The sequence below is a fragment of the Coffea arabica genome, chromosome 7e (genome assembly GCF_036785885.1).
Source record: "Coffea arabica cultivar ET-39 chromosome 7e, Coffea Arabica ET-39 HiFi, whole genome shotgun sequence".
Lineage (NCBI taxonomy): Eukaryota > Viridiplantae > Streptophyta > Magnoliopsida > Gentianales > Rubiaceae > Coffea > Coffea arabica.
In genome coordinates, this window is record NC_092323.1 from 17524899 (window position 1) to 17631388 (window position 106490).

Here is a 106490-nt window from a genome sequence, read left to right on the forward strand (position 1 = left end):
TTTTTTATAATGCTTTCAATAAATCAAACTCCTCAAATCTAGACATGGCCAACATCTTCATCAACATCATAAATGTCTTAGTCTTCAATGCCTCTTAAAACATCAGCTACTTTATCTTCAGTTTTGCAATAATCAATCACAATTTCTTTCTACCGAACTAACTCACGTATGAAATAATATTTGATGTCTATGCCCATACGGAATTGAATTCTTAGAGAACTCAATCGCAGATTTACTATCACAATAAATCTACGTAGGACCAACCTGCTACAACATACTCAACCTCTACCATAGACAATACGATCACCTGTTGCATTTTAAAACTCCGACAAAACACTCATGAACTAATGAAAAATGCATATTCTGAAGTACTCTTTTTGTCAATTGTATAATCTACCAATAATTGTCTGTATAGTTAAATAACTTAATTAGATCATTTTTTGAATAAAATATACCATCATTATGAGTATCTCCAATATACTTTTGACAGGTGCCGAGCCTGTGCAATAATAAATACCTACTCGAGAAAAATGAATTTTCTGTGTATAGTAGTGAGTAGGGTCGAATCCACAGGGACTGGGAAAAATTCGATTCTTTTCAAGTTCGGGACACGGGGGATTTTTATCAGAAATAAACTAAAAATAATTAAACAATTTAACTAAAAATAATTAATTAATTAATACAAATTTAAATAGCAATCAAATAAATAATAAGTAAATTCTAGCCAAGGATACAACTACGCAGACACAGTCCATTCATCCGATCATTGATGCAAAGAAGGTTCACTTAATTTTATTAATAGGCTAGTTATAGTCGCCGAAAAACTCTAACGACCAGCTTTTCCTTAATTTATTGATAACCAAGGTACGACCGTTGATTACCTCTAACCAGGAAATACTCCTAGGTACGACCGTAGGAATTAATTTCCTAATTGCATTAAAAACTAGAAAAGCCTAACCCAAATTAATAACACGTTACGAGGGTTATTTAAATCAGATTGCATGTTCTCCTAGTATGTGAAAATACTAGTTGTCACTAATATTAACCAACTAAACAATTACGGATTTAATTGATTAATTTGACAGGAGATTAATAAGTCAAATTGCACATCGGGCCCTTGATATCCAATTAACAAAATAATCCCATGGAAATTAAAATAGAAAACATGCAAATATTAACAATTTAAGGAACACGTAAAATTAATTAGATCTCACAGATATTTGGGACTGCGTCTTCGCGTTGATCCTTGACTAGAGGAGAAAATTAGCCACGCCTCATAAGAAAATTCCCACGCAATTTAATTGAACTCAAAGACATTTATCTCTTACTAATAATTAAAAATAAGAATTATATTCTCTGTAGTCTAATACAATAAAAATAGTCTCACGGAAGAGAAGAAGAAAAAAACTCTCCTCGGAAATGTGTGGCTCTCCCACATATAAACACAAGCCAATCCGAAACTTCACTCCACGCTTACAAAAGAAAACATTCCTTCCCTACCTAATCAACTCCACCGAAAACAAAAGCAAAGCCAACTATGGTTTGTCGGTTTCTCTTTTGACCAAGTGCACACGTTCACAAACAAGAAAGCAATACCACAAATGTGCAAAGAAAGCAAACTTTAGACAATACAACTTATTTGCGGTCCCCACCAACTTTGATATGTTGTCTAACCAAATTGAATTCCCAAATGCAATTCCATTCTTTCTCGTTGGTTTGCACCAGAATTGTGTAAAGCTTCACAATAATCTTCTCAAGAGGTTTCTGCTCCAATTTCTGAAATTATATCCAAATACCAAATATAAATATATATTGACAATTAAAGCAATATTTGGCAAGGATAAAGAAGAGAATTAACAATAAAATTACTAACAATTAACACCCTATCAATTCCCCCCACACTTAAATCATGCTTGTCCTCAAGCATGGGAACAACTAAATTCAACAATGGCTAACTCTCATTTCATTTACTGCCAAGCTACGCTTATCCCAAAATCAAGTTTTAGTGGCTAAGTGTCAAGACATATTTCTCCCGGTTAGCTCCTGAAATCATAGACTCGTCCAATTCATAGCTAAGTCGTCTAAGAAATCAAAATATTAAACTAGCAAAAGTTAGCAATTGGGTCAACTGAAAATCAAAATCTCAACATTGAAGAACAAGGATCGGCAGGCCAACATGATCATAAACTTACTTATTATTTTCTTTTCTCTCTTTTTTTTTTTTTTTTTTTTTTTTTTTTTTTTTACAATAAATGCTCAGTCCCAAGCTATTCAAGTCTTTTGACGTGAACTCTGACATTTTTAGATGAAAGAGCCCAGTTACTCAACTCTTCACAGCTTCAGGACTAACTACTCATATATATCGTCACTTTTTGACGCGAAAGTCGACACTTGTGGTGAAAACTCCCGGTTACTGGGTGACGACACTAGCGGAGTAGGGTCATTTATTAATCACAATTAAAGCACCAGAAAACCAGATAATTAAAGATCATGGCCCACGTCATCTCCTAATATGGAGAACTAAGATCAACAATTGCCTAATCCACACAACAATTGCTAGTAAAATATTTATATTGCCTAAACAATTTAACCACAATTTGCACCAAGTCATTAAATTCATGATATTCACCAAGATAACATACGTTTACTTGCCATCTAAACAAAATTCATAGGATAAATCATAACCAGCAATAGAAGAGTGAGTTGCCACATTTATTCATCAAGACAACAATAAGAAAAGCAATAATTTAAAGAAACTCCAATCAAATCCAAATCTCCCCCACACTTAAAGTATACATTGCCCTCAATGTAACAAATATATAGTGAATAAGAAGATGAGCAACGAAACTCCCCTGAATCGTCAAGACATCGGTGGATTAGCCCCTGGGGTTGATCTGAGTCTCACCATTTTCTCCAAATATCACTCCAAACCACAATAGACAACAGTTTAAGTAAATTTAAGTGTTAAAGGCACCTCCCAATTGAACAAACAACTGTAACAAATTACCCACAGTTAGATACAAAGTACAGCAGTTTAAACACAATAAGTAAATCACACGACTAACCACAAGTCAATCTACTAAATAAATAAAAATCAAGCAAAGTAAAAAGAAACAAGCAAAGTAACACAGAAGTACCCAACTAAGGAGGAATAGAAATGTCAGGTAGTCCAAACACGCAAAATTTTCAAAAACGTACTGTACTAAAAATAATAAAAACATACTGCAATAATAAAATAAAAAAATAAAAAAAAATAATAGAAAAAGATTGAGACAGGCGCGTGCATACGAAGCCAGTGGTGCGATGAAGGTGGTGGCTGTGAGAGAGAAGAGTTTGCGGCAGCTGGATCTGGTGGTGCGCGGCTTTCGGGGCTTCAGGCGGATCTTGGAGGCGGTGGCTATGACAAGGGTGAAGGAGGTGAGATGAGCTGGTGGTCACCCTTGGCGAGGAGAGCCGAGGCAGCGGTGAGAAGAGCTGGGGCGTGGGCGGCGGCGCGCGAGCCAGTTGCCGCGACTGTCGTGGGTCAGCGGAGCTTCTGGCGGCGGCGAATGAAGAAGAAAAGAAAAGGGGGAAAAAGGGCAAGCAGCGGGTAAGAAAAGAAGTAAGAAAGAAGAAAAGAAGGAAAGAAAGAATACAATTTTTTTTTTTTTTTTTTTTTTTTTTTTTTTTTTTCGAGCATTCTGGACAGAATCCGGATTTATGGCTCAGAAAACGCGGCTCAAGAAAACGCGCCTCAAGGTGCGTTTTGTGAATGTCGCGTTTTTTCACAAAACTTGCAGCATCGAAAACGCGACTACGTGAGAAAACGCGACTTTAAGTCGCGTATTTGAAGGCGCGTTTTTGGTTTCTGAACAGGCTGGAAAACGCGACTTGGTAGAAAACGCGACTTCCTGTCGCGTTTTGAAGGCGCGTTTTCTTAATTATAGGCGCAGATTTGAAAACGCGATTCTATGAAAACGCGATTCAGTGGCGCGTTTTCTTGAAAAACGCGTTTTCTGCTGCAAAATTTAGCAGAAATTCAACTTTTGAATATTTACAAATGATACCCCAATTTCCCAAAATGCATCATAGATCATTTCTATGTCAAAATAAACCATTCACGCATATGTAAAATGATCTATACATGCATTCTAAACCTCTTTAATGCATCAAAAACCACAATTACTGAATTTGAGGTATTGAGATCTTTGATCAAATTTCGCCTTTTTTGCCTCATTTGGTCACTTTTCCAAAACCTACAAATGAAAAATAACAAAATTACTCAAACTTATACTTTAAACATAAAATCACTCCAAAGTAACAGCAACTTAAAAAAAAATTGGGTTGCCTCCCAAAAGCGCCTTTCTTTAACGTCTTTGGCTAGACGGAGTCCAGAATTTGCTTAAACTAAGCAAATCGGGTCTTCCAGTTGCATCATCTCCACCCGTTCAATTGAAAATCTTTCATAATACGGCTTGAGACGATGACCATTCACCACAAATTTCTTCTCCGTTTTCAAACTTTGGATCTCTACTGCACCATAATGAAAGACATTAGTCACAACAAAAGGGCCAATCCAACGAGAACGTAATTTACCTGGAAATAGTTTCAATTTGGAGTGGTATAGTAAAACTTTTTGCCCGCAGACGAATGTCTTCCTAGAGATCTGTTGGTCATGAAAGATCCGATTCTTCTCCTTATAGATCACTGCATTCTCGTATGCTTCATTTCGAATTTCTTCCAACTCTAGTAATTGTAACTTTCTTTGAATTCCGCCTTCCTCGATATCCATGTTGCATTGTTTGACCGCCCAAAATGCTCTATGCTCAAACTCGACCGGGAGATGACATGGCTTTCCAAATACCAATCGGTAAGGGGACATGCCAATGGGTGTCTTGTATGCCGTCCTATATGCCCATAGTGCATCATCTAGTCTCACACTCCAATCCTTCCTATCGGGTCGGACCATCTTTTCTAGAATTGATTTGATCTCTCGGTTTGATGCTTCCGCCTGACCATTTGTTTGAGGATGGTAGGATGTAGAGACTTTGTGCAAGACACCATATCTCCTAAAAATTGCAGCGATCGTTTTGTTGCAGAAATGAGTACCCCGATCACTTACAATTGCTCGCGGCATCCCAAAGCGAACAAAAATATTAGACTTAACGAATTCTGCAACCACTTTGGAATCATTAGTGCGGGTAGCCTTTGCTTCTACCCACTTCGAAACATAATCTACAGCAAGCAATATATACAAAAAACCAAAGGACGAAGGAAAAGGACCCATAAAATCAATACCCCAAACGTCAAAAATTTCAACAAAAATCATTGGGGTTTGAGTCATTTGATCCCTACGAGAGATATTACCCACTCTTTGACACTTATCACATGACTTACAAAATGAGTAGGCATCCTTGAATAGAGTTGGCCAATAGAATCCACTCTCTAGCACCTTACGAGCCGTTCTCTTTGGTCCAAAGTGACCTCCACATGCAAAAGAGTGACAATAGGCTAGAATAGATTGAAATTCAACTTCACTTACACATCTACGGATGATTTGATCAGCACCCCGCTTCCAGAGGTAAGGATCATCCCAAATGTAGAACTTTGCATCGCTCCTCAACTTGTCTCTCTTTGCCTTAGGCCATCCTGTAGGAAATTTGTCAGTGACTAGAAAATTAACAATATCTGCATACCAAGGCAAAGATGAGTTAATAGAAAATAAATGCTCCTCGGGGAATGCTTCTCTCAATGGGATGTCATCTTCGACGACTTGTACTCGACTCAAGTGATCTGCTACCAGATTCTCCGCCCCTTTCTTATCTCGGATCTCCAGGTTGAACTCCTGTAGCAATAATATCCACCGTATCAATCGCGGTTTTGCCTCTTTTTTTGTCAACAAATACCGCAAAGCTGCATGATCAGAAAAAATAATAACTTTAGCACCAAGTAAATAAGACCGAAATTTTTCTAAGGCAAAAACAACTGCTAAAAGCTCTTTTTCGGTGGTTGAATAGTTCAATTGAGCTCCGTTCAAGGCTCGAGATGCGTAGTAGATAGCATGAGCTGCCTTTCCTACTCTTTGACCCAATACCGCACCCACTGCATAGTCGCTGGCGTCACACATGATCTCGAATGGGAGGTTCCAGTCAGGGGGTTGGATAATAGGTGAGGTGATCAATAACTCCTTTAACTTATTGAATGCCCCCTTACATGCTTCATCAAATTCGAAGGATACATCTTTTTGCAAAAGTTGGAACAAGGGTGCTCCAATTTTCGAGAAATCCTTGATGAACCTTCTATAGAAACCTGCGTGACCCAAGAAAGAACGAACTTCCCGCACACTCGCGGGGTAAGGTAAAGTAGATATAACATCTATTTTTGCCTTATCAACCTCAATACCTGTAGATGATACAACATGACCCAAAACTATCCCGTGTTCAACCATAAAATGACATTTTTCCCAATTAAGCACGAGATTAGTTTCTATACACCTTACTAAGATCAATTTCAGGTTATCTAGACAGTTTTCAAAACTTTCACCATATACACTGAAATCGTCCATGAAAACCTCAATAATTTTCTCAACATATTCTGAAAAAATACTTACCATGCATCTTTGGAAGGTAGCAGGTGCATTACATAATCCAAATGGCATCCTTCGGTATGCAAATGTTCCAAATGGGCAGGTGAAAGTAGTCTTCTCTTGGTCCTCGGGTGCGATGGCAATTTGAAAATAACCTGAAAATCCATCCAAGAAACAATAGTAAGCTCGACATGCTAATCGCTCCACCATCTGGTCAATGAAAGGGAGGGGAAAATGGTCCTTTTTCGTGACGGCATTTAGCTTTCGGTAATCGATACACTGTCGCCATCCGGTGGGCTTTCGAATTGGTACGAGCTCACCCTCTTGGTTTGATTCCACTGTCACCCCTGCCTTCTTCGGGACCACCTGTACTGGACTTACCCACGGGCTATCTGATATTGCAAATATAATTCCAACGTCCAGCAGTTTTAAAATCTCTTTCTTTACGACTTCCATCATGAGAGGATTTAATCTCCGTTGAGCTTGCCGTACGGGTTTAGCATTCTCCTCGAGTCGAATTCGGTGCATACACACCGCAGGGCTAATTCCCTTGATGTCGGCGATGGTCCATCCTATCGCCTGCTTATGTTCCCTAAGAACTCGAAGTAGTTTCTCTTCTTGCACCTTTGATAAACCCGCGGAGATGATCACTGGAAGTGTCTCCCCTTCACCTAAGTATACATACTTTAGGTGTTTCGGCAGTGGTTTTAGTTCCAAGACAGGTGCCTGCACCACAGATGGAAGTAACCTTTGGTGAGGTTCGGGTATGAAAATCGGTGCAAGATCATACCTTGTCTTCGTGGTTGGTAACGTTTGCAACGATCCAATCACGCATTTAAGCTCTTCACTCAACTCTACCCTAGAAGTTGTTTCGGACTCAAAGTGCCTGGTCAGGACGACCTCTAGTTCATCCCTGCCTTCAATTTCAAAAACCTCCTGTATAGCAGGGTCAATAACATTTATCGAGAAAACAGAGCCAATATTTGAATCGGATGGATATTTCATGGTCTCAAAGATGTTAAAGTGAACAATCTCACCATCAAATTCCATAGACAAAGTACCCTTATTAACATCAATTTTGGTTCGGGCTGTACTCAAAAAGGGTCTACCTAACAACACAGGTGACGGATCACGGGAGTGTTCATCCTCCATGTCGAGCACATAAAAATCAGCTGGAAAAACCAATTCATTAATTTTTACCAAAACATCTTCAATCAACCCGTCAGGGTATGCATTGGTCCTATCAGCTAATTGAATTATTATCCCAGTCTCTTTCAAAGGGCCTAAGTTTAAGGAGGCATAAATGGACTTTGGCATGACATTAATTGAGGCTCCCAGGTCTAACATGGCCTTCCCAATCAAAGTATTACCTATCCTACAAGGAATAGTAAACATACCTGGATCTCCGCATTTCGGTGGAAGCTTTCTTTGTAGAATTGCTGAAACATTCTCCCCAACTATAACTCGTTCATCCCCTTTCAACCGCTTGCGGTTGGCACACAGGTCCCTCAAAAATTTTGCGTACCTGGGTACTTGTTTAATCGCATCCAGTAGGGGTATGTTGATCTCCACCTTGCGAAAAATCTCCAGGACCTCTTTTTCCTTGTCTTGCTTCTTTGGTTTTTCTAACCTGCTAGGAAAGGGAGGTGGATTAGTTTTAGCTGTAGGAATTGGGTTCGAGGATACCTTTGCATTTTTGTTGTCTCTGCCCTCCTCTTCCAATTCTTTCTCAATCCGTTCCTCGTCCTTGTCTTTAGGAATCACCGGTTCGGGTCCTTGAACTTCCTTGCCACTCCTTAAGGTCATTACGCTTACATTCTTTGGATTCGCCTCAGGTTGAGATGGCAACTTTCCTTGAACTTGGGACTCCAAACGGTTGATTGTTATAGCCATTTGATTCATTTGATTTTGCAATGATTGCACCTGTCCCAGTTGATTTCTCATGCTTTGCAGGTCTGAATCCGTCTTTTGTTGATTAGCAAGTAATTGCTTCATCATCTCTTCCATGGACGGACTTGAGTTTGAAAGTGGTGGTGGGCGATGATGGTACTGCTGTTGGTGTCCTTGCTGTCTATTTGGCACAAAGTTAGACTGCCTATTTCCTCCATAACTAAGGTTGGGGTGATCCCTCCAACCAGGATTGTAGGTACTTGAGTATGGGTCGTACGGCTTTCTTGGCGCGGGCGCGTGGCCAGCCATGTTCACCTGTTCAGCAGTTTCTTCTTGAACCATTGGACACATTTCCGTAGGATGACCCACGGCAGTGCATACCCCGCACACTTTGACATGTGAAGCACTCCCCACAGCTAATTGTCTTACGAAAGATGTTAATTCGGAGATCTGCTGTTGGATAGAGGACGTTTCCACCTCATTCACCCTACGCGTCGGGATGTCCTCTCTTGAACCAAACTGCTGTGAGTTCTCAGCCATCCCTTCAATCAACTCCCATGCTCCTCGAGGGGTTTTGTTCACTAACGCCCCTCCACTTGCAGCATCGATTATGCTTCTGTCCCTGAAAAGCAACCCCTCATAGAAATATTGAATGAGCAGTTGCTCACTTATCTGATGCTGAGGGCATTTGGTGCACAATTTCTTAAACCTCTCCCAGTACTCATAGAGTGACTCGCCTGGGTGTTGTTTGATACCACATATTTCCTTTCTTAGGCTTGCAGCTCTAGACGCCGGAAAGTACTTGTCCAGAAATTTTTTCTTCAATTGATCCCACGTGGTGATACTACCAGGCGGTAGGTAGTAGAGCCAGTCTTTCGCGGAGTCCTTCAAAGAAAAGGGGAAAGCCCTCATTTTTATTTGCTCTTCTGTAATTCCCGGAGGCTTCATACTGTTGCAAACGACGTCGAACTCTTGCAAGTGCTTGTAGGGCTCCTCACCTGGTAGACCATGGAAAGATGACAAGAGATGAATTAGACCAGATTTTAGTTCAAAGGGAGTGTCATCATTTAAATGTGGAAAAGTAATGCACAAGGGCTGCTGATTTAAATCAGGAGCAGCCAACTCCCTTAGTGTTCGTGCATTTGCCATAGTGACTTCCTCTTGGTCTGAATCACTTGAATTGTCACCAGACAAATTTGTCGGCTCAACCTCTGGATCAAGTTCCTGAGGTGCAATATCGTATTGCTCCTCCCTGAGCCGCCTGATTTCTTTTCTCGTTCTACGCGCGGTCTTCTCTACTTCAGGGTCGAAAATTAATTCGTCTGTACGAGAAGAGCGAGGCATAAACTAGAAAAATACCAGAAAAAAAATGAACTTAAAAAGAAACAAATGATTAACGCCAGTCCCCGGCAACGGCGCCAAAAATTGACAGGTGCCGAGCCTGTGCAATAATAAATACCTACTCGAGAAAAATGAATTTTCTGTGTATAGTAGTGAGTAGGGTCGAATCCACAGGGACTGGGAAAAATTCGATTCTTTTCAAGTTCGGGACACGGGGGATTTTTATCAGAAATAAACTAAAAATAATTAAACAATTTAACTAAAAATAATTAATTAATTAATACAAATTTAAATAGCAATCAAATAAATAATAAGTAAATTCTAGCCAAGGATACAACTACGCAGACACAGTCCATTCATCCGATCATTGATGCAAAGAAGGTTCACTTAATTTTATTAATAGGCTAGTTATAGTCGCCGAAAAACTCTAACGACCAGCTTTTCCTTAATTTATTGATAACCAAGGTACGACCGTTGATTACCTCTAACCAGGAAATACTCCTAGGTACGACCGTAGGAATTAATTTCCTAATTGCATTAAAAACTAGAAAAGCCTAACCCAAATTAATAACACGCTACGAGGGTTATTTAAATCAGATTGCATGTTCTCCTAGTATGTGAAAATACTAGTTGTCACTAATATTAACCAACTAAACAATTACGGATTTAATTGATTAATTTGACAGGAGATTAATAAGTCAAATTGCACATCGGGCCCTTGATATCCAATTAACAAAATAATCCCATGGAAATTAAAATAGAAAACATGCAAATATTAACAATTTAAGGAACACGTAAAATTAATTAGATCTCACAGATATTTGGGACTGCGTCTTCGCGTTGATCCTTGACTAGAGGAGAAAATTAGCCACGCCTCATAAGAAAATTCCCACGCAATTTAATTGAACTCAAAGACATTTATCTCTTACTAATAATTAAAAATAAGAATTATATTCTCTGTAGTCTAATACAATAAAAATAGTCTCACGGAAGAGAAGAAGAAAAAAACTCTCCTCGGAAATGTGTGGCTCTCCCACATATAAACACAAGCCAATCCGAAACTTCACTCCACGCTTACAAAAGAAAACATTCCTTCCCTACCTAATCAACTCCAGCGAAAACAAAAGCAAAGCCAACTATGGTTTGTCGGTTTCTCTTTTGACCAAGTGCACACGTTCACAAACAAGAAAGCAATACCACAAATGTGCAAAGAAAGCAAACTTTAGACAATACAACTTATTTGCGGTCCCCACCAACTTTGATATGTTGTCTAACCAAATTGAATTCCCAAATGCAATTCCATTCTTTCTCGTTGGTTTGCACCAGAATTGTGTAAAGCTTCACAATAATCTTCTCAAGAGGTTTCTGCTCCAATTTCTGAAATTATATCCAAATACCAAATATAAATATATATTGACAATTAAAGCAATATTTGGCAAGGATAAAGAAGAGAATTAACAATAAAATTACTAACAATTAACACCCTATCAACTTTAAAATCCTCTCAACTAGGACTGCTTTCGAGTCAAGTTGAACTCGAGTAATGCCATACTCGAGCTGGAGCTCGAGCTTGAAGTATAGGTAAGCTACTCAAGCTTGATCTCGAACTCAAACGAGTAATAAATTCCAACCTTGAGCTTTACTCAAAACCATATTGGGGGTGATCAAAGTCGACTCGATTAAGCTTGAGTTCCCGTGCAAACCTAATCGAGTTCGAGTACTTGAAGGTACTTGAGCTTCCAGTAACCTGTTCAACTATCCATAATTTGTAAGAACCGGTTTCAGGCTCCCATCCATAAACTTCCAATCGCAGAAAATTCACACAACAACAAAGGAAAAAAGAAACTCCATTAAACAAAAAGAGAACCATGCAAGGATGAGGGAAAAAAGTGGGAACAGAAAAGGCAACAAGAGGAAAAGGAAATCAGCAGCAATAGCCAAGGCTCTAAGCTGCCTGTAGTAGTGTATATACACATATCTTTCATCTATCATACACAATAACAAAGGCTTGATAGTAGTTAGTACAACACAAATTGGGGAAAAATGCTTGAAGAAGTCATTTGCTTACTTCAAATTCAAAGCAACTAGAAAACCATCCAAAATGCTCCATTTAACTCCATCCGTATTTGATCGGAGCCTAAACCAAATGCCATTGAAGTCTACTGTCTATCTCCGGATTCCATAAGCAGAATCAGTAGCTATGTACATCAGTGACCATGAGCAGTTCTAAATTTCAATTGGCAGGATCATAATGTATCAACAGTACATCAATAAACAAGACAACAAATACACTCTAATCCATATTGATTGAGTTGCATCTCATTTTTAATATCTCACAAAAAGAAAAATATGATTCAATGGATACAAATTTCTCCATCGTCACATGTTCAGTTCAACATTCTGCTTCAGCATCATCAAATTGTTTTGTTGAACTATATCAATTCCTTTTTATGTTTTCTCCAAAATATCCCTAACCTCGTTTGCTATGTCAATTGTAGAATTTTTTTTTTAAAATTGACATATCAATTGCTTGATAGATTTGCGACAACACCAAAATATCAATTGTATGATTCTTTCTATCCCCGTACCTTCTCGCCCTTTTATGGTGCCTAACGCTATGGTTGTTCCCTCTCCTTTCAGTCGAGTTTAATTACATCAATCCTCTCCGGACCAAGAAAAAGAAGTTTCAAAGACATCTTCCATTCACATCTAATTAAATAATCAAACATGCACCTACAGAAAAAAGCTCAAGAAATCAATTAAGAGAGACAAAGGGAAATTTTAACTATTAATAAATAGGGCTATGACTCTTTCTTCATACAAGCGAGTAGGCACCAGGTTGTTGAGTGTGTATAAAACTAGAGGCTACTGACTTCTTTAAAATGCTACCGTTCTATACTATGGGTCTGTTTAACAAGTGTCTATTGGACACTCGTTAAAATATATTTCAGGTGTTATTATTTAGAAAATATAAAATAAATTAGAAAAAGTAAATAAATACAAGATATGATAGATAAGATTAAACAGTTAAAGTATAGAAATATAAAAGAAGACAATAATTATAGTATGTGAATATACATGATAGGTTAAGTGAATTTTAAATGTGTTAATGAGTGTTCAAAAGCATCTGGTAGAAAAATCCATATACTTTACATAAACCGTGGAAGGCCGAGCAACAGTGGATTGCAATTGATTCTCCTAGTTATATTGTGATTCCACTGCTTATTGTGTCCTTCACGGTCTTTTTGGAGCTGCAGGGTTATATGGGGACCATTTTCCCTACTGTTCATTTTCCCTTGATAACTTTCTTTTGGATCATCTTGTCATTTTGTCCTAGTTATCTTGTTATTTGCAGTTGAATTTTGGACATCTTGGCCTTTTTGCCACTTTGGGAGCCATAAGATCCCATGTGTTTTTGAACATTTTGTTCCCCACAACTCACCCACTAGCCTTAAACAGAATGTTCTTTTGTGCTTATTTGCCTACTATCAATTTTACTCCATTTTTTAACAATCTACGTACTTGCTTATGTGGGTGTTTCACTGTCTCTTTTAGCAACAAAGCACATTTTTATATTAGTATGGTTAGCAATATAGGATGCATGCATGGTGCATCTATTTTGCATGCATGCCTAGCTATCTTGGCCTTTTTCCTTCACTCTTATTGCAATTGGTATTTCAGCATTAAATGTTGATGTGAAGTGCACCCATTATTTGTCTTCTTGCTCACCATTGATCATTTTTAATCTCTTTGTTGACTTTTCCTATCTATTGGTTTTGTGTATTTAGCAAGGCTTGCATTGTCTTAGACATGGTGACCAATGGGGCTCTATAATTTTTCTTCTGTGATTTACTTCTTCTTCCTTTTGTGAAAGCCATAGAAATTCCCTGCTCTTTTGTTCCACTTGCATCCTATTTTTTGTTTTCGTTGTGTTACTAGTGAGTTCTGCTTCCTGCTACTTACAATATTACTGTCCCACTTTATCCCTGCTTGGTCTTTTGTTCCCTAAATTTTTTGCATGTCTAGACCGCAGTGATTATATGTGAGGACTCGTAAAATTCCTTATACTTTTCTTAATATTTTCTTTAATTTGGAATTTATTATTTTACAATAACTTTAATACACATTCACTTCCTCAATAGTTACAAATAATCATAGAAACAAGGGTTTCCTTTTTACTTTCATTGTTACGATAAATTAGGGTTTTTACGTCTTTTCGTAGTGTGAGTAATCGATATGGAGGGGGTACTAAATTTGGCGATTAAAAGTGAGTTTTAGATGAGAAAATAATATGTGATTAGAAATAATAATAATAAGTTAGTGAATGGTAAGTAAAAACCCTAGTACGTGTGATTTATGAAAAAACGGTGTGAACCGACGTGTACCGTTCACTACCGATTGAACATACCATTTGATCAACATTTTTATCAAGTTAATCTCATTGTTATTAGAGCCTAAATATCAGCTCTAAATCTGATCAAGGTGGCCAAAAATTTTGACTTCAAAACCCAATAGAAAAGAAAAAAAAATTGAGATGTAAATTGGTGGTGACAAGTGGAAGAAATCCATGTATCTTTGACCCAACCTAAGACCAACCTTCTTAACCTTCTTTAGCCTTCATTCTTCTCCATTTTTCAGCTTGGTGGACGAGACATTGAGAGAGAAAAACCAAGGGAAGAAACGGCAGTCCTCAGTATCGTTCCTCAGTATCGTTACAATGAAAGGTGGTGGATATCTCTTACAAGCATCTTAGTGAGCTATATTGGCTGTCCATCATCTTTATTTTCCTTAATCTTGCTTAAGTTGCTACACAACTCATATTCTTGGTTAATTGATAGCTATGCAAGTAGTTTTGGTGATTATGGAGAATTTGTGAGTTAGAATTTTGAATTGTTCAGCTATATTTCTTCTTGTTTAGATAGAAGATGATGTGAATAAGTTTAGATAAGGAGGTGAAGTAGTGTTTCAAGTTAGAGTTGTAAGGATTAGCACTTGAATGTATGAATTCCAGTTTTTCGATTTTGTATTACCCTGTTCTGTCCAGTTTCAGTTGGCCATGATGGAGGCCGAATCAGCCTTAGATTAAAACATGAAAGTTGTAGGAAATGATGTTTTATAGCTGTCTGCAAAATTTCAGTTCAATTTGAGCACTGTAGCATGTAAAAAGACAAAATTACCCTTGCTGCCATAGGTATAGTTTTGTGGACGGTTTTGACATTTCCTCATTTTGGCTGCATTTTTTCACCTTGATCCGTATCAAATTAGCCTTTGGTCAAAACACGAAACTTTTAGCCCTATGTTTCAACTTTCCAACGCATCCATAAACACCTCAAACGGAATTAATTTTGTACTGACAACCATACTGACAAGGACCTTCTGGTTTTGTAATCTGTACTTGTGACCTAGATCAATTGTGAAATGGATTGAGTGGTCTTCATGAAAGTTGTAGCCCTTTGTCTTAGCTTCGAAAGGGTATAAAATGCATACTAATCCGATAAACGTAGCTCCATTTGTGACTAAAATGTTATAAGATGTTAAAGCTGTTATTTCCTCTTTTGGCTTCAAAACTGATGTTTAGTTGCACTATTGGACTTGTGATGTACTTGGGTGATTTTGGAGCCTAATTGAAAGGCTGTGGTGACGATATTTCTTGTGTGTGATGTTGGGGCTGCCTTGAGAAAAATAATGAAGTCATAAATAGCTGAAAAATAGGTAAACACAAAGGGCGTACTGCCCAAATTTACACTCGAGGGTTAGGTACAGGTACTCGCGACTTGAGTACGAATTCCGGAACGAATCTTACTGGAATCGTAAGGTATTCAAGTCTTGTTTCATAGAGGTCTGTAAGTTAGCGTTCGGCTGAAACTTGTACCCCTGAAAAACATGAAAATAACGACTACTCGAAATACGTTTTCTCCATTTTTTCGATTTAAATGGTATTTCAAAGTATACTTGGTTCAAATTTCTCAAGTTTTAAGAGCGAGTATAAGTTTTACGACTACTCTCTAAATGAGTTTCAATTACTTGATTCTCGATAAACGAAACGTTTAAATTTCGAATCTTAGTTACTTTTGAAAGTTCTTAAACAATATTTTATCACAGATTTGGACTCCAAACCTAGAGTAATACCCGAGCGTGACCTGTAAAGGCACTACATCTTTTGGGTGAGTGTTTTCAAATACCGAATTGAACTTGATACTTGTGTTTAATACGTGACCAATGTGGTTACATGTTATATAAGTAGATTGATAGGGCAAGAGTGTACTTTATCGCACTTGCCCTAATGTAACTTGTTCTTGTTCATCGATTTCAATTGAATTGATATATATGCATATGAATTGTATCTTGTCTAAAATTTCAGAAATCCTGTGACTAGTTAATCGAGTCGAGCCGACAAGGGTCTGGTTGATTAGATAACGAACCCTAGATAGTTAGTGATGTCGAGTGGAGTGTTATCTCCTCGACTAATCGGTATACTCGAGTATTACCACCAGTGTTTATCTTGGAGTTCGGACCCGGTAAGGGGTTTGGTTGGTGGACGGAGATTGGAGTTAAGTGGTATACTACTGGACTAGTTACTGTACTTGAAAGTTGACGGAGTGTCAACTACGATATGATCAACCTATGGTGGAACTGTATCCTTTTACGTGAAATACTGAATATGAGATGTCGGTTAATTGCTCGCTATTGCACTTTTATGTTATATTATTGTTCATTAATGGTTAATTTGCTATTTGGAACATCACTGAGCTTTAACTCACTCCGTTAGTTTTGTTTTCCTTACAAGGGGTACCAACGAGGCGTGAGACGTGTACAAACTAGCGTAGTCTAGTTATTTTGAATTTTGATTTTGTACTCATGCTATCACCCGACTAAGGTTGTGTGTACATGAATTGTAAATTCGTTAATATATTCGGGCATGTGTGAATCTTGTAGTTGGAACGGAGTATTATTGTATATATATTAAGTTGAAGAGATTGTGTTATTTATTTTTTTCTACATTTGTAAGTCATTTTCTTGAGCTTTACGTGAGTGAGTCCTGGCGAGAGTTGGGCAGACGACTCGCTAAACCCTAGGGTACGCCCTAGGGGGAGGTGGGGTCGTCACATTATATATACTTTCTCTGCGGCTTATTTGCTCTATCCTTTTTGTTAGTTTCATTAAGTGCCTCTGATTCTCTTTTGTTGTTCACCAATTTATTGTATGTTTTGTGGCTAATTGCTTTTAATGAGTGTAATTACTATTATATTCATCAAAATGTTCTGCTATGATCGACAATTAAATGTGTCCAATGCAATTATTTTGCTCCTTTTTGTTCGTCTGTCATTTATCTACGTTGTGTCCTGTGTGCATGTTTTTTCTTTCGAATGAACTCTTTTATTTCCATTGTGTTCTCTGTGCATGTTTTTCCTTTCTATATTTTAGCTAGCTTTATGACGCCTCGCCATCTCTTTTGCTTTTCATTTTAAAACTGTTGGCCATCTCTTCCAGTTTCCTTCCATAGTATTCTTATATCTTTCTATCATTCATTTTTGGTGTTTGATTTTATCATTAAACACTTTAGTCCGTGCATTAATTTTTTTGCAAACTCTCCTTCTGGAAGTGCAATTTTTTTACTTTGTTTTTGTCATATTTTTAACCTCATAATCACCTATGTTTTCACCATTTAACTTTGTGAAATGTACACCTAAAATCTTGTGTTTTATCGTTTAATTATTTGAAATTCTTCTTCGATTCCACATCATTTCTACTATCCCTTTATGCTTCTTTTTTGTGTCACTCCTCTCCCGATTTTTATTTTTGGTTCTCAACCATGCTTATTCCTTATTATGTTTTATATTTACATTTTACAGTCATTTGATTTCTTTCTCCATAGTATTAGCTTCTGTTAGTTCCTATCTATATAAATATTCATTGCTTATGTTTTGAGTCTATCGCTATGAATTCAAATGTTTATTGATCAAATATTTTTTTTCCACTTTTATTCATCAGTCACCTTTTCGCATTCTACCTATATTTTCCTCCACTTTGGTCTATTGTACTTTACTGGCTAATGCACAAACAAATAATCATAATCAACACAGAAAAGTATTTATCCATTGCATTTTCTCTTTTTTAGAGCTGATATTTATAGTATTGACTTCCAAGCTTGGTTATTGTTCACATAGCATTTTAGGATATTGATATTTTTCATTTCATCTCTGTTTTTGCATCAGCTATCTCTTGTCTAATTTGCACTGTTGACTTTTCCTACAATACTTTGAAGGTACTTGCATTTCTTTTTAATTTAAATTTTGCATATTAATCCCATAGCTGCATTATTTGCTTTCATTGTGTGCTTTTGTTTCTATTTCATTTAAATATATTTGTCATTTCCATCCTTTATTACCATTGTATTTTTATCTTTTTCCTACTTGTATGAATTTTCTTTGTTAGAGCTGTTATATGATCTATAACATAAACTTGTCCAATCACATTCACTGTCAACTCTATGACTTTTGCTACCAAAAATCATCTTCTGATATAGGCCGAAAGCGCAAATTTATTTCTGAAGATAAGTGTCGTATATAAGCTAATCAGCGTCGAAGAGGAAGATATGCTAAAAAGTAGCAGAAAAACAAAAAGAAACGTAGCAGACTACTGAACATCAAAACAGAAACAGCCATACTGCACATGCTATACCTATTTCTCCAGCAAATGATGCACTTGTTGATGCTCCTATTGATAATTATATATCACTTTCAGCAGTATTGAAAGCCAAGTGTACGTGCTTTCAAATGCCTGTTGTTAACTTTTGTGATCAGTCAACCATGCATTTGAGCTCAACAAATGACACTCTTCATCAAAGTATTCTCTTCAAGCTCCTAATCTAATTATTCTATACTGGCTATCAAATCCTTATGAAAGCTCACAAATTGTCACTATTTATTTTTGCTCTATCAACAGTTCTTACAACAACTGACTGTCTGCTTTTTGACAACATCTTTCCTTCAACAACTTTTCAAACAAATATCCTACACCATTCTTCAGCTGTAGATTTAAGTAGGCTTACTAATTATTTTATCAACTATACTTTTCTCTCCTCTTGTTATATGTTAACAGCCATTAGTTTCGTTCTCTTTTGAATCCATTCTTCTCTATTGCGATTTCTTCTGTGATCTCGCTATCCTCTACTAGCAGCTGTTCTATCTCAAAGCTGTCTATGAACCAGCAATTTGCAGCATCCAACTGGTAGCTGGATACTATAAGTTTATATATACATATGTGTGTGTGTGTGCGTGCGTGCGCGTCTTGGATTCTTTACACTTTTTTTGTTCTTTCTATCAGTTAAAAGCACCGGCATTTCATATTCTATAGGTCCACGTCGCCCAAGAAGAAACATACCAATATTGGAACGACTACCACTTCAACCGAGTAAACCACCGAGATTCTGTTGTTCAGCCGGTGAAATTCGCTTAGCAGAAACTCAAATGCCGGTGAAATTCGCCAAGAGAACATTTCCTACATTCACAGAGTTATCAATGAAAGACTCTATGAGAAAAATAAACAGAAAACTGTTGCACCACTCAACGCTGAAATTCGCTTGATTGCACAAATTCTTGCATCATCAAATCCGATAAACCATGGACATATATCCACTAATACCCTCCATTATCAACTCCATATCTTATTGTTCTTATAATATTGCTGACTCAGTTATACTAATATCTATATAAATTTGTTTGAATTAGATAAAGAACTGTTAGGTCAAAGGAAATATTAGAATCATCAATTGCAATCAGTGATTTTTCTCCCCGACATGTACTAGCTGCAACAAAATCACTGGTGCTCCAATAGATATGGAATTTGATTGCAATTTCTGTGGACTCAAAAATACAAAACCAAAATCAAAGTAACTTGATTTTTTTCTTAAAATTCTTTATTATACCTTTCATATAATCTATCTCATATACTAATAATCATCTGTGCTGCAGAGCTAAATTCCAGGTACAGGTTTATGATGGCACTAGTTTCATCGATGCAACAGTAGACAATGTAAATGCTGAGGCCCTCCTTGATTTCATCGCCACTGAAATATATGAAAAGTATCTACAGGTACATCAACTTTGATATAATTATACAAACAAATACAATTTCAATCAACATTGTCTAGCAAAATCACTAACACAAGTTATCCCCTTACACGGAGAATCGCTGCTTTTCAGCAGAATTAATGAAAAACTGCAAAATCAAAACTTCTTCTGTGAGATGAGATCATATCTTCCCTCTCAAAAGCATCTTCTCCCACTTTTTTTCCTCATAGCCTTCATCCCAGAAGAGCTCGCACAACATCCAAAAACTCATCAAATTGCTGAAGCACAACAATCGGAGTTCATTGCAATTCCGCCATCTTTTCTGAAAAATAGCACCACAGAAAGCACAGCTTCCATTGGACGAGTTTCCCCTACTCTCACTCCAATATCAACCTTATCTGTTATGTCAGTAGATCAAGGTAGCCACAAAGGTCCCTCATTTTCGGTAGAACGAAGTCTTGAAGAAGAACTAACAAAAACAGCAAAGCATCCAAAGCTTGACTGAGCTTCACAGTCAAAGGAAAAAATGACAAATTCTACAAATCATCACTGCAAAAACACTAGCTAGACATGCATTACTTTTGCTTCAAACAACAAGCTTCTTTTGTTATTTTGGTGATAAACTAGAACTTATGTGATTCTCACCTCTATATCTATGTTTCCGATCACCAAAAGCTTAATATTACTTGCAAATTATCTTAGTATTTCTACAAATATTAGCTACTTCTACTAAAATCACTCCCCCTGCTCTTCTAATGGAGCTTTTTTATCCATTTAACAAACGTTAGTCTCGTAACCATCTAATAAAATATATCAGAGTATTGCATAATCACAAACACCCTATTCTATTAAGCATCCAAAAAAAGATTCCTCTCTTCTGATCCTCCCATTAAAAAGAACAACCACCTGTGACAATACAAGAGAAAAACACACAGACAAACACATGTATTGCCAGTGAAATCATATGTGAAATGGCAATATTCTATCGACAACCTAACATACACTCAGATTGATAGCACTAGAACTGCTATAAATAACAATCACCACTTTACAAGCCCTTACCAATATACCTATCAAAAGTCCCATTTCAAATAACAAAATGTCTATCAACCATACTATTTTTATGGATTGGATGGTTGACACAATTGAAGAAGATAAACCAAATCATTGCTTCTCTATTTTATCTTCTCAAACCAAATGGACAAGCACTACAAGCTTTTCCAACAAACAACAACCAATTCATCTATGAAATAAGTGTGGCTTTCAAAAGATTATTAGGTCCAGGACTCATCAACCCACACCCTGAATATTGGACGCACCGATTCCAGGCAATAAATTGGCTTCAATCTCTTAAACACAATATCCCCCAGCAGAATCAATAGTAACTAAGTTATCTTTCTTTTCTACTGCTCTTACCGCTTTTAACATACTAAACTTATATAAAATGTTTGATACCCTTCAATTTAAACCATTTCTTTCATATTTATTTATCCTTAGATTCATCAAGCAAGTCATTTTTTATTGAGTATACACAAAGAGACCCAGAAACACTGGTGATGCATTTATTGATAAGGGGAAACACCTCAAGAGAGTCCATTAAAGAACCCAATATGTAAATGAGTAACCCAATTCTGATCCAAAAGTTTAAACCATTAGGTTTTGAACCCTTACTTACATATTAACCGCTCTTTTTTCATTTCTCGGACCAATGTGTGACATAACCCTTTGCTCATGAACCTAACAAATCTCCCGCTTCATGAGTAATTTTGGACCTTTGCCAACCCTTGGCTACATCTTACACCAACTGCACCCCCTGCCAAACTCATGGCGTACCTGGTCCAACACTAATCAAACTCCTTAGCACTTCGGTCTACTACCAAGAAGTGAATTTTCACCGGTCCAACTCCGAAAAGAATCTACTTGCCTATGAGTAGTCCGGTCTCGCAACCTGAAGTTCTAGTACCAATTTGATAAGGGAAACACCTCAAGAGAATCCACCAAAGAGTCCAAATGTAAGTTAGGAACCCAATTCTGACCCAAAATCTTAAGCCATTAGGTCTTGGACTCTTACTTACATATTAACCGCTCTTTCTCCATCTCTTAGACCAATGTGAGACATAACCCTTTTACTCATGAACCTAACACTTATACTTCTCTTCTCAATTTTTGCCATTATCATAAACTCAATGAATAACAGTACGAATCATTATGCAGAAAATACCGCCACAGTTGTTGCCAGTCTGTAGATGATGCTGGACAAACACTGATTCTCCACAATGGAAATCACACTTGGTTCATCAAACTTGATACAAGCTTTAACCTATCCGGTTGGACAAAATTCATACAAGATCATCAGCTTGAAGACGGATCAATGCTACACTTTTTTCACATTGGCAGCATGCTCTTTGGAGTAAGCATATATGGAAAAAACAATTGTCTTATTGATTACGAGTGGAACATACTCCTGAAAAGCAATCGACATTCTAGCACTTCGGGTTAGTATTCCATGTTCTCTTTGTGAATTTTCATAGAGATGACACATTTAAAATTTATTACAATACAAATTGAATTGACCAAACCATATTGCTCCTTTTACAGTGTTATTCATTCATGAAGAAAAATTGCTGACACAATTCTCTTTTTACATCATCCTTACATTACAAGATTTAGAATGCTTGGTAAAAACAAAATTCTATATCACATCCCACTTATGTACCCACTAATATATAATATACAAACTAAATCAATTTTCTTTTACAGATGCTCCCAGGAACTATTGTATCTCACCTCCATGTAAACAGAGATGACACAATCACCTGCAAATGTGATAGAAAAACTTGGACATTTGACACCACATGTCACCACACCACATTTGCTGACAAACATTTTCTACGAGAAGGAAACTTAATATTATTTACGCTTCTAGACGACAACAGCTACTGTATACAAACCTTTACTCCCAGTCTCATTGAAGAATTTAGAACTTGCTCATGAAAAACCTATACACATACTTAGATCACATTATGTTAATTGTTAATCACAAATTTCAATAATCATATTATCTTCACAATATATTATATATCAATCACAAAAGCCATTAAATATATAATACAAACACTCAACAAAACAGACAAACAAAACCATTAAAATTACAAATCAAAACCAAGACAAACGAGAGACCAATAATTCCATTGATCAATCATTTGATGCTGCAACTACGGATACCTACCACACATACCTAGAGCTCAAAAACAAACACTGCCAAGTCCATCCAAAAGACAAACAACGCCTTGTTTATCACAAGATAAACAGTAACATCCTCGAAGCAACCAAAAGCCTATTTACATATAACCAAGACAAAAAAATATTATATACATTGTAATTACCACTACATTTAATGAAAAAAATAGCAAATAAAACTCTAACAAAATATTTTACAAACTTCACGCTGAATACACAATACAAAAAAAAATTAATTTCCAACAAATATACACTACTTAATTAAATGCACACCAAACCGACAAACCAAACCATAAAAATAGCCCCCAAACTAATAAAAATTCAACACAAAATCACACAAAAACCAACACTGCTTCCATTAAATTATATAAAATTTATAATGAACAACTACAACAAAAAAAAAAATAATTCATAGACATACACAAAAAAAAAAAAATACAATCCACAACCCCTGATAGGAACCCCACCACGTAGTAGTGCTAATATGCCTACAACTACTACTAACATTACAGGATGGATCCCATGTGGCCAATTTTAGTAACCCATACAACTTATTGTATTAATCAATAGATCAATGACACGTGGCCACAACCTAACAAATTAATTAACACTAGGTTGATTTATATTTTTCTACAGTTTCAAGTACGGCGTGCTCGGAGGGAAACTGAGCTGTACCACAAAATACATGAAGAAGTAGTATTTTCATGTTTCAGAGAAGGAAAGAAAACAAGATGGCGAACTGGAAAGAAAGATGCTGCTATGGAGAGGTGTTTCCTTTCACGGCAATGGTTACGGTCGAGTGTGTCAGTGTTGGCTTGAGCACCATCTTCAAAGCAGCCACCTTGAAGGGTTTGAATTATCGTGTCTTCATGTTATATTCCAATGGGCTTTCAGCTCTTATCCTCCTCCCCCTTTGCTTCTTCTTCCACAGGTAATCTCAATTACAAGCCTTCTTGATTTCCCTCTTCCTGTATATTTAAACTTATTCATTTTTTTTTATTTGCAAATCTTGACAGGAAATCTCGGCTTCCTCCGTTGTCTTTTGGTCTCCTTGCTAGATTTTTCTTCCTCGGGATTCTCGGGTATATACAGATACACACACATGTATGTCAAGCTCTCTGATATGAATCATGATTATATTCTTTTACCTTGGAATCAATATTGTTTCAGCTTTCTAGGTCAATTTCTTGGAAGCAAAGGAATCGAGTACAGTACTCCAACACTGGCTTCTGCCATGTCCAACCTTACCCCAGCTTGCACTTTTATCCTGGCAGTGCTCCTAAGGTCCTTTTTTATTTATTTATTTTTTTTTTTGGCTTAACTATTGTCAACACTCATCATGCCTGCTTTGGAGCAAGCAGGACATAAAAACTGATTTCCGACATTAAAGTCCTAAATGATTTAATCCGCCGTTATAGATTTTTCTAACTAGTGCCATACAGCTAATTACCTTTTGAAACACATGCTCAACTTATTAATTCTCCTCACTTCAATTCTCTAACGAAGACTAAATTTGAGGTGACACCTAACGAGTGCTCGTTGAATAACATGATATGGTTTAGTACGCAACTCAAGGCTTCAATGTCTCTCTCTTTTTTTTTTCCTTTCTTTTGGTTTTACAAATTATAGATGAACTAGACCAATAGTGCATGTCATGAACAGGATGGAAAAGCTAAAAGTCAAAAGCTTGAGCAGCCAAGTTAAGGTAATGGGGAGTGTAATAACGATTGCAGGAGCCCTAGTGGTGGTTCTGTACAAAGGCCCTGTTCAGATGAGGAGCCCTACATCTTCAGCTTCTGTTTTTGCACAACAGCCAGCACTGGTCAATGTCACCACTGGGGCTGAGCAATCGGATTGGATCAAAGGTGGTGCGCTTCTCGCTGCCGACTATATGATAGCCTCCGTTTGGTATATCTATCAGGTAAAGGATTGTAGAAAACTACGAATGGTGTCTGAATTTGCCGTTAGACTATCAAATTTCGACAATGGTTTGGAGAAACCGAGATGAAAAAAATAAGAGAAAGGAAAAAAAGGTTTTATAGGATTCAAGCAACTGCGATCTCAAGCTGAGCCATCTTTAGGGCCGTGTCAAAATTTGTCTTTTAAAACTTTGAAATTTATTAATTTTGTTCAACAATTGCACCCCCTTGAATTTCTGAAACTTCTTTTTTCCTTCACCATTGCCCCCGTAAATTCTTGAAGCCTTTGCAATTGTCCCCTACTTTTAAAGGTGGTATTAGAACGACAAGAAAAAAAAAGTACCACATGAAACAAAATGAGAAGTCCTCGAGACTCAATTTAATTGTTAGGGACGTTAGCCAAGTAACCACGAGATAACTCATTTCACTTTCAAACACTTGCATTTTTTCCTTCCCCTTGTAAGAGTTGGAGTCTCTCATTAGACCAAAAAAATAAAATGAAATAAAAATACTAATTTTCAAGACTTTTCCTGCATAAGAATGAATATATAGGCTTCATTTGGAAACTCATTGGCTAGTACTGCATTATATATTGTTGAAAACACTTAGTTGTATGGTTGCTACGACACTGTTAATATCCTAAGACTCTTTACCATATTGTAAAAATGGATGTAACTGCCATGCTGTTTTTTATTAGACCTATATATTATATTTGGAATTATTGCCTTAGTTTTGTACTTACTCTTCCTAACTTTAGGATCTTCACTCCACTATTTTCAGACCAACGCTATCGTGGATTACCCGGCAGAACTAGTTGTGGTTTTCTTCTACAACCTATCATGCGCGATCCTGGCAATACCGGTTTGTTTAATCGGGGTACCAAATTCAAGTGCATGGAATATACTGAAACCTGACGTGCGGTTGTACTCAGTGGTGTATGCAGTAAGCACGTACACCTAATTTATTTCACTAGAATTCCAGACTAGAATATAAGCAGCTTGCTAATCAAATTCACAATCAACTGTCCATATAGCTAGTTAGAATGCAATTCAAATATAGTTGATTCACTCAATAATTTTTATTTTTCTAGGGTGTAATGGGATCAGGCTTCGGAATTCTTGTTCAGACCCGGTGCTTACATGTAAAGGGACCTGTATATGTAGCTTTATTTAGGCCGTTATCGATAGCCATTGCTGCAGTGATGGGATTCATTTTTCTTGGCGATAACTTCTACATTGGAAGGTACGTATCTGTTGAATACGATCAAGAAAAACATATTACTTACTTATGCACTCAGTGTAAGTATGCATGGAATTTGTTACGATTATACGGTTACTGTACTTAAAATATTATTTGATGTATACTAATATGGCCTTGTTCATTTGTACTAACTCAACGTATGAGATCAACAAGGTATTTAAGTGTACATTAAATCTTAAATAAATATATCCAGCGAATACAGTCATATATACAAAATCCCATCTCCACCTATACATACATACTTATCATATGTTTAAGGTTTCATATCAACTATTTTGGAATAATATTTACTCAAATTGCAGCTTGATCGGATCCTTGATCATATCTTTTGGGTTTTACATGTTGATATGGGCAAAAGCTCAAGAAGTTAATGGAGAGAGATCACCTGAAGGGAAGTTTGTGGCATCCTCAAGCGCAAATGCTCCATTATTAGAGCAGTACGATGATTCAAGAAATGAAGGACGTGAGCCCTTAACTACTTGAATAATCAAATGCATTTACTTTGCGAACTGGTTGTCTACTCCTACTTTTTGACTTGTTTAGAGATTTTTTGAGATTCCTAATGGGATTTAAAAAAAGGTGATTTCTTGGGGTCAAAAAAAGGAGATTTCTTGAGATCTTGGGCAACCATGTTGATAGCTTTTGTGTATTTTCACGACAGCTGTGCGTGTAAAATTAATATTGTATGTGCTCCATTCCATGGAATTAATTCTTTTCACATTTTAAGCCTAATGCAATATATTTTATAATTTGCTGACTACTAACATGTGCTAACTGAGAAGATCCAGGAATCTAGGAATTTTTTTATGTATGTACTACTAGGGGCAAACCCCGCGCCATGAGCGCGACCTTGGTGCTAGTTTATGAATACTTTTTTTTTTTCTTAAATATTAAGCACATAAATGGTATTTGAATTTGTAGAACAATGTTGTACTACAAACTTGTAGAAATGTATTCAAAGATACAAGCTTGAAAAATTGACTCTAGAAGTTTTGCTCTTAGTTTTTAAATACATCGGCTGGATAGTTAAAACTATGTAATTTGTTGGTTTTCTCGTGTTTTCGCTATAGTTGTGGTTTTTATCCTCTATTTATCTCTTTGCTAATGCCAGTTTTTACTTCTTAATTTGGTATCTCAACATAAGAGATGCGTTTTGAAAGTAAACGCTAAATATTGCTATCCCACCTATTGTAGCATTGAAAAGTAAGTTTTACGAACGCCAATATATCCCAAAATTTGAATCTGAGATTTATATTGCAAATTCGCCTACAGCAACCTTATCTAACCACAATAATTGCTTGTTTGTATACAAAGTTGGGTTCTAAAAAATGCCTATTATATTAGGCCGAAGGGATTTTTTTTTTTTTTTTTGGGAGCATTAGGACGAAGGGAGCCGACCACAAAAGCACCATAGAATTGTAAAGATACTTGTAGCAAGAAGTATTAGGCTGGTCCGTCGGGGGTCATCTGGTACCCAAAGCTAATCGATAAGTGAAGATTCTAAAGACTTGGCGTTGTCAGAAAGAAATGATGGAGATAGAATAAGAAGAGAAAGTAGCAATTAGTTTATTCCTGAAGCTCCCCCCGCCCGCCCAAAAAAAAAAAGCTTCAAGATGGACTTGAAACCAACAAAATCACGAAGATGTATCTACACCGCATTTACCAAGGAGAAAGTAAAGATAATTATGGTAAACTGTTGTAAACAAGTCAAGCTAAATAATAATTTATTACAAAATTAAACAGAATTTGATAACTGTAATTATTTAGACCTTTTCCATTGATAGAAAAGTGTGTACATTCAACTTTGCTGATAGAAAATCCATTCAGTCTATCAAGCTCATAATGACTTTAGCTATGGGTCTGGCCTCACGATCAATGTAGATAAATCCCCAGAATTCTCTTCTCCCCCAAATACCTTGGCAAGTATCTGGAATTTCCTTTCTTTAATTCGAGATCATCCAAAGATCATTTCAATTTTATCCTGAGAAGGTCCAAAATCAACTTAAAGGTTGAAAAGCAAATCACTCTTATTTTTGGCCAGAGGAAGGCAATCATTCAACAGATTAATTGGTCTATCCTTGCGTATTTCACCCAGTGAAACCCCTCCCCATGAACAAATGAACTTCCTTGGGGGATCTACCTGTGAAAGGAGAAAACTTCATTTGATAGGATGGTTAGTTCGATACCATAACCTTGAAAGAAGTATGTTAAAAAAAAAAAAAACACCCTTGAAAGAAGTTTAATATTCAAGCTAGTACTATTTTATATCCACATTCGATGACTGGCTACCATTAATTATTTTGTTTACCTGCACCACCTATGAATGTATCTCATTTAAATTTCATTTCTGTCCACCTGCAATAGTTACACTTTTAATTCACGTTCCATGTGACGTTTATGCAGTGCGAATCTTGACAAGCATCTTATGTTTCTTGGCTCCAATGGTTGTCTTTTTTTTTTTTTTTTTTTTGTCGACGGAGTGGGGTGTCCGGGTCAAGTCCGTAAAGGCGGCCCGACTAATCCCCACTCCGGCCCGGTCTAGCGCCCCAACCAGACCTAGCACGTTAGATGCACGGCGAATCCAATGGTTGTCATTTGACAGCGAATTAATAAGCATAACATTTCTGACAAGCTACCAGACATAGGATATGATACTAGGTGTCTTGGAGAAATTTGCATATTCTGATAACACTAGTAGTTTTTAGGCACGCCGTCCAAGAATTTAATTCACGATTTAGAGGCTGAATCATTATTTTTTTAGGAAAATTGATGGGAACTTTTGTGTGCAAAAGCAGTATACATATAAACCTACAACATATGTGCAACTTCATTTTATTAAATTTTTTTAATGTGCAACTTTATTGTTCTTATAAATGTATTTCTAAGGATCGTGCAGGTCGGGTGCTCTTACTTTAAAGGATACTTTAAAGGATTTGGTTGATCCAACCTAACCTATATTTATGACAATGGATCTCCTGTTACGCATTAGGGTATAACTTCTATGTTACACATTCTAATGTATTGATACCTATACTTCTTAAACTATCATAATAATATTTTTAATTAGATTTAACTTTTGAAAAGAACACGTGTCAACATATAAAATTGTGTAATATGAATGTTATACATTAGTGTATAACAAAAGATCCATAGCCTACGTTTGTGGATCTAAGTTGCTCCTTCCATCAACAGCTACTTGTTGACGGGTATCTCGTAGGACAAGGTTGAACCATGGGTATCCGTTCATATCAATTGCACGAAAAACGCAATAGAAAATGCTCTTTAAAAAATATTGATGAAACATGGTTACAAATTTTTTTTTTATGAAACATGGTTACAATAAGAAAAACTAAATAAACCAATTACAAAAAATTGACAATTACACAATATAAGGAGGTTTAAACTTTGCCCGCTCTCTGAATTTGGGGCTTGTTTGTACTTCGACCACTAAAGGCTTGTTTTTGACTGATATCTTGGACTTGTTTTTAACTTAAAATTCTGGGATAATTTCAAAAACCTCCCCTAAGGTTTCTGACAATTGTAGAGATCTCCTATCAATTTTATTAGGGTAAATTACATTTTACCCTCTTGTGGTTTTCGCAAAAACCACGTAACCCCCTCATGATTTTAAAAGCTATACATAAATCCTCTGTGGTTTGGGTTGAAGTGTCAAATAGACGGAAACTACCTATCGTAACGATTTGTGGGCGAAATGTCCAAATTACCCTAATATAAATACAAAAAAGGCAACAACGAACACGGCCGGGGCTTCCCTTTCCTTTCATTACTTCTTTCTTCACAACGAGAGGAACCGCGTCCGCAACAGTCAAAGTGGTGGAAGGCCCACCAGAGTCAAAGGGAGAGCTTTCTGCACCTCTCTTCAAGAGATAGGATTCCGGTTTCTGCATCTTTCTTTCTCCCATGCTTTTCCGTTGGTCAACTACCAAAAAAAGCCATTTCTGAAACAAGAGCTCTAGTCATGGTTTCATGCTGTATGGGAGCTGCTGATTGTCCCTGTCTAGGCCCCCACCAGTGATTCCATACTGCCCTTCTCCATTGTTACCTTCGCTGCCATGACCAGTACTACTGCTGCCATATCTTAAGCCAGGGCCCCTGCACCAGCCCCTGCCGTAGCCATAGCTGCTGTCCCAACTCCCTTGCCTGCTGCTTGCACCAGGACCATAGCTACCACCATTCCATCCATCACCATTACCGCCGCCATTTTGACCATATTTACTGCCTGGACCACCACCTCCACCCGATCCGACCCACCACCATTACCACCTACAGAGCCAAATCCACTGCCGTCATTGCTGCCTCCGCTTCCAGCCCCATAACCACCACCATTACCATCAACAGAGCCATATCCATTGCCGTCATTGAAAGAGATAAGGAGCACAGATCTAGGCTTTATTGGATCCGTTAAAGTGGTCAAGGGTAATATGGGAACGTTTCTTACTGTTACCAGTAGTACAAGCGCGTGTAAGACACGAATCGTCACGATGTATGTTTTCCGTTTATTTGACACTTTAACCCAAATTACAGAGGGTTTATGTATAGCTTTTACAATCATAGGGGGGTTATGTGGTTTTTGCCAAAACCACAAGGGGGTAAAATGTAATTTGCCCATTTTATTAAATTACACCTACCTCCCTTGCTTTTACTGTTTATATAACAATATAGGCCCAAAAAACTATATTTTTCTCAAAAATCCTAAACTACCCTTTTTGTACAAAAATTATTTTGCCAATTACTTTCTTCCATATCTCAACCAAACCCACTATACTAACAAACTAGCCTAACAAATAGTCTAATTCCAAATTCTAAATCCAAGCAATTCCATCATCATAGTCATAAAATTGCTTCTCCCAAAACATGCATTCAATTCTGAAGATTCGTTCCATCCTTTAGAAATATTCTTACCATATGGTTCCATGGAATGGTCAAACTCACAATCAACCGCTCTTGTGTTTGTATAATTTTCAACATAGGATGCCATGGTTCGGTTCCATATAAGTAGCCCAACTCCTACTACATGAGCCACATTATGGCCTTGAAGAAAATCTTTAGGGAAGATTTAGGCATGGATAGGATTAATCAAGTTTAAGAGAAGGAAAGACATCATTACAACTATAGAGGTCTTCAAGAAATTCATTTTGCCAAAAACCAAAATTCTATTTACAACTAATCACACCTCAAACTTCAAACCCAATGCCCCACACCTTCTCAAAACACACTAATCGAGCCTACCATCAAATCTCCAAACATGTTAATGTCTTAAATATAGAGAAGAAACTCTATCTCCATAGCGAAACCACAATCAACAATTGTAAAGTATAAACAGAAATATAAATATACTTATTAACACCTTAAAAAGCTTTTTGGATGGATGATAGACAAATTAGCAAATTTATCAATTTCAATCCCTCTTCCTCTTTTGGCCAATGATTGCATTATTATTGTGTGCCTCTTCTTCTCCTTTTAGTTTGATCATGAAATCAGATTTTACTTCAACCATTAAATCTGATCCCTCGATGTCTAAACTTGTGATTTGGCAATTTCAAAGAGAAGATAGGAGGAATAGGAATATAGAGTAGAGTTTGAGGGATCATTTGTAGTGTGATTGGCTGCAGTTATAGGCAATGGTTGGTGGTAATTTGAGAGTGAGTTATAAGAGGAAGGGGTTGATGGATGAAACAGAGTGACAGTAAGTGAAAGAGAATCGTTGTTGACTGTAACTTGTAAACAGGATAGCCGAAAAAGTCAGATTTCTTTTTCTTTTTTTTTAAATTTCATTTCATTATACTATGAATTATTTATTAAGTGAAGGTCCTTATAGTCATTTTAATGTGATAAGGAAGGTCAGTGTAATTTGTAAAACCTGAGGGGAGCCGAGTGAAATTGTTATAAACCTCGGGGGAGGTTTGTGAAATTATCCCTAAAATTCTAGAAAATTTGCAATATGATATTTTCAACTCCTTTGACTTTTATAAAGCTGGAAAAGACAAAATCAGAATTTACAATATACTTGCTTTTCTGGATTCTGATTTTGATTTTTTAAAAACAGTTTTTTTCTTTTCAAAAAATCTGCGTTTGGATCCCCTGTTTTTTGAGGAGTTTTCCAAAAATTGCTATAGAATTGCACTGTAGCAATTTTTGAAAAACTACTATTGTCATTTGAATTGTTGTTTTTGAAAAACTCTTTGTTTTTTAAAAATACAAGCGTTTATATTGAAGTGTTTTTGAAAAACACCTACACTTTTTTTATTTAATTTGCATATGCATATGGTTATGTCTACGCCACAAATCAGCCAAGATGTCGTCAAATTTTAGATTGCAAATGCGGATATTAAACACAGCATAGCTTATTTTGAGTCTTCCAAAAGCAATGGTTCATAGCTAATAACTATCACACTGATGAATACCCTGAACGGAGTTGGGAAATGAAGTTGCGAACATCTTGCTGGTACAATATCATTGATAAAGCATTCCAACTGTCAGTATTGAACTGATAAAACACGGTTAAAACATTTTCCAAGTAGTCCAAATATAAGTGCATATTCACGGAAGCAACCATAGCAACACAATTGGTTCCCTAATTCAAAACGCTTGCCAAAATAAAACGTCAAATCAAATTGAAAACTAATAAACTTGTGCCTTGTTCGACAAATCGGATCAAGGCCTTACAGTAGTAGCTAGTTATGCGCATTGAGATACATGTGAGCCGCAATTGCCTGCCGATCTTCGTTCCAATTATCTATGCCCTGCTGCAACATATTAATGGATTGGCCCTGATGCACTTGATGCCCTGCTATGTGTGCATCTGCAAAGGCTCCTTGGAGTGCTTCTTCATTGAAGTACTCATCATTCGGCACATAATCGCGCATGAAATTGTGCAAAGTACAACATGCAAGCACTATATTATTTTGTGTTGCAATTAGATAGTTTTGCATTGGACCTTTGAGTATTGGAAAACGCTTCTTAAGAACTCCAAATGTCCGCTCAATAATATTTCTAACCGATGCATGCCGCCTATTGAATAGAGCTTTAGCTGCACGCTCATGATGCGTGCCCTGTGCACCCCTAAACGGTGCCATAAACCCTGGCATGTTAGTGTAAGTAGCATCTACCGCATAGTATTTCCCTGTCCATCACAAAATACAATGGAACTCAGTGTACTTATACCTATAGAGGAACAACCTGACAAATGATTACTAAATATTTGCAGCAACTTTTTGGTAATGCCGTAACTGCTAAGTGAGTTTCATCAACAATAAGTCATTAAATAGACTATCATTACATACCGAGAGGTGGCATGGGAAAGCCCAAATTTGGATCTAGCAGAGTGTTTTGAAGAATTCGAGCGTTATGGGCACTATCCTCCCAATCAACCCGAACATAGACAAATCGCATATCATGATCGCAGGCTGCAAGTACATATTGGGATAAGTCACCATACCGATTTCTGTACCTCTCTCTAATCTCTGCTCTGCACCAAGCGGAGACTTGGGTCCCATCTAAGGCTCCAACACAGTCCTATATAGATTTTCGGGGATTTTTAAAATCATGAAAGTAAGCGCTTAAGAAATAAGAGCAGTAGGAGTCAATTTCCTTGTTACATACCCGGAACCATGGCATGAACAATGCATTATTCAAAATTCTGGGATGAGTGTTATCAAAGTTTCTTGGCCTGACGAGATCACGACCGAGTCGAACCAGACCTCGTAAGACACGACGAACATGTCGGTCGATCGTCTCCGTTGAATGCTGGAAGCGCTTGGCTAGAATCCGGTGCCGCTCATCATGGCTCAAGCACATTAGCGTTAAAGCAACAGACTCATGAACTCCCACCCTTTGAGAAGGATATGCATGCCAGTAACCACGCTGAACTAATAGATCGCAGAGTAGCAGGAACTGGGGAACATCCAAGCGCATGTTTTCAATAATTCTGTCCTCATATCCATTTATCAGCTCAACTACATAATCTCTCCCCGATAGCGCACTATCTCGGACTCTTCTTCTCCTTTGAACACGACTAAAGCGTGGGTCAAAGAACATGAGACCTAGTAGTACAACCGCTATAAGGATGTTGTCGAGATCAATATCGTCCGTCTCGTCATCCAGGTGTCCACCCTGAATGTGCCCCTGATTATCCATCCCGCAGCTATCAATTAAAAGTATGCAAATTGCCAACCGATACCCTGCACATTTAGGATCCAAAATGTTAAACCAAGCTGTCTCAATGCCACTCCTGGTTAACTGACATTTAGCATATTTAGTGAACAAACTTGCCAGTAACGAAATTAAAACCAATAGTTAAGGAGGGGAGCTAAAAAACAAGTTCAAAGGTTTCTTCGAAACAGTGGAACAACCAGAGTGAATCTTATCTCTGCAAGTAGCAGTAATAAAGGCCAAGCAAGCAGTAATAATGCGAGGTTAAACAATAAGCAAGCAGAAGCACGTTTGGATTCACTAAGCACGGGCAAAACCAGCAACAAAAGCATAAGCAAGAAGCAAGCAGAGTTGCAGGAAGCACACATAAGATTCACTAACTGCTGACATATCTAAAATTCGGACAGCATAGCTGAAGTGCAACTACAGCCATGCATTCCAAATCACAGTTGGTTCAATTTTGAAGGAACACAGCATCAGCTCAACAGAATGAACAGCTAGGGTCTTGGACAACAGCATTGAATTCGGTCTTCGAAAATAAACACAACCCGCAATGAAATTGTGGCAACAAAACACATGACACTGCTGAACAAGCAGCCAGCGTGCTCATTTTGGCCTTACAAGTCAGAGTAGTAGCTATACGGGAATCCTACGACATTGGAAAAAACAAATTTCCTAGATAAAGATTTCATATTAACTCAAGTGTCAACGCAAGACTTTATGCATATTAAACAAAACAATTTCAAAATCAGCAGCAAGGCATATTTAATCCCCTGCAGTAGGAGTATAATTTCAACTCCCGAATTGTAGCAGATTGTCAACCGACCTCAATTATAAATGTTAGTAGGTGTCAAGTTCGTCCCAGACACACACGCTGATGTAATAGTTCGCTTTTGAGTAATTTCAGCAACCAGCATTGATAACCGAAAAGAAGCAGCAACTACAGCAAAATTGGCTGCTGTTCATAGCCAATTAAAATTAATCGTTTGCATCATCAGCTCTTCCAAACAATGAAAATCTAGACTCACCGCAGATTGTTCTAGCAGGCCAGTTTCTCATTCAGCATTCGAAACTAGTTTCATTTTAAAGAACTTAAAAAATCATGACACTGTAGCCCTCATCTGTACGATTAGCCCCAAAGTAATTGCTTGACTAACCTGCAATTACTCGAAGTTGAGCAGCGAAAGGCTTCTTGTGCTTCGGCTTCTTCACCGTGACAAGGGTAAGGAACCTTGAAAGCTGATGAAGTCTTCTTTTTGGTTTGGACACCGCCTCCTCGTCGATGGGTTGGCCGTAGCAGCGTCTGTCCGATTTCTGTAGCTCAGCCCGCGATTATTCTCTGCTGCAGCCGAACTCCACATCTGGGGAAGAGACCAATATTGCAGTTCCCGGTCACTTGTTCTGTCCCACACAATGCAGAAGTTCAAGTAGGCAGTTGTTGGCGGTCTGCTAAACCGAAAGTTGGAGTGCAGAAATTTGCTGCTTGAGCTACAGGGTTCTTAGCTCATTGTTCAAAAGGGATGAGGACAAATTGTCGGCACAGACAGCAAGTAGCCGAAAAACTAGTTTTACTCTGCTGACCCTTAAACGACAGCGTATGTCTAGCGTGAGGACCGTAGAATTTTTAAAGCAAGCCGTTGAATACTTTTTGTAATTTGACTTGGATTAGCTGTTTTTAAGATTATTTTTCAACACCAGCACTGTAGCATTTCATTTTTCAAATACAAGTCCGTTTGGATTAGTTATTTTTGGGGTTGTTTTTCAAAAACTACATGAAAAACTTTTACTGTAAATATTTTATGGATTATTTTTAAATATATTTTTAAAACATATTTTCAAGTATTTTTATAATTTCTAATTTTTATATTTTTATAACAATATAACATTTAGGCATTTATAATATATTTATAAATATTTACAAATAAATATATTTATATAAAAATATATAAATGTATTATATTATATATAATACATAATATAAATATATTTATAAATGTATAAATTATAAATGAATATTACATAAATGTATAAATTAATATATTATAAATATAAATTAATATTATGTATAAATGTATTAATATAATAAATATAAATGTATAAATATATTAATATTATGTAGAAATGTATAATTAATATTATGTATATTAATATAAATGTATAATATTATATAATACATAATATAAATGTATATTATAAATATACATAAATATATATATTATGTATAAATGTACATTTATATAAATGTATAATATATATTATGTATTTATTAAATATATATTATACAATATATAATATTTATATAAATGTATAATTACATATTTATATTATATATAATTTATATAAATATATAATATTTATATAAATATATTATAAAAAAATAAAAATATATTTTATGCCACTTTTCTAGTGACAATTCATTGCCACTTCTATATTTATGCCAAGTTTCCTGTTTATTTATTTGTAATGTGTTCTTTATTTAAATTTCTTCTACAATCACGTGATAAGTGGGTTTGGCACTGGATTTGGCACCGAATAGTGGCATAGAGGATCCCAACTGTTTTTTATGCTTCTGTGCAGTGATAATTCGTAATTAACGTGTTTTATGCTGCCACCTAGTTTTCAATCTTCCTTCTCTCCTCCTCCTCTCTTTCTTCTCTCTAAAAAAACTGTCTAACTAAAACTCCCTTCAATTCTCTCATGGGAGCGAGATTAGATTTTTCTTATCTTTCCCGTGAGAGGATCCCTTTCTATAGTTTCTTTTCATTTGTGTGAATAAAATCTCTTCTAAGATTTTCTAATGAGAGTTTCTTCTCTCCTTAGGATTATCGAGTGAGAGTTTTTTCCTCTCCTAAATTTTTCAGTGAGAGTTTTATTCTCTCTTAGGGATTCTGAGAGTTTTTGATAATTTTTTTCATTTTTCTTTTATTATATCTGAGTTTTTTCAGATTTTGATTATCAGATTTGAAATTTTTTGGATCTATTCGGCAAATCTTACCATAATATCTGGACTTGAAACAATTAATCAACAGATCTGGCAATTGGAAGCATGCACAGATGTTCGTAGAACTACAATTATTTTATCGTATTTTTTAAATTTGGAGTTTTACAATGTAATTTTTATTATTCTTTAGATCTGGAGTATCATTTTTTCAGATCTATTCTTTGATATCTGTGTTTATTTGATGATGTAATTTCTGTCATTAGTGCAGATTTTAGTGAAATTATGCAAATTTTAAAGAAATTATGATATTTTATAAAAAAAAGTGTTTATAAAATTTATAAAATAAGATATTTTATTGTCTCCACATGTTAAGTCCAATATCTAGTGCTTTGTTGCAATAGTATCACAACAAAAAAAATTTTTTGATAAAATATCATAATTTCATTAAAATCCACACTAATGGGAGAAATTACATCATCAAACATGCACAGATATCAAAGAATATAGCTGAAGAAAGGATATTACAGATCTGAAAAGATGGGAGAGTCCTTCATTGGAGTTTCTAATAACCAAAAAGATGAAATGCACTAATAAAGCTTCAGAAGTATATGATAAATAGTTCCAGTACGTAATTCATATTTGCACTTAAGGAAAGAAAGGAAGATGGTTAGCCGGGGAGAAAGATGTTGTCATGGAGAGGTGTTTCCTTTCACAGCAATGGTTACGGTCGAGTGCATCGATGTTGGTTTGAGCGCCATCTTCAAAGCAGCCACCTTGAAGGGTTTGAATCATCACATTTTCATGTTATATTCCTCTGGAATTTCAGCTCTTCTTCTTCTCCCTCTTTGCTTCTTCTTCCACAGGTAATCTAAATCACAACCCTTCTTAATTTCCCTCTTCCCATATAAGTAACCTAGTAACTCATACTATTTATCACACATATATTTTTCAAATCTTGACAGGAAATCTCAGCTTCCTCCACTTACTTTTGGTCTCCTTGCTAGATTTTTCTTCCTCGGGATTGTTGGGTATATATATATACACATATATATCGACCTTTCTGATGTCAACCATGATAATATTCACTTATCTGTCTGTTTCTTCTAAAAGAGTTCATCAAACTTTTGTTCTGGATTTGACATTTCAGTTTTCTTGCTCAATATCTTGGATACAAAGGAATCGGGTTTAGCACACCAACACTTGCTTCCGCCATGACCAACCTTACACCAGCTACGACGTTTGTCCTGGCAGTGCTCTTAAGGTCCTCTTTTATTTTCATTTTAATGTCAATAACAATTTGTCACTGACACTTGTTTTGGAGCAAGCAAGAATTAATAACAATTGATTTCTACAGTGAAGTTGTTTAATGATTTAATCCGTGACCTATGGCCTGGTGCATTTGGATAGGCCTTTACAAAAATGTTTTATTATACTCTTTAAACATTTAAAACTATTTCCTCGTTTTCGTGATCACTTTTTTATTTCAAGTAAATTATGTCACATAAAAATAGTATAGTATTATTCTTAACTAAAGTTTTCCAGCCTCAATCACAACTCAATCCTTCAGTACACACTCTTGCCTTTTTAATTTGCACATTATAGATGAAGAATATTGTAAAAAAAAATAAATGTACTTTTATACATTAGCCAACTAGAGCAAGGTTTCATGTCATGAACAGGATGGAAAAGCTAAAAATAAAAAGCTTTAGTAGCCAAGCGAAGATAATGGGGAGTGTAGTAACGATTGCAGGAGCCTTACTGGTGGTTCTGTACAAAGGCCCGATGCTGATAAAGAGTCCTGCATCCCCATCTTTAGGTTTTGCTTTTGCACAACAGCCAGCAGTAGGAACGATTATAACCGGCACCCAACAATCAGATTGGGTCAAAGGTGGTGCCCTCCTTGCTGCTAAATATGTATTAGGCTCCCTTTGGTATATTTATCAGGTAAATTTTTCTAAAAGAAAAAGAAACATTTCAAGAGCAAATTTTACAGGCCATGGTCGAACAACATTCAAGTGAGGGTGGGCAATTTCCCCCCTCAACCTTTTCTCACAATTGCACCACTTGAAATTTCTTAAATTTCGTTTGTTTTTCCTTAACTTCGTCCCTTTTACATTCTTGAAACCAATGCAATTATATCTCCTACGCTAAAAATTAAAAAAGAAAAAAAAAAAGGAGCTATCAAGAAACAGCTACTACTTGATAACAGAAATAGAATTTAAGATTTTTTTTTCTACATAAGATCAGGAGTTATATGGTAAAATAGCTGTGCAAGATCAGGGAATCTAAGGTATTTTATAAATTCTAGGGCATCCGCTGCGTGATGAGCGAGATCTTAGTGCAAGTTTATGACTTTTTTTTTTTTGGGTAAGAAAAGGAGAATAAGTTAGCTAATTAAAATCTTGTACAACCATTAGCGGAAATGTGACTCCTCTGGCATCATCAATACATAATTCCCTATCAAAAGATGCAGGACCGAAAACAAGACAAGTCGTCTTCTTGTTGTCCTCCTTGCTTTTTCCTTTACCATCAAATCTGCACATTGATCCACTTTACTTCAGGGAAAGTATTTTTGGAAAATTTGACTTGCTGTCAGATTAAAGCTTGTAGCAGCTTCGACTGACAATGGTGGGGACTCTATCTTCAGCTTTGGTCTTCATTTCGTACATCATTGGGGGTTATATTTTCACTCAATTGTAGCCAATTACACTTACTCCATGCAATAGCATAATACTTTGGTGAAGTAAAATTGAGTTGTCATTGAGTTGTGACACATAATAATACATTTCTCTTACAAATTAGAATGATGTGCTGGTAATACACAAGTTCCAATTGGGAGAGAAATAAATTGGATTATACAAGAGAAAGCGTAAGTAGAGAGATCCTGAATTTGAGAATTAGGTCAAATGACGAATCATATCATCTACATTCCAATTCGCACGCACTTTTCTCAATGCTCAATATTGCAAACTGCAAAGGACGTGGAACCCTTGTGATGTCAACCCGTTAATTAATGGTAACCCTTGGGATTAGCATCATTAAAGGTCACCAAATGATTAACCATTTCAAACAAGTTTTACTATTTTTTTATCCATATACGATTGTTGGTCACCATAAATTGTCCAACTGCATTACCTGTTAATCATTCATAGTTAGATTATAATTATAATTCCGCATTATACGTTTGATTCATGTACCTTGTGACGTTTATACAGTAGGAATCTTAATAAGCATCTTATATTGTATTATAAGACATCAATAGTTTTTCTGTCGAGCTACCAAGAAAGGGATGCAATACTAGTTGGTTTGGAGAAATTTGGCATAATAATATGATTGCACTTATACTTTATAGGCACACCCTCTAAAAAATATAATTCAGGATTGAAAGTCTAAAGATTCATTAATCTTAAGAATAAAGAAAATTGATGGGAACTTCCACGTGCAAAAACCAGTATACATATAAAATTGCAACATGTGGGACTTTTTTTTTTTTTTGGTAGATATATTTCTAAATCTTTTTACATTAATTTGCCCATCCTATTATTGATACTTTTGATTTAGGGCTATTTGGTAGAATGAGGTTCGAAATAGTGGCAAACTACATTTAAAACAAAATAGAAAATACTTTTAAAAAGAATTGATGAAAGTGGTTAGTGGTTATAATAAGAAAAAAATAATTAATCAATCACAAAAATTTGACAATTACTATTGAAATGTAAATACTCAACATTCTTGTACCAATTAAAGAACTTAGACTAATGTTTCTTGTCATCAAAGGACTGCAAACAAGCCGAATCGAGTCGATTCGAGTTTTGGTCTAATTGAGGCAAGTCTTGATTTAATTTTATCAAATTCGAATTTGAACTCAAGTTCGACGAACTCTCAATGTAAAATTCGAATTCCAACTCGACTTCAAATTTGAGTCAAGCTCGAGTTTAAAAAAATAAAATAAATAATTATTTATTTTTAAAAAAATAAATAAAATAGTAATTTTTCTTAATAAATAATAAAATTTTAGGAATACATATGTAATTTTTTTATTAAAATTATATATATATATATATATATAAAATCAACGATTTAAATATTTTTAAATTCGAATTCGATCTCGAGCTCGAACTTAACTCGAATTCGATGTTAACTGAACTCAAGTTGAACAGCTTGATTCGTATGCAGCACTAGTCACGATCAGGATGGAAAAGCTTGAAATGAAAAGCTTGAGGAGCCAGGCTAAGATAATTGGGAGATTAACAACGATTGCAGGAGCCGTACTGGTGGTTTTGTAAAAAGGCCCAGTGCTGCTAAGGAGCCCTACATCTTCAGCTTCTGTACAACAGCCCGTACTTGTCCAGATCACAACCGGCATTAAACAATCGGATTAGGTCAAAGGTGGCGCCCTCCTCGCAAATTTTTTTTTTTTTGTCAATCGTCACTTTTTATCTATATTCTACTCTATTCTCCACGCAGGTGAATGCGCAATAACCTCCATTTAGTATATTTATTAGGTAACATATTAAGAAACCAAAATTGTCTTTTACAATTTTAAAATATATTAATTTTGTCTTACTATTGGAATCCCCCTTGAATTTCTATAGATTTTCTTTCCTTTTTTCCTTCACATTGTTCCTTTGTAATTTTGAAGCCTTTCCTATTATCTTCTACTTTTTGAAAAAGATAAGAATTTTGAAACAAATTAAGAGTTTTGATTACTTTTGCTACATAAGAATGAACGCATAATATTCATTTGGAACTAATTTTTTTTTAGTAATATTGGTCTATGTAAGGGAAAGACTTATGGAGCGGAGACTTATGGTTGTTCTAATATTGTTATAATAGTAATCCTCTCTATATTTTTGTAAAATTGATGCAACCGTCAATACCAGTCACTCATGAATTTTTGATAAAATTATTTATTATGAGTTAATCTTACATGCAGTGAAATTCAAATTAGTTCCCATACATCTAATGGTGATAGTTTATATATCGTCAGTATATAATTTATACTTTGTGAGAGTAGCTATCACATAATAAACGTCATTATTGTAACTTGTCAAAGAATAAGTAATAGAACAAACAAGTAGCACCAAATCTCTAGGAATTTTAAGTTCAACATATTTTTGCTTACATGTTCACATTACCTTGACCTATTACTTTTCCATTTTTCACTAAGAAACTAGTAGTACTTTTTCACTTGGGATCCTCGGTGACATATTTTCTATGCCAATCCAATGTCACCTCTAATATTGCGCCAAATGTCCTGTTATTATTTGCACTTTAATTTTCTAATAATTCAATTTGGTTTGATTTAACACAAGTTTTCTCTACCTTCTGAAACTTTGAACCAAAACTAACCGACCGGTCTAATTCATATACCAATCCTTTCATCATTGATTGCCTTCAAACAAAATTGCCTTCAAACTCTTTCACCGTTGATTGCTTTGAAAAAGCCAAAAAGAGAAGTGTCCCTGAAGTAGCGTGCACCATTGCCTAATAAGCTGAAAGTTGAAAAAAGGCCTTGAAAGTTGCGTCACATTGCTGGCTGTTTGATCAAATCGTGATTTGCACCGCTGGAAATTCTTTCAGCTATATTGTTGGCTGTTTCCGATGAGGTCCACACTTTAACGACGCCGTCCTCCAGTGGGGTCGGGTCCAAATCATGGCATTTGCATACGGATTCAATCAATCTCGATAACAACTTGGCGTCGGGTCCTCCAGTGGGTCGGACTCGCCGTGGAGTTAGCCATGCGCGATGAGCTTCTGAACAGCATCGACGGCGGGCTCGGCGATCTTGAGGTGGTCGGAGTTGGCGGCGTTGATGAGAGGACTCAGAATGAGCTGGGAATCGGACAAAGAGAGGTCTAGGAGGACTCCAGCTGAGAACGTAGGTGCCGTGGCATCACCGCCGCCATCGGATTGGGCAGCGGAAGGAGTAGGAGTGGCAGGGCTTTGATTGGGTGAGGTAAGATGTTCGATAATGGATTTACACTCGGTGGAGAGTTTGGAATGCTTGCGCCAAGAGCTGTTCTTGATTAAATTGTTGAGATTGTTGTTCCATCTCTACAAGTCAAGTTTAAGGGCGCGGCAATTGTAATCTTGATCTTTAATGAAGAATCCCTATAACAACCAAAATTTTAGACGATCGGTTAATTTTGGTTCAAAGTTTCAGAGGTAGAGAAAATTTATGTTAAATCAAATCAAGTTGAATTATTAGAAAATTAAAATACAAATAATAACAAGATACTTGGCGCAATTTTAGAGGTGACATTGAGTTGGCACACGGAAAATGTAACCGAGGATCCCAAGTAGTACTTTTTCGGTCTATTATATTTAAACCTTATAACGATTATACTTATGAATAAACTAGATTTTTAGTCGTGCGATTCTTGATATTATGTACATAATTATTATCACTAATCACTTGTGGATTCAAAAATAAATTTTGAACTGTTAATGTGTGTCCCCACTGAATAATATTAATATTCTAACTCCACTACTGAAGAACAGTATATACGAGTTTACATCATTTTAAAAGATATACTTGCCATATATATGTGTCTAAAACCCCAACCCCACCTACCCCAGTCCTTGCCACCTTACTCATATACCTCCATGCTTCCTTGTTATGCACATAAGGTTTCATCCCAAATGTTCTATTTTTTTTTTTTTTTTTTTTTTTTTGTCGACGAAGTGGGTGTCCCAAATGTTCTATTAGCTTGATAGGATCCTTGATCATATCTTTTGGATTTGACACTCTAATATGGGCAAAAGCACAAGAAGTCAGTGGAGAGATATCACAAAAAGGTGCTAAGTTTTCGGAATCATCCAGCAAAAATTCTCCATTACCAGACAAATATGATGATTCAATTGAAGACGGACGTGCGCCTGTCACTTCTTGAATAATCAAACACGATTATTTTCTCAACTAGTAATTTACCCCTATTTTTTACCCTGTTTTGAGATATCTTGATTCTTGAGATTTCTTGAGATCTTGGACAGCAACGTGATGTAGATAGCACTTGGTGGATTTTCACGACAAACTCAAAGTTGTTCTTGTTCATGACTTCATGTACATATTTTGTTGTATGTTCTCCACAAATCTATTCCATGTCACAGTATTCATTTGGCTTCTTACGGGTCTCCGTGATAACTGATAAGATTAGCGAATTTGGGTATTTCTAAATACTAGGGGCAGAGCCAGCTTATGAGTTTTTTTTTTCCCTTTTTTTAATTTCTTTTATAGAAGCTAGTTTTCTAGTTTTTTAGAAAAATAAGTATAAAATTCTTTTGTATTTATAGCCTTATTTTAAATCCGAACCGCACCGGCCTGTCTAACAATTGAACCGCCAACCGTTCTGCTTACTGGTTTGGGTAAACTTCCAAAGCCTTTAGTGATAAACAACGGTTAAATTTGCTTAGATTCGGAAGAACCAATCGGTTCAACCACTAACCCATTAAACCGAAATGAGTTTTAAAGAACTCACCGGCACAATAAACCAAATGTAATTATGAAAAAAAAAAATCCTTAAATTTTGGTCATATAGTCTCCAATAAATACAAGGCGAAGTTTAAAAACAATTAATATTCTATTGAAATTGGTGAACTGCCATGACTATGATGATTACTTGGAGGCAGATCACAACCTTGGTTGTGCTTCTTTCTTTTGCAGCTATCTTTCTGAGTAAAATTCATTAACATCATCTATCACCAGCAGCAGTAACAAGCAACACCTTTCTCTGCAAATAAACAATAGTACAATGGTCTTTTCTACATATATAATTAACATAACTTAAAAAATTTAACAGCTAATTATGAAAGATTGAAGATTAATCAACATATAGAATTAAAAAGTAGAAAGATAATACGGCATTAACGATAACTACGAGGATGGCTGATAGGTGATGGGGTTAATTATGAAGAAGCAGCAACTTCGTTGATCTTCTCAATTAATGGTGGACGCTATATAAAGTGTATTTAATTGTTGCGGTGAGTTGAGATTTGAGAGTTTAGACAATGCAAAAAAGAAGGGCAACCAAGGTCAAAAAAAGAGATTAAGGGGACCAAGTGTCTGGTGATTAAGGACTTTAGTCAAGAAACAATAATTATCTTGCTAGTGTTGGTAGCGCCACTTTTCTAGTGACAATTCATTGCCACTTCTATATTTATGCCAAGTGTCCTGTTTATTTATTTGTCATGTGTTCTTTATTTAAATTTCTTCTACCATCACGTGATAAGTGGATTTGGCACTGGATTTGGCACCGAATAGTGGCATAGAGGATCCCAATTGTTTTTTATGCTTCTGTGCAGTGATAATTCGTAATTAACGTGTTTTATGCTGTCACCTAGTTTTCAATCTTCCTTCTCTCCTCCTCCTCTCTTTCTTCTCTTTAAAAAAACTGTCTAACTAAAACTCCCTTCAATTCTCTCATGGGAGCGAGATTAGATTTTTCTTATCTTTCCCGTGAGAGGAGCCCTTTCTATAGTTTCTTTTCATTTGTGTGAATAAAATTTCTTCTAATATTTTCTAATGAGAGTTTCTTCTCTCCTTAGGATTATCTAGTGAGAGTTTTTTTCTCTCCTAAATTTTTCAGTGAGAGTTTTATTCTCTCTTAGGGATTCTGAGAGTTTTTGATAATTTTTTTCATTTTTCTTTTATTATATCTGAGTTTTTTCAGATTTTGATTATCAGATTTGAAATTTTTTGGATCTATTCGTCAAATCTTACCATAATATCTGGACTTGAAACAATTAATCAACAGATCTGGCAATTGGAAGCATGCATAGATGTTCGTAGAACTACAATTATTTTATCGTATTTTTTAAATTTGGAGTTTTACAATGTAATTTTTATTATTTTTTAGATCTGGAGTATCCTTTTTTCAGATCTGTTCTTTGATATCTGTGTTTATTTGATGATGTAATTTCTGTCATTAGTGCATATTTTAATGAAATTATGCAAATTTTAAAGCAATTATGTTTTTTTTTAAAAAAAAATGTTTATAAAATTTATAAAATAAGATATTTTATTGTCTCCACATGTTAAGTCCAATATCTAGTGCTTTGTTGCAATAGTATCACAACAACAAAAAAATTTTGATAAAATATCATAATTTCATTAAAATCCACACTAATGGGAGAAATTACATCATCAAACATGCACAGATATCAAAGAATATAGCTGAAGAAAGGATATTACAGATCTGAAAAGATGGGAGAGTCCTTCAATGGAGTTTCTAATAACCAAAAAGATGAAATGCACTAATAAAGCTTCAGAAGTATATGATAAATAGTTCCAGTACGTAATTCATATTTGCACTTAAAGAAAGAAAGGAAGATGGTTAGCCGGGGAGAAAGATGTTGTCATGGAGAGGTGTTTCCTTTCACAGCAATGGTTACGGTCGAGTGCATCGATGTTGGTTTGAGCACCATCTTCAAAGCAGCCACCTTGAAGGGTTTGAATCATCACATTTTCATGTTATATTCCTCTGGAATTTCGGCTCTTCTTCTTCTCCCTCTTTGCTTCTTCTTCCACAGGTAATCTAAATCACAACCCTTCTTAATTTCCCTCTTCCCATATAAGTAACCTAGTAACTCATACTATTTATCATACATATATTTTTCAAATCTTGACAGGAAATCTCAGCTTCCTCCACTTACTTTTGGTCTCCTTGCTAGATTTTTCTTCCTCGGGATTGTTGGGTATATATATATACACGCATATATATCGACCTTTCTGATGTCAACCATGATAATATTCACTTATCTGTCTGTTTCTTCTAAAAGAGTTCATCAAACTTTTGTTCTGGATTTGACATTTCAGTTTTCTTGCTCAATATCTTGGATACAAAGGAATCGGGTTTAGCACACCAACACTTGCTTCAGCCATGACCAACCTTACACCAGCTACGACGTTTGTCCTGGCAGTGCTCTTAAGGTCCTCTTTTATTTTCATTTTAATGTCAATAACAATTTGTCACTGACACTTGTTTTGGAGCAAGCAAGAATTAATAACAATTGATTTCTACAGTGAAGTTGTTTAATGATTTAATCCGTGACCTATGGCCTGGTGCATTTGGATAGGCCTTTACAAAAATGTTTTATTGTACTCTTTAAACATTTAAAACTATTTCCTCGTTTTCGTGATCACTTTTTTATCTCAAGTAAATTATGTCACATAAAAATAGTATAGTATTATTCTTAACTAAAGTTTTCCAGCCTCAATCACAACTCAATCCTTCAGTACACACTCTTGCCTTTTTAATTTGCACATTATAGATGAAGAATATTGTAAAAAAAAATAAATGTACTTTTATACATTAGCCAACTAGAGCAAGGTTTCATGTCATTAACAGGATGGAAAAGCTAAAAATAAAAAGCTTTAGTAGCCAAGCGAAGATAATGGGGAGTGTAGTAACGATTGCAGGAGCCTTACTGGTGGTTCTGTACAAAGGCCCGATGCTGATAAAGAGTCCTGCATCCCCCTCTTTAGGTTTTGCTTTTGCACAACAGCCAGCAGTAGGAACGATTATAACCGGCACCCAACAATCAGATTGGGTCAAAGGTGGTGCCCTCCTTGCTGCTAAATATGTATTAGGCTCCCTTTGGTATATTTATCAGGTAAATTTTTCTAAAAGAAAAAGAAACATTTCAAGAGCAAATTTTACAGGCCATGGTCGAACAACATTCAAGTGAGGGTGGGCAATTTCCCCTTCAACCTTTTCTCACAATTGCACCACTTGAAATTTCTTAAATTTCGTTTGGTTTTCCTTAACTTCGTCCCTTTTACATTCTTGAAACCAATGCAATTATATCTCCTACGCTAAAAATTAAAAAGACAAAAAAAAGGAGCTATCAAGAAACAGCTACTACTTGATAACAGAAATAGAATTTAAGATTTTTTTTCTACAGAAGAATGAATGTATATTTTTTATTTGGAACTCATTTTGCAAGTACTATAGTTTGTCTATTGTTTTGTGCTCCAATAGTATAATTATCCGTTTGTAGTTTTCAAAAGATTGATTGAAGTGTCAGTTATGATTTTTATTAGAGTTATTCATTATACAAGAGAATTGCTGCTAATTGTGTATTGCTCCTCAAAGTAGTTGTCTCCCCCTAACCTCAGGGTATCTATGGCTTTCCCATTTCAGGCTAAGGTTGTTGCGAAGTATCCAGCAGAACTGCTTGTGGTCTTCTTCTACAACCTATCATGTGTGATCATAGCAGCACCTGTTTGCTTAATCGAGGTACCAAATTCAAGTGCATGGAATATGTTGAAACCTGATGTGCGGTTGTACTCGATATTGTATGCAGTAAGTAAACAGATCGACCTAATTCATTTTGAATGCTAACATTCCAAACAATCATTTATATGATGTGCTAATTGCCTAATTAAATCCACTGCTCATTGCCCATCTAGCTAGTTAGAATCGAATTCAGCAGCGTTGGATGCACTGAATTTTTTTATTTTTACTTTTTCCAGGGAGTACTAAATTCAGGGTTCGGTATTCTAGTTCATACTTGGGGCTTACACGTAAAGGGACCTGTATATGTAGCTCTATTTAGGCCATTATCAATTGCCATTGCTGCAGCAATGGGATTCATTTTTCTTGGCGATAATCTCTACCTTGGAAGGTACATACCAATTGAACATGACAGCCAAGCACACACTACATATTTATGCACTTAATACAAGTATTGTTGGATTTCTGTAACAAGTTTACGGTTGGTGTACTTAATATATTATTTGATGTACACTCACGTATCCTTATTCATTTACGTTAACACTAAACCATAAAATAATGAGGTATGTAAGTTAACACTAAACGATAAAAAAAAATACAATAATCATATCCAATTGTACAAAATTCTAACCCTACTTGCCTTGAGTCTTGTATTTACATATATACATAAGGTTTAATATCAAATAATTTCGAACAATTTTAATTTGCAGCTTGATTGGATCCCTGATCATATCTTTTGGGTTTTACGTTCTGATATGGGCAAGAGCACAAGAAACCAACGGAGATATATCACAGAGAGGTGCTAAGTTCAGTGAATCTTCCACCGAAAGTGCTCCACTGTTAGAAGAATACAATGATTCAACAAACGAAGAAGAACATGAGCCTGGTACTGCTGCTTAAATAACCAGAAAAGCAATTGTTTTTTGATCTAGTCATATACTCCTAATTGTTATTGTGTTTAGGGATGTCGTAAGATTTCTTGGGGTAAAAAATGGAGATTTCTTGAGATCTTGCGCAGCTATGTAGATGAATATTTGTGTATTTTTACGACAGACTCAAGCTGTACATGCAGTTATTTTATCGAGTGCTCTTTTGGATCTTTACGCGGTACAGCACTTATGATATTATTGTTTTTTGATTTGGTGACTAAGAAAAAGTGATTGACTGATAAGATCAGGGAATCTAAGGTATTTTATAAATTCTACGGCATGATCAGCCGTGCGATGAGCGAGATCTTAGTGCAAGTTTATGACTTTTTTAATTTGTTGTTCACAAGGTAGCTTGCTAACTTTTCATATATACAAAAGTACAATCTTTATTTTGTATTTATAGAATAACGTAATAATACAAATTTGAGTCTCCACACACTTCAATTTTTTTTTTCACTCACTCTTCTCAACTCACAATTTACTCTTATAGTCAACTTTTCCAGCTAGTATCAATGAATACTTTTCTGGCAAATTTGCAGTTTTTCTTTTTTTTTTTTTTTTTTTTGGTAAGAAAAGGAGAATAAGTTAGCTAATTAAAATCTTGTACAACCATTAGCGGAAATGTGACTCCTCTGGCGTCATCAATACATAATTCCCTAACAAAAGGTGCAGGACCGAAAACAAGACAAGTCGTCTCCTTGTTGTCCTCCTTGCTTTACCATCAAATCTGCACATTGATCCACTTTACTTCAAGGAAAGTATTTTTGGAAAATTTGACTTGCTGTCAGATTAAAGCTTGTAGCAGCTTCGAATGACAATGGTGGGGACTCTATCTTCAGCTTTGGTCTTCATTTCGTACATCATTGGGGGTTATATTTTCACGGATGTTGCTGCGGTATGTTTAGTAGTCAAAGAAGAGGTGTGGAAAGTTGCTGCGGTATGATTGTGGCCACAAATGGTAGGAAAAGTATGTTGAATGGGCACGTGTAAAGGTCTTTTGTGACCTGAAACTTCAAGACCTGTTGGGCGTTGAAGTTAAGCGGAAAGGGGATAAGAAAAGTTGAGGGGATTCCAAAGCGTAAATATGAAATATGGAGTGCTTAAAATAAGCAACACTAAAAGTAAGAGGGTCGTAAGCGAAAGTGAGGCCAGCGAAAAAGGCGCGAAATGAAGAATTTAATAAATTTAAGCATTAAATTTATAATGAATAAATTATGGATTCCAACCTCAGGTGTTAAATTTATAATGAATAAATTATTACTTTATTTTAAATAAAACCCGTAAACCTGGTTTGTTAAATTATACATATAATCATTTATTATACAGGTATATTATGAGTACTTACTAACTAAGGTACTAAGTTTTAATCAGTAATAAAACATCTTATCATTATTTCAAATAAACTTCCTAATACTACTTTGAGATAAGGTTTTAATGTAAAAATTGTACATGTATTCCAAAAAATAGTAAATTTTGATCCTTAATCATTTTTATTACCATGTTATTAGTAAGAATTACTATTTATGTATAAAAACTTACTATTATTTGAACTAAACTTACTCTTTTAAAAGTAAGTTTGGGATATAAAGTAGTAATCTATTTATTTAAAAATTAAGTTTAATATTTATTCCAATTTACCTTTTGAGGTATAAAAGTTACTAATTTATTAGGCTTAACTTACTATTTTAAATGGGAAACTTACTTCCATAATTTTAGGTGTTATTCTATTTAGGTGAATAGGTCCAACAATAAATCAAATGGTCGCTAAAAGTGCAACAACCTGTTATATTAAGTAAAAATTATTTTGCTACCATAACTATCGTTACTAAAACATCTATAGCTATATGTATTACAGAAGGGTTTTGGATAAGATGCTTCCAAAATTGTCAAAAGTTTGAATGCTATTTTAATAGAATTTTATATTTTTATAATTAAGAAATGTTTATCTCTTAACTAATCTTGTAACCGCTCCTCTAAATCCTATAATCATGCTCATGATTTCCCCACATTTCCCCCACGTTTTTCCCACTAACCCATAAAATTCAAACTCCTAAACTTTAACTAACAGATAATAACCACCCTGTAAAATGATATCTGCAAATTCCAATTCACATCTCACATTTATTACTGACACTTATCATATCACTGATAGTAATAGCTAACCTTTAATTTAAGAAATTCACAACTACGAAAGCCAAGTATCCAAAATTTAGGATCATGTTTAAATTACAATTTTCACAATTCAACGTATCTTATTGTTATAATATATTTTACTCTCATAATCATTCACAAATTATAAAGGGATGTAAAAAATAAATAATTTTTTAATAAAAAAATATTTCAAAGGTAGTTAATTCACACACACGCACACATATATACATATATATATATATTCTCATAATATAAACTAAAATTATAAAAAATTAGGAGGGCTAACTTTGTTTTACACAAATATTTACATAATATGAATTAAAATTTTTAAAACTTTGGGAAAAAGGGACCTATGGCCCCGATTAGCCCCTATTAGTTTGGGAGTGTTTGGATAGCAGATTTTTTTAAATAATTTTTCGCTTGCATCATAAACATATTTTTCAATCCACCTCTTTATATTTTCAATCACCTTTTTATCTCACATACATCACATCAAAAAAAGTGATATCGTAATTATTCCAAATAATATTTCAAATAACACTCTATTCAAACAAATTTCAATAGCGTCTTAATTCCAAACCTGCAAGATTACAAAAGAGAAAATAACTGATCACAAAACGAATTTTACACTATGGTGATCCCCCTCAAATGTAGTTAATTCCTGTACACACACACATATACTTATATATATTCTCATAATATAAACTAAAATTATAAAAAAAAATTGGATTGCCAACTTTATTTTACACAAATATTTATATAATATGAATTAAAATTTTTAAAACTTGGGGAGGAGGGCTATGGCCTCCATTAGCCCCCATTGGTTCTATTATTGATTTCAATGGCATCTTAATTTCAAACCTACAAGATTACAAAGAAAAAAAATAACTGATCACAAAGCGAATCTCACACCATAGTGATCCCAATGAAATTTTTAAAAAGATTCAACAAGTTCACTTCAAAAAAATACAAGTCTCGCTGAACTTTTTTTATAGTAAGAACTCTTCAAAATTCAATAGAATTAATTAAACCATCAATATTAATCTTCATACTAAAAGTTGATTGGTGTAAAAAATGTTCGCACCTTTGTACAAGATTATCAAATCGAATGCATAATGTTGGTAAGTATTTCATTTTAAAATCAAATAAAATATGCAATTATATTTATTTCTATCCATATATCATTCATTCTCTAATATAAATTATTATTATTATTTTAAGATTCATCTTCAGCAAAAACACAATTCTTGAATAATATACAGATTTTGTCATACTTTGAACTATTGTTAGACAAATCTTAAATTTTAATTATGTTGGTATATTTTTTTAACTTTTTTCAAATTAAAATGGTATAATCTTTTAATTTATTTTAATAATTTAAGCTATGGGATGTTGCTGTGGTATGTTTATTGGTCAAAAAAGAGGTGTGGCAAGGTAAGGGAAAAGACGGGGCAAACGATTGTGACCATAGATGATAGGGGATGTGTCTTTGATGGGCACGTATAAAGGCATTTTATGACCTGGAATCTGAACAGCCGTTGGGTGTTGAAATTGAGTGAAAGGACCATATGAAAAGTTGGGGGATTGGAAAGCATAAATGGGAAAGGTGGAGTGCCTAAAATAATCAACTGCCAAAGACAGAGGTCACGAGCGAAACTAAGGGCATTGAAAAAGGCGCCAAGCTTGACGGAGAAGCTAAACACTGTACGCATATAAAATGAAGGGATAATTTCAGAAACCTCCCCTGAGGTTTCAAGGTTTCATGAAATATCACCTAACTCCCCTGAACTTTTCAAAATCTCACTTAGCACCTTTGAAGTGATAGTAGGGTCATATGCTAATATCAAAGGTGATGAATTGTCAATAATACTCTCATATTTAAATTTTCTAAACTTGTTTTTCTTTCTCTAATGTCAATGAAATATAGGATTTAATCAATGAAATATTCAGCGCATTTGAAAAAAAATAGCTGCAGGTTCTTTTTTTCCCATTTTTTTGTGTTTCACAACTTTATTTATTTATTTAGTTATTTGTTCATATTCATGTAGAGCGCAAGAGAAATAAAGTAACTAAAACTCCGAACTGCAGTTTTTCAAATTATGAGTTTTTTATAATAAAATTTTCATATTTCATACCCATAAAAATGTCAGTCTATTTTGAGTAAATTCTCTGTATGATATTGAAATTGAATTTCATCTATTGCTGAGTTTTTTTGGCTCAAATGTATGCTTTTTACAGGCTAATTACCTTCAGTGCTATGGAGGGTTTTATTTATAGAAATGATTTTAAAAAATATTTGCTTTTACTGTCTCTCTCTACTATAGAAATGACTATTGGTTGTAATATAAAATTTTATTAATTTTCATCTCCTCATTTTTAAGATGGTTCCAATTTAGTACTTTTTTTCCTTGGTTTGTAAAATATTCATTTTTCTATAGGCTAAGGGTATTAAAGGCACTAAAATAATCTCTCTCCTCAAACATGAATTTTTTAATATTACTTTTGGTTAGAAGGGTGATAATGTTACCAAAATGTCAATTCAAGGGGTGCTAAATGAGATTTTGAAAACTTCAAGGGAGCTAGGTGATATTTCATGAAACCTCAAGGGAGGTTTCTGAAATTATCCCTTAAATGAACAGGAATTACCGCGAAAAGGGTATTCGTTATGGAGTTAGCGACTGAAATAGATGCTTCAAAAATATATATTTGTATATATCCTACCATGTATGTCTATATATATATATATATTTGTGAATGGGATAATTTTGTACAAGCTCAGATGAGTGATATTTTCCCTCTGCCTTTCTGCGACCCCAAAATTTGTTTGCCAATCTCTAAAGTTTTAATGACCGTTATACAACTTTCAAAACAAATAAATTCATTTTAAATTTTTATTTGGGATTATTTCATAAACCAAATCGAGGTCACTTTCTGTAAAGTATCACTTTCCCATAAAAGACCAACTCTTTATGGCTTTCCTCCATTATAAGAACAGAGTACCCATTTTTTCATAAATAAATTTATTTATCGAATAAAATAAAAATAAATTCATTTTCTAATAAAAGACCAGTTCTTTATGGTTTTCCTCCATTATAAGAACAGAGTACCTATTTTTTCATAAATAAATTTATTTATCGGATAAAATAAAAATAAACTTGTTTTTCAATAAAACACCAGTTCTTTATGACTTTCCTCCATTTTAAGAACAAAGTACCCATTTTTCCATAAACAAATTTATTTATCGGATAAAATAAAAATAAATCCGTTTTTCAATAAAACACCAACTCTTTATGACTTTCCTTTATTATAAGAACAGAGTACCCATTTTTCCGTAAACAAATTTATTTATCGGATAAAATATAAATAAACCCGTTCTCCAATAAAATACCAGTTCTTTATGGCTTTCCTCCATTATAAGAACAGAGTACCATTTATAGATAAAATCGTTAGTTCTAACGATCAATTCTTCATTTCCCGTCAATTGTCCTTAATTGGCCAAAATTACAAAATTTTGAGGATGCAATGTGTTTGGGGTGAAACTTTGAGAATGAAATTGGCCAACCACCCAAACTTTGAGGATGAAAAGTGCATTTTTTCCTATAAGATATTTAATCAAATGTTATTTCTTGTCTTAATTTTAGTTATGACTATACTACATATTTATTAAATACTACATATTTCCACGTGCCTGCTTCTTTGCCATATTCTTTACCTTTCCACACCTGTCTTAGATTAGCTGAATACACTACAGAATTTACCATATTTTCACTCAATTGTAGCCGATTACACTTACTCCATGCAATAGCGTAATACTTAGGTGTGTTTATGAAGTAAAATAGTGTAATTGAGTTGTGACACTTAATAATATATTTCTCTTACAAATCAGAATGATGTGCCGATAATACATAAGTTTCTGTTGGGCTCTAAGAGAGCCAAACTCGGGGAGAATTTAACCATGATATAGAATGAGAACCACAACCATGGGTTTGACACCACATCCAATCCAAAACCTTAAGGCATTGGGTCTTTGGATCATTCCCACTTATATGTTTCTCATTCTACTCATCTCTTTCCGATGTGAGACATTGATTCACGCTTGATATCCCAACAATCTCCCCCTCAATTGTGAATCTCTTTCCACATCGGATCTCTCTCCCTAGCCCATCCACTCCATCAAGCCCATTTCAATTTGGAGTGTACGATTCTTGCTCAAGAGCCCACATGCCCTTACCTCATTGCAGGTCTGCATGATTTTTTTTTCCCCCGCTCTTATCCAAGCCACGCCTTACCACTCCCACTGGCTTTTTATCCTGGAGTCACTGCCCAACCGAACCATCGGCTCTGATTCCACTTGTTAGGATCCAAACGCGGAATAAACAACTATTGAAATATCAAGTGCACAACAATTTAATGGCAAATAAGTCACAAGCATGAAAAATAAACGACACACAATATTTAACGTGGTTCGACTCCACCATTGAGCCTACATCCACGGAGAGAAACATGTTCTTTATTATGAGAGGAAAACCCTGTACAAGAATACAACTTGAACCCAAGTCCAACCCTTGTATACCATCTCTCATCTCCCAAGAACTCTCTTTTACATCCCATGTATAAGGCTACATGATGCACATGTGTCTCCTTTTTTGTGTCTCTTGTGTAGTATGCCAACCTACCTATTTATAGAGAACATTACTGTCAAAAAATCAAATAACAATTAGAAACCAATATTATTTCCTAAACTCATATAGAGTAGGAAATAGCATCTAATTCCTGCTAAATAGGGCTTTACTTGACTACTACTTCAAGTAACTAAATCCAATTAGGAAACTAGTTACTTCCACACAAAACAGGAATTCTACCTAAAAGAAATTAAGCCAATTTCCTAACAAATCTACACCTTGGCGAAAATTTCTTTTAGCAACCATTTGCCTTCAACTACCAAATAATATGATACCAAACTACACACCCGAATCAATACAGCTCTGACACCAAATTGATTCAATCGGCAAATGAACATGTGTAGTTGCCCCGAATCTAACCTCCTATTGACTCGCGAGAAGGTGGCTCAATTCACCGTCTCCTTTTGCAGGATTTCTTCTCACCACCACTTGCAATCCGGGATCCCCTTCTGTGAGCTCTAACCCTAATTATTGAGGCAACCAAGTGGTAAAATCACCATACTTCTTCCCATCCTCAGGACTGTCTCACCATGTGTGGTTTCCAAGACTCCACATAAAACGAAAAACTCGTAACTGTCAGAGTCTTCTGGCGCATGGAAATTAGAATTCTTTGTTTCTTTGGGACACGTGCCACACCACCCAAAGAATATTACCAAAATCTAAAATTCACCGGGATGAAATATCAATCGTTGGAGGTGTGAGAAAGTTTCCATGTCAAGCCATTGAAACAAGGATACCACCTATTAAATTGTTCAATTGGTGACAGCTACCAATCCACTTGATCTCAATAGTTAACTAGGATCCAACTACGAACCTTGAGTAGCCCAGTCTCGCAACCAAGCTCTGATATCACTTGTTAGGATCTGAGAGAGCCAAACTCGGAGAGAATTTAATCATGAGCTAGAATGGGAACCACAACCATGGGTTTGACACCACATCCAATCCAAAACCTTAAGGCATTAGGTCTTTGGATCATTCCCACTTATATGTTCCTCATTCTACTCATCTCTTTCCGATGTGGGACATTGATTCACACTTGATATCCCAACAGTTTCATTTGGAGGAGAGATGAATTGGATTATACAAAAAGAGAAAGCGTAAGTGAAAGATCCCGAATTTGAGAATTAGGTCAAATGACGAATCATATTGTCTATATTCCAATTCCCATCCACTTTTCTCAATGCTCAATATTGCAAACTGCAGAGGACGTGGAACCCTTGTGATGTCAACCCGTTAATTAATGGTAACCCTTGGGATTAGCATCATTAAAGGTCACCAAATGATTAACCATTTCAAACTAGTTTTACTATTTTTTTTATCCATATACGATTGTTGGTCACCATAAATGATTTTGTCCACCTGCATTACCTGTTAATCATTCATAGTTAGATTATAATTCCGCATTATACGTTTGATTCATGTACCTTGTGACGTTTATACAGTAGGAATCTTAATAAGCATCTTATATTGTATTATAAGACATCAATAGTTTTTCTGTCGAGCTACCAAGAAAGGGATGCAATACTAGTTGGTTTGGAGAAATTTGGCGTAATAATATGATTGCACTTATACTTTATAGGCACACCCTCTAAAAAATATAATTCAGGATTGAAAGTCTAAAGAATCATTAATGTTAAGAATAAAGAAAATTGATGGGAACTTCCACGTGCAAAAAGCAGTATACATATAAAATTGCAACATGTGGGTCTTCGTTGTTTTTCATTTTGGATATATTTCGAAATCTTTTTACCCTAATTTGCCCTTCCTATTATTGATACTTTTGATTTAGGGATATTTGGTCGAATGAGGTTTGAAATAGTGGCAAATTACATTTAAAACAAAACAGAAAATACTTTTAAAAAGAATTGATGAAAAGTGGTTAGTGGTTATAACAAGAAAAAAATAATTAATCAATCACAAAAATTTGACAATTACACCACGAAAATCAATTTCACTTTAACCGTTAAATGCAAATAATGGCACCATGGCACTATACAGCTGTGGATTTTGGTCTAAAGACTCATTCTAATATTCTAATAATTCAGTTTGACTTTTAGCCAAAAAGATGAAATAGCCATTGAGTTTCCTCTGACCATTCTACCAATTCAAGAGCTAATCTATTTCTTTGTTTTCATTTTAACCCTCCTTCAGAGGGGAAATGCCACATGCACAAGACATGATTTCAAACAAAAATATTTCCTCAAACTATGCGAAGTTTTATAACATAAAGAGATGAAAAAAGAATTCTGACCAAGACAAGCCAAATCACTAGAAAGAACTAGAAATCAGTCTTCTGTGGAATATAAATTTTTTAGGGAAAATTACACTTTACACCCTTGTGGTCTAGTATTTTTGTACATAATCCTCCTATGATTTCAAAAGTTATACATAACCCCCTCATAGTTTGGATTAAAGTGTCAAAGTAACGAAATTTGTAATCCATAATGGAATCATTTAAAATATCAAAAATACCCCTATGTAAGTTGAAAATTATTTATTAACCACAGAGGGTTATATGTGTATTTTGAAAACTATAAGGGGATTATATGATAAAATATTAAATCATAAGGGGTTATATGTAGGGATGGCAATGGGGGCAGGTGCCCGCAGGCAACCGCCCCGCGGGGTGCTCTCGGGGCGGGGGGGAATTTTTTCCCGCCGTTTAGAAACAAGGCGGGGGGCGGGGGTATACCATCCCCCGCCCCGCTACCCGCAAAAAAAAAATTATATATATAATTATATATAATGTAATTTAATTAGTTATAAACTTATGATAATTATATTATTAGTTAGATGAATTATATAATGTATATTAGTGTATGTAATATAATTGATATTATCAATTATACGAATAATTAGACATGTCTACTAATAGAATTTATTAATTAGTTATACTAAATTTACTAATACATTTATACTAAATTTCTAATTACACTTAATAGAATAACACTTTTTTCTCAAAAAAAAGCACAAACACAATAATGAATTAGTGATTGTATTTGTACCAAAAGTGAAAACTTAACTATTTTAGTTGTATTTATTTCATCATGTTGGATTGTATTCAAATAACTTTTGTTTGATTGTTTTTATGAGTTTCAATTGTAAAATTAAAATGAATAATAACTTGATGATGTGTTGATATTTTAGTACTTGATTATTTATTAAAATTTAACTATAATAAAATTTTATTAACCCCGCGGGCGGGGCGGGGGGAGTGAGAGGCAGGGGACGAGGCGGGGGCAGGGGGAGTTTGTAAGCAGCGGGGCGGGGGATGGGGGAGGGGTCCCCCGCCCCAACCCCGTCCCGTTGCCATCCATAGTTATATGGTACAAAATAAGGTCATTCAAGGTTAGTACGTCATGTATATTATGTTTTTATATATTTTAGTCACTTTAGCCATTTTAATTTTTAAACAAGGGTAATTTCAACATTTTTAAAGGTTCCGTTACGAATAATTATTTCGGTTACTTTGACACTTTAATCCAAATCATGAGGGGGGTGTGTGTAGTTTTTGAAACCATAGGGGGTTATGTACAAAAAATACTAAACCACAGGGGGGTAAAATATAATTTACCCAATTTTTTACCTTCATTTGAACCAACACTAATGGATCCATTTACTAAATGGATCCTGTTCGACAAGACTGCAACATGATTCTACGACATTAGTTTCTGCATTAAAATAGTTTGAACTTCGAATTAGTTCGGATCAAACTGGATGTTGCAGGCTTTAGAATCAACAATTTTTTTTCCCTACTTAATCTGTCCAACACTAATTTTGGTTTGTCTTGGAAAGACTTGATGGATTTTATTCATCTCTTATTATAAAAACAAATAATGGCCTCTAGCGCATGAACTACCAAGACTCAAAATGTATAAATAGGACTGGTAATATACAATTGCATCCACAGAAGGAAAGTAAGGAAGATGGGTAGCTGGAAAGGAAGATGTTGGCATGGAGAAGATTTTCCTTTCACAGCCATGGTTACAGTGGAGTGCATCAATGTTGGTTTGAGCACCATCTTCAAAGCAGCCACATTGAAGGGTTTGAATTATCATGTTTTTATGTTATATTTCTATGGAATTTCAGTTATTCTTCTCCTCCCTCTTTGCTTCTTCTTCCACAGGTAATCTAAAATTCTAAATCACACAAGCCTTCTTAATTTCCCTCTCCATATATGATCAAACTAGTAACATATTCATTCTTTTCTTTTTCTTAATCTTAACAGGAAATCTCGGCTTCCTCCATTTACTTTTGGCCTCCTTGCTAGATTTTTCTTCCTCGGGATTCTTGGGTATATATACATACATACATACATACTTATGTCTAAAGCATGATAATTTATTTAATTGTTTGTGCTAAAGGAGCTTTAACAAATTTTGTTTCGGCTTCAGCTTTGTAGGTCAATATCTTCGATATATAGGGTATCGAGTCGAGTATAGTAGTCCAACACAAGCTTCCGCCGTGACCAACCTTGTACCCGCTCCTACGTTTATCTTGGCCGTCCTCGTCAGGTTCTCTTTCGTTTTTCAAGGTGATGTAATTAACTATTGTTTCTAGTAAAGCATCATCATCACCCAAACAATCAAGACATAACGATCAATTTTCTATGCTAAAGTTATAAATGATTGTTCCGTCGTGAAGTTTTCAAATTGAAGTTAATACACCTAATTACTATTGAAATGTAAATACTCAAAATGCTTGTACCAATTAAAGAACTTAGACTAATGTTTCTTGTCATTAAGGGGTTACAAACGAGTCGAGTCGAGTTTTGATCTAATCGAGCCAAATTTTGATTTAATTTTATCAAGTTTGAATTCGAACTCGAATTTGATGAATTCTCACTGTAAAACTCAACCTCAAATTTGAGTCGAGTGCAAGTTTAAAAAAATAAAAAATAATTATTATTTATTTTTAAAAACTAAATAAAATAGTAATTTTTCTTAATAAATAATAAAATATTAAGAAAAAATATGTAATTTTATTATTAAATTTATATATATATATATATATATATATATAACCAACGATTTGAATATCTTTGAATTCTAATTTGATCTCGAGTTCGATGTTAACTGAATCCGAGTCGGGCAGTTTGACTCGTATGCAGCCCTTGTCATGATCAGGATGGAAAAGCTTGAAATAAAAAGCTTGAGGAGCCAGGCTAGGTTAATTGTGAGTTTAATAACGATTGCAGGAGCCCAACTGGTGGATATGTACAAAGGCCCAGTGCCACAGCCCGCACTTGTCAGGGTCACAATTAAACAATACGATTGGGTCAAAGGTGGTGCCCTCCTCGCCGTTGAATGTGCAGTAGCCTCCATTTAGTACATTTATTAGGTAACATATTAAGAAACCAAAATTGTCTTTTACAATTTTAAAATATTAATTTTGTCTTACCATTAAAACCCCCTTGAATTTCTATAGATTTTCTTTCCTTTTTCCCTTCACATTGTTCCCTTGTAATTTTGAAGCCTTTGCTATTATCTTCTAGTTTTTGAAAAAGATAAGAATTTTGAAACAAATTAAGAGTTTTGATTACTCTTGCTACATAAGAATGAACGCATAATATTCATTTGGAACTCTTTTTTTTTTTTTAGTAATATTGGTCTATGTAAGGGAAAGACTTATGGAGCGGAGACTTACGGTTGTTCTAATATTGTTATAATAGTAATCCTCTCTATATTTTTGTAAAATTGATGCAACCGTCAATACTAGTTACTCATGATTTTTTGATAAAATTATTTATTATGAGTTAATCTTATATGCAGTGAAATTCAAATTAGTTCCCATACATCTAATGGTGATAGTTCATACATCGTCAGTATATAGTTTATACTTTGTGAGAGTAGCTATCACATAATAAACGTCATTATTGTAACTTGTCAAAGAATAAGTAATAGAACAAACAAGTAGCACCAAATCTCTAGGAATTTTAAGTTCAACATATTTTTGCTTACATGTTCACATTACCTTGACCTATTACTTTTCCATTTTTCACTAAGAAACTAGTAGTACTTTTTCAATCTATTATATTTAAACCTTATAACGAATATACTTATGAATAAACTTGATTTTTAGTCGTGCGATTCTTGATATTATGTACATAATTATTATCACTAATCACTTGTGGATTCAAAAATAAATTTTGAACTGTTAATGTGTGTCCCCACTGAATAATATTAATATTCTAACTCCACTACTGAAGAACAGTATATATGAGTTTACATCATTTTAAAAGATATACTTGCCATATATAAGGGTCTAAAACCCCAACCCCACCTACCCCAGTCCTTGCCACCTTACTCATATACCTCCATGCTTCCTTGTTATGTACATAAGGTTTCATCCCAAATGTTCTATTAGCTTGATAGGATCCTTGATCATATCTTTTGGATTTGACGCTCTGACATGCGCAAAAGCACAAGAAGTCAGTGGAGAGATATCTCAAAAAGGGATTTGGGGCAGGGACGGTCATCAGTATGACCGTCCCTGCACGGTTCATGGTCCAGATTGGACCTCAAAAAAATGTGCGGCTCAGATAATAAGTGGTAACTCGATTTTCGCGCCAAGTGTGGGGCCCACCACTATCTGTTGTGAAAATACAACCTGTGAAAAAAAAGTTACACGGTGAACAAAAGAAGTTACGCGCTGTTGATGAAGAGGAAATTTGTCAGGGACGGTTGCACCTGCAACCTGCAACCGTCCCTGCCCCGAGTCCCTAAAAAAGGTGCTAAGTTTTGGGAATCATCCAGCAAAAATGCTCCGTTACCAGACAAATATGATGATTCAATTGAAGAAGGACGTGCGCCTGTCACTTCTTGAACAATCAAACACGATTATTTTCTCAACTGTCTAACAATTGAACCGCCAACCGTTCTGCTTACTGGTTTGGGTAAACTTCCAAAGCCTTTAGTGATAAACAACAGTTAAATTTGCTTAGATTCAGAAGAACCAGCCGGTTCAACCACGAACACATTAAACCAAAATGAGTTTTAAAGAACTCACCGCCACAATAAACCAAATGTAATTATGAAAAAAAAAACCCTTAAATTTTGGTCATATAGTCTCCAATAAATACAAAGCGAAGTTTAAAAACAATTAATATCTATATCTATATAAATTTGAGAATGGATTTTTAGGAACAAGCCTCCACGTATCTTCCCACTACCAATTCCATTTTTCTAGCATTTCACATTTAATTTAATTTATAAAATATATTCCTCTTAACTTCCACATCTACTCTTCACATTTGAAAGTATTGGTTACTTTTTAAAATCATTTCATTTCAAATTGTTAGTTAACGTGCATGTTATCCTATTTGAACTTCAACCCATCACGTTTCCGATTGCCTTGCGTTATTTTTGATTCTACAACAATTAAAACTTCTATAAGACCATAAGAAGAGATAACAAATATAACATCCTTTCATGCTTTCTTATTAATTTAAATAAGTAAGATTATTTAGACTCCATTTTTGTTATTCACACTTCAATAATCATTTTGATCATATAATTTTCATTAATTAGACTATATGATAAAAAAATGGTGGAATTGCAAATAATAAAAAATGGAGTGCAAATAACATTTTCTTAAGTAAGATGTGGCTTCCATGCCTTTTTAATTTAAAAAAGTTGTGACTCCGCTTATATAGGAATTTGGTTTGAAGTTTATTAGTGGGAGGGTAAATAAAAAGAAAACATTACCAAACTTAGTAAAAGTTAAAAAGTAAATGATAATATTTTATCTTTTAACTTAGTAATCCTAAGTAAAAGGGCAAAATTAAATAGAAAACAAAAAGGAAATAATATCGTGGATTTAAAAAATCAAGAATGGTACCATTCATGAAATCCAAATTATGAAATCACTAAATAAAAAACAAAGTATTACTAGCCTTTTAACGTGGAAATTTTTTTTTGAAATATTCATTTTTGATAAAAACAACAATGATAATAACAACACCAATTCTGCCAAAAATTTTTAGAAAAAGTAACATTATAGTTTAAGAGAAAGATATAGAACATTCAATCCTAAAATACTACTTAATTTGTATATATCTAGCCCAAATTTGACATTAGATTTGAATAAGAGTGCAAAACCCAAACACTAAGGATAACTTTTGGTATTATTAATTATTTTATGTATTTGTTATTGCTGTCTTCATATGTAAATATGTATTTGCTATGTTAAATATATATATATATATATTGATTGTAGTACTTGAGGATATTATAGATATTATCAGTTTTTCATTCCCATTTTTAGATACTAATAATTGCAACCATTGTAATTTTTAATTTTATATTTTAATTATGATAGGTAAAGTTAAATATATTGGGTCGCAGGGATATGAATTTAGAGGTTATGTATAGGGGGATGAGGGAGGGAAGAAAATGGTGAGGAGTTGAAAAGTAGCAGGAAAGGTTAAAGAAGAAATATGGGTTACAAGGATGGGCGGAGAAAGGAGAGAAGAAAAAAAGGAATTGCAGGGATATGACAAAGATGACAACAAAAAAATAATAGAGAGAGTGGTACCATGATAGAAGATATGAAAGTCGTAAGAGACATCTGATGACTAGCTGGCGGATAAGAGAAGAGAGAAATGGTGGTGATTTTTAATAATTTTGAAAACTCTAAAAACATATATTACTGAGATTTTTTTAAAAAAATATACGTTAAAGTTTATGAAAAATGCTAATCTAAATGCAATCAACAATTTTAGCGGCACAAGATAGGAGAAAGATTTTTTTCTAAAAATGGAAGAAACTAAATTAGTTATAATTTATTTTTTTATATTATAAGTTTTGATATATGGATATAATATAATATGTTTTGTTGGATATTGATAAATTGACTTTTTTTTAGAAAACTCTTATCACCTTACCACCCAACCTAACCCTCTCCTTAAATACGTTAACAATTCTTTTATCATGTAAATCATTATAGATTAAATTTTTTTTCAAAATATTAAGCATACACTTCTTTAAAATTTTTAGTCTATATTTATATTTATTATTTTTTACCACAATATATAAATATATACAATATTATTTTGATTTGAAATATAACCCCGTGCATAGCACGGGTCAAAATACTAGTTCTATTGAAATTGGTAAACTGCATGAACTGCCATGACTATGATGATTACTTGGAGGCAGATCACAGCCTTGGTTGTGCTTCTTTCTTTTGCAGCCATCTTTCTGAGTAAAATTCATTAACATCATCTATCACCAGCAGCAGTAATAAGCAACACCTTTCTCTGCAAATAAACAATAGTACAATGGTCTTATCTACATATACAATTAACATAACTTGAAAAATTTAACAGCTAATTATGAAAGATTGAACATTAATCAACATCTAGAAATAAAAAGTAGAAAGATAATACGGCATTAACGATAACTACGAGGATGGCTGATAAGTGATGGGGTTAATTATGAAGAAGCAGCAACTTCGTTGATCTTCTCAATTAATGGTGGACGCTATATAAAGTGGATTTAATTGTTGCGGTGAGTTGAGATTTGAGAGTTTAGACAAAGCAAAAAAGAAGCGCAACCAAGGTCAAAAAAAGAGATTAAGGGGACCAAGTGTCTGGTGATTAAAGACTTTAGTCAAGAAACCATAATTATCTTGCTAGTTTTGGTAGCTTTTTATGCATCTGTGCAGTGCTAATTCGTAATTGACGTGTTTTATGCTGTCACCTAGTTTTCAATCTTCCTTCTCTCCTCCTCCTCTCTTTCTTCTCTCTAAAAAAACTGCCTAACTAAAACTCCCTTCAACTCTCCATGAGAGCGAGATTAGATTTTTCTGATCTTTTCGGTGAGAGGAGCCCTTTCTATAGTTTCTTTTTATTTGTGTGAATAATATCTCGTCTAAGATTTTTCTAATGAGAGTTTCTTCTCTCCTTAGGATTATCTAGTGAGAGTTTTTTCTCTCCTAAATTTTTCAGTGAGAGTTTTATTCTCTCTTAGGGATTCTGAGAGTTTTTGATAATTTTTTTCATTTTTCTTTTATTAGATCTGAGTTTTTTTAGATTTTGATTATCAGATTTGAAATTTTTTGAATCTATTCGGCAAATCTTACCATAATATCTGGACTTGAAACAATTAATCAACAGATCTGGCAATTGGAAGCACGCACAGATGTTCGTAGAACTACAATTATTTTATCGTATTTTTTAAATTTGGAGTTTTACAATGTAATTTTTATTATTCTTTAGATTTGGAGTATCCTTTTTTCAGATATATTCTTTGATATCTGTGTTTATTTGATGATGTAATTTCTGTCATTAGTGCAGATTTTAGTGAAATTATGCAAATTTTAAAGAAATTATGATATTTTATATAAAAAAAAGTGTTTATAAAATTTATAAAATAAGATATTTTATTGTCTCCACATGTTAAGTCCAATATCTCGTGCTTTGTCGCAATAGTATCACAACATAAAACTTTTTTTCTTGATAAAATATCATAATTTCATTAAAATCCACACTAATGGGAGAAATTACATCATCAAACATACACATATATCAAAGAATATAGCTGAAAAAAGGATACTACCGATCTAAAAAATAATAAAAATTATATTATAAAGCTCCAAATTTAAAAAATAAGATCAAATAACTACCGATTTAAAAATAACTATTTTAAGTCCAGATATTATGGTGAGATCTGTCAAATAGATCCAAGAAATTCCAGATCTGATAATCAAAATCTGATAAAACTCAAATCTAATAAAAGAAAAATAAAAAAATTGTAAAAAACTCTCACTAGGAATCCTTAGGAGAGAATAAAACTCACTAAAAAACTTAGGAGAAAGGAAATTCTCACTAGACAATTCTAGGGAGAGAAAAAACTCTCACTAGAAAATCGTAAGAGGAATTTTATTTACACAAATAAAAAGAAACTATAGAGAGGGCTTCTCTTGTAAGGAAGGAATTGAAGGAAGTTTTAGTTAAATAGTATTTTCTAGAGAGCAGGAAGAGAGAAGAAGAAAAGAAGGATAACCCTATTACACATATTCTAAGTTTCTTAATAGACAGTTTAGGTGATAATCGTATAGTTGTCATTCATGGTAAACCAATTAATCCTGAATCATGCTTATTGGTTTCCCTTAGGCGATGTCTGTTGCCGTAATACCTTCCTTCAATGATTTTGTACAACGTTACAATTGTCTTGTTAATAAAATTTCTTTCTTTCTTTTTTTAGAGTAGCTAAATCTCACCGTAATTGATTTATTTACTTTACAGTAATTGAAGCAATAATTTTTCGTATATAAAATTATTTTTGTACAACCTTACACCTAATTATTTTTTCTTATTAAAACCACTTGCTATCAATTCTTTCTAAAAGTGTTTTCTATCTAGTTTTAGATGTAATTTGATATGAACGGATAACCGGATATCGTTAGTTTGGACCTCATTCTACTAACTGCCAGTGAACCAACATCTATTATTATTATTTTTTTTTTTTTTGCTGACGGAGGGGGTGTCCAGGTCAATCCTTATGGAGCCCAACTAATCCCACTTCGGCCCGGGAGGAGAGGCCCCTTCCCCCCGAACACGGTATCCCTGAGACTCGATCCCTGGTTGAAGAGTTGGACAACGACTTCCAAGGGGCTATCGTGACCAAACGAACTACCCAAGAGAGGCGAACCAACATCTATTATTACAATATATAAAGTGAGATATCACTGTGTGATGTTAACACATTGTTGTATCTTTATGAACTTCCTTCTATGCCCTCAATTGTTAGGTGAAATGGACCCAATCAGACCGAAAATTAAAATTAAAATTCAATGACTTTATCCAAACAACTTATCCACGCCCAACCAAAAAAGAAATATTAAAATTGGGTTATCTAAACAACTACAAAAAGATTTTTCATTTTTTACACAAGTGCACCCCACTTATACTTCTCTAGTTATTCACAAAAAGCTTCATTATATCTTCCTCACTCATTATAAATTTTCAGTATTATGCTTTTATGATTTTTTTATTTCTTTTTTTCATCAAGGTAATTTTTATAAAATTATTTTTTGTTAATTGCACACATATTGGGCTTGCCTTACTCACTAGTTATCATTACTAAGAGGGGCAAATTTGTGTAAAAAGTTGTAGATTGGATCAACTAAATCAATAATAGGATAGATGCCGGACCAATCGACCCTTAGAAATTTATTTACAAAACCAACAAAGTTGCACATGTTGCAATTTTTTACATGTATAATGCTTTTGCATGCAAAAGTAAGACTGTCAATGGAGTCAAGCTAGTTCGAAACTAGCTCGCTCGATCGAAAGAAGCCCATTTTTTTTATCCAACCACTCCTTACTTCCTTTCTATTTTCAATTGTCAAGTCCAAAATAATATATTCACACATATTATAACATAAGATATTAATAATTTATATATAAATTTATAATAATTCATAAATATTAGACATATAGTGTATATAATTATGTATTGAATTACGAGCCTAGGCTGAGTCCCATTTGAACTCGAATGTCGTATTAAAGTTTGAGTGGAGCCGGAGCCTAAACCTTCTAATACGGGCTCAGACCGAAAAGTCCAAAAATTTTATTTATTTTATGAATCAAATTTGAACTTGTCAAAACGCAACACGTGGAGTCTGATTGCCAAGCCCAAGCCAAAGTTCCCATCAATTTTCCTGATCCTTGATTATAAAACACTATCATATCACCTTTCTCTGCCTTTCGGCTAAGGTCGAGTGCTGTGTCTGTTCTTATTAGTTTAATATCTGAGACGTGGCCATCGGTGATATTAAATTAATTTTTCTAAGGGAAGGGTCCAATACAGTAGCTTGCTAGTGGTGCTCTCGCGTGCCGCCTTGGCATTGCCCTGCTGCCTTGGCCTAGAGCACATGCACATCCCATCTGAACCGAATGAAAAAGTAGCTATCATATTGTTATGCCAAATCTCTGCAAGCCAGCTATTGAATCGGTTTCGTTTGGATTAGCTGTTTTCAGAGGTGATTTTTAAAAATTTTACTGTAGATTTATATATGAAAAATTTTTACTGTAAATGTTTTTGGATTGTTTTTAGAGATATTTTTAAAATATATTTTTGAATATTTTTATAATTTAAAATTTTGTTGAGATTCATTTTAAATATATATTGGCTCTGTTTCTATATATTAATGTTTATTTATTTATATATATAATATTTTTATAATACAATACGCTTCCTCCGTCTCATCAAATTTGTCATTTTTTTGAAAGAACATGTAATTTATGTACAATAACAAATATAAATTAATTTTTTTAAGATGATAATTAATTTGAGGTAAAAAAAAGTAATAAATATAATAAATTTTATAAGATAGAGGGAGTAAGATTCCTGCTGTATAAATGTCACATGGTACATGAATCAAACGTATGATACGTAATTATAATCTAAGCATGAATAATTAACAGGTAGTGCAGGTGGAGAAACTAATTAATGGTGACCAATTATAATATGGATAAAAAAAATAGAAGTTGTTTGAACATTGTATTTCTTTAATGGTTAATCATTAAACCGATTGACATCACAATTCACAAGGAGAAGCAAAAGATTCCACGTCCTTTGCAGTTTGCAATGTTGAGCATTGAGCAAAATGTCTGCGAATTGGAATACGGATAATGTGATGGCGACAATATTTGTCCCAATTTAAAAAAGTTTAAGTTGTTTTCTTTGTTTTCTTTATTTTCTTTATATATGTCAATGTCCATCTACCAATAATTGTACCTCTATATTAGGTGTGATGATCTGATCCAATGATTTGAACTTCAATCTAAAAATATTTCACTGTAAAATTTGATGACTATGCTATATTTTTCAATCTAAGAATATTTCACGGTAAGATGTGTGACTATACGTAGGCCTATCAATCGGGTCTAATGAGTCGGACTTTCATAAGTTTAAACTCAACTCATTTAATTTGGAACATTTTCGGGTTTCCGCCTATAAGTTTCGGGTTCATAAATATGAAGTTTATACTCAACTCACCTAATATTCGGGTTGTGAGCCTTAATCGGGTTTACCCCAAACTCACTTATTACTCCTTAATTTTCTTAATACAATTACTATAATTATTAAATTGTAAAACTAGTTTAACATTTACAAGACTATAATATTAAAACTAAATATGAACAAATAATAGTTCTTAAAAAGTATATAAGCCAACAAATTTTCAACAATATTTATATTTAATTAGTTCAAAATACATGAAAAATAGTAATAAAACATGCGATCATAAGCCAATACATCTTTAAAAGTTAAAACCTTTTTATAATCTTGTGATTTGAATTCAAACATGCTTGATGATTTGTGTTTGTAGACCAAAAAGAAATCAACCAATATTATGCCAACACAAAAATTTACTTAACCAATAAGAAAAGTTAAAGATTCAGTTATGCATTACTAATATTGGCTCTCACGAAAACTCATGAAAAAGTTTTTAGATGTATTTTTGTATTTTGTAATTTATATATATTTAGTATTTAATAATAATATATATGGATATATAATAATATATAATATCAAAATATAAATATTGTATATATAGGTAATTAAAGGGCCGGGCCTATATCGGGTTTGAGCATAATAAGGCCTAAGCTCAGCTCATATTTAATTCGGGCATAATTTTCAGGCTCAAACTCAGACCGGCTCACTAAAAGATCGGACTCATCGGGCATTTTGTCAGGCCGAACGAGACAAGCTCGGGTTGGCCCAGCCCCATTGACAGTCCTAATTATATGTTTGGATAGGAGATTATTTGGAAAAAAATTATCTGAAATAATACTGCAACACTTTTTGTGATATAATGAATGTGAAATAAAAAAAAAGTAGTTGAAAATTGTGTTTATGAAATGCGTAGAACAAACTTCAGAATATTTTTTTTTTAACAAATATTGATAACCAAACAGAGCCAATTAAATCGTGAGTTGAAGAAAAGGTGGAGAATCATGATGTCTGTTTGGATTGTGAATTATTAGAGATATTTTTACTGTAGCACTTTTTGTGATGTGATGTATGTGAGATAAAAAGGTAATTGGGAAGGTAAAAAGGTGCATTGGAAATTGTAATAATGATGTAAACAAATAAATTTTGAGAAATAAAGCCCAATCCAAACAAAGCTATATGACGAGACTTTCTTGTTTTGTCTTTTAAAAAGATAAATCCAAACAAAACTACAATCACATCAAAATCTCTAGTAAATAACATGCTGACACGAAATTTATGTGCATCAAATCAATATTCTTTATGGCTTAAATTTCAACATAAGGTCTTGCAGCTGGTGACAGTACTGATTGTGAAGATGATGATTGAACAATTTGAACAAGTTTAAGATGATGATGATGATGATGATGTTTTTACCTCTACCATTGATCATGAGAGAGTTTAGTAAGAAAAGGTTAATGCATCATCAATTAATTTTCAATTATCTCGCACCTGCTGAGCCACAGATGTCTCTACTGGTTAGACTTTGAACTTAATATTTGAAAACATTTCTATTAAGACATCTTGAACCATTTGTTAAAAATTCTTTAATTTAAGAATATCATCAATCTATTGCTGTTTGTGTATTGATTGGCTCTTCCATCCCCTCTGCCTGCACTTGGTAGGGATTGAATTTTAGTTTCCTGATTCAATAATCATGCTGAAATATAGAATTTGCCTGGCCAGTAAAGGATGAAGGGCATAGCTAATCCCCTAGATATGACCTCTCACACATGGTAAAGTTTTGGATTCAAGCTCTAAATATTTGATATGAAAAGCAACCTAACTAGTAAAGCTTGGTTTTGATATATATATATATATATATATATATATATATATATATATATATATATATATATATATACAAAATATTTTCTAGCAGTTTCAGCTGTCCTAATCATCAAAAATTATTTTTCACTAGAAAATGTCATTGGTGTTTTCCACCATTGTAGTACGACGAATTTAACAATTAATTTATCGACAAAGAGAGCATATGTTGGATGTAGGGAAGGAACTAGGGAGGGCGGGGAGAGGCCACCATGGGTTAGAGTGTCCTAATTAAACAATGATTAACCTAAAGAGGCTTAAGAAAGTATGGTGCATTTTGTCAATGAGCTTTTGGGCGGTATACGCAGGCTGATCAGAGTAGTTGTATTCAGTATATAAATCTTCATCGGCTTCCGTGGTAGACCGTGTCCAACCTTATGGCAGACCTGCTAGGTAGGCTATATTATGATCCAAGGGTTAGAAAGGGCGTTTAGGTTAAGCTTCATATGTATGTGTCAGATTTGCAAGGCTTGAGGATGGGAAGCAAAACATGCAAGTAGGGGTGTGCACGGGGAGGGTACGGGCACGAGTCGAGTACCCATCCGGTGTACCATTTAGCTGATCCAACTCGTATTTTGCAGATCAACTATTTTCTAACTCTTACTTGCTTCACATATCAGCGAGTACCGCGTTATAGGGTACCCGCTGAAATAAAATCGGGTCAACAAGTACCCACCCCATCCCACTTATCATTTAATTTTTTTAAAAAAATGATTTATGCTAATTTAGTTTTGGAGTTTACACATTCATCTAAGATTTAATAAAGATTTTTTTTTTCAAAAAAGTTTCCCACCAAGAAATAATCATGCGAAGAGAATACAAGAAAAGGTTAAAAAATTAAAAGAATTCAAAATCAATAAAAGTTTGAAATAAATAGCACATTTTTTTAAATATTATGTTTCACATTAATTAAACTCTTTTCTATAAAACATAAGATCATGATATCTACAAATGAATCTTGTAAATAAACTATAGTCTCTCATATTTGTAATACAATTTGTTCAATAGAATTGCTTGTTTAACTCTAAAAATATTAAAATATATATATGCGGTACGGGTCGAGTACCTACAAATTTTTAATTATGTGACCCTAACCTGTCCCACGTTTAAGTGGGTATTCGACCCTTTTTTGACCAGATCAAATAATACAGATCAAGTATCCTAATTTTTGAATCGAATCGAATCGGATATAGTGAATTTTTGGATTAGTGGATAATTTTGTCCACCCCTAGATGCAAGTTTAACAAGACCTGGAAAATTGTGGAGTTGCTAGATCGGAGTTAACATATTATCTCCCATGTTTGGTATGCAGAAACGGTCTGAAAAGAAATGGCGTTTCCAATTTATTCATTCCATTTCAAAAAAATCCCAGTTGGATATCTATCATTCACAGTACATAAAGTATTAGTAGGGGAATTCGTCGCTTTTGACTACTATAATGGTATATTCTATCGCTCCCCTTTCCTGGAAAGTACTTATTACTCGAGCCACAGAAGATGTATTTTGAGTTTTGACCTATAGCTACTTAAACACATGGGGTATAAATAATTAGAGAAAAATGCAGTTTTGGTACCTAAACTTTGACGCACGAGCAGTTTTAGTCCTCAAATTTTGGATGAAAATAAATTTGGTTCCCGAACTTTCAAATTTTGAACACATTAAGTACCCTTGACGATTTTTTCCCAATTTGTTACCGGATAAAGCCATGTGACAGTCACGTGTCCGGCTAAAATGGAATTAAAAAAGGCTAAAAATGCAATTTTGATACCTAAACTTTGACGCACGAGCGGTTTTAGTCCCCAAATTTTGGACAAAAATAAATTTGGTACCCGAACTTTATTGTTGCATGGACTTTCAAATATAGCCTGACCTTTTCTATTGGTTGATTTTATGGATGTAGAGTTATTGTATTGTAACTTAAATACATCCTACTATTTTAATTTTTTTCAAAGTGATAAGATAAAAAAATTGTGTACAACTATACAGTGAACAATGGCCCAATAAACTATACAGAATGTTTAGACAATGAACTAACAAACTGCGATTCCCTCTTTGGACTTTTGCCTCGTAAAATAATATCCGCATGCACCGTGGGCCTTCCTGTCCGCTGTAAGTGACGGTCCTCCGTCCTTCCATGCCCCAGACAATGGCTCACATAGTCACATCTCACATGTCACTCTCATCTTATGCGCTGGCGTCTCATTAACCATAACAACTTTAATATATTAATATTTTTCATGTAATTAAACAATATGCTCCTAATCTTGTGCATAGAAATGCACCACATAATTAAATATTTAATGAAAACAAAAAAAGTCACTTATTGAATAACTAATTATGTCCTAAAAATAATTCTAACATATTACCAATTAATTTTAGTTTGGCTTGAAAGATCTAACGATGAATAGAAGAAGATGTAAACTGAAAATGTAAATATAACGGGCATGAATTGGTACTCCAACATTTGAGAGATGGGATGCTATATTAATACAGTTAGTGACATTTTTTAAGTTTAATAGTACTGATTTTTTTCCTTTTGTAGCTTAGATTGAGATTTTAGAATTTAAGAATTGATGGTAGCGGTGGTTATTATGATAATGGTACTAATTTGAGATGTAGAAATATAAAAAATTTAAAATAGTAGAGATGATGGTTGAAAATGAGTTTGAGATTTTGTGCATATTTCATATTTTTTTAATAAAATTTCATAAGAAGGTAAAATAAACTTCACAATTTCATGAGGGCAATTTGGATTATTCATTCAAAATTTTTACCATTGAATAGTTTTTATTACCAAAATGGTAAATTCAAAGGAGATATGTGTAATTTTTAAAACTTCAAACATACTAAGTGAAATTATTAAAAACCTCAAGAAAGGTTTCTGAAATTATCCCCATACACTAATAATCCCTCCATCCTGTCGTATCGTACAGAAGGTGTTGTACTTTTTCTTTAGCTATCCCAATATTGGTATCACCTTGTATATATGTGGCAAATTATTTTTCCTTGAATTTTCATTTCTAACCTTTGTTGAAGGCCTATTAACTTATTTAGTGTTTAACTTTTGCTAGTTTATAATGTAATATCTCATATTAGTGCGTGTATTCCACTAGTTGCAACATGTAACTGAGCATCTGCTGCTTTGAAAGTACAAAACAATAGTAGTCTTGTTGTCCCACTTGGTTGTTTAAACAAAGGGGCAATCAATAGCGGACGGATTAAAGTTTGCAAAAGTTGTTCAATGTTATTGAAAAGGGATAATTGCAGAAACCTCCCCTGAGGTTTCTGACATTTGCACTGACTTCCCCTGTAGTTTGAAAAATTACACTGACCTCCCCTAAGGTTACTAATCCTTTACAAATTTAGTCCAAACGATTAAAATATTATTTTAGGGAGTGAAATTAAAATTTTGTACTAGATTTGCCCTTTGTGCTACATATCCAATGAATGACAAAGTACTATAAATCAATTAACAATGGGAATTTCGCCAATTTGGTCCCTAAACATTTTCACTTAAATCAATTTCGTCATTCATGAAATATTTTAATCAATTTAATCCTTGAACTAGTTTTTTACTTCCAATGTAGGATTTTTTACTGCATTTTACTCAATTCGCGTTGACCAATAGGGGTATAATTGTCACACTGGCTTAATCTGTTGCAATTTTTCGCCGAGGAGGAAGAAGATTGATGCACGAGGTGATTTACCTCCACTCGTTATGGCACCAGGGGCCGCCTACGAGAGCAACCCAACAACCCACAGCATCTGGCCTTCTCCATCACCCCCACAATCCCATACAATTCAAGAAGCAAGAAAGAATTAAACCCGCAAACAGAAAAGGCAGAAAGAACTCCGATAGAAAACAATTGCAAGAATCCCAGAACACAACCCTATTGCCTTCTCCAGCTTCCGGAAAAGAATGGCCTTGCAATCGCACTTGTAATTCACCTCCGGCCACCACCTCCGGCTGGGGAACAAGCTGGCCGTAGTCGAGTCCGCAGACCCTTCTACCCTCCTCTGCAGAAAAACCCAAACTTGCAGCCAGTCAGGCTCAATTTAAGGCTTTGCAGATAACTGAAGAATTTTTTAAGTCTGGCGATGATGATGATAAGGAGGATAGTGAGGATGATGATGATGATGATACGCTGGAGGAGCAAGAGTATTGGTTTTTCTTTAAAGTATTTACAGAGGATAGGGAGTTGAGGGAGTATTATGAGAAGAATTATTATAATGGGGAATTTAATTGCTTAGTTTGCGGTGGTTTGGGGAAAAAGTTAGCTGGAAAGAAGTTTTAAGGATTGTGTTGCTCTTGTTCAGCATTCGATTTCAATAGCCAAGACGAAGAAGAGGAGAGCTCATAGGGCTTATGGGCAGGTAATTTGCAAGGTTCTTGAATGGGACCTTGCTAGGCTTCCCACCATTGTCTCAGCATTGAGCGAAAAGCGTGAACTATGTTTGCAGAATTCAGGCCAGGGTGAGGTTGAGGGCCAGGACAAATGCAAAGCGCAGGTGCCTTAAGGCTTGGTTTAGTTACCAGAGACGCTCGAGGCTTCGACATGACCAAATGGCATCATTTGCATTATCTACATTTGAGTTCCCATTCCGATGCCTCGCCGGAGTCCATCAAAGGATTTTCATCGCTCAAGGTAGTACAACATTTTAATTTCTTCCGAAGGATTTCTCCATTATTTTCTTTTGATTTAAGAAGATTTTAGTTTAGTAGCAAAATAGTAGGCTTTACTGGGAAGTGGAAATTACTGTTTGAAACTAACAGTTAAGCTTTTGAATATTAGAAAACCGAGTATTAGTATAATCTTGTTACCGTGAAATTAGAAATTTTCTTTTAAAAGAGATTTTTTTTTGGCTGCTGGATTTGAAGTTGAGAGAGTCTATGTGGTCACCTTCATTTTATTTGGTTATTTTTGTGGTTGTGGCTATGCAGAGCAATGATCAAGAAGAACTAAAGAAATTGATGAAGGAAAGTGTTCAAGTATATTATTTGTGAAAGGGAAAGTGTTTAGGGACTCTTCCTCCTCGGCGAATAATTGCAGCAGATTAAGTCAGTGTGACAATTATACCCCTGTTGGTCCACGCGAATTGAGTAAAATGTAGTAAAAGTCCTACATTGGAAGTCAAAAACTAATTCAAGGACTAAATTGGTTAAAATATTTCATGAAGGATGAAATTGATTTAAGTGAAAATGTTTAGGGACTAAATTGGCGAAATTCCCATTAACAATTAATAAATTTTAAGGAGTATAATTTATGGGCAAACACGCATTACTCATTTAAAGTACCGGCTCTTTACGGGTATTTTAATTTTAAATATTTAATTTATGATAAATATATCAATATTTGTAAGTAAAATTCAAAAATTGTTATAGTAATATTCTTGCAAAAAGAAAATCGATAGGTTATTTGTTTAATATAAATTAAATATTTTTTTTAAAAATAAATGATCCATAAAGTATTAATTTTTTATGACTTCATCCATTACACGAGTAAAGTATTCACTCTTTATGTGCATTTTATTCTGAATCATTTAATTTATATTAAATACATAAATGTTTGTAACTAAAATTGAAAAAATGTTATATTAATATTTTTATGGAAGAGAGATTGGTAGGTTTTGTATTTAACAAAAATTAAATATTTGAAAGTAAATACAAATATGTATTTGAGCGTAAATATTTGTATTAAATTAAATGTTTGAAAGTAAAATACCCTTGAAGAACTGGTACTTTAAATAGTTACCGACTCTTTATAGGCAAACACGCATTACTCATTTAAAGTACCTGCTTTTTACGGATATTTTACTTTCAAACATTTAATTTATGATAAATATATCAATGTTTGTAAGTAAAATTCAAAAAGTGTTACAGTAATATTCTTGCAAAAAGGAAATCGGTAGGTTATTTATTTAATATAAATTAATTTTTTTTTAAAAAAAGAAATGGCCCATAAAGTATTAATTCTTTATGACTTTCATCCATTACACGAGTAAAGTATTCACTCTTTATGTGCATTTTATTCTGAATCATTTAATTTATGTTAAATACATAAATGTTTGTAACTAAAATTGAAAAAGTGTTATATTAATATTTTTACGGAAGAGAGACTGGTAGTTTTCGTATTTAACAAAAATTAAATATTTGAAAGTAAATACAAATATGTATTTGAGCGTAAATATTTGTATTAAATTAAATGTTTAAAGTAAAATACCAACAAAGAGCCGGTACTTTAAATATGTAATGCGTATTTGCCTATAAACTATACTACTTAAAGTTTATTAATTGTTAATTGATTTGTAGTATTTTGTCATTTATTGGACATGTAGTACAAAGGACAAATTTGGTAAAAAATTCTAATTTCACTCTCTAAAACAATATTTTAATAGTTTGGACTGAATTTGCAAAGGATTAGTAACCTCAGGGGAGATCGGTGTAAGTTTTCAAACTACAGGGGAGGTCAGTGTAAATGTCAGAAACCTCAGGGTAGGTTTCTGCAATTATCCGTATTGAAAAACACACTTTCCCAAGAGGCTTTGGGAACCGGGGAGTATTACTGCTATTATCTACCTAGTACTATGACAGCCGGAGCATCATTCATCTTCACCAAAGATCAGAAAAGAGAAATTGGTCATCGACCCATCATTGGGAACCCGTGGGAAGTTGAACTAGTCCTCCATCATTCATCTTCATCAACCTCCTTTTCCTTGGTTCTAATCAATATACCATTCATCATTTCCAATCATTCACCATCATCAGAAGCATTAAACTCCACCAATCATCCATTCCATAAACTTTTCGGGCAAAGCAGAGCAAAAAGGAAGGGGGAACGCATGAGGAGTTGAGACCACCGGAGTTGCTGCTGTAGAAGTCACTGGAATGCCGCCGCCACCACCACCACCACAATATACCTGAGGAGGACGGTGAAATCCCTTATTTCCTTTTCCAAATTTAAATTGAATTTGGTGCTTGAGTCTTGTTTTTGAATTGATGTAACCTTAGAATTCTTGAGTAGAGTTCTACAACTCTTCTGAAAAAAAAAGGGCTTGGAATTATTCATCTCCTTATTTCATTTGAGTTTTATGTGTTTAGATTTTTTTTTATGTTAATTATTCTCTGACCTTGAAAGACTTGTAGCTGTCTAGTTAAAAGATTTACCACCTGTTTGATTGGAGGAATCACCATTATGGAACGAGTTTAAAGTTGTCAAATCCTTTACCTAATCTTTGATTGGTCCCTATAGGTATGGATCTGTCATTCTAGATTAGAAGACCCAAAATTGGACGAACTTCATTCCTGACCAATTGGCACTTTTGCTCCCATTCCCGAATTTAGCATACAAAACCAAAAAAAAAAGAAAGATAGAAATTGAAAAGGAAACAAAGCTCCACGTCCAGAGCAGCAGACCAACCAACTTGACTGTTCATCATCTTCTTCACCTTCATCTTTCTCTTCCTCCTTTGGCCCCTCTCCCTTCTCTTCTTTTTCCCTCCTCTCCTTCCACCATGTACTCTTCACTCCCCTCTCTCTCCATCACTGCTCTTGCTCTTCTCTCAATCCATTTTCGAAACAGAAGAAGGCAAATCTGCTGCCATGACGGATTTCTTTTGACTAGTGATTTGCATTCAAAATTGTAGTAGATCCAAAACGCTTGTAGTCAACTATGTCTAATTCTTGCTGCCGTGATTTCTTTGTTTAATGGCTAAGAATGATTTGCACTCAGGGGGCTTCTTTTGTTATGCTGATTGACCATGAATTGAGGTGCATACATAACATGAAGAGAAATGTTTCGATAATATTGAATTATTGAGGTTTTGATGTTGATTTGTTGCGATTTGCTACTGGTTCTGGTTTGTTTAATTTGTTATATCATATGAAATCGAATGAGAAATTTGAATTATGATCATGGAATTTCTTGAAATTAGTCTATCATCACTAATTGGTGAAGGACTTGGGGGTAGACTGAGGAAGAGAACTGGGAATTCTCTTGAAACAGCAGAGACACAAAGGATGCAGGAAAACAAAAAAATTTAAAAAAAAAGTTGATTCCTATAGCAATTCAATCACTATCAAACATGTGTTTACACCAAAGGAAATCCCTCAAAAATCCATTGTCATTGAGGGGTTATACTTATTACCATCCCTGTGCTTGAATCAAACTGGTGGTTAAATTACATTTCAAAAATCGAAAATTATTTTTTTATAGATGATTTAGTATCCATAAATTCAATATCAAGCGGAAACATCAATTTTTTTTTTTTAAATTAAAAACCCGTTTCCTAGACTTTTTGAAGGCCGAGCCTCTCACGTTTACCAAGTCTCACATTAGACCCTTTTCTTTACCTTCTTTTTCTTTTTCATTACTTTTATTTTGGAAAAAAAAATCCGCAAAATCATTTTCGAACCATTATTTTATTTTTATACGTTCAATTAAAAATGGGACGCGACATGAACCAATTCTTTATTCCATACTTGTATATACTATATATTATTTTGAACCAAAATAAAAATTGCACGTGACTCATTGTCATTTACTAAATGTACCATGTTCAACATGATTGCAAGATGATCCTATGACATTATTCTCAGCATTAAAGCAGTTTGAATTAGTTCGGATCTAATGGAATCTTGTAGGTTTTTTATTTCTTTTTTCGGATCGACGGGTTTTTTTTCCCAGTTAATCTGTCCAACACTAATTTTGGGTGTGACAAAGACTTGATGGAATTGGATGGATGCATCTCTTATTCTAAAAACAAAACTATATACACAATTAAACAGAATAATGGCCTCTAGTGCATGAACCACTAAAACTCAAAAAGTATAAATAACACCTTGTTATATTTATATACATTTGCATCCAGAGAAGGAAAGAAAGGAAGATGGGCGACCGGAAAGGAGGATTTTGGTATAAAGAGCTATTTCCATTCACAGCCATGGTTGCAACACAATGCATCAATGTCGGTGTGAGCATCATCTTCAAAGCAGCCACATTGAAGGGTTTGGACTTTCACGTTTTCATGCTATATTCCTATTGCATTTCAGCTCTTCTTTTCCTCCCTCTTTGCTGCTACTCCCACAGGTAATTTAAGATTCTAAATAACAGGCCTTCTTCTTAATTTCCCTCTTCCTATGTAATCAAACTAGCACCTTTGTTCATTCCTCTTTTTTTTTTTTTTTTTGCCTTTAATTAACAGGAAATCTCGGCTTCCTCCATTAACTATTGGTCTCCTTGGTAGATTTCTCTTCCTCGGGTTTCTTGGGTATACGTGGATACACACATTTATCAAGCTTAGTAATATCAACCATGATAATTTATTTACTTCTTTGTTTTAAAGGAGCTTACCAAAATTTTGTTTTGGAATTGATTTCAGCTTTTCCGGTCAATATCTTGGATACATCGGAATCGAGTATAGTAATCCAACACTGGCTTCCGCCATGACCAACCTTACCCCGGCTTCCACATTTATCTTGGCCGTCCTCTTCAGGTCCTCTCTTATTTTTCTTCTTAATCTATTTAGCCATTGATTTTAGCAAAACATCATGATCACCTATAAAGCAAACGAGACATGATGATCAATTTTCTATGCTAAAGTCACCAATGATTATTCCATCAAGAGTTTTTTCTAATTGGGATTAATGCACCTAATTTTCTATTTAAATGTAAATACTCAAACTTTATTTCCTCTACTGTTGTAGTAGTAATCAGAACCAGAGGTCTCAGGTTCGAATCCTCCCGTTTACACTAAAAAAAAAAATCTATTTGAAAAAAACTAAAAAAAAAAAAGAACTAGAGTGGATTTAGTGAACTAAATTGGGGAAACTCAAATCAACTCCATTAATAGATCAAAATTACAGGAGATCAGTGATGATTAAATGGGAAAAAAGAAGGTGACAAAGGAAGAAGAAGAAGGAAAACTTGAGGGGAAAGAAATAATGAGCTCGGAGAGCAAATCAATCTCTGCAAATTTGGTTAAACAATTCAGGCCTAACAAATGAGTTCCGAAATAGATTCTTCAGCCAACAAACTACAAAACCAACAAATAGATTGAAAGCGTGGTTGCCAAGAGGAAAGCGTGACTCGAGTACCTTGAAAGCGTGCTTCTGCCTTCATGACCCAACCTAATTTCTGCTACAGTTCCTCAAAAACTCGGCTTCATGACACCTACTTTTAGACACTTTTCTGATGTAACTGTACTTTTTCTAACCCATGATTTAAAAGTATAATAACACTTGAAACTCTTTTCTTTTTTGTTTTCCAAATTATAGATGAGGAACTTGACCAATATTCATTGTCATGATCAGGATGGAAAAGCTAGAAATGAAGAGCTGGACCACCCAGGTTAAGATAATTGGGAGTGTAATAACGATTGCAGGAGCCCTGTTGGTGGTTCTGTACAATGGCCCAGTGCTAATAAGGAGCTCTACATCTTCAGCTTCTGTTCTTGCACAACACCCAGCACTTGTTAGCATCACTGGCGGAACCAAACACTCGGATTGGGTCAAAGGTGGTGCCCTTCTCGCTGTTGAATATGTAATTGTCGGCTTATGGTGTATTTCTCAGGTAACATATTGAAAACACAAAATTGGCTTGTACATTTTGAAAATTCATTAGTTTTGTCAACAATTGCACCCCTTGAATCTCTCTCTCTCTCTCTCTCTTTGTTTCCTTCATATTGCCTAGGGGTGTCAATTGAACTTTTTGAACTGAACCTCATAAATTATACCCGATTTTTGGATTTTTGGCCTTTTAAGTTTCAGGTTCCAACAAAAAGCTCAAGCTGAACTAATTGAGCTTGGCCCGAGTACATAATTATATGCATAATTATATATTTTTTATATTTTATAAATTACTATAAATTTTATTATAATTTTATGTCATAATATGTATAATTATAAATTATACATGTTATTATATATATATATAGGGCCTTAATCGAGCCTTAGTCTAACATGACACAAACTTGACTCACATTTAGCTGCGACCTAATACTTAGATACAAACTCTATTTGACCTAATTAAAACTTAGGCTCTACAAGCTGTATTTGGCCGAACGAGTTGGGCTCAAGCTAGCCCAACCTCATCAATAGCCCTAACATCGCCCCTTTATATTCTTGAACCATTTGCTTTTATTTTCCGACTTTTTGAAAAAGATAAAAATTTCAAAACAAAATAAGATTTTTGACTACTTTTCCTACATGAGAATGAACGTATAATACTCAATTCAAACTCATTTTTTATTACTACATTAGTCTATTGCAAAGAAAAGAGTTCTTATGCAGTTATTTCTATAAACTCCTTATAATTTTGTAAAATTAATGCAACCGTCACTCTAGTTTGTTATACTTTTGGATGGAGCTTTTAATTACATAAAAGAATTATCGCATTTGGTTATTGTGTATTGCAATAAAAACATTCCCCTATTAACTTTAGGGTCCTGACTCTGCCACTGTTTCTAGGCCAAGGTTATTGCAGATTACCCAGCAGAGCTAGCTGTGGTCTTCTTCTACAACTTAGCATGTTTGATCCTAGCAGCTCCTGCTTGTTTAATCGGGGCAACAAATTCAAGTGCTTGGAATATACTAAAACCTGATGTCCGGCTGTACTCAGTAGTGTATTCGGTAAGCATGTAGACCTAATTTATACTCAGTACTTCTAGAATTTCAAACTATATCACTCACCCACTGCTCATATAGCTAGGGAGTAATCTATGCACTGAATAATTTTTCTTTTTTTCTAGGGAGTAATGGGATCAGGCTTTGGTATTCTTATTCAAACATGGGGCGTACATATAAAAGGACCTGTATATATAGCTTCATTTATGCCATTATCAATTGCCATTGCTGCAATTATGGGCTTCATTTTTCTTGGGGATGACCTCTACCTTGGAAGGTACGTATCAATTGATCATGATCTTAGATTTTGGTGCTATTGTGCAATTGTTGTATTTCTTTTCAAACATATTTTGGTGTACACTCGCATGAAAGACATTTGTTTACACTAATTCAATTAAATTATGAGAACAACAATATATACAAGTATACATCATATTTTAAAAGATATACATCAACCTTATAATACTTGACCCCCTAACCTCACTTGACCCATCCCCCCCCCCCCAATTCATATACATAACAATGTTTTGAAAATCGGATCGGATGGGCTGGTTCGACTGATTGAACCGTGAACCGGCCATGCCTCCTGACTAGTTCAATTAAAAACTCAGAGAATTAATTGAACCGATCAAAATCAGTCAAGAATCGATTGAACTGGTCAAATTCGGGAGGTTCAACCGATTTTTATTAAGTATTTATTGTTGTAAATAAATATTTTAGTTTTATTCAAAATTTTTAATATTAAAATGAATAAAAATTTATTAAACCTTTGAATCGTGGTCGAACCGGTTGCATCGTAGACAGGAAGGTTTTTCGGTTCACTCTCTGGTTCAGGTTTAAAAACATTGATACATAATACTTCCTTGTTTTATACACACACATATGATATATACATATATAAGGTTGCTTACCAAATGTTTTTCTGATTTGCAGTGTGATCGGATCCTTGATCATATCTTTAGGGTTTTATGCTCTAATATGGGCAAAAGCAAAAGAAGACTGTGAAAAAGGTGATGAGTTTGGGGCATCTTCCAGCCAAAATGCTCCATTACTAGGCCAATACGATGATTCAACAAATGAAGGACGTGCATCTGCCATTGCTTGAATAATAGAAAACGATTACTTTCTCAACCACTCATAATTTTTACCTTGTTCAGAAATTTGTATTGTGTCGATAATGTTTCAAAAATTTAAAAATATGGGAGGCAATTAATATTTTTTAAATTTCAGTGGTGCTATGAGTAATCATGTAAAGATTCTCAAGGGAGGCTTTTGAAATTATCCCTTTTCAATGCTAGGGGCATGACCCACGCTAGGAACGGCACCTTGGCTCCCTTTATGATTTGCTCTTCAGTTTCTTTTACAAAAGTTAATTTTCTAATTCTTGAAAGCTGTGTACAAAAGTTTTTTTTTAGGGATAATTTCACAAACCTCCCCTGAGATTTCTCACAATTACAAAAAGCTCCACTCAAATTTTAAAAATTACATATATCTCCCCTATTTTTACTGTTTAGTAACATTGTAGATCTAAGAATTTAGATTTTCTTTCAAAAATCCTAAATTGTCTCTTTGTACAAAACTAGGAAAGAAAAATATATACACTCAATCATTTTCTTCCACACTTTGCATAAATCAACAAGCCAAATACCTAACAACCGTCCAAGTATAAGTTCTAAAATCAAGTAGCTATCTAAAAGATTCCAAATTACATATATAATATCAATACTTATCACAATAAAAAAACATATACACAAAATCTCAGTGACAACCAATTTTATACTCCCAAATTAAATATTAATGCTCAAATATCTTTTCAATATAAACTAATTTGATCTAGAACCACCATTATAACTCTTCTATAGTCTTAAAAATATTAATATCTCAAAAGTAGAGAATAAATTCTATCTCCACAATAAAATCATAATAAAAAATTTCAAATCCAATGAAAGAAATCATTATGTAATTATTGACATTTTATAAAAGTTTTTATTAACAACAAACAATGACAAATTGACATATAATCTACTACAATCATCAATTTCCTATTTCAATCATCAATTTCATTATTTTTTTTTCTATCACTACAATTCTCTTCATTTTCTTCTAATTTGACATATAATCTACTCCATTTGTAGATTTTGTAATTTCAATTTACTAATATCAACAAAACTGAAGATAATAAAAAGAGATTAAATATTAACTAGAAAATAGACAAGAGACAAAAAAAATAGAATCCTTTTTAGACTTTGTAAATTTATTGCCTTAAATTTAAAATTGTCTACTAAGTGGAGGACATTACAGGTATTTTACTGTGTCAAGGGAAGTAAGTACAATTTCTTAAATCTGAGAGAAACCAAGTAAAATTGTTAGAAATCTCAAGAGAGGTTTCTAAAATTATCGCTTTTTTTAATGTGCGAGTAAGGTTGTATTATTCAAAGACATAATAAGGTTACAAAATTGATCATAAAAGGTGATGGTTGTTGAAAGCCACATAATTTTGTTGGTTTTCTCACGTCTTTTCGTGATAATTGTGGTGTCTTGTAGTTCATAAAAGGACTAGATGGTAAAGACACATGGAGATTTGTATTTCATAAAGGTATCCTTTTTTGGTAGTTCAATTTGGACAAGTCATGATTGTACAAACAGAGAGTATTCGGAAGGAAAACATCGAGACAGAAGAAAGAGAAAGTGGTGATATAAGTACTGACGCAGCAAGAGGGACCTGAGATCAACAAAGTCAAAATCAGCGGCTAAGATTAGAGTCTCAGGAATTAGAGGTGCTCAGTTCGATTTTCTCTTTTTTCTCCCTACTTCTTAAATTCAACCATCCTCTTGCTTAAAAAGGAATTTTTAAAAGATCAAGATTCAAGCTAAATAATATAACTACAAGGTTAGGTAGAATTTGATAACTACACGTCTTTAGACCTTTTCATAGATAGAGAATTCTGAAAGATGGCCCTTCAAAAAATTTTTCTTTTTTAAAGATCAAGCTAGAGAATATAACTACAAGATTAGGTAGAATTTGATAACAATACATCTTTAGACCTTTTCATAGATAGAAAATTCTAAAAGATAGCCCTTCAAAGAAATTTTACTAGGACTATAAATTACTTGTGGGTGTGTTTGGATCCTTATTTTTGGGGCTGTTTTTGAAAAACTGTTTTTCACATCCCAAATGCTACAGTAAATGTGTATTTCTAAAACAACTCCAAAAACACCATATCCAAACATTATATCAAAAACAACTACATATATATATATTTCAATTATGTATATTATATATATATATTATATTAATATAAATTGAAATATACAAATTGAAAATTATATATATTATGTATTATATAAATATTTATATACATTAATATTATACATAATATATTATAATATACATAATATGTAATATTGTATACATAAATGTGTAAATATTTATACATAATATATTATGTACATTATATTATAATATATACATTATTAATGTATAATATTATTATGTACATTATTGTGTATAATAATGTCTAATAATGTTAGGTATAATATATAATATACATAATATGTAATAATGTAATAATGTATATTACGTATAATATATTATATTATATATATACAATATTATGTATATTATACAAATTGAAAATTATATATTATATATTTATATATTATATATTATATGAATATTTATATAATGAAATATACAATAAATATTACAAATTGAAATATTATATAAACACCATATTTATAATATTATAATATTTATAATTAATATTGCTGTATATTATATATATATTAAATATTTATATATTTATTTTTACATATTATAAATATTTTATTTTACTTAAAAAATATTTTTACATATTTATAATATATTTATATGAATATTATATATTATATAAATTATATATAATATAATATATATTTTACATTTATATAAATGTACATTTATACATAATATATATATTAATGTATATTTATAATATACATTTATATTATGTATTATACATAATTTAATACATTTATATTAATATACATAATATTAATTTTACATTTATACATAATATTAATACATTTGTACATTTATATTAATTATATTAATACATTTATACATAATATTAATAAAATTATAATTTATACATTTATATATAATTTATAATTTATAATTTATACATTTATACATTTATAATTTATAAATTTACAATAATATACACTTATACATTTATAAATATATTTATATTATGTATTATATATAATATAATAAATTTTTAATAAATTTTTATATTTTTATATAAATATATTTATTTATAAATATTTATTAATGTATTATAAATCCATAAATGTATATTTATATAAAAATATAAAATTTATACATTTATACATTTATATAATATTCATTTATAATTTATACATTTATAATAATATACACTTATACATTTATAAATATATTTATATTATTTATTATATATAATATAATACATTTATATATTTTTTAGCGAATATATAAATATATTTATTTATAAATATTTATAAATGCATAAATGTATGTAAAAATAAAATTATAAAAATACCCAAAAATATGTTTTAAAAAACCTCTAAAAATAATCCAAAAAACATCTACAGTAAAAGTTTTTCATATAGTTTTTGAAAAACAACCTAAAAAACAACTAATCCAAACGGACTTGTATTTCAAAAACGAAATGCTACAGTGCTGTTTTTGAAAAACAACCCCAAAAACAGCTAATCCAAACGGAGAGTATTTTGTCATGTCATTTTTGTGCTTGTGGTCAAGTTTTGGGTTCATGGTCAAAATATTTGATGTGGAAATCAACCTCAACTAGTAAAGCTTGGTTTTGATATATACAAAATATTTTCTTGCAGTTTCAGTTGCCCCAAATCGTCAAAAATTATTATTTTTTTCCTAGAAATTGTTGTTGCTATTTTCCTCCAAAGTAGATAACGACTTCATCAACTAATTTATTGACAAAGAGAGTGTGTGTTGTATGCAGGGACAGAATTTGAGAGGGGCGGGAAAAGGTCGCCGACCCCTCCTTCCCCAAGTTTTATTTTGGTACTTGAAAATTTGAGAATTTTCAAATACGTTCTTTATAAATTCAAATTTTCGTCCCTGCAAAAATTTGAAATTGCTATCTGATGTATGCATAACTTTAGATATGCTGAACCTCGTTTCCTTAAATTAAATTTTCTAATTCTATCTATGGTTGTATGCAGGATGGACATAAAGCCATTTATATGACGCTTTTACAGCTTCCATTGCTAATTTTTCCTACCCAAGTACAACAGCATTCAAACTGATGTTAAACAAAGATTAAGCTAAAGACGCTCAAAGAGAAAGTATGGTGCATTTGGAACATGAGCTTTTGGGCGGTATACACAGACTGATCAGAGTAGTTTTAATCATCATATAAATCTTCATGGGTTCCCTTAACATACCAAGTCCAACCTTATGGTAAACCTGCTAGATAGGGTAAGTGGTCCAAGGGTTGGAGTGGGCCTTTTGGAAAAGCTTCATATTTATGTGTCAGATTTGTAAGGCTTGATGATGGGAAAGCAAAGCAAGCAAGTTCAACCTGGCTTGAAAAGTTGTGGAGTTGCCATGCCGAAGTTCACATGATAAAGGTTTGGCTTCAAATTATTTGATTGCATCATAAACACAATTTCTAATACATTTTTTTATTTTTTCAATTATTTTTTTATCTCACATACATTATTTCACAAAAAGTGTTGTACTAATTATTTCAAATAATTTTTCAAATAATCTCCTATCCAAACACAATGTCATTTTTCATCAAAAAAAAAAAACATGAAAGGTACTCCAAGTGGGAGTAATCTGAAATCCCATTGGGTTAAAATACCTCCTAAACTACAGCCCACCATACATAACACTTGTGGGGACAACGGACAAGAACCGTTGCAGGTGCAATCATTCCTGACGATTTTGTGCATTTTACACACCGTATAATTTTATTTACACACGGTATAACTTTAGTACAAAATTTTGTAAACTCGGCACACATTGTAAAAGTTGAGGTACAAAAAGTGATTTGAACCGCATATTTTTTTTTTTTTTTGTCAAAATCTAGCCTTGAACAGCTCAGGACCGCTCCTGGCCCTCATCCCACTTGTGGTGTCACTTTTTTCACCGAATGCACGTACGTGTGTCAACATCAAACTTAATTGCTTTTTACCAAGTTAGGTCCACCTTCATTCTCCCTAGCCGCCATTTATTTGGACGGTAGATTATTTGGTCAACTATATTTGCTGACATCATCATTACAATTTTTAATACAATTTTTTATCTTTTCAATTACCTTTTTATCTCACATACATTACATCACAAAAAGTGCTACAGTAATTATTTCAAATAATACCCTATCCAAACAAACCCAGGGTCTCTTTCAAATTCTCAACTACTCTAAACAGCAAATTGAGTTCTGCAATGAATTTACGCATATCCATATTCAGAGCTGCATAAATCCCCAAAATACGATTTGCTTCATGCCACAGTCCCTTATGATTCTGAAAAATCCTGCCATATATCTCATGTTAGCCATTTTTTGATGGTACACTTGACTCAATATCGCACACTTATATTTCTCCAAAACTTAGCTTAGTGAGCCCTACAAGTGTTATATACTATAGGGCTGTAGTTTAGGAGGTATATGTAATGTATTTATACGTATATAAAAATTCAATGTAACAATGTCACGTGTATGCAACATTCAATATTTGAATAAAAACTAGGTGGGGAATACTGTGCATCAAGCGGGTGTTTGGTGCTTCTGGTTAAAGAAGATTTTTCATTAAACAGATAATTATACATTCTGAAAAGAAACAGTCATCAAATATGACAAATTTAATAATAATACATTCTAATTGTAACACACACTTGTATATTTTGTTTTATCAATACTTTTACAATTTTACTATTCCCAAAAGGCCTCTACAGATGTCAGTTGAAAATCATCCAAAATGAGATATAAATTGTTTCGGACAAAGGAATACCTTCCAACATCTAGTTATAGTAACGTGTTAATTACACAGCATGTTAATATATCTTTGTGTTAATTGCACAACAAAAATCACACTTCAATTAAATATGTCGATAACATCATTATATACTTTGTTTTGGTGAATTTTTTAATATCTATTGTCAAAAACATAAAGCCAAGTTTTCTGAAAATGACACAAATTTACTCAAAAATTTGATAATATTTTCCTATTCATTGCACAGACAAAAGTAATAGTTTTGTGAAAGGGAGTCTTTGTATTATTTGTAAACTCACAAGCATACCAAGTCTAGGGGTATTTTTTCTTACCATTTTATTTTTATATACAATTAAAATATAATTACGACACAAATATGACATTACTTTATTGGACCTCATTTAATCGATCTAATGCATTGACTGCTAACTCTTGAATTGGATCGAATTCACTCTCTGATCCAAGTTTGATGACGTGGTGCTGACTAGGGCTGCAAACGAATCGAGCCGCTCGCGAGCGGCTCGATATTAATCGAGCTCGAGTCGAGCTCGAGCCGGCTCGAGTCAAACTCGAGCTCGAGCTCAGAATATTAAGCTCGTTAGCTCGCGAGCCGGCTCGCGAGCTTGGGTATATATATATATTTTTTTTATTTTTATTTTTATTTAATAATAAAATTACGTATATTATATGTATATTTTTTTTATTTTTTATTTTCATAGTAAAATTACGTATATATCCTTAATATTTTATTATTTATTAAGAAAAAAATATTATTTTATTTATTTTTTTTAAAATAAAATAATTATTTTTTATTTTTTTTTCGAACTCGAGCTCGAGCTCGAAATTTGCCGGCTCGTCGAGCTCGAGCTCGAGCTCGAGTTTGGTAAAATTTAGTCGAGACTCGGCTCGATTAGCTCAAAACTCGACTCGGCTCGGCTCGTTTGCAGCCCTAGTGCTGACAAGACGTGCTGTCCGGAAGATGGGTCCGCGAATCACAAAAAGGCTAAAAAAAAAAATGCATTTGTATAATAGAGAAAATGCCTTGGCAGGGGATTTAAATGACCCCAATGAAATTAAGGAGGAACGGATTGTGAGCGCCAAATGATGATATTCGTCAACTGTCTGCCACAACATTGACGCCATGTTTTTGCTGTTGTCCAGTTTTACTTCTACGTTAGTCATTTTTGGTTGCCCAGTTATGAGAGCCAAATGATAAAATAAAATAAAATAAAATGCTCCATCTGCTTTACTTTTCTCATTATTATTAAAAATAATTTAGACTATTGAACAATTTAAATGCTGAAAGTACCATTAGGGCATATTTAATAATAAAATTTTCATTACTTTTTATGGATACCTTTGTACTATTAATTATAGATTTTTTAATTTTTTCGAAGAAGAAGAGAACAACATTAATTTAAAGTTGTACACTTCCGTTTAAAAAATTGAATAAACCCAAAAGTTATACACAACCCTAAAACAAAAGGTCTAGAACTTTAGTCAAGGACTAATAAACAATTGATCATCGCTTTTAAAAATTTCATCCGTTATTAGTTATACAAAAATTTAAAACTAAGAGTAAGAAAGACTAAGAGAGTTCAGTAGCTAAGGTAGAGAATCTTGTCAATAAATTTCCTCATTATTATCAGGTTCAGGAATCGAATTTTATACTTGACAATTAGAGGTAGGAATGTTGTCGAGAGGGACGGGAGGGATGAAAAAAAAAAAAAAAAACTTACTAGTAAATATCAAGATGGGCAATTTCGTCTCTCCAAGTATTTTGTAGTTGTTTTCTCATCTCATTAAGAAAAAAAGAGCCGTGGAGTACTTGGAACATTTTTTAGACTTATGCATGCACTTATGGACTACGAACTTAGTGAGTTTGCTAATTAACCCTTATTTGTTCACCATTTTCGAACTATTACAACACCCTTAAACATTCTGCCATTTACAAACGTGATTCCTCATTCATGAGTTTTTGGCCACAATAACTCTGTTCTCGAAAATTATTCCCATTGTAACATAATATGAAATCAAATATCCATGCTGATGTATTTATTGCGCCACGTGGACTTTTGATACAAATATACAATCTTGAATTTTCACCATCTTTACTGTTTCTTTTTTTCATGGCATTATAGTGAAAGCCTTTTTTTTTCTAGATTTTATTTTGAGCAAGGAAGAGTTGGAACTTAAACAGCGCAGAAGAGATAGGAAAATTTGAATCTAAAACTTTTAATTCTTAAAATCTCAACCTTAGCTACTAGTGAAAATTTTCATTACATGAGATACATCATAAAAATTATCTCAAACTCTATAGTCTCAATTTTTTAAGAATTTAGTAGGTAACAAATATTATTTTCATTTTGCTGTTAATTATTGTATGATCAATATATAATTTTTTTTCAAAATTTTTAAATTGTTGGCATCTATTTTCCTCTTTTTTTTTAAAAAAAACTAAAGACGGCACTTCATACTATATAATCATGTGAATTTAGGTATCTTGGAATATTTTCTTAAATTTCAATGTGTTAGTTGATCAAGTAATTAATCCCTTGATTTTTAAAAAAAATTACAAAAATATATGCCATAGAATTTTAATGTTTTGATTTCTAACTTATCTTTTTCCCTTATATTCTTTTGCATTATAATTTTTTTGATAAATTCTTACGTTAACTTATTCTAATAATGTTTTGAATAATAGATATAGTTATTTATTTATGCGTAGAAGTAATTTAACAAGAAAAAAATATTATTGAGATGCGTATTTTTTTTGGAAAAGAAAAAAAGGAAGGAAATATTAGTAGTTTTTTTTGGTAATAAGAAGAAAAATAGGAAACCTGAGTAGCGATGGCACGGGCACCTGCCCCATGGCCCGCCACCCGTTAGAAAAATTAAATGTGTGTGTTTATATATATATATATATATAACTAATATATATATATGGGTATATTAAATGTGTGTATATATATATTAGTATATTAGCATATTAAATGTATATTAGTATATATAATATTAATAATTATAAATGTGTACTAATAGAAATTATTAATTAGTTATACTAAATTTACTAATACGTTTATATTAAATACCTAGTGGTAATTGAAGAAAGAAATTGAAAACTTGATGACTAATAGCATGTTTTGGCAGGATGATTCTTAAAATTCAAAAGTGATAATTTGACTACTTTAGTTGTATTTATCTCGTCATGTTGGATTGTATTTAAATAAATTTTGTTTAATTATTTTTATGAGTTTTAATTGTAAAATTATAATGGATAATGACTTGGTTATGTGCTAGTATTTTAAGTAATTGAATTTTGACAAAAATTTGATTGCAATACAATTATAGGACAAATTTTTAGGAGCCCTTGCGAGTGCCCTAACGGGGGAGGCGGGGTGGGGGACCCCTCCCTACCCCACCCACCTCGCCCTATTGCCATTCCGGGACCTGAGAGTCTTATAGGGTCAAATAGGTTATAGAGGAAATATGAATTAAAATTGTATTATTATGAGAATTCTTTAGTAAACAAGGTTGTTTTAAAACAAAAACTCCCTTAATTTTATTTATGCTTCCATCCTCCTGACACCCTACCTAACAATTAACATTTTTTAATTTAGCCAAGATATGTGTATAAATAGCAAATTATGTACACAAATTTATCTACTTATATCATAAAATTTTTTTAACCACTTCTTTAATTTATATATATCACATAAAAAAGTGTTAAAATTATTTTCATAAAATTATGGTATAATTTTATAAACCTCCCTAGAGGTTTCTGACAATTTTACTAGCCTCTCCTGAATTTTGCAAAATTACATAAACCTCCCATGAGGTTAAGGTTTTGATAACAAAATTTGTCTAATTAGAAAAAGTAACATTAAAAAAGTACTTTAAGGAGAGAGATGAAATTTTTATTTCATAAATACCCCTTATGCATGTATATAAGTTGTATTAGTAAAAGAATATAAATAATTTAAAGTTAAAAACAATTAATACACATATTTCACTACTCAAAAAGTTCATATTTAATAAATTAAATAACACAAATAAACAACAAAACTACACTAATGATCATAAGATTTAACAAAATAAACTAGTCATCTCTTTTGATATGATGTTTGCAATGATTCTTGTGATTTTGAACAGAAAAATTTTCGAAATTTCTTTTCCCTCCATTCTCCTTTACTAATATCTAATGATTAAGTAATTAGAACATAATTAACTATTAGTAACTAATTAATGAAAATAACTATTGAAATTTTTTTTAATGATGAACAATGTCTTGTATTTACAAAATAACATCAATTGATATACTTAATGGAGGAAGGAGGGAAAAAAGACAAAATTTGAAAATTTTTTCTATTACAAGATTCATAGCAAACATCATGTTGAAAGAAATAACTATTCTGTTTTGTTGAATATTGTGATCACTAGTGTAGTTTTATTGCTTATTTTTATTATCTAATTTATTAAATGTGAACTTTTTGAATAGTGAAATGTGTTGTTTAATTCCTTCACAAAAAATGTGTGTATCAATTGTTTCTAACTTTTAATTATTTTTATTCTTTTACTAATACAATTTATATATATGCATAAAGGATATTTATGGAATAAAAGTTTCATCCCTCTCCTTAAAGTACCTTTTTAATGTTATTTTTTCTAATCGGACTAATTTTGTTATCAAACGTTAATCTTAGGGGAGGTCTGTGTAATTTTATAAATTTTAGAGGAGGCTAATGAAATTATCAGAAACCTTAGGGGAAATTATCCCTAAAATTATCCCAAATAACCTTTTATCTAAACACGTGGGTTTGTTTGGATTGAAGATTATTTGAAATATTTATTAATAGGGTTTGTTTGGATTGAAGATTATTTGAAATATTTATTTGCGATAATTACTGTAACACTTTTTGTAATGTGATGTATGTGAGATAAAAAGATGATTGAAAATTATGTGTATGATGCAAGCAAAACAAAATTAAAATTTTTTTTTTTAAAACCTCTTAATCCAAACAGACCCACTTATTTAACCTCTTTCTCTTTTGAGTGTGGGATCCGCTTGTCCCAACTTGACAAGGACCGGTTAGCCCCCACATATTTGCAGTTTGCACCCCACCTGGATTGACTTAAGAATTTGAACATTTACCTTGTTAGAAAAATATGGACCGTGGACCTTGAGGTGCGAGTTGTAACTTAATAGCCCTGCCGGTAATTACTTACGAGTCACGTCCGTCCGTGCCTTTAGGACCACACAAAGGCATGTGCTCAGAGCGCAGGAGTCAGGCCGCACCCATCCACCTACCCCATGTGTGCGCCATCACACAAAAGACACGTATCATGTATTCTGTAGAAAATTGAGGTCGATGTTCAGAATTGCGACGGCATCTACCTCATGGACAGTTGGTACCATCAAAACATTTAAGTATTGCTAGGATGTCTCGACACTTAATTATTATTGTCACTTAATTATGATTTCCAACGAAATTCCTGGCTCTTCTTTTTGTAGATTATGTTAAAATAAATTATACAAATATTATTATTATAATAAAAAAATTCAAAATTGCAATGCATTTACCAAGCGTTCAAGTGCTAAAGTATTTTTAGATTCGTTTAAGGGTGCGGTGTTTTTGATTAAAAAAAAACTTTTGATGAATATCATCTTATAAAATTAGAAGCATAACTTTTGATGCTAAAAGCACCTTTAGTAAAAAATTCAAATTTGATACTTTTAAAATATCTTTTGTATTTTAAAAATAAAATATTAAATTTAATTATTATTAACTAAATAAAGAGATAAATATATTTAAAATTTTTTAAATTATACATTATTTAATATAATAAATATTTATTGAACTATGTATTTAAACAATATACTTAAAATCACTCAAACATTTGATAAGCACTTTTTATTAAGGGATAATTTGAGAAACCTCTCATGAAGTTTTGACTATTCACTAGCCTCCCTTTAAATTTTAAAAATTACACTAATCTTCTTTGAGGTTAATTATTTTATAACATTCAGACCCAATTGCTAATGAAAAAGTAATATTAGAAGAGAAAAGATAATATGATTCTATCATTACCCCTCATCTATGACATTATTTAATTAATTTAATATCAATTCACATATTAAAGAAAAACACTAAAATTTGTTATTTATTATTAAAGATCAAATCATATATAATATCAAAAATAGTATATTATATTATATTTTTCACTTAATACAAGATTCAAATTACTTTTTTCAGTTACATACCCATTGTCAAACATGATTAACAATAAATAATAAAAAAATTTACACCCAAAATATTAAAGAGAAACAAACATTAACATCATAAATATTCTTGTCAATATATTTAGGTTAGTTGTTGAGAATTTTATGGTATTAAAGTTCATTTTTTGTAATATTTTGAATACATAATTTTTGGATTATTTGTTAAAGATAAACAAAATTCAATTTATTATAACTTACAAATAAAAATTTGCATAATCATCCAAAAAATGAATAAGAGAGAATGTTGGAGAAAAAGAAAAGAGAAAAAAAAAAGACTTCTGTTTCTTTTTTTTTTAAAAAAATTTTAAGTTTCATTTATTTGATATATCAATTAATTATGTATCAAGTGAAAATTAATATAGTTTTTTTACAATTACTAAGGGAAGTAAGTGATATTTTTAAAACTTTTGGGTGTCAGCTGATATTAAGAGAAACCTCAAAGGAGGCTTTGACTGATATTATCCCAATGGAAATTGATCATCGACCCTCCATGAGGGAACCATCCATCATTCATCTTCATCAAGCAGTCCTTCTTTCCCTTCATCGTCTCCACTCATTCATCATCATCAGAAGCATTCAACTCTACCAGTCATCCTTTCCAACAACCATTTTTTTTCCTTCCTCTTTTAAGTTTTCTTTCGAAAAGTGCCCATTAAGACTTCAGTCAAGAGAAATATATGTATATAGAAAAGGGACAAAGCAGAACAAAAGAAACGGGGAACACAGGAGGACTTGAGACCACCGGAGTTGCTGCCGTGGAAGCCGCTGGAATGCCACCACCACCACCACAATATACCTGAGAAGCACGGTGAAATCCCTTATTTCCTTTTCGTTTTGCTTTTTACAGCTTTACATTGAATTAGGTACTTGAATTTTCTTTCTGACTTGAAGTAACCTCATGGGACACAGAATTCTTCTATTTTTTTATTTTGTAATTTATTTTTCTCCTTTCTTTGTTATGTACTATTTTTTTTTATTGTTATGGAATGTGATTATTGAGTAAGTCAAGAGCGCATTATCTATGATTTTTCTAAAAGAAGCTTTGGAATTAAACATCTCCCTATTTTATTTGACTTTTATGTGTGTAGATTTTTTTTATGTTAATTAAATGCATGTTAGTTGTGCAGGTAAAATTAGCTCATTTTGACATTGAGATTAGAAGAGTGAAACTAATCTCACTACTGATTTTACTGGATGTAGGGAGGTGTTTTGAGGGAAAAATCATGATCTTCCTCCATCACAAATGTAATTCTCGAATTCATTTCTTAGACTTCGAAAGACCTGCAATTGTCTAGTCAAAAGGTTTAATTTGCATTTCAAAAAGAGATAATTGGACAAACCTCCCCTGAGGTTTGCCTTAATTTCACTTAGCTCTCTTGTGGTTTCAAAAATCTCTCCTATACCTCCCCTTGATTGACATATTTTGTAGCATTATCAACTCTTGTGCGTTTAAATATTCATAAAAGATGAGAGATAACGATTTTCTTCCATTTGTACCCATTTGTTGTCCTTTTTATATATATTAGAGCAGCATTTAAGACCAAAATAAACCTAATGGGGAAAACACAAATTGCGAGTGAAGTAAGTGCAATAAAGAGAAGTTGCAGCATATAAGTAGTGTTACAAGTTTGCAATGACTAGTGCTCCAACTCTAAGATTATAAAGGCAGCAAGACAACAAAATAAGAAATACAAGTTAACGCAAAATGAGCAATTTCAAAAAGAGGAAATTAGTAGAAGATATTGTAACAAATCGTAACAAGTTCTAACATTCAAAGGGGCTCTTATAATTCACCAACATCATTTAATATAAAGAATTTATATTATGGTTACAACAGGAAAGCGACAACCAAGATTTCAGAGAATGAAAGAAATCCAAATGAGCTATATTTGCCTCTAATGTCTGTTTGATGTGTTAGGTAATAGTAATGTCAGAAATTCTCTGTCTTTTATTGCTACAAGGAAAAAAAAGTTGTTATTATAATTAGTTTTGTTAATTGTGTCTTGATTTTTTTACTCTCCAAATTCGTTTTCTTCTGTGCAAATTTTAATTAATCAATTAGGGGTTTCTAGTAGAGTAATGTGGTCAGTTTACCACCCATGATGGAGACATCTTGTCTAGTCAATCTGATAGGGGAGGTAAGAGAGATTTTTAAAACTACAGAGATGTTAAGTGACATTTAGGTGAACCTCAGAGGAGGTTTGTGAAATTATCCCATTCTGAAAACGAAAATTACTTTTTTCATAGGTGACTCAGTACACTTAAATTCAATACTAAGTGGAAATTTCAAATTTCTTTTAAAAAAACCTTTTCTAGACTTTTACTCGGCCAGACCTTTACCGAGTCGGATATTAGTTCCTTTTCTTTACCTACCTTTTCTTTTTCTATAGTTTTATTTTTGAAAAAGTCCACAAAAAAATCATTTTCAAATTAGGTTATTAGATTTATTTTTATTTTCATGTTTAGTTAAAAAATGGGGTGCAACATTAACCTATTCTTAATTCCATCCTTGTATATACTATATGTTCATTTGAACCAAAATAAAAATTGCACTTGATTCATGTACCATATTTACTAAATGTACCATATTCAAATGTACCCTATTCTACAAGATTGCAAGATGATCCTATGACATTATTTTCAGCATTAAAGTAGTGTGAATTAGTTCTGATCTAATCGAATCTTGTAGGCTGTTTTTTTTTTTTGGGGATCTATGAGCTTTTTTCCCCAGCTAATCTGTTCAACACTAATTTTGATTGGTTTTGGGTGTGACAAAGGCTTGATAGAATTGGATGCATGCATCTCTTCTTCTAAAAACAAAAATTCATATATAACCAATTAGAATAATGGCCTCTAGTGCATGAACCACTAAAACTTAAAAGCATAAATAGGAGTGGTAATATACATTTGCATCCAAAGAAGGAAAGAACGGAAGATGGGGAGCTGGAAACGAACTTGTTGGTATGGAGAGGTTTTTCCTTTCACAGCCATGGTTACAATGGAGTGCATCAATGTTGGTATGAACACCATCTTCAAAGCGGCCACAGTGAAGGGTCTGAACTATCACGTTTTCATGCTTTATTCCTATGGGATAGCAGCTCTTCTTCTCCTCCCTCTTTGCTACTTCTTCCACAGGTAATCTACAATCCTAAATCACAAGCCTTCATAATTCTCCTCTCCCTGTAATAATCAAACTAGCAAGTAGTAACTTATCCATTCTTTTCTTATTTCTTAATGTTAACAGGAATTCTCGGCTTCCTCCATTTACCTTTGGCCTCCTTGCTAGATTTTTCTCCCTCGGGCTTCTTGGGTCTGTGTGTTTGTGTCTATATATCAGGGTTCATATCAGAAAGCATTACACACACACAATGCTTTATGTGTGTGTAATGCTTTCTGATATGAACCCTAGTAATTTGTTTAAATGTTTGTTCTAAAGGAGCTTATCAGACTTTTGTTTTGAAATGTAATTTTAGCTTTGTAGCTCAATATCTTGGAAATACAGGAATCGAGTATAGTACACCAACATTGGCTTCCGCCATGAGCAATATTGCACCGGCTTCCACATTTGTCCTGGCCGTCCTCTTCAGGTCCTATTTTGCTTTTCTTTCTAAAGTGATTAGCCATTTTCGCTACTCTTCATGCTTGTTTTGGAGCAAGCGAGATGTAATAATGGATTTTCGACACTAAAGTCATAAATGATTGTTCCAGCATGAGTTTTTCTAATCATTGTTAATTCAACTAATTTGCTATCTAAATGTAAATACTAAAAATTATTTCCCCACTTTTATTTGCTTTCAATGGTTGCCTTTGTTTTTTCAAAATAATGAGGGAATACTTGGGCCAATTGATATTTCTTGTCATGATCAGGATGGAAAAGCTAGAAATGAAGAGCCTGAGTAGCCAAGTTAAGATAATAGGGTGTGCAATAACGATTGCAGGAGCCCTTGTGGTGGTTCTGTACAAAGGCCCAGTGCTACTAAGGAGCCCTGCATCTTCAGCTTCTGTTTTTGCACAGGCAGCACTAGTTACACTCACCACTGGCACCAAACAGTCAAATTGGGTCAAAGGGGGTGCCATCCTCGCTGCTGAATATGTAGTAGCCTCCCTTTGGTATATTTATCAGGTAACATGTTAAAAGCCAAAATTGTCCTTTTCAATTTTAAAATTTATTAAATTTGTCCTACTATTGCACCCCCTTGAATTTCGATAGAATCTTTTTTTTTTTCTCTTCACATTGCCCCGTTATATTCTTGAAGCCTTTGCTATTATCTCCCACTTTTCGAAAAAATAAGAATTTCGACACGAAATAAGAATTACATGAGAATGAAAGCATAATATTCATTTGGAACTCTCATTTTTTTGTACCAGATTGCTCTATCGTAAAGAAAAGACTTATGGTGCAGTTGTTTCTGATATTGTTATTGTCTTAAAACTCTTTACAATTTTGTAAAATTGATGCAATCATCATGCTGGCTGGCTATTGTTTTTTCATAGAGCAACTTGTTTTATTAAAAAAATTATAGCCTTTGTGTAGTGCAATTAGAGCATTCACCTACTAATCTTGGGGTCTTGAGTCCACCACTTTCAGGCCAAGGCTATTGGGGAGTACCCAGCAGAACTGGTTGTGGTCTTCTTCTACAACTTATCATGTATGATCATAGCAGCACCCATTTGTTTAATCGAGGTACCAATTTCAAGTGCTTGGAATATATTCAAACTGGATGTGCAGTTGTACGCGGTTTTGTATGCGGTGAGCACATAAACCTAATTTTTTTTGAGTTACTGCTAGAATTTCAAAATAGAAATCTATCTCCCAGGCTACTTATATCTGCTACTTACTGCTCATACAGCTAGTTGGAATGGAAATCATATCGAATCGATGCACTGAAATTTTTTCTTTTTTCTTTTTGGCTTAGGGAGTATTGGGGACAGGCTTCGTTATTCTTGTTCATACTTGGTGCTTACATGTAAAAGGACCTGTATATGTAGCTTCATTTAGGCCATTATCAATTGCCATTGCTGCAATTCTGGGCTTCATTTTTCTTGGCGATAATCTCTACCTCGGAAGGTACATCTCACATGCTCATGATTTTAGATTTTGGTGCTGTCGTGCAACTTTTGTACTTTTTTTTTTTCAAACACGTTTAGATATACACTCCTATCAATATTTGTCTAATTCTCAATTGTGAGAACGGCAAATGTATAGAAATATGCATCAACCATTTAGAAATATACAGAACCCTAACCCACCTTCCTCAATCCCTTTGAAATTCAACTTTTACACAAATATCATGAATTTAACGGTGATAGTGTATACACTTTCAGTGTATATAAGATTTACTCATATATATATGTACACTTCCTTCTTATATATAGAAGAGCATTTATATCAGATGTTTTGCTAATTTGCAGCGTGATCGGATCATTGATCATATCGATTGGGTTTTATGTTCTAATATGGGCAAAAGCACAAGAAGCAAGTGGAGACAAATCACAAAGTGGTACTATTTTTAGGGAATCTGCCAGCAGAAATGCTCCATTGCTAGACGAATATGATGATTCAACAGATGAAGGACATGCGACTACCACTGCTTGAATAATCAAACACATTTATTTTTTGAACTAGTGATATACTCCCACCTTTTACCTTGTTCAGCGATTTCTTGGGATAAATTTTTTTTTTTTTCTTGAGATGTTGGACACTTGTTTAGATAGCATTTGTGCATCTTCCACGACATATTGAAGCTGTTCTATGGATACAAGTTGTATGTTCTCCACAAAAGTATTCCATGGCAAAATAATCTTTTGGCTTTGTATGGTCTCACACTTCTAGTTGGATCATTTTTTGTTTGGTGACTCCTTTCACGGGCATGATATATGGTTAAGATTCCCTAGTCTGGGTATTTCTAAGTAGGAATAACTTGAGAAATGAAATGTCAGGAAGGTTTGTGATGGTGTCATTCAGCATTCCTGAAGTTTTTTTTTTAAAAAAAAAAAATCACTTGTTCCCCTTATTTTCAAATTTTTGTAACATTGTAACCCAATTTAAAATGTATTATTAAAGTACTCATTTAAGGAGAGAGAAAATAATTTCTTTTCAACATTGCCTTTTTGTCTCCCTACCATTTTACAATATTATAACTACATTAATCAAAGGTGGAAAACAAAGTCAAAAAACATATTTAACTCTGATGGGACAAAATATAACAGCTGCAATGCTTTTAAAATACAAACAAATACTAACTCTGATGTTTTCAAAGTGCTTGAAGGTCACAAAAATAGACACATGAGAGTAGTGATATACTTAAAGGGAAGTGTAATGTTAGTATTGATCAATTCATCATGAGAGTGAGTCTTGATTAACCTTGGAAATGCATTGCTAACAAGACGAGTTAATAATAAGAGAATGATCATTTTACTTATATTCTTGATCATTAGTGGAATCTATACCCTAGAACTTTGTATTTAGTAATCTTTCCTCTAGGATTTTCATCTTCAAGTTTAGTTTACAATTTTAGTTTGTTTGATATAATTGCTTTTTATTGCTAAATTTGATTATTGTCTAAATATTAGAATAAGTAAGGTCCTCGTAATTGAAATTTAAGCTCTTTGTGGGATCGACCCTTGTACTCCCTAAACTATTATCACGGCCTGTACACTTGCAAATAAATGGGAGTATTTGAAATTAAATTTGAGTGCATATTTGAAACTCGTCAATAATATAGATTAAAATTTATACCCATATATCAAAATTTATAATATAAAAGACATAAATTATACCATTGAGGAGGAAAATGAATTGAAAATATATAATATACGGCTATAAATTTTAATCTATATTATAAATTTAGTATAATTTTTAAACCTTTTTCATACACTTTATCTTGTACTACAATATATAAATATATATCATAGTTTTGAATTGAAATATAAACCTGTGCATGCACGGGTCAAAATGCTAGTGTAAAAAAGTGGAGTGGAAACTTTCCAGTTTGGATGCTTGAGATTACTCAAATCTAGAAGACCAGTTGCTCTATCAGCCTTGTAACTATTTCTAAAAGTAAATGAAATGCTGTTGTTTTGACCCAAAAAAAGCAAAATGTTGTTTACACTCTTATTTTTATTAATCACACTCCAACGATAAGTTTAATCATATAGTTTTCATTTATTAGAGTATATAATAAAACAAATAGTGGAAATGTAAATAATAAAAAAATGAAGTACAAATAACATTTTTCAAGAAAAAATATATTATCTTGATCTCTTCCATTAAGTGCCTCTGTAACGAGTAAGACAAATAACTCTCATACAATTCATGACTTTTATATAAATGAGGCCCAATCTCTTACAAGTACCCAATTAATCCGTTAACTTAGCATGGTCTGAACTGCTTTGGGATTTGTTTTATTAAGGGACATATGGCAATATTTGAAATGGAATAGGAAGTGAGACAAAATTAGAGATGGCAATTGGGACGAGTGCCCGCGGGAGGTTAATGGGGCGGGGGCGGGTAAATTATCTCCCTGTTAAAAAATAGGACAGGGGGTACCGGAATATACCCTCGCCCCATCTCCCGTCCCGCCACCGTTAAAGTGTGAATATATATATAATTTAATTAGTTACAAATTTATAATAATGATATTATTAATTACAAGTATTATATAATGTATATTATTATATATATAATATAATTAATATTATTACTGTTAAAAAATAGACTCCCCCATCCCCCGTCCCGCCCCCGTTAAAGTGTGAATATATATATAATTTAATTAGTTACAAATTTATAATAATGATATTATTAATTACAAGTATTATATAATGTATATTATTATATATAATATAATTAATATTATTAATTATACTAATAATTATACATGTCTACTAATAGAAATTATTAATTAGTTATGCTAAATTTACTAATACATTTATACTAAATTCCTAATTACACTTAACACAATAACACTTTTTTTATCTAAAAAAAAGAACACAATAATGGGCGGGTGACTTTATTTATCTCAAAAGTGAAAACTTGACTGTTGTAGTTATATTTGTCCATTCATGTTGAATTGTATTCAAATAACTTTTCAATTGTGAAATTTAAGTAAATAATGACTTGGTGATGAGTTAGTATTTAAGTACTTAATTCTTAACTAAAATTTAGCTATAATATAATTATTGGACAAATTTTTATTAGTTCCCGCGAGATAGGGTGGGGTGGTTGTGGGACGGGGGGACTAGTGGACATCACGACAGGGAAAAAGGGAGGGGTCCCCCGTACCCTCAACCCATGGCCATTCCTAGACAAAATGTGGGGCAGAAGATGTATTGCGCTGTAATTGAACCAGCATTTTTATTTTCCTTATAATAAACCTTACACTTGTACAGAGATTTTCAATTTACAAACGCTTATACAAATGAGATTTTAGTTTTTTTTTTTTTACCAAATTTAGATGAAAACTTGAGATAAGTTATATAATGTTTTATTTAAGGATAAAATTTCTTTACACCATTAACTTAGAGAGATTTTGACACCGATAATAGGTTAGATGCATGTTATGTGTGCAAAAAGTGACTTTTAAATTTGTATTACTATGGAATGTTTTATTTAAGGATAAAATTTCTTTACACCGTTAGCGTGCTAACCGTGCATAATAGTTTTTGCATAATAGTTATTTAAGGATAAAATTTCTTTACACCGTTACCGTTAGAGAGTTTTTGCCACTAATAGTAAATTTAGCAGCATGCTATGTGTGCATAAAGTGACTTTTAAATTTATAATTTTATTATTTGGCATACATCTAAACTAGTTAGGGTACTAAAATTCTTACATTAATAGTATATAACAAGTTAATTCTTACATTAATAGTGTATAAAAGTGTATAACAAGTTAATTCTTACATTAATAGTGTATAATAAGTTAATTCTCTATTTTTTAGTACCCTAACTAGTTTAGATGCATGCCATAGGATTAAATTTCTGTAGACTAATTGGATGCGTGAAATTGGTTATCACGCATCTAACTTGATAGTATTATACATTTGGTTTGTTTGGATACCAATATCATTTCAAATAATATTTGGTTTGCATCATGAACACATTTTTCAACTCACTTTTTTATATTCTCAACTACTTTTTTATCTCACATACATCACATCACAAAAAGTGCTAAAGTAGTTATTCCAAATAATATTTCAAATAACACTACTCTATCCAAAAGTGCATAAAAAATTAATCTTTAAATATATAGATTTTGTTCTCTGTTAATTATGTTTTCTAATTTTTAAATTCTGATTTTCGATAATCAATTTTTTTAACATTTTGAACCGCCTTCATATTTAGATCCTAGACTTTTTTAATAAGC

General features: G+C 33.5%; 7 protein-coding genes and 2 non-coding genes across 16 annotated transcripts; 7 read left to right on the forward strand and 2 right to left on the reverse strand.

Annotated features, from left to right (window-relative positions):
- Window positions 1–4007: 4007 nt before the first annotated feature.
- Window positions 4008–9799, reverse strand: LOC140011273 (uncharacterized). Its single transcript, XM_072060049.1, has 4 exons — window positions 7766–9799; window positions 6523–7501; window positions 4576–6381; window positions 4008–4078 (listed from the first exon to the last, which is right to left on the reverse strand). The coding sequence occupies exons 1-4, from the start codon at window positions 9797–9799 to the stop codon at window positions 4008–4010; spliced, it is 4890 nt and encodes a 1629-aa protein (XP_071916150.1).
- On the forward strand, window positions 9126–9232 carry LOC113702576 (small nucleolar RNA R71). The gene has a single exon (XR_003451213.1). It is a non-coding gene; the product is annotated as a small nucleolar RNA R71 (small nucleolar RNA).
- Window positions 9800–23772: 13973 nt separating the features above from the next.
- On the forward strand, window positions 23773–27006 carry LOC113702406 (WAT1-related protein At5g40240-like). The gene is made up of 7 exons (XM_027223601.2): window positions 23773–24040; window positions 24126–24191; window positions 24280–24393; window positions 24772–25030; window positions 25809–25970; window positions 26119–26270; window positions 26591–27006. Exons 1-7 carry the CDS (start codon window positions 23814–23816, stop codon window positions 26769–26771), a joined length of 1161 nt encoding a protein of 386 aa, XP_027079402.1. The 5' UTR covers window positions 23773–23813; the 3' UTR covers window positions 26772–27006.
- Window positions 27007–32737: 5731 nt separating this feature from the next.
- On the reverse strand, window positions 32738–35982 carry LOC113702352 (uncharacterized). Its single transcript, XM_027223516.2, has 4 exons — window positions 35618–35982; window positions 33912–34489; window positions 33593–33824; window positions 32738–33432 (listed from the first exon to the last, which is right to left on the reverse strand). Exons 2-4 carry the CDS (start codon window positions 34443–34445, stop codon window positions 32984–32986), a joined length of 1215 nt encoding a protein of 404 aa, XP_027079317.1. The 5' UTR covers window positions 34446–34489; window positions 35618–35982; the 3' UTR covers window positions 32738–32983.
- Window positions 35983–38064: 2082 nt separating this feature from the next.
- LOC140011274 (WAT1-related protein At5g40240-like) lies at window positions 38065–43263 on the forward strand. Its single transcript, XM_072060050.1, has 5 exons — window positions 38065–38264; window positions 38364–38429; window positions 38549–38662; window positions 39081–39345; window positions 43117–43263. The coding sequence occupies exons 1-5, from the start codon at window positions 38065–38067 to the stop codon at window positions 43261–43263; spliced, it is 792 nt and encodes a 263-aa protein (XP_071916151.1).
- A 4447-nt stretch (window positions 43264–47710) lies between these two features.
- Window positions 47711–49741, forward strand: LOC140010961 (WAT1-related protein At5g40240-like). The gene is made up of 4 exons (XM_072058685.1): window positions 47711–48015; window positions 48546–48707; window positions 48878–49029; window positions 49349–49741. The coding sequence occupies exons 1-4, from the start codon at window positions 47752–47754 to the stop codon at window positions 49536–49538; spliced, it is 768 nt and encodes a 255-aa protein (XP_071914786.1). The 5' UTR covers window positions 47711–47751; the 3' UTR covers window positions 49539–49741.
- Window positions 49742–69095: 19354 nt separating this feature from the next.
- On the forward strand, window positions 69096–69284 carry LOC113702559 (U2 spliceosomal RNA). The gene has a single exon (XR_003451197.1). It is a non-coding gene; the product is annotated as a U2 spliceosomal RNA (small nuclear RNA).
- Window positions 69285–78829: 9545 nt separating this feature from the next.
- LOC113701604 (WAT1-related protein At5g40240) lies at window positions 78830–85181 on the forward strand. 3 transcript variants are annotated; one of them, XM_027222351.2, is made up of 8 exons: window positions 78830–79157; window positions 81096–81313; window positions 81429–81494; window positions 81606–81719; window positions 82537–82795; window positions 83692–83853; window positions 83973–84124; window positions 84781–85181. In XM_027222351.2, exons 2-8 carry the CDS (start codon window positions 81114–81116, stop codon window positions 84950–84952), a joined length of 1125 nt encoding a protein of 374 aa, XP_027078152.1. In that variant the 5' UTR covers window positions 78830–79157; window positions 81096–81113; the 3' UTR covers window positions 84953–85181. The 3 variants fall into 3 exon arrangements, with proteins under 3 accessions (XP_027078152.1, XP_071915299.1, XP_027078153.1); XM_072059198.1 differs by having other exon boundaries at window positions 81429–81466; XM_027222352.2 differs by lacking the exon at window positions 78830–79157 and having other exon boundaries at window positions 80970–81313.
- A 12423-nt stretch (window positions 85182–97604) lies between these two features.
- Window positions 97605–102938, forward strand: LOC113701556 (WAT1-related protein At5g40240). 6 transcript variants are annotated; one of them, XM_072059205.1, is made up of 9 exons: window positions 97605–97934; window positions 98254–98371; window positions 100046–100261; window positions 100371–100436; window positions 100600–100713; window positions 100994–101249; window positions 101715–101876; window positions 102043–102194; window positions 102539–102938. In XM_072059205.1, exons 3-9 carry the CDS (start codon window positions 100062–100064, stop codon window positions 102720–102722), a joined length of 1134 nt encoding a protein of 377 aa, XP_071915306.1. In that variant the 5' UTR covers window positions 97605–97934; window positions 98254–98371; window positions 100046–100061; the 3' UTR covers window positions 102723–102938. The 6 variants fall into 6 exon arrangements, with proteins under 6 accessions (XP_071915306.1, XP_027078076.1, XP_027078077.1 ...); XM_027222275.2 differs by having other exon boundaries at window positions 98327–98371; XM_072059204.1 differs by having other exon boundaries at window positions 97606–97934; window positions 100018–100261.
- Window positions 102939–106490: the final 3552 nt, after the last annotated feature.

What these genes read in the sequence shown, in the direction of transcription:
- LOC140011273 (XM_072060049.1), bottom strand. Translation starts at nt 9,799, where the DNA reads ATGCCTCGCTCTTCTCGTACAGACGAATTAATTTTCGACCCTGAAGTA. An exon ending in GGACGATTTCAGTGTATATG is followed by an intron (nt 6,382 to 6,522) that starts GTGAAAGTTTTG and finishes TATCATCTACAG; the next exon opens with GTATTGAGGTTGATAAGGCA. An exon ending in CAAATTGAAACTATTTCCAG is followed by an intron (nt 4,079 to 4,575) that starts GTAAATTACGTT and finishes ATTTTGACATAG; the next exon opens with AAATGATCTATGATGCATTT.
- LOC113702406 (XM_027223601.2), top strand. Translation starts at nt 23,814, where the DNA reads ATGTTTCAGAGAAGGAAAGAAAACAAGATGGCGAACTGGAAAGAAAGA. An exon ending in TTCTTCCTCGGGATTCTCGG is followed by an intron (nt 24,192 to 24,279) that starts GTATATACAGAT and finishes ATATTGTTTCAG; the next exon opens with CTTTCTAGGTCAATTTCTTG. An exon ending in CCGTTTGGTATATCTATCAG is followed by an intron (nt 25,031 to 25,808) that starts GTAAAGGATTGT and finishes CACTATTTTCAG; the next exon opens with ACCAACGCTATCGTGGATTA.
- LOC113702352 (XM_027223516.2), bottom strand. Translation starts at nt 34,445, where the DNA reads ATGGATAATCAGGGGCACATTCAGGGTGGACACCTGGATGACGAGACG. An exon ending in TGTTCATGCCATGGTTCCGG is followed by an intron (nt 33,825 to 33,911) that starts GTATGTAACAAG and finishes AAATCTATATAG; the next exon opens with GACTGTGTTGGAGCCTTAGA. An exon ending in CTTTCCCATGCCACCTCTCG is followed by an intron (nt 33,433 to 33,592) that starts GTATGTAATGAT and finishes TGTGATGGACAG; the next exon opens with GGAAATACTATGCGGTAGAT.
- LOC140011274 (XM_072060050.1), top strand. Translation starts at nt 38,065, where the DNA reads ATGGTTAGCCGGGGAGAAAGATGTTGTCATGGAGAGGTGTTTCCTTTC. An exon ending in CTTTGCTTCTTCTTCCACAG is followed by an intron (nt 38,265 to 38,363) that starts GTAATCTAAATC and finishes AAATCTTGACAG; the next exon opens with GAAATCTCAGCTTCCTCCAC. An exon ending in CCCTTTGGTATATTTATCAG is followed by an intron (nt 39,346 to 43,116) that starts GTAAATTTTTCT and finishes CGGGTCCTCCAG; the next exon opens with TGGGTCGGACTCGCCGTGGA.
- LOC140010961 (XM_072058685.1), top strand. Translation starts at nt 47,752, where the DNA reads ATGGAAAAGCTAAAAATAAAAAGCTTTAGTAGCCAAGCGAAGATAATG. An exon ending in TGTACTCGATATTGTATGCA is followed by an intron (nt 48,708 to 48,877) that starts GTAAGTAAACAG and finishes TACTTTTTCCAG; the next exon opens with GGAGTACTAAATTCAGGGTT. An exon ending in GATAATCTCTACCTTGGAAG is followed by an intron (nt 49,030 to 49,348) that starts GTACATACCAAT and finishes TTTAATTTGCAG; the next exon opens with CTTGATTGGATCCCTGATCA.
- LOC113701604 (XM_027222351.2), top strand. Translation starts at nt 81,114, where the DNA reads ATGGGCGACCGGAAAGGAGGATTTTGGTATAAAGAGCTATTTCCATTC. An exon ending in CTTTGCTGCTACTCCCACAG is followed by an intron (nt 81,314 to 81,428) that starts GTAATTTAAGAT and finishes TTTAATTAACAG; the next exon opens with GAAATCTCGGCTTCCTCCAT. An exon ending in GATGACCTCTACCTTGGAAG is followed by an intron (nt 84,125 to 84,780) that starts GTACGTATCAAT and finishes TCTGATTTGCAG; the next exon opens with TGTGATCGGATCCTTGATCA.
- LOC113701556 (XM_072059205.1), top strand. Translation starts at nt 100,062, where the DNA reads ATGGGGAGCTGGAAACGAACTTGTTGGTATGGAGAGGTTTTTCCTTTC. An exon ending in TGTACGCGGTTTTGTATGCG is followed by an intron (nt 101,877 to 102,042) that starts GTGAGCACATAA and finishes TTTTTGGCTTAG; the next exon opens with GGAGTATTGGGGACAGGCTT. An exon ending in GATAATCTCTACCTCGGAAG is followed by an intron (nt 102,195 to 102,538) that starts GTACATCTCACA and finishes GCTAATTTGCAG; the next exon opens with CGTGATCGGATCATTGATCA.